This window comes from Argiope bruennichi, chromosome 1, assembly GCF_947563725.1.
Source record: "Argiope bruennichi chromosome 1, qqArgBrue1.1, whole genome shotgun sequence".
Taxonomy (NCBI): Eukaryota; Metazoa; Arthropoda; class Arachnida; order Araneae; family Araneidae; genus Argiope; species Argiope bruennichi.
In genome coordinates this window covers 99,260,681-99,404,859 of record NC_079151.1, presented here as the reverse complement: position 1 = coordinate 99,404,859, position 144,179 = coordinate 99,260,681, and the positions used below count along the sequence as shown (strand labels likewise).

At 28.7% G+C, this 144,179-nt stretch overlaps 1 protein-coding gene across 3 annotated transcripts; it reads left to right on the top strand.

Annotated features, from left to right (window-relative positions):
- The first annotated feature begins 56,215 nt into the window (after positions 1–56,215).
- Positions 56,216–109,458, top strand: LOC129978599 (four-jointed box protein 1-like). Of its 3 annotated transcripts, none has more exons than XM_056090648.1 (7): positions 56,216–56,423; positions 94,452–94,592; positions 96,673–97,348; positions 102,471–102,647; positions 104,284–104,470; positions 105,411–105,569; positions 106,566–109,458. In XM_056090648.1, exons 2-7 carry the CDS (start codon positions 94,572–94,574, stop codon positions 106,978–106,980), a joined length of 1,635 nt encoding a protein of 544 aa, XP_055946623.1. In that variant the 5' UTR covers positions 56,216–56,423; positions 94,452–94,571; the 3' UTR covers positions 106,981–109,458. The 3 variants fall into 3 exon arrangements, with proteins under 3 accessions (XP_055946623.1, XP_055946624.1, XP_055946625.1); XM_056090649.1 differs by lacking the exon at positions 56,216–56,423 and adding an exon at positions 84,964–85,065; XM_056090650.1 differs by lacking the exon at positions 56,216–56,423 and adding an exon at positions 85,105–85,689.
- Positions 109,459–144,179: the final 34,721 nt, after the last annotated feature.

The window sequence follows — 144,179 nt, the reverse complement described above, 5'->3', positions numbered from 1 at the left end:
ATATTAATTAAATTTTAAAAAGTCACGGAGAGAAAAGATGAGGGTATCAATTTTCCCATCCTAAAAAGTAGTGGATTTTGAGAGACGAGCTGCAAAGAAGAGGAATTCTTCGCTGTAAATATAATTCTTTCTTGGAATTACGAGAAGAGAAAAATAATTACACCACTAAGAAAAATCGCTGAAGGATTCATTCCTGGTAAAGAGGATTATAGGATAAATCACAGATAAGATTCCAGAATGTTACCGATTTTCGCTGTTTCTTAATTTTCAATGATACTTTCAGGTCATTCCCAAAATATTTCAATAAAGCGATACTTTTTGGAAATTTACTGTGCCCTTTTCTTATAAAAATGCAGGACTTTTAGCTTTTTACTAGTGAAAAGCTCAAGAAGGGATCCTTTACTTTTACCTCTAAATAATTCATTGAATAAATATAAATTGAAGTATAAGAGATTAACCCCTCCTCCCCCCCCCCCAATGATGAACTTATAAAAGCTCTGACATTGTAAAAATTACTTTCAATTTAAATCATGCTGCTTTTATCTGAAAACCTAGTTGACTTTATTAACCTTTTACACTCGAAAAAGTAATTCGATGCATAATTATTCACCTAATAATAAGATTTGTTCATTGCTCTGAAAAATAACAATATTGTATCTAATTGCTTTAAGTCGAATTACTCAAAATTATAATATACATCTTCTTACCCTTCTTAGGTATTATCAAGAATCAAAATAAAAAAAATAAATAAATAAATAAAACGTCAAAATGAGGCACCGTCTTGCATGGTACCCGAGTTCAGTTTAGTTATATTAACGTCCCGTTTTAAAGCATCATTAGGGCTATTTTGGGACGGACCTCATAATTTTGAAACGGGATCAGATGACCAGGACGACATCCTAGCTGTCACTCCCTCTCCAAAATTCCACACCAAACCAGCGGAAGGACGTTTGACTCCGACGGATTTAACGTGTATCAGACCGGCTTACACGCCGGTTCATCGGTGGAATCGGATCTCGAACCTGAAACCCTCCGGAAATGGGGCTCGACAGAAGACATTCGAGTGCAAGTGGTTAAAAATAATGAAAAACATGATTCGATATTTTGATTCTAGCTCGGTCAACAGAGTTAATATAACTAAATGTCCCGTTTCAAAAGCAACTCGAACTATTTCGCAGCGAATCATTTAATCTGGAATAATATAAGATGGGAAGAACGATACCGAAGCTGTGTGCTCCTTTCTATAATTCCCCGTCATGCCAACGGTTAAACATTCTGTTCGAAAAATTTAACTTGTTACAGGCCCACTTATATAGTAATTCTTTGTAGGAGTTCGGTCTCGAATTTCAAAACCAACATCTTACAACCAGCCTCTGATATCAGATGTAATGCGCATTAACTCAGAAACAAGTCAGATCTTCAATATAATCGGATTTCAAACCTGGAGCCCTCTGGTCTGGAAACGTAGAACTTACTACTTAAGTTACTGGCTCCTTCGATCAATAGAGATTCAGAAAATCTTTTTTTCCGCTGCATATTATTATATGTTATCTAGTATATTAAAATGTTTATATGAATGTCTGACGCTTTTATAAATTTTGATTCGATGTCTTGAGAATTTTGCAATAAAAACTATGTTAATGTTTTATTTTTGTACAATTAAAAAAAATTAGTGCTTTTTATCCTTCTTCGTATTTATTATTTACTAGCCGCCTTTGGCTAGAGGCTGATTAGCCAATCTTAATACTCATTAAAATTTTCATTTAAATATTTTATGTAACTTGTCATTTAATAGCTTCTGCATCAAAATATTTTTAAGCTTCAAATTTTGATAGTCATATAATTCACTCAGAATATTATAAAGGCCTTAAGCCATAATGTAATACATAATTTTCTGTCAGCTGTCCTAAAGTTTCAAATTTAATTTGAAATGGAAATTATTAAACTGCAATTAATATTAAAAACATTTTTTTACTAAAATCACTCATTTTTTTTTTTTTTTTTTTTAATATTAGTACTGAAAACAAAATCGTGCAGCATTTAAGTTTCACGTGCACTAGAGAATGATTTTCATAATTTATGTAGTATTTTAAGAATTATTCTACAAAAATTTCTCAGATTCTTCATAAAATTCAGTTTTTAGTTTTGGTTTCAAAAAGATTTAAATGACGTTAATAACAATATTTTATTTTGATCTATAAATATTCTTCAAAAAAATTAGGAAATCTAAATTTTATGCAGTTTCTTTGTTTTAAGGAATCATATTCTGCGAAATATTCTTAACACTGAACATTTAAATACATAAATGAACATTTCGATGTTCTGCTATCAAATCTGATCGATTTATGAAGTTTTGAATAGAATAGTTTAGAGCAATCAACATTTTTATAATCTTAGGCCAATCAGTCTTGAGAAAACCTGGGCGCTGACTGGGGACTATTATCTTTGAGATGGTCGATGAAGTGGTCTAAAATCGTCCGTTTTAATTGAATAGTGATGTTCAGATTTTCATAAATTAGTCAGTTTTAGTGACTGATTTAGATTATTGGAGTGCAACTCTTTTTTATTTAAAATATTAGTGTCTCAAGAATATTTTGTTAAATAAGATTCACTCAGCAGAAGATCTATATAAAAGCGAAACATTTGTAATTTACTGGAGCATTTATTGACTCTAGTTACATAAAATATGGTTATTTACTTCATTTAGACCTTTTATTATTTTTCTTATTTTAACACAAGTATTTCTATTATTAAAGGTTTTACAAATTTGCCCTGGGTCCTGAATTGAGAGGATATATATTAAACATGTTTCCCTTAAATAAAACCGATTTACTGAATTAATAATGTTGATATTGCAAACGATCATAGATAATTTTGTCTTACATTTACTTTAAAAAATCTTTTTTCCTTTTTCATTTTATACAGACACGTTCTAAAAATAACATTTTTCTAGGTTTGCAGTAAAATTTAACTTATTTTTAAATTCGAGCTTTTGTTAATGCGATGGCAACTTGTTGATGAAAACTCATTTTTTCCCATGCACGCGTAGTGTGCTTGTGAGGTATTTTTTTTTGTACGAAATAAATTGTTGACAATATGGCTAAAATATTTTTAATTCATTAAAAAAACTTAATTTATAAGTTCAAAAATTGTTATGATTAAAAAGACAATTCTTTGAACTTTAACTTAATTCAAAAATTATTTGTGTGATAATATTTTCGAAAGTTATGAAAAAATTCCTAAATTTCGTTTAGTTTTTTATTAATTAAAATTCTAATAAAAATTCAAAAATTCTCGACCTTCAAGATATACATGTGCCAAATTTGGTAGTTGTAGATCAAACTGTCTGTCCTGTTGAACGCCAACACACACGCATTCTGCTTTATTATAAGTATAGATAGTAGATAGCCAACTCGTATTTCATTTGCTTTCTTTGTATTTCTACTTAGCAATTAATTGGTCCGTCCTACCGTCTTTAGCAATCGACTGGTTCGCTGAGAATCTAAAATTTCAAGTAAAATTTCAATTAATCTTTAATGTATTAAAATTATAGTTTTATAATTTCAATTAATCTCTAATGCAGCATTTCTCTACCTTTCAGTATTCGTGGCCCAGTTTTCAATCATAATTTTTATCGCGCCCCCAGCTTACAATAAAATGTATACAACAATAATGTATATTGAGTATTTTGTATTCTGTTTTAAAATTATTTTTAACTAACTGCCAAAACAAGAGTAAAAGCGAGCCAACATTGGCGAGAAACCATATCTTGCATTTTGGACAAGCGGGCGGTGAACAGATGAAGCAGATGAAAGCGGGGAAAATTGAAATAATATATTTGAAATGAAAGCCAAAACAGGGAGATAACGTAAAAGAATATGAAAGTAGGAAAATTCGTAAATGAAAGTTAACCTAGACGGGGTGAGCTAAATTTAGAAATTGGGAATAAATTTTTTCGAATAATGAAAGAAATAAAACAGAAGTATGACAAAACAAAAGTGAAAAAAATAGCAATATTTGTAGAAGGGAATCCACACGACCGATACCGTCTCGAGCAAATATTTTCTCATAGGAAGAAGGAAAATGTTCGATAACTCAAGTTTTAATTCCAGCCAGTCTCATTCGAGTCGATCCTTTTATCGCTATCGAATCTATCGTTAATGTATATGTTATATACATTAACGATTTTCGTGTTAATTGCAATTCACTATATTAAATATTCACGGCAGCAGATTCATGAATAAATTTTTAAGTGGAAGTAAGAAAGCATTTAGACGATAGTCAAGCATCAACAAGTACACAGACGAGCGTGGTTCCGAAAATAAAATCGAGGAAATATTCTCAAGAATACTTAAATTTTGGGTTTACCAGTACTGAAGTAAATGAAGAAGAAAGGCCCCTGTGTATCATTTGCTCAAAAATGTTAGCCGCAGATAGCATGAAACCTAATAAACTTAAACGACATTTGGAAACGCTTCATAGTGAGTATGTCAACAAACCCAGAGAATTCTTCGAATTAAAATTAAAATCATGTATAAAGCAAAAATCATTTTTTAAAAAAACTTAGTATGTGAATAAAAAAATTTTAATGGCATCTTACAAAGTTCATATAAAATAGTCAGATGTAAAAAACCTCACACCATTGATGAACTATTTTGCCAGCAGCAATTGAGTTTGTAGAAACTGTGTTTGGAGATAATTTTTCAAAACCATTGCAGTCCATACCTCTTTCAAATGATATTGTTGCTCGTCGAATTGGCGATATAGCTGCAGATTGACGGTGTCAGCTTTTCTTGCAGTTTCGTGACAAATTGTTTTCAATACAGCTTGACGAAGAAACAGATAGTAATAAAGATGCTCATTTAATTCCTATGTTCGAATTTGTGATAACATGTCAGTAGTAGAAGAACTACTTTTCTGCAAACCAATGGAACTCAAAACATCAGCGCTCGCATTATTTGCTATTTTAAATGATTTTATGAACGAAGCAAACATAGAATGGGAAAATTGCATCGGAATATGCACCGATTGTGCTCGTTCAATGTCCGGAAGATTCCAAGATATACAAGCACTTGTAAAACAAAAATCGACAAAATATAGAAACAGAACTGAGAATGGCTATTTCTAATATTAAGTCTTCCTTCGAAAAACTTTGCTCTGCTTGACAGGCCCAAGGAAGTCACTAATAATTATTAAATTTGTTTTTAATTTAGTATGTTTTAATTAAGTAAGTTAGGATTTAGTAAGTTGTTTTACTTTAATAATTTATTAAATATGTCGAAATGTATTTTGTTTTCTATGTGTATGTGTGCTTTCCTTTCAGTCAGTTAATCAATTTTTTTAAATAATATTTTCTCTTGGATATTCCCGCCAACCCCCCTTCTAGTGTGTTCACGCCTCCCTAGGGGGGGCGCGTCCCACAGGTTGAGAATCGCTGCTCTAATGTAGTAAAATTTCAATTTAATCTCTAATGTATAACTTGATGTTTATGATTTCATCGACAAAATAGTTTTAATCAAAGAGTGTCAAACATTAAAATTATTTTATTAACTTTGTACTTATCGCTTTACTGAGTACTTGTCTTTATGAACCTTCCTAATCATGAATCGTATCCTAATGTATTACAGTGCCATTTAAAACTTAATTGCATGAGTTATTTACCTAAAACTATTTTTGTATTTCATTTTGAGGCAATTACTTTTTCTGATTTCTGATGTAAACTGCGTGAATAAGGGACAGAATGTTTCTTCCTTATTTTCCAACAATGGAAAAAAAATTACGTAATTAAATATTTAATGTAATAATGAAAATGTTTTAAATATCAAAGCAACAATCTAAACTATTGTTAAAAATCAAGTAAATAAATATGTTTTGATAACTGAATGTCATTTAAATTGGTATTACTAAATCGACATTTTTTAAAAAAGCTCCTAAATGGTATAAGAATGAGTTTTATTCAATAATATTTTTCGAAGTTATGGTAAAAAAGGTCAAAATTTTGTTTAATTTTTAATTAAAATTTCAAAAAAAATTGCTCCTTACAGCACATTTTCACCGAAATAAATATATGTTAAATTTGGGAGCTTCGATCAAACGCTCTATCTTATACAGCGTCAGCACATACACATTTTTCTTCTTTAATAATATATATGTGTTATTTAATATCTAAATTTAATACTCAAACTTTGATTTCTGAACCCTTTATATCCAGTCTTATTCTTTCTGTCAAAAAAATAAATTGAACAGTCACTTCTTATTGGAAATAATGCGAAAAAAATACTTTTTATTGGGCATGTACATGAATTTTGTAGATAAGAAAAACGAGAGTATTTTTTTCATTCTAATAAATTAGCAATCAAATTAATTATCTCAGAAAAAAACTTTACTTCTGATTTTAAATTTGTGTTTGACTGGAAAGGAATGGTACTCTCAAATAACAAAGATGTTAAAGTTTTGTTTGAAATTCAAATGAAACTAATTTTTGATTTGAATTTGAGCTTTGATTTGCATTATTTAAAACTAGTCAACGACCACCTCAAGCAACCACTTCGATATAAGCTCATTTCATTAACTAAACAACAGGTATCCATAATATTTCTTCAATAGTTGAATTTATTTTTTTCAGTCAATCATAAATTAATGTTTCGATCCTTTCTGTTCATGCAAATTTGTCTGTTTCTTAAAATAACAATTTTGAACATTATTTTCAGATTTTTCTAAAAGAGACGATCACTCTAGCGACTCGTAATACTACGGATTCTCTAAATTTCCTCTTTCTCAGAGGAAATTTATGCTTTCACAAGCCATAAATTAGAAAAATTTCTAATAAGAGAGCAATTTTGCTCTTTCCCTTATTTTCCATAAATATTCTGGGGGGGGGCGCTTTTTAAGAACATATTTTATTAGGGAGGAGAGTAATTTGCACTGATAAATTTCTCTTACCATATTTTCCTTCAAGAAAGAATTGTTTAATTAAGAACCTATGCTGAGAAATTTTGTAGAATCAGAATATATAAGTTTAATAACAGAAGTAGAATATTGCTGTAAAAGAGGATTTTAAATTTCCTTTCTATGACTGTGAAAAAAAAACCTGTGAGAAAAATATATTTCACCCACCCCCCAAACAAAAATGAGGCACATAAAAATATTGAGATACGGAGAGTAGGCTGAATGCCAATCTTTCATTCTTCTTACTGAAATGGTTCGCTTAGTTCGCTTTATTTAAAGCTTTAAAATAAGATAATAGGACAGGAAATTTTATAAGTTTGATAACTTTTTTTCTCAATTCTAAAGGAAATTGATTTATAATAATAAATGAAATGTTTGAGAAAAAGTTACATTTAAACTCAATTATAGAGAATCAATTTGAAATGTATCTTAAGAGAAATTTACACTAAACATCAATGAATTGCAAGATATGAAATTATTTTTAAAGCATTATTTTGCGTCTTTCATGTCAAAAACATTTACAAAAGAATTTTTAATCTGTTATTTATTATAGAAAACCTGTCCAGTTAGCATAATTGAGTACATATTCACATACTTCAATAAACATCCACAACTGTTTCAAATTAAGAAAAAAAAATCATAAGAAAATTAAATCTGACACTTTCTTAATATGATTTCGAGGATTGTTTTCGCATTTAATTCTTTTCCCACCGCTACATTGAACACAAAAATCAACTGAAATTTAAAACCGCCGATGGTTCACATCCCAGAGGTTGTGCAATCTTATTATGTGTCGGTGGAAGAAGGCAATTGAGGAAGCAATTTTTTAATTAGCACAGTTCTGGGTATCAAATCAAACGCAATCTCTTCACAACGAACATTCTCGTAACGCAGATACCCTTCGCTTCAACTGAGAAGCAGTAGATATCGATAGCTGAAAGATTTTTTGCTCTAATTATATCGAATTACTCACCTGAGAAAAAAAGTTCAAGGATGAAATTTCTTTTTTCATGGAGATGGTTGCTGCTCTTTCTTATGACCAGCGCCTTATTTTTCTCAACGTAAGTTTCCTTTTTTTATAATGTATTCTCATGAATATGGAAGTAAATATAGTCAAAATTAGTTTATGAATTCGAATTTAGTTTTGTTTGTTTTTGTAGTCTTAACAAAGTTGTATAATCTAATAAATATTCAAGGATAAGATTTATTTACTATGCAGATAGCTATGGTTATCTCATTCGAGCCATATTTTGCCCGCTTTAAGTTTTCAACTCCTATTTTTCTTCTAGTAGTCATATTAATTATATTCCAACTTATTTTTATATATTCTGGCATTAATTAGTACAGTTAAAAAGTTACAGTTAAGTTCTGGTTTATTTAGTACAGTTAAAAATGTTTACAGCGAAGAACTTCTATAACTGTTATACATGAGATGACAAAAAAATATTAGAGTTCACGAATTCTTTTAAATTTTTAAATATTTCTAAGCAAAAATAGCAAGAAAAAATATTTCATAAAAAGCCTAATATATTCATAGTCTAATAACCGCTTTTAATAGAGTTGCATTGCCCTGACATTTCATTTTCCCAGAATTTTTTTTTTTAATTTGAAATTACAAAGCTTGTCTTTTATAAAATAGAACAGCAAAAACATAAGAAAAATGTGATCGAAAAAATTTTTAAAATGCATTGTTAAAGCTTCTTTTTAAACAAAGAATTTTATTGTTATTTATTATTTAAATTTACTATTTTTTTTTTTTTGATAAGAGCTTCTCATTTTAGTAACATTCTCTTTTGAAAAATTTTTAGATTATAGCTAATCCATGTTATCCATTTGTAATTTCAAAATATTGAAAGGTTAAGACAATACTAAATAATTTTGATTTTTTTTATATTCAAACTTATTACGAAAGGGAAGTATTAAAATTAATATTTCAATATCACTGAAATTTAAGAAATGATAACAAAAATTATCAGTTGAAATCATTAACTTGTTAATGGATATTCAACATTAAAATTCCAAAAATTGAAAGATAAAAAAGAGAACACGAAGATATATATTTGTTTACACCAGTATAACTAGCTTATATATCAGAACATTACGATACAAAAAGAATATTCTTGCTATATTATTTTAAAGAATCCACCAGACCATTTCAATTAAACTTAATAATATGTATCCTTAAGATCACTTTATTGGATTTTTTATCATAATTCTGGTGTCTATTTCCATTGTTAATTATGTTTCACTTTTTTTTTTCTTCATATAGTTGTTGGATACCAGATTATGTCTATCATAAAAGAAAAGGAGGATTTGTAAAAAAATTTAACAGAATTACAGAAATAATTTTTTTTAAATTAAGGGAAATATCTGATTATAAATTTATGCCGAAAATCCTATATAAATATAGTATTTCTTTTCCGTTTAAAGAACAACAATATACGAATCTATTTTAATCCTTAATGTCGCTCGCTCATAAACTGAAATGTTTATTAATCGAAGCTATTTCTGCATAAAAAAATGACTCAAAATAAGGTTAATATGATCTTAGTTTGCAGATCTGATTACTTAAATTTTTACAAAAGTATCTGTTTTTATAAATAAATGTAATATATGTAATAACTGATGCAAAAATCAGTAATTTAGTTATATCAATTTCCGGTTTTCCAGCAACATAACAGCTATTTTGAAACGAATCTCATAATATTTAACAACTGATAAGGACTTAAACAGTCTGATCTTCTCCGACCTTACTTACTATGCCAGCAGGATGATTTTGACAGTTGACAGTATTTATAAATTATACTAGATTCCATGCACATTGAAGGTTGAGTTGAAATGGGTTTGATGAAGTAAATTTCTTGTTTCAAAGTCGAGATATTACCACTCCATTACAGCAATTCACAGAATTAATGCAATTTAATTTACACAAAATAGTTATTATGGAAATGAAAAAAAAACATATAAATATTCCTTTAGTTGTGTTTAAAAATAGCTTGTTTTTTAGTTTTGTGAAAAAATGTAAAAGCTCAAGAGTGGGCGGATTTATTCACATTTGAAATTTTGATGCAAATTTATTTAATAACTAAAATTATTTAGAGTTTTTAATATTTAAATAGTTTAAGAGTTTTTGTTTAATTTATTTTTAATTTGGGGATATTACATTTATTTGAAATTTCGTTTCGTGTTGCCTTCATCACCACACATGTTCATTACTTTTGTTTCCATTGCCAGAATTTCGATAAATTATTTTATTTTCATCTCAATTAAATTTTTTTTCATATTAATTATTATCTTCAATATTATTAAAGTATTGTTTTTAGAAAACTTTATGTCTCCTTTTTAATTTCGTTTTTTAACTCATAATTTTAAGCATTATTGAATTTTAAAATCATTTTTTTTTTCGAATTTCTTACCAGAAGGTGCTAATTGTACGAAAATAATATCTAACTAAAATTAATAGATAAATTCATTGTTAAGTCTTGAAAACATTAAAAGTATAAATTGTCTATAAAATACGTTAACAATTCAAAATTTTAGAGCTTCAGCCCATTCAGAAAAAAAAAAATGAACATTCAAATACTGATTTCTATTTTTTTATATATAGAAGTTAATTATAAGTTTATAACAGAGTAGATCCAACATAATGCAGGTTTAAATAAAAACGAAAACTTTATCTATACTGTACTTGTATAGAACAGAAATGATACGTAAATGAGAGCGTGCGTTGTACAATTATGAGAGTGAAATCTAGACGTATTTATATGTATGCTATAACACATATCTTTTTAAATCTGCTAAATTATTTGTACACTCGCATAATGGATTAATTGCAAACTAACGAAACGATTAAATTCTTATTTCCCATCCAATCATAAAAAGATATTCTCCCTGTTTAACTGTAGAAAAATCCAAAGGTACCCAGAAAGGAAAATGTAAATCATTTGAAAATAGCTTCTCGTTTCGTAAGCTCATGAATCTATCAACATGCTATGAACTAAATGAAATGGTGATCTCACTTTTTTCATTCTGCCTATTCTGTTTTTGATTGCAATTGGCTGCATATCAGCTTGTGTATTAAATATTTTGTTTTAAATTTCAGTTAAATGCTGATGTATTAGAGGAAACAAATATACAATAGTAGATTCCTTCTTCGCGAACAGTTTGTCTTTTATGTAAATTGAAACTTAATTACTCAGTAAGTTCTTAAATATTTTTTTACGATGCAAATATTATCACAAAAAATTTAAACAATCCAACCTCTATCGTCTCAGAATTCGGTAACATATCATCACTGCAATAAATCAGTAAACTTACTTGTACAATATTGATATTTTATAGTTTTTGTCTTAAATGACTGGAAATACAAAAAACTATCCAATATAATTTGAAATCTGAAATGTTATTCGTTCACTAAATTAATGAATAAATCTTCCGAATCGAAGACATTTTAATTCACATTTTATGAGCATAGCTTCGGCTATATATTAAGATTTTAATTTTGTTTTTAAAAAATAAATATCAACATTTTTATAGAAAGCTCTTTTTCTCATTAGTACTTGGTGGTCAAAAGATTTCTTTTTCTCATTAGTACTTGGTGGTCAAAAGATTTCTTTTTCTCATTAGTACTTGGTGGTCAAAAGATTTCTTTTTCTCTTCCGGAAATCGTAAATTTTCATGATTTCAGTTCAAAAATTTTATTGGCATTTAAAGCTAATGAATCTTCTGAAATTTCAAAGTAAAACGGAAATAACTTTTACTATGCTATGCAATTTTTTTTAATCAGCGTTAATCAAAAAAAATCTTGCCTCTAGTTTCAATAAGAAATCGAATCATTAAAAATTATTGAAAGTAAGATCTTCAAAATGATACGCACTTTTTTATAAATATTTATGATTAAAAATTTACCAGAATTTTTGGGGATGTTTTTCGGGACATAATTTAGTTTTATTAGTGGTTGATAATTAAATAAGTAAAAAAAACCGCTGAGAGTGATCTTTCTAAAACTTTCTCGCGTACTCTTTAATAAAGATGATATCCTCCAATCCCCGCAAAAGATTGTGGACCTGGGGTAAGGCAAAAAATGCCTTGCATGGTATTATAACGAAATGTCATCCTTTAGTTTGAATTTGGCGCTTTTACTGATTCTATAGTGTGATCCTTGGCGAGTTTTTTTTTTGGCTTTTAATTCTTAGCAAAAAAAAAAAAAAACTACAATTAAAAAAGAATCCAAAGAACGTGTCCAAAAAACTAATTTATGTTTGAGACTTGTTTTTCCTAATCCATTGAAGGTACAATTTGACAAAGAACAACAATTGTAGTTTTGAAACCACCTATCAAATATAATATATTTAAGTCAATGCATTTACGTCCATCAGAATGGTATATCCTTTGTTGAAGTTGGCTCAAATAGATCTCTACACTAGAAATGCTAAATCTGCGTACCGAATCTTATTCATCTAGATATCTTCGTTTTCTCGTTATCGTACTAACTTATATTCGGATAACTGGACAAATTGACTTTATCTGAAAGATTTTGCTGAAAATTTGAATGAAATCTACAACTTTAGTGTAAAGACCATATGCCGAATTTCATTCATCTCTCAAAAAAATGTTTGAGTTATCTTTGTCATAAACACACGGACACATATAATTCAGAAAATGTGTTTTTCGAACTCTGGGAACTTTAAAGCGTAGAGAATCGTCAAAATCGCAACAGTTCAATCCTTTTAGCGATTACAATACTCTCTCTACTTAATATACGAGAAAGTAAAAACTAGCATTTATGATGCACAGATTTGAGTAAATTATTTAAGGAATCAATTCGTCAAAGTGTAGGCTTTGCTAATGTTTTTTTCATGACCGATATATTAGAAATATTAAATACTAGCTGGCACCTGGTGGTTTCTACCGTAGTTGAAATAATTTTCAATATATCGTCTGAAATTTGAAATATCGAACTTGTTTAATTAGGAATGATAGAATGGATGATACTTCTTTTCTTGTCGACAATGAATATATTCATTGAAATTTAACGATATATAAAGGTGAAGTATAAATAATATTTATTCTAATTTTTGAAGTTATTATTCTAGTGCTTTAGGGTAGACAATATTTGTTTTTCAGTCTTCAACAAAAACAAATAAATTTCTTGGCTGACCGACTCGAGTGTATTTAGCATACAACTGGTCATGTGAAAAACAGATTTTCTAGGTTCAATCCGCATAGCTGAAGTGATTGACCTTGCACCTTGTTGATGGTTTTCCAGAATGAAAGTCGAATGGCAAATTGCAGTCGTTTGAAATCAAAAGGTATATCGGTGGGAATAATGGAAATGCGTGGAATGAGCATATCTTCTCCAATCAACTTTCGGTTAAGAATAGTTGCCTCTCTTCTTGCCGCATATCGGTCTTTTGATTCAGATGCACGTGATCAGATAGGGTATAAACGTTGTCTGTCGATTCTTACCGCATGTTGATCTTGATATTCTGAAGCACGTGAATTTGCAATTCGTAAACGATCTGCTTTATTGCTCGCATGCCGTTCCTCTTTTATTTGAGAAGGTTGAATTGGCTTATTTCTACTTGCTGCGCAGATAGATCTTTAAAGTGACGAACGTTTGGGGACATATTTTTTGTCCAAGCAATCAACACGATATACGCTTGTATAACCGAAATATCGTTTAACTATTCATTGAATACAAAAAATTTACTATTTGAATTGAAAAATTTCCATTATATATAAATTAACTTGATCAGCATCGATAATAGAAATTCTATTTTATATGTGTGAAATAATATGCGTGGTTTTCCACAGACAAAATATTGTGCGAGCTGAATGACAACATCATTTGTAGATGACTATTGCTTTAATGAGAAAAAAAATAGCATTTTCTTTAAATATTTTCGATTACATTTCACTCACATTAATTGGCATCGGTGATGATAATTTTATTTTGTTTGCGATCAACTTCGAATGACATATGTCGTTTGCCATTTACTGTTGGTAAATTGTCAATTATAAAATATAACCTCCGCAAAAGTGCAAGCTGTAAGTTGACAAAGTTTCCTCGGAATCGGTTGAATGGTGCGACAGCGCATACGATACGAACAAATAAAAATTCATTTTTATATATTAGATTTATTAAAAAGAAAATTTCAGATTTCATTATATACCGTCAAATATCTCACAATTTAATTGCTAACAAATTTTATCATTAATAGTGGACAATTAATGATAAAATTTGTTAGCAATTAAATTGTGAGATATTTGCTCTGATAGAAAAAGTTTCGACATCTAATTCACTCGAATGTATCTTAGAAAATCGAAATTAAACAACAGTATTTTTAATGCTTTAATTCAGCTATCTAAAACATAACACATTGAGTACTGAGAAAAGGAAGAAGACAATAACAGAGGTAAAATTATAAAATTAGTTTTTCACATTTAAATTATTCACATTATTCAATTTATGGATCTGAAATGAGAGATTTAAATAAAATCTTTACAGATATTAAATTTTTAGAAAATGAGTCAATTAATTCAAAACTAATTTGTTTAATTGAAATGATATATTTTTTTAAAAATTTCTCGATAAAAAATTTCAGATTTAATATATTTATTTAAAAAAATAGAAGAAAAAGGGGATATCTAAAAATACTTTGAGTTTCTGATTTCTAATTTTAAAATAATTAAATGAGAAATGTCAAAAAGAATACTATAAGAAACAGAGTTCTTAAAAGGTTTGTATGAAGCTAAACAAAATTATTAATTAAAAAACATTGACAAAACTCATAAATCCAGTATTTATCATATAATTGATTTATCTATACTTATATATAAAGCTCAATGTGTGTGTGTGTGTGTGTGTGTGTGTGTGTGTGTGTGTGTGTGTGTGTGTGTGTGTGTGTGTGTTGGCGCTCTACAAAAAAGACAATTTGACCTACAGCTACCAAATTTGGTAGGTGTATACCTTGGAGATCATGAATGCGCACCTGATGTCCCTTTTTTTTGAAATTTTAATTAGCATTTGAATTATTAATTAAAAATTAAATATCCCGCCAAAAAATCCTTTCATTTTCCCCACCGCCAAATGAGTAAGGCTTCAGTTTTTGTTTTTTTGTTTTTTTTTCTAACAGCAATGAGGCTAGGGCTAACATTTTTCGGCCGATTATTTCAAACGATTCTGTTTATTTTCTTTTTGTTTTATGCATTTAAAATGAAACATTTTTAATTAATCGATCTTTCAGATTCATTCTGAAGTACTTTTGAATTAAAATAAAACAGATTAAAGAAAATTAAAAATTGCTAATCTACATAGTGTTACCCCAAATGGCGTAGAAAAATTCACGCATTTGTGTTACCGTAACTGGCGTTGAAAATGCACGCATGCGCATTGTATCCTGATTGTTTACATTTCAACGGAAGCGGACTCGATTTAAATTATTTTTAGGTTAGTTGTATGCTTTTGTAATTAAACTATATTTATGTTAGTTTAAGTTCATCGTTTTTTAAGTAATTTTTTTAACCTGTTTTCGACTGATTATTTTAAGTGATTCTGTTTATTTTCTTAATGTTTGATGCATTTAAAATTAAACATTGTTAATTAATATACCTGCTCAATATGAATCTGAAAAAATTTTGTTGACAAATTCTTGAGATATTACATAAATTAAGAAAGATATTCTTTAGTACCCATAAGGTTTAAATGCTCAGTGACTCTGTCTTTAGTAATCATATTACAAAAAAAAATGCTTTGTTTCAGTAAAAAATATTATTATATTAAATGCAGATTAATCATTTCCACTTTAATTTAAAGCATAAATTCTACGGGAGCCAACAGAAAATTGGAGAGATACAGATTACGTTTTGACTGAAGGCCTTTATAATATTCTGAGTAAATTGAAATTTGAAGTTTTAAAATATTTTAATGAAGAAGCTATTAAATTAGGAATTACATAAATTAGTTAATTATTAAAATTTTAACGAGCATTAAGATTGGCGAACCGGCTGGTCGCCAAAGGCGGCTAGTAAGTTAATAAAGCTTTAAGACAAAAGGATTACTCACAAAAAAATTTCTTAAAATATTCAAATGCGTGTTTTTTTTTCAGTTATAAATGAACTATATATTGCTTTTATTTCATAAAGTCATCGAAGAAAGATTGTTTTGCGAATCAAATCATTGTTCTTTCATTTTTCTGAAGGGTATCTCCATTTTTAAGAACCAACACGAAAATAAATTAACTCATTTATTCAAAACATAAATAATGCACACGCATTCATTCATCATCTAAAAATTCTTGATCAAAAATCTGATAACTGATTGTGCGAAATTTCTAAATCCCATTCATATTTTCCGAAATAAAATCTGCTCGAATTTGCATTTTGTTGTTTGACCATGTGTGTATGGAATGGCAACAGGAAATATTTAGTCAACGGTTCTTCTGAATAAATTTAAAATCTAAGAATGAATGTTTTTTAACAATTCAGAATGATATCCAAATGAAATATTTTTTTAATTTAATCATTTAACGAATTAAACAGACTAAAAGGTGTAATAAGGAAAAAAAACTGAAAATCTCACATTTTAAATAAAATAAGCAAAATTAAACTTAATTTAAACATAATACTCGAAATACTAATTATATGAAGTTGGCAACTGCTGAAATCCGAAGAATATTGCACTGAAATTCGGCAAGCTGTTGATAAATAAACAAAGCAGAAGATTGTTCCTTACTAATAGTATTTGGATTGAATTTTTAATTGTATTTTTCTGTTTTAGTGAGGCCAGAGGAGGCGGTGGCGGTAGAGGTGGGAGTCGAGGAAGAAGCAGAGGCCATTACAGGAATTATATGCGAGGAGGAAGAAGATCCAGAGTTCGACCCACCAACCCTCCGAAACCGACCGACAACATCTTACATATGGAACGTGCTGGCCCAGCAAATGACCTTACTGGCTTAAGACAGTGGATGTAGTATTAGCCTGCTCTTTGAACCTTAGAGACTGACGTTTTTCGCTGATATTCAGTGAATTTTAGAGTAATTCCATTTTGATTATTTTTGACTTCATTGTACATGAGTAAAGGCTCCAGCAGCGAAGTATTGTTAATGTAGTTATCTTAAAATAAGTACCGTTAAATGAGCTAGTTGTGATAGTTTCAGTTAGATACTTTTATTAAGTACAATAAGAAAGTTTACAAATGTCAACTTCAAGTAAGGCGAGGATAATATTTTGCTGATATAGAGATAGATATCAGTTTAAGTCCACGATCTGCAAAGCTTGTATGTCTCGATATTCAAAGTGAGAAATCGCTTGCATCATTTAAGCTGAAAGCAGTATTAGGAGTAAGGCCAAAGTGAATATCAGAATTTCGATAATCGCACAATATTATTTTAGAAGTGTAAAGATTTTTTTGAAAATAAAAATTATGTGTATTTAACGATTCTTTTATGTTTATATTTTTATACTTTTATTCAAATGACTTTGAAAATCTCGTGTAGTAAAAAAAGAAAGATATTTTTTCTGTATATCTAAGAAGTCTAGCTCCAAGTCTCTGAAGTGTCTTATTTTAGAGTCCATTAACTAAATGGGGAATAATTATCCTTTTCCAGAAATAAATCTTTCTCTATTAATATGGAAAGAAAAACACCGTAAACTTTGTTCATCCAACACTCTACATCAAACTATGGCAAATAATATGCGATTCTTCCAACTGCCAGGGTGTATTTTGGCATCAAAAAAATTTGAAGATATCTTCATATTGAAATTTAAACTAAAATCTAAAATATAATTGCATTAGATTGTTTTCTTTGAGCTTTAACATTTTCAAAAACACAAGAAGCACTTTTATAAAAATTTAAAGCATTTAAAGTGCTTTATATTAGTAACACTTAGGCTCACTATATTTCTATTTACTATCAATTTTTGGGTAATAAAAGAATTTTATGAATAAAAAAGCATAAAGTTGCTTAATTTTTTAGTTTAAAAAAAAAATCTCTACAAAAGATTTCACAAAAACCTTCTTTTACACTAAACTGTTAAAGCATTTTTACGAATTAAAATTTATAAAAGTTTTAGTAAATAACCCATATGTTATCAAATGGGAAAAGACAAAATGGCATTTTTAAAAGACAAATAGTTTAATAAATAAAAACTTGAACATATGAAATAAAAAAAAATCATTTCGAACTTGTCTTGATGGTTTTGTATTGTTCCTTTTCTGAAATGTAGATGGCACCATGATCGAATACTTTTTCCAAGATTTTAGTTTGTACGAACACACTGCTCAATTTGCTGTGGGGCAAAATTTACTACCTAATAAAATTTTATATTTAATCTTATATTTTTTTTAATGTAAAAAGTACAAAAGGAAGTTCTAAGGATAAATTTTACAGAACAATCCGAAAAGTTTCTCTCAAGTATAAATTTACATAAATGGTGCTACTAAAACTTCAGGATTGTTTACTGGGAACCGACTGAAACTGTTTTTATTATCTTCTTTTAGATTCTTCACTAATATTAGTCAAAGTTAATTAAAGTTTCGATACTCTAAAAATATATCGTTTGTACATATGTAACTTTTCTAACCTTACGTTGGTTTGTGATTAATTAATGCTTTTTTTTATTTTTATTTTGAGTTTTACTAGACTTTTGGCTAACTGAAAGTTAGTCCCGAGGGGAAAATATTTTAAAAGCTTTGGTGGTTTCAAATACTTGGATGTACCTTTTTTATAAAAACATACATTTAACTTTCTAGCTGAAACATCAGCCATTATGACAACCAGAAATAGATCAACTGTGACAACAGGAGAAATCATCATTTGATTTCATTTGATTTCATTTTCATATCTAATCTACAAAAAATTTTTAATTGTTCTGCCTTTTAATAATTTTAAATATTATTCAACGAACTTTCGTTTAAACGAAACTGAAATTCAATATCACCTAACTTAAAATTTTATATGGCAGAGCTTGTATTTACATTTTTACAAAATTATGCTAAGGAAAATGATTGAAATATATAAAATAGAGCACATTCCAGTCGCTAAAGCAAGACGATTCTTGCTAAGAACATTGAAATGTAGCAATCAAAGTTAAAAATTAATTGGTTAAAGTTCAATCTAACTTTTATTTTCGGCAAAACATAATCTAAAACCTTTTTAAATTATGCTTTGTGCCCATCTTTTATTTTATTTTCGAATCTTTGGGATTGTACGCTATAATTGCACTAACATATTTCTGATGAATTATTTTTAAAATTTTTCACAATGCCTCACTAGGCAGATTTTTTTTTTTTTTTAATTTCAAATAAACACAACGCTTCTAGTTTTAAATAATCACAATGTTTGTAATTTTGAATAAACACAATGTTAATAATTTCAATGAAAGTAAGAATTCCAAGGTGATTAGAAAAGAAGTACTATGCCGAAATAAAAAGAAAGACAAAATAGAATAGCACTAAATACATGAGTAGTCGAAGTAATTTGTGCTAACTTCTTTAAGATATAAAATATTCCACTCACCTTTCCATCATTTTCCTAAGAGTAAAGAATATTCTGCAAAGCAAATGAAATTCGAATCCCAAATAGCTAACTGTAAAAACCAAACGATTTCAAAAATTTTGGAGCAAACGATTTTTTTTTTCCGCTTTTAGTTTTCGTAATAAAATGAGGCAACTAATAAAGGAGATGAATTTACGATATTTCACTGTGAAAACTTTTCACCGCTACATTAAAATAAAATAAAAAGAGAAGATTATCCTTGTGAAATAAAAAAAATAAAAATGTTTACTTAGTGAAAGAAAAAGATCCATGACTCGAAGTTGATAGATATTTAATAATAATTAGGAGTTCACGCAAATCTTTGCAGTGAGTGAAACTTAGCTCGTTTTGTATATTTTGGAAGTCATTCAAAAAATAATCATTAAAATTATTTGCTTATTTGAAGCCGTAAATTAAAAATGAATAAAGAGATCTAAATTTCTTTTAAAAAATCTCATAGAAAAATGCTTCTTTCACTGTTTGAAATTATTCCATTATTTTATTTAGTTCAAAGAAAATTTATTCTTATAATTATTTGATTCGATTGCCAGATTAAAATCACCTTCATTTCAGCTTGTAAATCAAAACGCAGAAATATCTTTTAAAAAAATTAACTAAGTGAATGGAACTGAATTTTTATTACTTTCCATTAAATTTAATTTTTAATGAACTTTTTTCTAGTGAATAAAAAAAAAAATGGAACAATTTCTTTTTTAATGAGAAATTTTTCGGAAGACATGCAATACTTTAATATAATAATTTATGATGCTAAAACAAAGAAAAACCAAGTAACTTTCATCTCAAATATAATGGAAAAATGTCTTAATTGATGAAATGGGAACAAACAAATAATAAAATTGATGCAAGAACGATCTAACTAAAGCCAAATTATTCAAATACCGGGTTCACATATTCAAATTGTAGGATTTGCAAAACTTGTAGGGAAAGGAGAGATTTAACTACAAAACATTTTTCAATTTAATGAATGTATCAAACAATCTTTTAAACAAAAACGAAGTACATTCCACTGTCTTTTTCCCCCCTACACTTTTTAACATTAGTCTGTTTTGTTAAACCAATATCCACACGAACAGGTCAGATTTGAATCGAATTACAGAAATGCTTGATATTAAAATCTACATTAAATTAAAGTAGCAACTTATTTTTTTAAAAATCACTTGGCCTCACTTGTGCATCTAATGTCATTTCTTTTATTGAAGGAAGTAACAATACATGTCTATATAAAATGCTGCATCTTATTAGAAGTTGTAATAAATTTGGAACTCAGAGTTAAAATTGCATGGAAGGAATGGTTGCGACCTTGCAAAAAAAAAAAAAAAAAAAGCAAGTACAATCAGCGGCAGATTTCTGATTATATGTACTATATAATAGTTTAGGTCCAAAAGCAGATCGATTTTAAAACTTTATATTTGCTAATTGCTATATAAATTAGTTTGTAAAAAAAGCTACAAATTCTATGTATAAAATATTTAGACAGTATTAACACTTTATCAATGCTCCTATATATATTTCATTAAGTAGTTATTGGAACATTTATAAATTCCATATCTCTGCTTTAACGCTGTAATCGCTGCTAATTGCATGTAGAAATGTGCAAACCTGGGGGTCTGTAGTGATAACAGATAAATAAAAACTAATGCATTTTTCCAAACTTAATAAAATAAAGATTGATCTGAAATAAACCACTAACATGTAAGAAATTACCTGCAATTTAAAACTAAATTAAATTCTTTAAAAAAAAAAGTCTAAAAATACTTTTATCCGCGACAAAGTAAAACTTCTTATATCTATGCGATTTAATTTAGATAACTAAAATGTACTAAATTCTGAAAAATTTTCTAGTTATTCCAAAACATAATGGAATGAGTTATCAAATTTACTTAAGAATAAATATAAGATTTTATGCAAGAAAAATAACTTAATAAATTTAATTAGAAAAGTAAATGTTTATTTAAAATATTTAAATATTCGCTTTAAATACAGACACAGAGATCAAAATCCTTTTTTTTTCTTTTTTTGTTCTCGATATATAAATTCCTCGTGTGCAAACAAGTATACCACAAGGCTTACAGATGTAAGTCAGTACACAATTGACAGTAGAATAAATTTCAAATATAAGGACGCAGGCACAAATGCAAATAAAGAAGAAAGAAAAATGGGGGAAAGCAAGCAGATACACAAACAAAAGCAAAAACGAAACAAAATTGCTCACATAGTAACAGAAACATACAGTAGATGATATAAAACAATTGAAGAAGCATGATGAAATAAAATATTCAAAATACAAATACAAAAGTATATATACAAATATATGTAGGAAAACACATTAAAATCTAATTTGCGTTACAATTCTGAATTCTAGAGGTTACGTTACAAAATTAACCATTTTTATGTATTCTAAACCATAACAAATAACATTATCTAAAAATGGTCAAACTATAGAACGTATTATTATAAAAATAAACTTACTTGATAAGATGTAATTGTAAACAAGTCAATACTTAATTTCCTACAGTCATCAGAAAAATCAATTCAAACTTTGAAAATCGCTAGTGTAAATTTTGCATGGACACTTATACCAGTCTCATATGCAGTGTAAACAAAAATGAAATCCGTAACAATTTTTCTGAACGGTTACTATCATCACAATAAAACCGCCAAATGACATCTCGTAAAATGTATCAAATGCAGTGTTCCTTCCATACTTTTATGTGAATTAAATCTTTTTATCAAAATTCATTTTCGAAAAATAAAAAAGTATTTAAAATATTTGCAAAGAAAAGTAAGAAGTACGTGCAATCTCCGGAACTTGAAACTTGATCACTTGATCTTTATCGCTCGAAATTATTCCTTTTGAGATTTTTATCTTCCATATTTTTCTTCGTTTCGATTTATTTCTGGCGATAAAGTAAATGTTCTAGAAAGGTTTGATGTTTTGATTTTTGAATGCTTGAACACTTACACACACACACACACACACAAAAAAAAAAAAAAAAAAAAAAAAAAAAAAAAAAAAACCCTTACTAATTATTATTTATACCAAAACCTAAAATTTGTTCAAAAATGATACAAATGCATACAGGAAAAATTATTCGTAATATATTAAGATGTTTTTCTATATAGAAACCCTTTTCATATCATTTACTAAAAATCGTAATACTATTAATTACATATTACGAACTCTATACTTGTAGTAGAGCATTACAAATCTATTGTACCAAAAGCTATTGTTCACAAGTTGGCGCAGTTTAGCCAAGGTTGGCTCTTGTGCAAAAAAAAAAAAAAAAAAAAAAAAAAAAAACCTACAAATGCCTTTTCTTTTGTTGGATAGTTTTTTCATATCAATTTTCCAATAGCTTTGGATATAGCTATAAGATAGCCTGTTTATATCAAAATTCGAATCTCTTTTTCTTTTTTTTTTTTTCCTATAAAGGATTTTATTCTTTCGCTCAACATACTGCACATTTTAAATAAATGTAATAAACGAAATTAATGTAATTAATTAATTTAGAGTCAGAAATTAGCAGCCACATGTTTTGATAACACTCAATCAGAAGAGCATTTTTTTAAATAGTCGGTATTTATATAAGTTAATATATATTAATATCGGTATTTATGTAAGTTATTTAACAATATATTGTTATTTTAGATATGAATAATTTTCAAATACCCAAAGTACATGATTTGGCTTCAAAGACATTTTATATAATCCTGTAACTGCAATTGTAGTTCTATGACAAATTTTAATTTCAATGGCTCGGGAAAAAGATATACAAAATATACATTTGATTTTCTAGCACTTTTGTGTTAATTGCATACCACCTATTAAACGTAAAAAAATTGCCAAAAATTGCATTCTAATATGGTTTTTCGTAATTATCATTCCTAATGGCATGCGGTTAATAATATAAAAGTACTTTTTTTATAGAGTACAAGAGAAAGTTTTAGGAATGCCACTTCCGCTGTTTAAGTTTATTATTTTAATTTTTGGCATGCTTTTCAATGCTTATGTATGCACAAAAATTGAATAAATTAATATGAAGTATTTTATCTCATGATATGCATTTATTTACTCATGAAAGTTCTCGCATGCTTCGAAATAAATTTGTTGTATGCTTTTCTCGGCAACATCATTGAATTATTTTTAAAAAGAACTTTTGTAAATTGATATCAACAGAGTATATAGAAAGCATCATGAAAAGTTGCTTAGAAACTTTAAGATTACACCAGACATTAAGTATCTAAAATTTATGTTCAGTGAATTTACCGTCTGAAGCGATTCACGTTTCATTCATGAAACTACATAGTGCTACAGTATTTTTTTTTTTAATTCATTGGCAAAGATTTAGAAGCGTCATGATCGAGGAAGAATGGAAATAGAAATGCCCCGAACCCCTATATTTAAGGGAGCAACAAGGGTATAAAGTATCAGTGTATTTATACTACTTTTCAAAGTTAAATATGATGAAGGACGAAAAAAATAATATCACGCCCAGGTATTCTCCCAATGATGACAAATGAGAGCGAATAAAATCATACTTTCCCTGGGCGACACTTACTTTTGCTACGTCGCTGAAATAGTTCTTTTGAGGCTGCCTCACTTTCCGTTTCCAACTTCATGTTTTCATGATCGAATTAATCCTTTAATTGATATATTACTTAAAAGATTGAAATATATATATTAAGTAAGTAGGATATAAAATATCCATGTGTTCTTAAAAATTTATTTTAATTCATTAGTTTTCATTTAATTTACTCTTATTTTAATTACCAACCTGAAATCTGTGAGCGAGTACATGCTTACAATACCCATTAAAGCATTTGGAGTTGAAGACATTTAAAAGCCAATGAAAACAGAAACTGCTTCTGAGCTACAGCACTAAATAAAACGTTATATGCATTTTGTAAAACTTTTTATGCAAAATTTTGAAATCATCTCTTCTCCTCCCTCAATCAAAAATGTTTTTTTATTCATTTTTAATTCAGAATTCGTATAAGAAATTTCTAAGAGGGAGTTGAAATAATAAAATGCTTAAATATGGTATGTGCTCTCCAGAAGTGTCTTAAGTTTAGAAAGAATTTAAAACTAAATTCAAGAGTAATTTTTGGTGAAATGGAAAAAGGTAGTAGAAAGATTTTGTAACCCATTATAGATACCCAAATACAAAGCTTACCTGGACTACTGTGACCCAATCAGCAACTGCAAAAGAAAACTGGACCACATTGATCAGCAAGCAAACCTGCAAGCATGATAAATATTTTAAGAACAAGCTTCTGAAATTTAAAGAATGCAAGGTTTTTTATTGAATTTATTCGAATCTGTGACTTTTGCAAGGCCATTCGGATCTAAGGATTAAGTTCATGGTTTCGGAGCCACAAATTTTATTAAAGAATCTCCGTTTTTGTAGGCCAGTTATGTATTAAATCTGGGATCAAATTTATACTGTCAAACGCTATTACCTTATTTCTTTCTGTTTGGTGGATTCTGTGCAATAAACACCAAATAAATGTAATTCATTTAAAAAGCTTTCAAATAAAAAAAAATTATCTCGTCAAGTTAGAAGACAAAGGTAGATCCTTTGCATCTGAATTACTATCTAGCAACATAAATTGTTCATGTTAGAAACAGTCAAAATTAGTACTTGAAAATCTCTTTTCAGCCCTTAACTTCCAAGATATTACAGTGATCGATAAAATTTAAATGCAGAATTAGTTCTTCTTAATGAAGCGCTAATTTGGCTAATTGGATTTGTTTTCTATCTTCAATATTAAGAAAGTTATAGAGAAATGAAAATTCCAAATCCCCACCATTTCCACCCCCTTAAAGCTAGATGGGTCATTTATGAGCTCGTCCGAGATTTTTACATTTCTAACAACATACACTAAGCCAATTAAAATCCAAACAAAATTACTCTAGTTCACAAGATAACATGGGCAAAGCATTAAACACACGCACGCACACACACACACACACACACACACACACACACACATATATATATATATATATATATATATATATATATATATATATATATATATATATATATATATATATATATATATATATATATATATATATATATATATATATATATATATATATATATATATATATATATATATATATATATATATATATAAGCTTTAGAATGAAGAGTGGTTTTAGATTTTAGGGCTCATGATCGGTGAAGAACTGAGGATATTTTCTCAAAGTCTTGTCATGAGAACAATTGGAATATCCTACAGGAAACTACCTAAAAAAGCATTTACTTATTTAGAAAATAAGTTTTTCGTTAATCCTATGAGCAATATTATATTTAACTATTCAGTTTAAAAGAGGCCGCAATTAACCATTTGCGAAGAACCAACCCTACAATCTTCTCACTTTTCTTCATAAAAACCTCAAACAGTATTATAATTAAAAACTCATTGAAGTTTACTCAGCCCCGGGCATTCACGCTCAATTGATATTCTTAGCCAAGACAGTATTTTGATTATTATTCCTTTTTTCCTCAGCCATAAAGGTGGAATGTAAACAAGCTACCCGGTTTAAACGGCTGCTTTTCATTTTTAACGGCTTTGTGCACGGAGGGACGTTTCTGACTTGCAGAGTCTGTAATCTGCAGCATCCCAGTAATTGCTGGTTCAGGGAATGGCCCGGGGCTGGGAATCGTTCAACCTGACACTCCCTCCTCGCCCTTCCAGAATGCCTGAATTTATGAAGAGGAGGTTTCTGAGGTGCTGTACACGCTCGTAAAATCGAGTCTTTCACTCGCCCCGGGATAATGATCATTAGTTGTCTGGCCCTCCGTCCACCCCTCCTTAACGCAGAGAGGTGCGTTGAATATTATACGAGGTTTATCGCAGAAAGTGGAAGTAAATCATAAAAAGACGGGAAGGGAGATTTATTGGATGGTTGTGATTAAGGAAAAGTATAATTGCTGCGTCTGATAAAATTTCGATTAAGGATTGTAGACAGGTTGTTAGACAAAGTGGGGAAACTGATAAAATCACGAAGCGTCTTTTAAAATGTGGTTTAGGTTCGCGTGTCAAATGCTGCCATAAAATAACAAAACTCAGACACAGTTTGTATACAGAATTAAAAGCAACTAAAAAGTAAAAATCAACAAATAGTTATTTTTAAATACATTTCGGTGAATTTTAAATCAGGATTTCCCATTTCCTTGCTATTTCACAGAAGTTAATAAACATGGAATCTTCCTCTTTAAGTCAGTTATTATTTCTAATTCCATTAATTGATAATGTGTCAAAATCATATCATTTTCAAAAAAAAAAAAAAATACTGTTTCTCAAAACCAGTGTTGTAATTTCTTCAATAAAACGAAATGAAAAGTCTATTGAACGATTTCTTTGAAACAAAAGGTATTTTTAAAAGTAGTTACATAAAATATGTGGGGTGGACCCCCCCCCATGTCCGATAACTCATTCCTCACTTTATATCCCAAACATAAGCTCTTATATTTTTGCATAAACTCAGATTGTTGTCATAAGTTTTAGAAATTTTTTCTTACTCAATCTTTTTAACCATTCTTTACTACATTTTGATATTAAATTTAATGTAAATAATAATAATTATAATAATAATGACTAAATCCTCTTCTCTACTTTAGAGTTCAAAATCAAATCGTTTCAATCGTTCAATTTTCAAATCATTTTTGAGTTAACATTTTCACAGACAGATATAATACCAAAAATGTATTTTTCAAACTCAAGGAGATCTAAGTCTCCTTGGAGTCATACTTGGAGATTTATCAAAAGTCTCAAGATCGAATTTGTTGACGATTACAATACTTTTTCTTTCTATATTTCATATATGAAAAAGTAAGAAAAAAAATTGCGAAAAATTATAAAATTAGAGTAAAATTTTCATAACAGGCATTGCTGTTTGGCCATAAGATGTCGAAAACCTCCACTACGAATACAGAATTTGTATAAACCAAAGACTCGTTTTATGTGAAATGAAATTTTATTCAATCATTTCAAACTAAAAGAAATAAATAAAGCAGTTAAGAAAAAAAGACATATGTTAACCGAGTACATTAGAATCTTAAAATATGAGAAAAAAAATTGGGTCAAGTAGTTAAAAATATTGTAACAATTTTAATAATTATTTATTAATGCAAATTATTGCACAAACATATTAAAATTTTTGCTTTTATTCTACATAATAAAGGTAAAAAATGAAAATATCTGAAGACAGCAGATTAACATTCGAAAAAGTGTGTGAAAGATAAATGAAATGCAAATATAAACAGTAAAATAAGTTTAATATTTCAACAAAAAAAAAATTGAAATGAATACAAATTATATTTAAATCAACTTTAAAAAATTTATTAAAAATCGAAGAAAAATTACATACTATTGAAATACTAATTTTCTAAATTTTAAGACAATATAAATAATTTTCGTTTGATGATATGTTCTGGAGGAAAAATGCAAAATCTTTTTCTAAAGATGGTAAAAGGATATAAAAAATGTTTAATGCCGAAGTTAATATTTCCATTTACTAAAGGACTTGGATATCAAATTTCGTTTGAATTCAGCAAAAGGATATAGAATTGTGTAAGATTGAAATAAACAAAGAGATAATCAATTATATATATATATATATATATATATATATATATATATATATATATATATATATATATATATATATATATATAGAGAGAGAGAGAGAGAGAGAGAGAGAGAGAGAGAGAGAGATTTCACTTCGCAATAACTGCGTAATATATTGAATTATTAATAACTAAGTAATTAAACGTTGAATTGTTGAATTGTAAATAACTTAGTAATATATTAAATAACAATTAGCACAATGTCTTAAACATTTCAGAAAGAGCTCAGACATTACGACCAAGCAGAAATTTTTGCATATTAAAATTAAAAAAAAAAAATTAATTTCTTTACTGCAATACAAAACAAAACATAAATATATCCAGCAAAAAGCTTGACGTTTAATTAACTCAAAGCGATACAAAAGAAGAAGAAAAGGCATTAAAAAGCAAGTATCTTGACACACGCATCTTCGTTTTGTTCAGAACTATATCTCTTTGACCTCGAGCCATTTCACAGCGCCGATGCAACAAGTGGAATTGAAAAAGTCAGGAACAAAAAAAGAGGGCGTCGCCTGGTGTCAGCTTTGATAGTAACGATTGAAATGGGTGTAGTTGGGAAAGACACCTTTGAATTATTGCAACACATTCTACACAAAGAAAAAGCGCCTCTGGAACGCTCTAACTCAAACGGGAGGAGACAGTTTCGTTTAAAATTGGATTCATCCCCCCTGTCGAAATGTTTAGAAGGTGCTTAAAATGCATTTCTTGTTCGAATGTTTCTTCAACACTTCAGATTGCTTAGAAACCTGCCAAAGGTGTTTGCTGTCAAAGTGAATATTGCTTTTTTTATTCGATTAAGAAAGATGATTGTGTATGCCATTTCAAGTTTTGTTCATGGAAATAAAAGCATGTGGAATGAAACATCAACTTTTTCTTTCATTGGTCGTAGACAGATGAGAGAAACTTCTCTGATAAAATCGTGCTTATAAATATAATGTGGTGACGACTGATTCTCGAATGAAGGCAGATATAGATGTGTAGCAACTGGATGGGGGGGGGAAGGAACAAAAGAGGATATAGATGCCCCCGGGAATATTCGTCGGCGAGGCTTTGGGGAGAATACATTGGCGTGTTATGCTAACAAGGCAAAAATATATTTCTAAGATCCGAACGCCATTTCTGTCTCCAAAGCTGCTAATGAATCCGATTGGAGTAGGATATCTTATGCTTCTCATTACGTTACTGAAAGGAAATTCATCGAAGAAGACCGTGGTGGTGAAGTTTCGGAGGGTCTCAAGTTTCAAATTCGAAGTCTTAAGAATCTGTATTGATGCACATTCATTTCCCCTGGAGTATCTAACAATTTTCTATTAATGTGGTGTGGAAATTTCGATAGGACTAACAGCTCAGATGTTGTTCTCGTCTTCTGATCTTGGTTTCAAATTGAGATCCAATCTAAAATGGAACCTAAATGGAAATTCATAGAAGATCATGATTGTGTGGTTTCGGAGGGTCTCAGGTTCGAAACTCGAAATCCTATGATTCTGTATTAATTTTCCCAGAAGTATCTATCGGTCTTCCACTGTTGCGGCGTCAAAGTTTGAATAGGGCTGTTTACTCAAATGTCGTCCTCTTCTTCTGATCTTGGTTCAAAATTATGAGATCAAACCAAAAATGGCTATCGCGCTGCTATAAAAACGGAATCTTTTGCCTAAACTAGACGAAAAATTCGAAAGAGAAAAAAAAAAATGCTAACTTATCCTTCGTAGAAAATAGTAAAATTTGATCTTTGATTTATGAAGTATTTTTTAATACCACAGTAATAATAATTACCTAACTTTATTAAAACTATAATTCCAATCCTAACTTAAATACCCAATGAGAAGTCTTGGTGCATTTCATCTCAATTTCGCTCTTAAATATATTCACAGTATCACAAAAACAACTGAAAATTAACCTTATAATCCCAAAGAGGAAGTTCGGCTTGACTTTTTATTCCTCGACACCGCATTCTGCTTCACTCTGTCGGCATCTACGTCTCCCTTATATCTGAAAAAAATCCATCTATATCACAGAAGAAGATCTTATCGTTTTTCTCAGTTTAATATTCATATTACTAGTACTGTTTCTCCCATTTCTTAGAGTAAAGTATGAGTTTTACTGCGAAATAAAGCTGATGCAGCACCTGTTTGGGTCTTCCTTTTACTCTTACTCTGGCGCTAGCAGTTTGGATGTGTGATTTTCTAAGAACGCATTCTGAGTTAATAATACATTGGCTCTGGTTCTGTACGAAGAAAAACGGTTCAAATATACAAAACTACATATAATGTTTATGATTCACGCTGATTCTTAATTGACGAATATGAACAATACATTTTTAAGAATGCAAATAGAATGCGCACTTTGAAAATACAGATTTGTTCATTTCGAACTTACACAGCAAACCGCTTAAAGGCAACAGGCTGAAGATAAATTTATGAAAAGTTGTGTTTACGCAAAAAAAAAAATCCAGGTTTCACAAACGTTGCAGTTTGAAATACGGATTTCGGTCAACAATTTAATGCACTTTTATTTAACTTGACTTATTTCAAATTTGCAAAAATTCAACAAAATTTCGTAGACAAATATTAAAAGTTAGAAGTGGCTACTATAACCTTCCGTACCTTAACACATTTAGTTCTTTCCTTTTCTGTTTTATAGTATGTGTATGTTATTGCTGCTGTTGTTGTTTCGATCTTTCAAATTTCGAAGATAGAAAGCCTGTTCTTGATTTTTTAATTGAAATTTCACAAAAGAAGGGTTGTTTTTATCTCGAGCGTCTTGCAATGCTTTTAAAAATTGAAAAACAAAAATTAGAATAGGTATCATACAGTATTTAATCTAATATGGTTTAAAGGAAAACTTTCTGTACTTTAAAATGGATTTCAAAATCGTTCTTGCATGATGTTTCCTCCGGAAGCTCTACACATGAAAATTTCCTCCAAAAAAATGTACGCTTAATTTCTAATTAATTAAAAAAACAAAAATATCGAGAACGAATAAAGTTCTGAGAAATGCATTTTTAGAAAAATGCATTTCTGAGAAACACATCCAAAGTCAAATCTGCAGCTCTGGGCCTGAAAGTTAGTCCTTTTGAGTTCCAACTGAAACATATTAACTTTCATAATTATATTTTGTAATGATACAAAATAAAACAAATATATTGTTGGAAAAATAGTTCATTAAAATTTACAACATAATTATGTATTCTTATTATTTATTATATTATTTATTATTTTATCCATATCATTTACTTTATTTTCTTATGCAAACGTATTACTTTTGACCTGAAAAAAAAATTCCAAAAAAGTGGAATTTTTTTTCATCATTATTTATTTATTATTGATAAAAACAAAATTCATCATTATTCATTTATTTATTGATAAAAACAAAAGAAAATTATTGCATTTTCTTCTTTAAAGATCCTAATTTCTAATATATAATGCATATGGGCATGATTTCTATTTTCAACGTACAATTTTTTTCGATAATTATTAAATGAAAATAAAAAATTAAACATAAAAAATTGAAACTTGGTCAAACAAATAAATATCAGCACTTCTAAGTCCTAAAAGAGCTTTTATTAACGTCATTTTTTGTAATTATTTTCAATTCATATAAGTGTTGCATACGGCAAATAAATTCCTGTATCATAATAAACATCTCCCAAAATTATTTTTCGCAATTTTTTTTCTGTAGAGAGTTTCTCTTACAATGTCACCATCTATTCATTAACATTCATTTAATACTTTATCAACAGACTATAAAATTTATTAATATTGTAACAATATTTTCACAAATCACTTTTAAAATTCATTTTGTCTCCTTATCAAACAATTAATCACTTAATAACGCTATATCATTATAGAGTTACTCAAGCAATTTAAAAAAAAAGAAAAAGAAACAAGAAACAAGTTTAAGAATCTGAAGAAGCAGCTCTAGAGAATTGAATAATTGCTCAACTTTGTCTCTCGGTAATTGAGTCGCTTGGCCAACTAATTACAGTTCAGAAATAGCTGTAACCTTTTGTGGTTGCCCAAAGATGAAGAAACGTTAAGCTCATGACTGCTCAATTTATCAGGCTGTAATTGTATTTCACATAAATATTTTTTTCAACAAAATAAAAATGAATTGTCATTCTCCGCAACTTTTTAATTGGGATCATTGTAAATAATTTAATAATGGGTATAGTTGTATTTTGAAATATAAATAATATTTTATAATTTAATTACGATTTAAGAAAAGAAAACAATTGAAGAAATGAATATGTAAATTCATATGCTTATTTTAAAGATCTTTAGTCAAAATTTTAATAAGTCAAAAATACCTATTTGAATATCGTTGCCATTCAGTTAAAATAAGAATATAAAGAAGTCTGTATACAGGTATTGGATATTCCGAGCTTGAACTTATCAGATTGATGAAAATTCTACCGAACGAAACGTAAAAGTTTTTTTTATTAGATACATGCCCTGGGAATAATTCCTCTTTTCTTTTTTACTTTTATACTGTCATCTATTCTTATTTATGTATGTTAAAATAAAATACTTAAGGAATGTAAAATTAAAATCATTACAAGAGATTTCTGATATCTGACAATGAATTTTTTAAAGTGTAACATTTAAATTAATAACCCAAAAATTATTTTTAATTTTCATTTTCAAAGTTTAAGTTTTAATACAATCTAAAGGATTTTTTAAATTAGAAAGTAGTAAAGTTTTTTAATAGTTAGCGATCTATACAGATTAACGTAGCATGGAGTTAAACATGTCACATTAATTTAATGATAAACAAAAAATTGCAACATAAAAAGAAAAATTCACACTCCATAAAATCGGTTAAATGAATATAAAATAAACAAGGAAATAATATAAACTAAAGTTTCAAATAAAATTAAGGAAAATGGTTCTTTCATTTAAAAGTCATTTCTTAAATTCAAAATAATTTGGATAATTCTTAATTTTTGAATTTAATCAGGCAGTGCCCGCAAACACAAAATCTGCTAAAACCAAACTGTCTTTTTTTTATCTGTCAAATCTTAATTTGGCAAAATTTACTATTGAAACTCATAACTATTAACTATTGGTTAATTAGAACAATTAGTATCAGTAACTAAATCAAGATAAAATTAGTATCAAAAACTAATTTTATCATGAAATATTATCATGATAAAATTAAGGATACTGATATTTTATTTATTTTGTAAAAGAGAAAAATTATTAAGACTTTCATGGCAAAATAAAATTGGAAACGGTAACTATTATCTGTCTTTATCGTCTACATGACCTAATTCATTATTCTGCCCCTATTAAATTTAAATTTTGCTTTCGTTCTTATGTTTGATTTTTTATCAAAACCTGCTAGCAAAACCAGCCTTTTCTTTTTCACATGTCTTTGATAATCATAGCTAAATGCAATATATATATAAAAAAGAAAATAATCCTTCAAATATCTGCGCTAGGTGGCGTGTTAGGGGAGGGGTATTTGTATTATTTTTGTGTTTAAAATTCTGAAAAAAAATTCCCCAACTGGGTTGGGCGACTGGCCCTTCAAGAATTTTCTGTATAATTGTATAGTAATTATGTAAAACTGTGCGCATATATAAAGCCACGATTCATTTTAAAGAACCCCCCCCCCTCCAAGATTATTAAAATTAACATATGCCCTTCCTTTCTTCGTTGCCCTTGAACTCCTGAAGATGCGACACACGATTGGCGACAAGAGACATTCTGTGCACCTGATATAAAATTATCCCGAATAAGTTCGGCACCACGCATATATACATTCGAAATGAATGGAAATTTATAAATTACACATCACACGCCGTGCCAGCATACAGCAGAAGCTCTGTCGCTAAGAAAAATCCCGACACACACAAACCTGTTCCACGATACTATCAAAGAATATTAAAAACCGCCACTCCTTCATTCACTAGGAATAATCACCAGGCCCGTCTTGCATGCCACTGCCGTCTCGACTGGATCTGGGCTGCATGCGAAAGATGCTGGAAGTACGTGAATGAAAAGAAAGTTTTCCAATCCTTTTAGTTGAAGAACTCATTCCAGGAAAAGAGTTTTTGTGATTCAACTAAAGTTTTGCTTTTTCAGGCGAAAATTTCTTTCCATAAAGTGAAAAAATAAACGCCTATGATGGATATTTCACTAACACAATATAGCACTCAAGCTAACAATGTGAAAGATCCAAGTCGAAGCTTAATTTTATTTGTTTGGCTTGTTATAACCTGTATGCAGTTGATGAGGAAAATTTTTGAAGTCAATTGCTCTTGACCATAGCTATGGTATCTTAGATTCTCCCATGCATCGAATTATGGGATTTTTAAAATTATAAACTAAAACTAAATCATTCGGACATTAAAGTTCTATACATAAGTAACCATTTATACATTACTTTATGAAATTTTCTATAATTCTTAATTGAGTAAACATCGCAACACCTTCCCACAAGCAAAAAATGTCACACTGGACACAAAACAGAGGAGGCAGAATAATTAAGGTTTCAACAACTGCACTTAGATTGAAACCTTAATTGTTCATAAAATGGTGGCGATGTTTCAACAACTGCACAATGGTGGCCGATCATTGTTTTTACTAGAAGAAATCGCCAATTTAAATAAACACAGATGTGCAATACAATTTCTTAATAAAATTAAGGAATATTAGATAGTAGATCTTATATTATAGACCAGTCAGCATTGATGGTCTGCTGGTTAGCGAGAATATACGTTGTATTTAACACTAGGATTCCCATGAGTTGGAATATATATATTTTCTACCAAAAGGGTCATTTTGATCTCTTTCGGTATTTAGGTTCATAATAGATGGGCCAATTTAAAGTGGAAGAAACTTTTATATATTCAATATATTTGTTGAGATGTGGTGTGATGAAAAGGTAGTTCCTCTGTGTTTATTTACTAAAAAAAGTGTTTATTTCTAATCTAGATATTCAAGATCATCTATTCTTGTACCAACATTCAACTGAAACATTGACTCACATATCTTCTTACTAAAAACATATAATTGCTTCTATTTGATTGACTTTTGTCTTCTTGCTTCTTATATATACACACACATTTTACTAACACATAATTATTTCTATATCCATACCAATATCTATGTGCGTCCCTGTCAAGTCGTTCCATATTTAAATATAAATGCATAAATTCTCAACAATATTTATTCGAATGAACAAAATGATCCCTTCGGTAAAAGTAGGTATACTATATACATTCTTCCGAAACTTAAAAAAGAAAAAGATAAGATTTGCGATTATATATCTTATAAATGTAAGTAAAAATTAATTAAAATATTCTTATAAAATAATTCAATAATTTTCTTGAAGAAAATTAACGAAAAATCTTCTCAGAGGGTCCAAAATGCCCTCCTTGGCAAACTTAGTGTTAATATTAATTAACAAGATTAACTTATCCATAACTTGATGTTCATGATTCACTTAACAAAGTATTTTTAGATTTAAACTGTGAAAGACATAATAGCTGTGTTATTTTAATATCGTTACACCTATTCTATTTATTTACAAGAACATTCTTAATAGAGTCGAGTCCAATAACTTCAGTTAGCCATAATAAAACTAAAATGTCTGGGTAATCGACTCCAAATTGAAAGTTTTTCTTTTGTAGTTACGTAATTTTAATTTCTGATGTGTAGATTATAAGCAAGATCCTTCATTCTAAGCTTCCAAACAATAGATGAAAATTTTGCTATTAAATATATGATGGAATAATGAATGAGATTTGAATTTCATTGCAACCGTAGAAAGTATTTTTCAAAAATATCCACAAAGAGAAACATTAAAAACATTAATAATTTTGGCAAAAAAATTACATTATAACTACGTATAAGACGATTTTTAAATTATAAATTAATTTTGAACAATAATATTTTCCTGAATTACGAAAAAAAATTTCAAAAACGTTGCTTAATTTGTAATTTATAAGAATATTAAAAGAAATCGTACCAGGACTCACACTATTACCCACTCCTATTATCCAAAGTATATATATGTCAAATTTGGAGCATTAAAACAAATAGTATGCTCTGTAGAGCAATGCATACTTCCTTTATTATTAATAGAAATAAAGCAAAAAAACTTTTAAGTAAGACAAACGCTTAATCAGCAATTTTATTATAGCAAAAGCCAAAACTCCAGCTTTTTATAAATAAAAAATAGCAAACAGAATTGAAATTATCTATGTTCTGGCACTAAGAAGCCGATGTTCGTCTGTTACTGATAACTAAAATTAAGATACTGAGAAATGAAATTATTTCTTTTCTCCACTTAATTGTTCAGAAAAATTAGAACGAACTGCTAATTATTGTTTATAGCATTTCGTGCTCTGGTTTCAAACTCTTTCGGTAAATTTCGGTACTCTGCAGAGCATTTGGAATTCGAAAGATGAGCAAGCTGTTTCCAGAGCAACAAGATTGTTATCACAGATTATCATGTTCATTAATTTACGAAAAAAAAACAAAAAAACTCGACATTTAGAGGAGCTTCTGCAAATCACTTACTTAATACCATCTATACTTGGGGCCATTGCCAAAAAAAAGTTAGATTCAAAATGGGTGCTTACTGATATTTATGGCTTACGCGATATATCGCCTAGAATAAAAAATAAAACATTATTAATTAAAGTTTTATTTAATAAATCGCCAACAAACGAAGCGCATTATTTATAAAGGAGCTACCTTGGTATTTTTAATAAAATGGAGTTTGGCGTAATCTTGTTTGTTTGTTTGTTTCTTATGGCACTTGCCACTGACAAGCCCGCTGTTACGAAGACAGCGATTTAAGCCTGAGGGGGACGTCTCTTATTTTTTATAGCAGCGCCAACTAGGGCCAAGAGTACGACTTTGCTACTCACGCATCACTCATTCGCTTGCACAACCCCTTTTTACAGGAGGGCACATTCACACATCTCACAGATAGAACAACAGAAGAACAACCATGCCCAAACCGGGACTCGAACCCGGGACGCCCAGATCACGGGGAAAACGCGCTACCCCTATGCCAGGACGCCGGCTGGCGTAATCTGAAAATCGCTAAGTAAACTGGGATCATTAAATATTGTCACGTAGTATGGAACGCAATGACACACACAATAAGCAGAGCTAAACCAATTTATTAAATCAACTCTGAACTCAGTGACTGACAGATCTTCTGCTTTTATACTAACAGGGAAAGTTCCAGAATACTTTTCTGGGGACAGTAAGAAAAGTCTAGAACACTTATCTAGTAAACTAAAGAAAGGTCCAGAATCTGCATGAAATAAAGGAACACATAAAATCAAGGAATTAAATGTTTGCAGAACCTGTAAATCGCATTGTCTCTAGCGGGATTCCAACTTCCGATCTCTTGATTATGAGACCAGTGCTATGACCATTCGGCCATGGAGAGTCGACTGACTTTTTTCAATGCGGCAATATCAATAAATACCTAAAAATATTAATAAAACTAAAAATATGTGCCACTGTGAGAAATATGATTCTGCAGGACTTCGAAACCAACATTTTGGGAACCATTGCTCAAAACATTGTGTTGCTTTGGTTAGTTATGTTTTTATGACGCAAAAATCATATTCGATAGTAATCTCAGAAACTTCATATCATGAATAGTTTTGAAATAAACAGATTCACAAGCACGGAAATTATCTTCGTCCTTTTCTTTTTCTTTTTTTTTTTCGCCATTTTAATTTTTTTTGTTCTTTATACTTCTGAGTTTTTCTTGAATCATTTTCGTTCTTTGTTGTATTTTAAAGTAGAGAGTTTTTAATACATTTCCTCACAAAATAAAATTATTTTCAAAAACCTCTCATTGTGCTTTCATTATGATATACAAATGAAAAACTTTAAATGCATTGCAAAATTAGCGATAGCTTATTTTAACATTGTCAATTTGAGTTATTTTATTTAACTAAATTATACATTAGTAAAGTTAATTTTTCTCAATTTATATATGTATTTATTTATTTTTATAGAATAATTTTTTATATTACTTTATTATTTTATACTACTTTAAAAGTTGAATAACTCATAAAATATAATATCGAATAAAATTGTGATAGAACTTGAAAAAGAATTAAAATTACCACTCTATCTAAGGAGTGTTAAATTTAGAACTAATAATTTCTTAGGTACAATATAACGTCTTTGGTTTTAAGAAATTTAAACCAGCGAAACTAGTCTCCCGAAAACTTTCGCACGTACTCTTTAATAAGACAGTTACCCTCCCCCCCCCCTTCTCCGGCTTAAAATTTTGGACTTAATGCATTGCGTGATATTGACGACAAGTAGTTACGAGATCTTGATCTTGATCGTGAATTTGACCTTTTTACTGTATCATGTGATCTTTGGCGGTTAATCACTGACATTTAACAATAGATATCCAAACATTGAATTTATGTTTTAGAAGATTCCAACTCATTGAAACCAAAATTTGGCACAGAATTACAATCGCAGTCGCAAAATACCATACTAAATCTCAAGTACGTTAGTTATTGTATTTTTAAGCTATCGTGTTTACATGCTTATGGAAGTATAGGAAAGACCGAAGATTAACCCTTTCACAGATATGGTACCAAATTTAATATTTACACTTTAGATGCTAATTCCATGTGACATATGTTATCTATCTAACTCTCTTTGTGTAGTTATCGTTTAATTTATATTCATACAGTCGGACATATAGTCTTCCTTTGAATGGATTGCGCTCAAAATTTTACAGAAATTCAAAAATTTTTTGTGTTATCTGTCTAGCACAGAGCGTTTTTGGGTTATTTTTGCCACAGGCAGACAAAAAGACACAGATATAATACCAAAAATATGTTTTTCGAACTCAAGGGGGTCAAAAATATGAAGATTTATAAAATTCTCGAATCAGAATTTTTTCACGGTTACAATACACACTTTTCACTTCGGTAGTAAAGAGTTTTTCCCTTGATAGATATAATAATTTTAAAAGAATCAACATCTGCTCTGATGGGAGCAGAATTTTTATTAACTGTGCTGTAGGTTCAAAGAAAAAATATTTGTGGAAAAATATATGCAAGAATACACCTTAATTCTTTGGGATTTAATCCAATATTTAGATATCAGAATACTTGTAAAACTTTCCTTGTGATAGTAAAGCCTGGAATTTGATGCCGTACGGACTGCGCCATGAGGAATTTCAAATAAAACGCTCATTAAATATTTATCAGAGAGTTCTTTATGCTCAAAATTTGACTTTACTCTGCACTTTTTTTTAAATGAATTAAAAAAATAACCCAAAGTTTTTTTTAAATGAATTAAAAAAATAACCCTATGTAAGTTGAAAATCATTTCATGAAAAATAAACGAATATATTGGACGATAATTTTTCCAAAAATGTCAGTTATTTTAAAGAAAATTTATTTAGTTTGGGATTTCTCTATATATTTATATCACTGGGGAGGGGGGGAAGACTCAAATACAATTTTTTGTTTGTTTTTGTTATCTATGCAAACCACGATGGTACTTTGAATGGTGGTGTGGCTACAGCGGACACATAAGATTTCGTGGTCAGAGCGGACACTCCGAAACTCATCGTGGTTAGAGCGGATACATCCCCCCCCCATCTTAGAACAGATAAAGGGTGCAGATAAATAAATAAATAAATACTTTTAAAAATCGCAAATATAATTTAAAACAGTATTTTAAGTGGCAAATCTCTTTCACGTGAGATAACGTTTTTTTTTTTTTTTTTTTTTTTTTAACCGAAGTTTTCTGTTTTTGCACTCGATTATCGAATTACAAGGATAAATACATTTTTGTCAATCAAATTTAATTATTTATATTGTATTATAGTGCTAATGCATTTTAAACATAGCGAAATGTAATAAAAATAAAAACTTTCAGAGAAATATTTAAAAATTAATAGTAAGTAACAGTATAATGAAGGGTATGAACGAATTTCAAGGATTTTGTGGAAAACTGTATTTTAGAGTCAAATAAATATTAGACAGGTGCAATTGCCATAAAATTAATTAGTTTCATTAATGTAAGTAAAAATAAATACTAGAAGTAAAATATATAAAACAGATACAAGAAAATAAAAGAAAAATAATCACAAGTAAATAAATATTAACTAACTATTATAAAGGCATAAATATCATTTACCATAGAATTTAGTCCAACCTAGTTACAAAACTTAAATATTTTAGACATTTTTTCTAAATTGTTTGATGTTTCGAATTCTTTTAGGATGTTTTCAAATTGCACAAAGTAAAAAATTGGTACAAAATACCAATTTTTTTCCTTTTTATTCCAGGGTCGCCTAACTCTCTGGATTTCAAATTAAGAGACACTTTTTGTGTTTCTTCTTTTAGTATTTTAACTAATAAGTGGACATTAGGCTGGTTTCTGCTAGAGATTGCATTTAATTTGTAATTCCACCCTTCAACAGAATTATTTGTCCTATGACGCTGTCCATATACATCCCATACTTTAATGGGCATATTTTGAGAAAGGCCTTCTCTCTGAAAAATATCGGCTTATCTCTACAGCCGGTGCAAAGCTACACAATAGATGACATATGACTGATTAGGGAAACAACACAATAGGTGCAAAAATGTCCGTTATGCCCACCCAGCTCCTCCCGCGTGTCCGCTGTAGCCACTGTCCGCTCTGACCACGTCCGCTATGGCCACGTAACCCTTTGAATGCGGCAGATGGTGCCTAGAACTAAAGCAGGACGAAAAGAACCTGTTGAACTTCATATCTCTGGTACACCTTAGGTGTAACATAGTAGTTGTATTCTCGTTTATAGATGTAATGTATTTGTATTTATGTAGTTGTATTTTAGTTTGTCTAGTGTTAGTAGCTCTCGTATTATAGTTACCATTCCAAAGCTATTTATTGTTTTTTTGCTATGGAAAACACATTTCAATTAAAAAAAATTGGTGTTGCCATTTAAAAATTTTGAAATTTCGTTCACTGTAACCGTAAGTGTTAGAGTTTAACTGTGGTTTTTCATATAATTTTTGAGCGCATACCTCAAAATACTTGGAAGTAACATTTTATCCTTTCCTCGAAAGGTATGATAGTTATGATCTCATATATCGGCATAGCTGTTTTTTATAATCAACTGGTATTAAAGAATATACGAGAAAGTTTTAAGGGGAACATTCCAGGTGGTGTTTATTAGTTTTCTGAATTTTTCATCTCTGAATATTCAATTCATTTGAAATATGCTTTCACATATTTCAAACTGTTCAGTGTTACCAAGATTAGATCCTTCAAAAAGTTATTTTACATTGAATTACTTGATTATCTTGCTCTAGTACAGTACACTCCCGAGTATCCGGTTATCGACTATCTGGCTTCCGTACTATCCGGAACTACTATTCTTTCATCGTAATGATATGAGGGATTACGAACTTATAGAATCATCTATTAAGGACTTTTTCAAAACCTAAAAACTGTAAGTTTTGACACTTATTTTACGATTACCTTTTCATATCTCTGTAATCATTTATCAATGAAAAATAAAATCAGTTTGGGTCAATTTTCTTAAGAATTATGCCTACGATTTACATTAATGCTTTTTTTTTAATTTTTTTTTTTTTTTTTTTATGTTTCCTGCGTTGTAGTTGGGCCTGACAAAATTAATGCTAAAATGTGAACAGTTTATAACCATTAACTTACTTTTTCTCTAATAAACTCTTGAAACGTGCAGTGCAGTGTATAAACATACGTATATAAACTACCCGTACAGAGTCTTCTATTTTAACTGGAAAGGCAACTGCTTCTATAATTCAACGGACCGCGGCTGCGTTCACATTGAGATAAGTGGAGGGCTTAGTGCTCAATAAGAAGTGAGAAAACACGTATTATAACAGATTTGGTACGGAACAATAAATTTGGTGAGTTTAGGTCTTCTGGTTTTGGTGGGAAAAGAAATGAATGCATAGAACTCTGGCCTATCCGGCTTTCTATTATCCGGCCAGTCCTTCACATTAGGCTGGATACTCGGGAATGTTCTGTATTAACTTTCTCTTTCTTGTTTGAAAGTGCAATTCGGCAAAAACATTGAAAAAAATCACAAGGAAAAAAAAAAAAAGAGAGAATGCTAGATGAGTTCTTTTCATGATTCTCCAACTTTACAAAAGAACAGCCAAATTTCATCTACTCTCTAAGCGCATGTTATGCTTCACGCTTTTTTTACTTCCTCCACTGTCCGGCTTGTACTTAGATGATTCGATTTGGATATCCACCAAGAATGAGAGAACAAAAAAAAAAAAAAAAAAAAAAAACTTTGAAAAAAGACAGCTTTTTTCCATGGAAAGACAGACTTCCAAAGCTTTGCAGCTGCTCATATAATTCAAAGCTTGTGAAAATAAAAAATATAAATGCGAACTGAAAAACTTTTCCGAGAAATTTACCTGCTGTGAAACGTGAAAGGAAAAAGAACTATGAGAGAAGGAAATCTCTTTTTTGAAAGTTGGTGAATCCCCGCCGTTTCTTGAGCAGTCTTTCACACGGCAGGGGACGGGGACCGCCACATGTATAAAAATTCCTCTGAAGGGAAAGTTATAAAATATTCAGATGTATCATTCTTGATTTCATTCTAGAAATTCATTAGATTGTAAATAAGATAAAAATTATGTGCAATAATTATGATTATTTTATTTACTTTCTCGTATGTAAAATATAGGATTGGAAAATATTGTTAATCCTTAAAATAAATAAATAAATCCATTTCGAAATTTTTATATAGAATTTCTATATTTTGGGAGTCTTTCAAGCTTTAAAGGTCATTGGTTTGTATGTGAATATCTTAAACAGAAAGATATCTAAATATAAATATCGATATATCGTCTTTAAACTAAAATCGAAGTCATATATCAAATCTGGATGGAATCCTTTTAAAGAAAATTTGTGTACCAATTCATTTGAGTACAAATGAATATTGAGACTCAGAAATGTAACGAATTAGGAGCTGAAATTTTGCAACGGTTTTTGTTATTAAAATTCTAGATATGTATCAGTTTTGAACCAATTCTATCATGACTATCTCTGTCTATTTCTGTCTATGCTAAAACGATAACAAAAGCATGCAAATAAATTTTGTATGTGGTTTTTGAATTCAAATCGTAGACGCAAATCAATTTCTAAATTCAATCAATTAAAGGTAAAGGTTTAGTTTGGTTAGATATATGTTCCGTCTTGAAACGACACAAGGACTATTTTGGAACAAATCTCATAATTTGTGTCATAATCAGATGACGATCTCATAATTTGTCAACATCTTCTCTTTCTCCAGTCTTGCCGATTTTAAGGGAGTGTCACGGAGTGCTTGAATTCAAGGTTCTTAATCTCCAGACATAACAGGTGAATAGAGTAATAGCAATGATATTACTTAATAACTGGTTGTGCGAGATAAATTGAAGATTTACTTAAGATATAACAATTTCTTGATAACACATGAGAAAAAATAAGAATAAAATAAAGAAAGAAGAACTTTCATGAATGAATTTCTACAAAATCTGTTCAGTGGCAAAGCTAGGGCGATGTCCAAGACATGTAGAAGTTGGCGAAGTAGCTTAGCCTTCTCTGGAAGTGTTGGGTCATATACTTTAATTTCTTAAAAAGTTCTCCTGTCTTCCACGTTACACAAGCAGAAGGACATTCAACATGCAACACCGACAAATTCAACATGCACCAAGTCCTCTTATATGGATACCATTTCTTTAATGGAAATAGGTATCAAATCCTCCAACGTCAAAGCCTGAGAAGTACATAATAGCTCTCCTAGTAAAAGAATCAAAGTACAAAATAAAATTGTGGAAGTCGAAGGAAATTAAAACGGAAGGAGAATTCTTATGATGATCTCCTTCAAAGTTATATGAATTTAAAGCTTAAAATGATTATCTGTAGCAATGTTTTGAATTATTATTAAAAAAAAAACTTTGTTTCGTCATGAATTAGTGGTATAATGCCGTTATTTATTTCATTGCAATGTAAATCCATCTTTATTAGTACTCTAGTACATGTTGAATCAATCACAATATATCAAAATTCTTCACTATTTGATTTTTGTTAAAGCCTTTCAAATCATTCTCGTTAAACTTATCTCGTTATCTAAAGATGATGAGATCCTTTCCAAAATAGCTCTCATGTAGCTTCAAATTGGGATTTTAATCTAGCAAATATAATCCTACTAGTACATTTAATCCTATTAGGATTAGAAATTTTCGGAGTTTTTTCATTCGACAACTATGAATATAAAAGAATGCAAATAATCAGCGTAACTTAATGAAAGGGTCAAAATTTTCCGACACACACTATTATTACACACACCGAGTACACTTCTATTACTTCTAGAATGTGTCTTTGCAACATATTTTTAATGCGATTTAATTTAAGATTTTAAAGTTTGGAGGCAAATATTAATATTTCACATTTCCAACACAGCTTATATTAGAATTAACATCAGTGTTAACACTTTGTGCCTTGTAAAATAATTAAATATGTAATTATTTAAATGTAAAGCCTTCGAGAACAAATATATATATATATATATATATATATATATAATTTTTGTTGAGTAAATTCCTAAAAATTAATTCTTAACTTTTTTTAACAAATATTGCTACTTTTCAAAAGAACTGTACACCATTAAATCCTCAGTAAAAAGGAGTCGCGACGCATTTTTATGCTTTCAGATTATTAATTTAAAGATGTTCTTAAACATATATGATTTGATGCAAATGTTATGCATAGTATTCGCTTGGATATGATTTGCTTGTAGAAATTAATGCTCAGACGATATTTAGTTTCAAAGTTCAAAGTTCGATAAATCTTTGAACTTGAATAATGATTAATAAAATAAATACAGAACAAAAATATTAGAAGAGGAACATTAAGACGTACAATCAATCTGAATTGAACTTTCTAAAAACTTTTTATATATAAGTGTACAAAAGAGTGCAACGAACACAAATTGTTCTGTCAGTAATTCCCAAACAGAAATCAAAAGCTTTCCAACGTCATTTAGTTAAAAAAAATAATTAAGGGGAAAAAAAGGAATGAAATGGCCAATCACAACAACTGCGAGTTTAGAAAATGAAAGGGGAGGGTGAGGATCAAAAATAAACAGCAGCTGTTGATAAACGAATCAACGTTTCACTGAGATCAAAGGATATGTCAAATGCATCTGCTTATTTTATTATTCGGTGAAAAGAAAACTTTATTGAATCACATAATCAGCGAAATTAAATAATGATTAGAAATTCAATTTTATAAAAGCATTATTATATTTTAACTTTAATCATATACTTACCATACTTAAGTTTGAAGCCAAATTAAGAAACTTCTTTTGAGTAGAGATAATAATTAAATTAACTTAATTTATTAATTTTTTTTTATTTAAATCAGTTTGATAAAATAGAAAGGTAAAACGTTGAATTTAATAATAAAAAATAAAAAAATAAGAAACTGAAGCAAATAAAATACTTGTCTCTTTGACTCATATATTTTATTAAATAATTTTAAATATTATTCTGTGTTCTGCTGCAACTCAAAACTGACTATAGATAAATGTTCTACATTTCACAAAAATGATTGTAAGCGTCATACCAGTTGCAACTCAACTCCGCTCCAAAGTGTAATTAATTCAGATTTCGTCTTTCTCGATGTAAATATGCTTTCGAAACTTTGCTATGTAAATAATCGCAAATAAAGTGTTCTCTCATATCACATCCATAGTAATTATTGAAGATATTTTACAAATTGGCGTCCGCGACAGGACTATGGATTATCTAAAACGGGAGAGAACACAACTCAGGCGATTATTTACCAAATCGTTGAAAGAAGTTGAAAATGCTGTGAAAACGGAACCGGTAAGTAAAATTGAATTGATACCGGTATTTAATATTTTAAGTGATAAAGCTGAAAGGTTATTTGTATTAGATGAAAAAAATAAGAGTAAAATGGTCCGAAATGGAAAATATTGACGAAGAAGAATTTTCTAATGACCTTGACATAGCGGAAAATTATCGCGATCAGTGGATTGCTTTGAAAACGAAAGTCGATTTTGTTTTGGCTACGAAAGATGAAAATAGTGATACTTCCTGTGTATTAAATGAAACAAAACGAACTTTTCGCCTTCCCAAGTTGGAATTAAAACGTTTTGACGGCGATATAAAGAACTGGCTCGGATTCTGGGGACAATTCAAAAAAATTCACGATGATGATACTATTGATTCGGATGATAAATTTCAATATCTTTTGCAAGCGACGGAAATTGGTTCATCGGCAAGAGATTTAGTAGAAAGTTTTCCGCCGTCGGGCGCGAATTATACTAAAGCTATTGAACAATTGAAATCGCGTTTTGCTAAAGATGAGTTGTTGATCCAAATTTATGTTCGTGAACTTTTGAATCTTGTTTTAACGCAAGCAAAGAATGGAGAAAATTTCACTTTACGTGCTCTTTATGATAAATTAGAAACCCAGTTAAGAGCATTAGAGACATTAGGAGTGACATCTGAAAAGTACGAAGCAATGCTGTATCCATTAGTAGAGTCAGCTCTTCCAGAAGATCTTATAAAAGAGTGGGAACGAACACGTAGCAGAGTTGAAAATAAAGTCAAGCCGAATATTTTGGGAAACTTGTTAGAATTTCTTCGATCGGAAGTCGAGAGTGATGAGAGATTACAACTTGCTCGATCCGGTTTTGCGAAGGAGCAAGAGTTTCAAAGAATTAAACCGAAAGATAAAACTCCTACGGCAGCTTGCATTGTATCTAGTGAAAAGAAAAGAGCTGAAAAAAATGACAAGCAATGCATATTTTGTAATAAGTCATTTCATAATACAACAGAATGCTTTAAAGCTCCTGATATGTCACTGGAAGAGAAAAAAGAAATATTAAAGAAGAAAGGTGCGTGCTTTATTTGTTTGAAACCAGGTCATAATTCGAAGATTTGTAGGGCCTATTTGAAGTGCATTATATGCAAGAAAAAACATCATAGTATTATGTGTCCAAATATAAATCAAACAAAACAAAATCCATCACCTGAATTAGATGCCAAGATTCTCTTGTCGCCAAGGAATTCATCTACATTATTGTTAACGGTATTGGTGAAAATCATCAATAAAGACAGATCTTTAATTATCCGAGGATTATTCGATACCGGTGCTCAAAGATCTTTCATAAAAAAAGATATTGTGGATAAACTAGGATTGGAACCAGTAGATCAAGAAATGTTAAGTCATGGACTTTTTGGGGGCAGTGAAACTAAACAAAAGTCCCATAATGTGTATAACATTACATTGCAAAGCTTGTGTTCAAATTTCAGGCACAACATTTCCGTTTTAGATGAAAAGAAAATATGTGGTGCTATTCCTCGTGTAAGTAATCCTGACATTTTTCCCATTTTGAAGAGAAAAAATATAGAATTAAGTGATACAGGGGAAGACACTCCTGAAATAGATTTATTAATAGGAGCAGATTACCTTGGTGTATTGCTGACGGGATCAATTGAACACATTGATAAAAATTTAGTAGCCATAAAAACAAAACTCGGATGGACACTTCAAGGTAAACAAACGAAACAGTCAAAATCTTTGGAGAATATTATTTATGTTGCCAATTTAGATTTGACGGAATTATGGAGTCTAGATGCCATCGGTATACGAGATCCTGTAGAAATTAAATCAAGGCAGGTAGCCGATGAAGAAACAGTTGAATTTTTCCGTAAAACTATTAAGAGAAATGAAGACAAGAGATATGAAGTATGTTTGCCATGGAAAAGTGGATATCCTGAGTTAGAAAGCAACAAAGAATTAGCCACTAAGCGTTTGATGTCAACTACAAAAAATCTTATTCGATCAGGACATTTAAGCGAATATGATGATGTGTTTAATGAATGGATTCGAGAGGGAATTATCGAAATTGTAAATGAAGATAAGAATAAAGGACATTATTTACCTCATCATCCTGTAATAAAGACTGGAGATACAACTACAAAGATTCGTCCTGTTTTCGATGCCTCAGCAAAAGACTCTAAAGGAAATTGCTTGAATAATTGCTTAGAAAAGGGTCCAAATTTATTAGAATTAGTACCAAAATTGTTAATGCAATTTCGCAAAAATGCTATTGGAATAACATCAGATATTAAAAAGGCCTTCTTACAAATCAGTTTGAACCCAAAGGATAGAGATTATTTTAAGTTTTTATGGTGGAAAGATTTTTCAAGAAGAGAGGAATTGATCACCCTGAGACATTGTCGAGTGGTATTTGGTGCTTCTCCTAGTCCATTTTTACTTGAGGCGACGATAGCTCATCATCTAGAGAATGTCTCAGATGGAAGGAAGGAAACAGCTCGTCAACTTCAAAAATCCTTTTATGTAGATAACTGCATAACTAGTTTAGAAACTAGAGAAGAGGCAGCCAAATTTATTTCTGAAGCTAAAGAACTAATGTCTGCAGCTAAATTTGATTTACGAGGTTGGGTTACTTCTGAAGAAATTGTAGAAGAAACACAAAAGAGATATATTCCAATACTAGGACTTTCCTGGGATACTGAAAATGATGAACTTTCTTGTAACAGTGCTATAAAAATTTCAGAAGAAAATATAACCAAACGAACATTATTATCTATTGCTCAACGAATTTACGACCCAATAGGATTTACAAGTCCAACTACTCTAATTCCAAAGATCATTCTACAAAAAACATGGAAAAGAAAAATTAATTGGGATGATGTGCTTCCACCAGATATATGTAATGAATTTTTAGCCTGGTACAAACATGTAAATCTGCTAAAAGATTGCAAAATTCCAAGAAGACTAATTTCAAATCCCTTTAAAGATTGTCAGATAAGTCTTCACTGTTTCAGTGACGCCAGTGAAGCCTCTTATGCTGCATGTATTTTTTTACGTGCTGAATATAACGGGAAAGTTTCAGTTCAATTAGTGGCAAGTAAGTCAAGAGTGTCACCAACAAAGGAAATTACAATTCCTCGATTAGAACTGTTGGGAGCTCTTATATTATCCCGATTATATTGCCAAGTGACAGATGGACTTGAGGTAAATTTTAATGAAGTATACTTTTGGACTGACTCGACTGTTGTCTTAACTTGGATTAAACGGGATAGTTCTTGGAATACATTTGTAAGAAATAGGATAACTGAAATAAGAAAATATACCAATTCTGATAACTGGCATTTCGTGCCAGGTCATATGAATCCAGCAGACCTTCCTTCAAGAGGTTGTGATGCAAAGATTTTATTGAAGAGCAAGTGGTGGGAAGGTCCAGAATGGTTATCAAAGTCACAAGAATACTGGCCTTTGAATGAAAAACAAATTATTGATGAAAATTTAGTTGAATCAGAGAAAAGGAAAACAATAGTCAGTAATGTGGAGCATGAATCAGTTAACTTTACTGACAATCTACTTTATTTCTCGAAATATACAAAGATTTTAAGAATGCTGACTTGGATACTACGTTTTATTAAAAACTGTCGTCTTAAAGAAAAATGTAAGGAAACCGAACTAACATATGAAGAAGTCCAATCAGCTGAAAACTGTTTGCTAAAGCTAATTCAAAAGGAAAGTTTTGCAGGAAGCAAGATGAAAGCATTGAAAAATATGCAAACTTTCAAAGACGATTCCGACATTCTTAAAGTTAGAACTAAGCTCATACTGGGAGATGAAGAAGAGAATTTTAAGTGCCCTATATTGTTGCCAGGTAACCATGAAATAATTCGTCGATTGATACACCAGAAACATTGTGAGTTGCAGCATGCCGGACTTCGAACTCTCATTTCCAATTTGAGGGAAAATTACTGGATTATTTCTGTCAATAAAATAGCAAAACAAGTATGCTCTCATTGTATTACTTGCAAAAGATTTAAAGCCAAACCTACGGAGCCACCTTTAGCACCTCTTCCTAAAAATAGAATAAAAGTTGCTGCAGCATTTGAAGTCACAGGGATTGATTTGGCAGGCCCATTGTTTTTGCGTTCGGGAGAAAAGACATGGATTGTCCTTTTTACCTGTGCTATTTATAGGGCTGTTCATCTTGAGTTAGTCAATTCCTTGTCCACGGAAGCCTTTATAATGGCTTTAAGAAGATTTTTTGCTAGGAGAGGTCGAGTTAATATAATCTACACTGATAACGGCACCAACTTCGTTGGTTCAAGTAATGCCTTGAAAAATCTAGATTGGGAGAAGATCATGTCGTTTTCCACTATCAAGAAAATTAAATGGAATTTCAACCCTCCAACTGCTGCATGGTGGGGTGGATGGTGGGAGCGGATGATTCGCATGCTAAAAGAAATGCTAAGGAGAATTTTGGGCCGAAAGAGTATTGATTATGAAGAATTGGAAACTCTTATATGTGACTGTGAAGCTACAATAAATTCCAGGCCTCTCACATGTATTGAAGATAATTCAGAAGGTCTAAGGCCATTGACACCTGCTTGTTTCTTGCAAAGCATTCCTAGTAGTGATACAACTGATTTAGACGAAATCGACAGTAAAAGCCTAAATAGAAGATTACGTTTTATTCAAAAACTACGGCATGATTTAAGAACGAGATTTCGCAACGAATACTTAGCAATGTTAGTGCATAAAGGTCGTCACACCCGAGATGAATCTTTGAATGTTGGAGACATAATTCTCCTTGAAACTGATGGAAAACGCCTTCACTGGCCCTTAGGAATTGTAACTGAAGTCCTCCATGGAGCAGATGGACATTCAAGAGTCGCCAGAGTAAGAACAGCTCAAGGGGAAAAATTAAGACCATTCCAGAGACTTTATTCCTTGGAAATCAGAAGTTCTGAAAAATTACCATTCATTGCTCAGCAAAAGGATAAAGACACAAACACTCAACTTCCTGCAACTCCAGCTGTTTCAGATCAAGATTCCAGTGAAGATGATGATTATATAACCAAAGTAACTCCTGATGTTGTCACTAAAGCTGGCCGGCGTATTAAAATTCCCAACAGACTCGATTTATAACTTTTGTTGCAATTTCAGGTACTCCATAAAATTGCAAGGTGGGAGATTATGTAAGCGTCATACCAGTTGCAACTCAACTCCGCTCCAAAGTGTAATTAATTCAGATTTCGTCTTTCTCGATGTAAATATGCTTTCGAAACTTTGCTATGTAAATAATCGCAAATAAAGTGTTCTCTCATATCACATCCATAGTAATTATTGAAGATATTTTACAATGATTCTTTTTCTTCAGAGGATTTTGGTGTAATATTTTGTGCTTGATTTGGCAGCAAGTTCATAAGATGATAGTTTGTTTAATAAAAAAAAAGTAAAAAAAAAAAAAAAAAAACCTTTTTCGTGCACAAAACTCCTTTAGGGTCTTTTTTTTTATTTTAAAGTTTTCTATTATTGCTTAGTTTTTATTTTTATTTTAAGCAAGTGAGGTTTTTCAATTCAATAAGGCAGAAAAAAAATGAACTTATTTTCCTGAATTATTTATACAACAGTTTAAATTTTTTTCACATAGAATAATTTTAATTAAAAATAGCAGGCATACAATTACATGCCAGTATTTTTGAAATACTTAATAAAGATTTAAATAACAAATTCGATTTAATGTAGAGTAATATTTAAATTTCTGAACATTATTCCCAAGAATATATTATTTTATGCTATTGAATTAGCTTGCAGATTACAGTGATTCAATCTTATTTACAGTTGTAGCCCTGATATTCAGCTGTAGCCCTGTAGTGTTACTGCAGGATTTCCTATGGATAGGGGCAAGACTATGAATGTATATGAATCTTTCCAGAGTTTGCAAAGATGTGATATGGTCAAGAAATTATATTTCATATTAAATTATTTCATCTTCAAAAAATTTTATGGGTCATAAAACCACTTCCGACAAAATCATATACTAATAGTTCCTGAAAATTTCAATGCACTGAAAATGAGGTGGGTTGCTATAGATTCGATTTCAGAATTGTCACGTTTGAAAGCATGAGAAACCCTGTTATAAAATCGTTAGAAATAATTTAAATAAGGTAAAAAATGTTGCCATTTTGTTAAAATTTCTTTTATTTAAATATTTTATTCGGGAGATACTAAAACTGATTCTCCTGAAAGTGAAAATAATTAATACCACAATATCTATATCTATCTATCTATATATATATATAATTTAAATCCTTAATTAATATCTATTTGTAGAAATTTAAAAGGTGGAGGGGGAGGATGATGGCTGGATTCACTGCGAATTTCAGTAGAACTTAATCCGACCTGCTGTGAAACTGTAAAAACTGGCTGGTGTCGAGATTTTTTTTTTTTTCAATCTTCATTGCCATATTTCCTTCTCAATTGATGGGTTTTGGGTAGATATAGAGGGACGGACATTGTTTTTAATTTATTCTCTCGGCATGACTCATCAGCCGGACAGATGCAAGGGCACGCAGATGGCACGAGAGATGTCGTTTGCCATACAACTGCACCAACGATGTGCTTCGCGCACGGTGTTGGGGTGGCAACTCCGTACATCAATGCCATACAACTGCGATATCAAGCGAATGGATCAGATTGTTTGTTTTGTAGCTTCAGTCAAATATTCCTGGCAGTTTGCCTTACTTCATTCATGCAACCAAGCCAAGTTTTTCTAGTGCTTGAATGAAATTTTTCATTGTCTAATTCAATTCGAGCGTTTCAAGTGCGTAGACTATCTATAAAAAACAGTTGCATCAAACAATTATTTAAAAATGTTCTTATGGCTGATGATTGACCCGAATATGTAGAGATTTCAAACTGAACCTGTCTTAAGCCTCAGGATTAAAAATTTGTTTAGTTTAAAGCTAGATTTTTTTTTCTTTGAGAGATCAAAATTTTTTCAATTGGCTAACTTGTAAACTTATTCTTATGGAGCTATCTACACATTTAAACCTCCTTTCCTTTAATTGTTTCATACAATTATAGACTTTTCCAAAGCGCGAATGTAAAATAGCCGCAAAAAACAAACAAATAAAAATCATCTTTAACACGATTCCTAAATGTCTTTCTTTACTTTGCTATCAGAATAAAAATAATCATCTTTAACAGATTCCTTGCAACCATTAAGCAAGTTAAACATTATAACCTTTTAAGTTCAAAGTTTTAGAATTACCTTTGTTTGGTGTGGCACAGACATTTGGAAAGATGGATGCCAGTGACATTTGATAATGGTTTAGAATTGGCAGCCACATTTCAAAAGAGCTCTCTGATTTACAAAATGGGGAGTTATTGTAACTGAATGAAATTTAACACGGCCTATAGCACATTAAATTACATCTCCCGAATATATAAGTACGTTAATGACAGCTTAATGACACTTTATTTCCAGATTAAGCTTTAATCTTTAAAAGAAAAAATAATTTAAACATTGAAAAGCGGCAATGATTGCTAGACGAAGGATAATCTATTGAATCAGTTTTAAAATTTATATACAAAGATCTATTGGTTTAAATTGTAGCGATGTCAAATTATCAATAAATTATATTTGGATGTGGAAAAAGCATAAAAAAAGAGAGGTAGTCGAAGAATATTTATAAGTACTTTTTTAATCCGTCAGAAGTAACGGAACGACAATAAAAACTATAGCATTCTAGAAAATATCTTACGATTTCAAATAAATATTGACTTTCCGAAAAATGTTGCGAAAAGTAAATTTGAAATTAACATTTTGTCTCGATTATTAAGCCTCCCTTTCCTGAAGATCAATACGTTTGCCGCCTGAATGCCATTATTTAATGTTTTTCGGTAAATAAATCGGTTAAAACCAAGATGTTTTATTTTTTTAAAATTTAATTTTAATCTTTTTAAATCGGTTACAGAACAAAATGTATTATAATACCGCCTGAAATCGTAAACTAAAACGTTTAGAATATAATTTTTTTTCTGACATATTCTGATGGATATAAAAATATTTATAGGCATTCTTCAATGACATTTCTTTTTGCATAAGACATCTTAAAAACAATAACAAAAATTTCTCTCAAGTTGAGAAGAAATCAAAAACATTTTCACAATTTTTTTGAAATTTATTCCAGCCCAGTTGAAAATCTTTGAAGCTTTTCTTAATACTTATAGCTTTTATAGTTAACATCTTTTCTATGAGTAACAGTTTTGCATTTAAACGCGAAAAACCGACGTTAGCATCCTTTCTTTCTTTCTTATCAATTATGATACATGGGAAGAAATATAATGGCTTGTTTTGGATAGCCAACTCAATAACTTAAAACAATAAAATTGCTGTTACATGTTTTTCCGACATTTCAATACTTTTTACAATAATTCAGCTAGAATAAAATTTTACTAATCACTTGTTATAAATCGTTTTTTCTTTCTTTTTTTTCCACATAGATCTGTGTTTAAATAAAATTTCCGTTTTAAAAAGTCCATTTTGATTTTCTTTATTGATATGCGAACGTTACCTTCGAGTTGCTTTTAAGAGTGGCTCATTTAACTATTTTGATTCGGTAAGGTATTCTATTCCATTTTTTCCACAGGAATTCCAGACGAGAATTTTCTCGCTTCACTCAGCTCTTATTGGGACTCGGATGTGTATTTTTTACCTTTCCAACAAGAGTAAGGGTGGCTGGATCTTGAAATTAACCTTAACGAATGTGTACAAAAGTACGAATAATTCCTGATTAAATTAGAACGAGTATTCTTTAATTTCTTGTATAGTTAGAAATATGATCCACTTTCTGTTTATTTTGAACTGTTCTATTTATTTTTCATCTTGAAAAGAACTGTTTGGAAAATTTCTTGGTTGATTATTTGGCACTGATTTATGTTTTTTTAGATTTCATACTGCCCAGGGATGGATTATTAAATAGGTGGGCAGTTACCTAAGGGGTCAACAATTTAAATTGGTTTCAGCCCTTCAAAAATTTTTTAGAGGTTTTTGAAAATTATTTTATTTTAAATTATTATATTCATTTAATTATAAATGTCAGGTACTCTATTTAAAATTATAATCAAATACTGTCTGAATTAATTTTGGAAATCTAATAGCATTTTTAATTAATTACCATTTGGAGTTTTATGTTATTTTATAATTCTGTGGAAATATAATGCTTTATAATTTTTAAAAATGTTTGATCTTATTATTAAATATTTTTTAGATTGTTTTAAAAACGTTTATAATTTTTTAACTATTTTATTTAAAATTGATTTTAGATTTTAGGTTTATATTTGTTTTATACGCGATATACAGAAAACAATTTTTTAGGAACAGATCCGTGTTTTAATCTTAATACTAAGTGTGTTAATATTATAGTTTGTTAAAATTTGTTACTTCAAATTACTTATATAAAAATTAAACTTTTTTTTTTTTTTTGACATTTTGGAGGAAAAATTGGGCATCAAGTTTTGCATTGCCTAAAGACTTATAGAATATTAACTCGGCCTTATACCAGCTCACTAGAGATTATTTACTTAAACCATTGCTTTTTTGAGTTATCGTATTTACAGGATATGAATTATGTTCTTGTTCAAAATTAAGAGGTCCGTTCCAAAATAGTTTAGTTTTTTTGCGGTCCGTCTCGTTTTAAAGCCCTAATGTTGCTTTAAAACAGGGCATTGATATAACTAAACTAAAGTCAAAGAAACTGTCACTCTGTATAGATTACATCTTGCTATCGCCATGGCTTGTACAAAGAAATCTTGACAAACCTAAACACTGGATTATTTCTTGAAAGTTTGAAGAATAAGAATCATTAAAGAACTCCATGTTTTTGTTTGTTTGTTTGCTTGTTTTCTATTTTTCAAGTCATTTATATATATATATATATATATATATATATAAATGAAAGATAATAATTTTCTTGCAAAATAGCATTTCATAATATATATTTATTTTATTACCTCAAAAGATTTGTTCCTACTAAAAATCCATTTACATGAAAGTCGTTGACTCCTCAATTCTTTTTTAACACGTGTGTGATAAAGGCAATTTGGAGGCGATCCCTTTTGACAGCCAAGCCTCCTAGCGGCGCGAACGCTTTCCGCCTTTGAAAGGTGCCGCTAAAGCCCCTCTCCTCCAGAACTAGTCTGCTGGTGCTCCGGTGGGGACGGTGGCGCTAAGTCGTTGCTCTCGAAAGGAGCGACACGCCGTGTTTACTTAATTAGATAACCTGCAGATTGTCATGAATGGAACATGATCAGCTCGTACAACTCGTTCCATCATCTCGCTTACGTTCATTGTGGAACTGGAACCTCGTCCTGATAACACAGCAAGGTGGATAGGACTTTGTTCTTCAAATATGCAGGTACTAACGAATATTTCATGTTTTCATTTCCCATTCTGTTACTTGGAATGTTAATTTGAGGCCTATTCTTTGTTTACATTGGGTTCTGAGTGCTTATTTTTTTCAGTTGATAGAAAAAAAAATGATTTTCTTTGTGATTTGTATGATATCAATCTAAGAGTAATGCAATATGATAATAAATAATACAAGTAATTTCCTATGGAATCCCATGGAATGATTAGTTTCTATGGAATAATTTAAATTTCAGAGCTTAAATCATTCTATCATGCTTACGATTATTGGGCACACATTCTTTAAAGAAAGACTGCGAATACTCTGTAAATAATTGTTAGTTAATAACTGAAAATTATTTATATTTGTATGATGGAATTAGTAGGACACTGGTAATAATCAATGCTCTGTTATTTTCTTATAACATAGGTAATTGCAAGGATTGGCTCTGTTATTGGGCAGAATATCATTTAGACTGATTAATATATGTTTTTATATTTTTGTTGTAATTAATGATGTTTAGATGATGAAATAAATATCATTTATATGCTCATAAAAAATGTAAGGTGAAGTAGATATTATTAATATAATTAATTATTGTTAAATTGTTTTTAATCTGAAATTTATATTTTTCAACAATAGTTGCATTTGCTGTAATATCTTTGGACTAATAAAATAATTTTATAATACCGAATCATAGATTAAGGGACACAAAATAAGCAAGAGAAACAATCAACTGATTATTTGAAATAAATTGAAATCGGGAAAATAATAAACATCTGCTCGTGTGGAATGATTCCTACGTCAATATCAGTTGATATATATAATTTTTTAATAAAAGAGATGCTTTTAATCCCTCACAATAAAATAAATTTTTTTCCAATTCGGAATTACTTTACGCAACCGGTTATTTTTTACGTATACTTATGGCTCTAAATCAGGAGAATGTATTTATTAGTTACCGCTTAAAATGTCTAGTGCTTTACATCTTATGACTTCTGGATAAAAATTAATTCTCAAATTATGGATAGAAAAATGTTGAAAATAACATTTTAAGAACATTGAAAATTTAATTTTATTATTTAAGATCCATATATGAAAATGTTTAAAAATAATCCTTTAATTTTGAAGGAATTTTATAATAAATTACTTAATACTATTATTTGATTTATAAAATCATCTTGTAAAAATATACAGTCTTTTTCCGAAATAAGTTTTTGGTTTTAAATTACTTCTAGTTCTGAAATATTTTCTTTAATTTACTTATTAACTGCAAGCAAACGATTTTTTAGATCTCACTAACTTAACATTACATTTAAAAAGGTCATAATGTTTAACGACTTCCTTTCCTAGGTTCCTGCCCAAATTAATGATTAGAATGAAAGAATTTCGTTCAAATTTTATTATAATTCTTTATTTCATCATTTTCTGAATTTGAAAAAAAAAATTAGATTGGTTTATTAAGTTTCTTAATAAACTAATATCAATAGTAATTTCGATATAATATCCATAGCAAAATGGCTAATTTCGCAGTCTCAAATGAATATTTGTTTGAAGAACTTGAAATATTTCTTATTATTTACAGATGATCAAATTTTAAATAATTTATAATGAAAAATCTTATATGATTTTGTTTTTGAAAGCTAAACATAAATCAGTTGACAAACAGTAATAAAATTTCTTGAGATAAATTTTAGATGTGTACGAAATGATTCTCTGAAAAAGATTTAAAAGAAATGTTAAAACATTTATTTAATTTAAATTTAATTTAAGCTGAATTTTAATGATTTTACGCAATTTTTGTGTAAAATGGTGTCTTAAACGAGGTTTCTTTTTTTTTTTTAAATCTAAGAATTGTTTCATTAATTGTACAGCTACATTCTTTGTACAGCTTTGTCTATTTAATTCTTTTAAGTATTTACAAAAACAGAAATTTTACTTTGCAATAACAAGATTCATGCAAAATGTTTAAGATTCTCTTTTTTAAACATTGTCTTTCATTAAATTTTAAAAATATCTCCTTGTTTTTTTTTATATCTCTCATAGTTTTGTCCTATTCTTTTATTTCAAAATATAATACCTTTATCTTTTTTTTTTTTAGTTTTTGCATTTTGTATATTTTTTATCTTTATCGTTTAATTTAATTATTTTGTAGCATTTGTATGGAAAGTCCTAGACTTCCTTTTTCATCCTATTACATTTTTATTTATATTTATGTGGCAGATTTGTGTTTCTGATAAGTATTGCACATTTGTTCTGATCGAAAATTTCATTCTTTATCTCTTATTTTTTGCATGCAGTTATTTTATCATGTGAAAACATGATGTTGTTTTCGTTGGGGGTTTCGAATAATTGAAGCTCGAAATCGCGTAGGCAATGAATAAAGCATAAATGACAATATTCATCAACATCTTTTAATCGCATATATTTTTTTACCTGCTTTTACCAGTATTGCATTATTATTATATATGCTTCTTTGGAAGCAGCTGCGATTTTAAAAGGTTGACCTGCTTTTACCAGTATTGCTTTTTTGGTTTGACGTTTTTGAAGTCTCAAAATGCATAGACAACAAATTGGCGATTTATCGCTTCTGAGGCATCGATTTTTCGCTTTTATGGTTATTCGAAAATATTAGAAAATAATGCGGAAGGTTGCCACATTTGGAAATTTATCGCCACCTAAAGTTACAACTTGATTTCCAATTATTTTTTTTTTAAATTTTATTCCGCGCGAGCTAAATTACTCATAAATATGGTTAAATTATTTTTAAAAAATCATTTAAAAATAGAATTTTAATTTGTAATTCAAAAGTTTAAGTCAATGACAACGTTGTTACATTTTTTTAGTTTATCGAAAGTGGCAACGCTGCTGTAATATTAAATGAAATAAAATAAACGATAACGTACGAGTTTTTAGTGATTTTTTTTTAGGAAACGACGTTTTCGACTGTACGTTAAACAATGAATAAAGCATAAATGCGGCGTCCTAAGCTTTCTCCCGATGAAACCCTGCATAGAAAAAAAAAGAAACTGAACGAAAGAGCGAACAGAGGCTGGTAACTAAAGAAAGAGTTTGATTAGAACAACAAACGCAGAGCTTCGAAACGACAAAACCTTCAATCAACAAAAACGAATGATGAAAATTTAAAATTAGAAGCTGATCGAATTAAACGTGAACGTAACCGGAACGAAGAAAGCGTAAACGTGTTGCAAATTTTCAATTATAAAACTCAACTTCAAACACAGAACGTGTCCATTTGGATTCTGAATCGCAACCCTCAACGTTCAACGCAAAACGTCTCCGTTTCGATTCTGAGTTTCAAATATCGCTTTCTAGCTCTAAGCAACTCATCGAAAAAAAGTGTTCTCACGTGATAGTTTGAAATTTGGGATAGCAGATTTCATTTTTTTATAAATTTTTATTTTGTATATGTATTCTTTTCCCCTTCTTTTCGAGCTGTTTGCAAAAAATGTTTTGTCTTTAAAGTTTCATTGTTGATTTATTTTCAATGATCATGCTGCTGAGCTTGTTTCTGTGTCTGTCTGCTAGTTCTGTTTATCGTTCATTATTCATCCTGGCGAGCGAAAATCAGTTACTGTTTTTGTTTTTCCATTAAAGGCGCCTTGTGTAAGAAAATAAATAGCGATTTAAATTCCTAACCCTTCTATTTACTACTCCGTTCACTTGTTTTAGAGTAATAATAATAGGTATTGTAATAGGAGTTTGGTTGAATTTCTTTTTCACTTTTTTTGTTTTGTTTTGAGATTTTATTCTAATTTTAAAGCTTAAAAAAATGCGTAACAACGAAAATAATAGGCTTGTAAGGAATCCAAAAGTTACAGAACGGTAACTGGAATTTACGGCCAGTTTTAAATTCACTTATAAAATCTGCCTAATGTAATTACGTATTTTCATCTGTCTCTAACTGGATTGCGTTTGTACAAATGAAACTATTCTTTTTTTTGGGGGCGGGGAGGGAATGGAGAAGGACAAATAAGGGGAAAGGGGAAGGGCAAATTGTACTTAACTATCTCAGGATGTTTAGTATTGATTTTAAAAACATTCTGAATTCAATTATAAAAAAAGAAAGAAATTATATTGATCCCCCGGATGTTCTAATGGCTGTGGTTTTACACTTTTTGTTCCTATTTAAAAAAAAAAAATGTACTGCAAATTCATTCTTGTTTTAAAGAAAATGGCCAGATTTATAATAAAATACCTTATATTATTCCGTTTTCTTGTTTAATAAACTATTAATTTTTAGTTAATTGCAATATTAATTAAATTGTTCAAATTAATTGATTTTAAGGATAACTATATTTAATTTTAAATAATTGGTTTAAGCAAAATTTTATGCTCCAACCTTACATTCCTAATGGAGCTCTATAGAAATGAATAAGAATAGATATTGTGCTTCTTTTGAGTGCTTCTCCACAGTCAAAAGGTTAAGTCTGGGCAATTACTGTTTCCGAATTTAACTCTGGCTTAAACACCTTCATTCTCTTTTAAAAATTCTCGGATTGAATTACACAAAATACCACTTCAGGAATAGATGAGTAAATTATCATTTATTCTTATTATTTTAACTTTTATTTTTTAAAACTTAGATGAGAATGAATCACAAAACTTAAAATAATAATAATTTTTAGCTATGATAAGTAGACAAATTAATTGCATTAAAATTATTTTATTGCACTTCTTTTTCAGTTATAAGAGATTAAGAGAATATATATATGTAATGATATTTTAAAATTTAATTTAAAACTTAATTATTTTCTTAATTTTTATCTTAATTTAACCCATATTAACTTCATTCTGGAACATTCTCTTATTTCCTGATCCCATTCCACTTTTTCTATCTAATTTAATTCAACGGAAGCTTTGTAAAATTGCTGAATCGGCTAAAAGCCTAAACGTTCCCACACTCCGCGTGAAGGGGCAAAATACCGCTGACTTGACAATTTCTTCTAAAAAATCCCTGTGTTAAAACATCACAGTATATAAGAGAGGGATAATTTGTTTCTTCCTCTTTTTTACGCACTTTTTGACTAATCTGTTGCTGTGAGCGGGCGTACTTTGTCCGCGCCCTCTTGTAAATAAATTATGCCATCCCGGGATGGATTAAAGCGAACTTTGAAACTTCAATTTGTCTTTCTGTCTTCGAAACTGCATTCTGCTTCAAACAAAATTATGTTTTTATATATATATATATATATATATATATATATATATATATATATATATATATATATATATATATATATATATATATATATATATATATATAATTACATAAATTATAAATTTTCTGTAAGAATTTATCTAACTTAACGAAACAATTCCAAAGGCAATTGCTTTTAAAATTTGAGGATGTCAAGTTGAGGATATTTGTCTTAAAAATAGATGCAGATTGACATATAGAAATTTCACGTCGCTTTTATCTACTATTCCTAAGTAGTTCTTTTATGGCGAACAAACTCGGTTTTTCTATTTTTGTATTATAAACGATGAGTACTCTCTATGTTTTCGCAACTGTTCAAAATGGATGCTTTCAAAAAAATATTACAAAACTCTCTTGCCCTTGTATAATTTATTCGACACCTGTAAACAGAAGTCTACTTGATGCAACGTAAAATGGCTCGTCGTTGTTCCAAAATACAGTAATTTGTAAAAATTGCAGGGAACATTCCCCAGGGCTCTGAACGTATTTGAACCCATACGCTTTCCTTAATGTTATCTACGGTCTATCCGAGATACTAAACACTTGCCTCATCTGAGGTCCGCAGAATCTGAGAGTAGCAATTTTCTTATCTTTTTTACAGCCGTAGCTTTCGCAGTCAATTATACCTTCTCCACCCTACGTGAGTTACAGTTCAGATCCCCCCCCCCTCTCCTTCAACTTTTCTCCAAGCTAATACTTCTTTACTATCTCTGTAGTTGACAAATCAACTTAGAACAGCTTCCCATTATTAGATTAAGAAACTTCTCATATGGGTTTGCTGCTTCGTCTTTTTTTTTTTTTTCCATTAAAAAAAGTGGATGACATTACTTTATGTATCAGAGTTGCTTTTGGTCTGAAAGGGCACGGCTTAATGGATTTTTTTTTTTTCTAGCTTGAAGCAATCAATTAATTTTTTACTGAACAAGGTTTAAAGTTGCTAGTTCTTTCCTCCTACTTCCGCTACTGTTTTACACAAATGAAAGTGTTTATGTGGTTGTTTATCGTTATAGTGATCATACATCTCGTATAAACCCAAGACTGTAGCAAATTTTGGTTATTTGGGATTGAAAAAGTTTTCCAGGTTTCTATTCATTATACCGAATTATAATAATATTTATTTTTGAGTGGGTAAACATACTTAAGTATTTATTAGAGAGTATGCGATAAAATTATGGGAGGATCACTCCCTCTGGTTTAATGTAGTTTTCATTAAAAAAAAAAATCTTCGAAGTTTAATCTTCATGATTTAGGTGCCATTTGATTCCTTAACTTCTTCTTTGCCTCTCCCAATATTTATAACTTTCAAGATTCGAATATCTGGGTATATTTAGTTTTATTTTATGAAAGCCATTTTTGGTCACTCTGTTTATGTTGCTGAGCGTGTTTAAAATATTGCCCCCCACTTCAACTCTTTTCAGGAGAGAGGTGCTGAAGTGGAAAAAACCCTGAAAAACACAAGAAATCCATTAACTTTCCCGCAAGAAAAATGAGTTTTAAGCACTTTAGCGAGAGATAAGATCGATTTTCTTAAAAATGTAAAACTACCGCATATTCTCTTTTCGGAGTGCGAGAGCACTTAACGTGATTTAAAAGAATCGGAAGTGCGCACCCATTCATCTTGAATGGTTAGATGAGATTTAAATTTATGTAAATAATAGTCGATGTTTTCACCTCCCGTTTTTTTTTTTTTTTTTGCTTATTGAATTGCAAAATTTTTATTATTTTATTTGAAGCTTTAGATATTCCGCTGCAATACCAATTTCTTTCTTAATTTCTTTTGCCCCAGAAACTCTAGAAATACCGAAACAAAACTTTGTTTTGAAATAGATAGAATGCTCGTATAAACAAAATACCTGGAAGATTGAGCCCCATTCCCCATTTTTTTTTTTTTTTTTTGGTAAAATATTTAGATACGATTTTTCAGTTTTTCCTTCATATAAACTGGTTATTTAAATGACAAAAGAATCATGAATGTACTTAGTTTAACATGTTATTCGAAACAATCTGCTATATTACTGTATTTATTTTACAGTTTATCTATCATTATGTTTTTGAACTTATTCTCAGCTTTATTATGATGAAATCAGGTCCGAAATGGCGTTATATGACATTACCAGTATGAGAACAGATATGAAAAGCACTAATAGTCAGTTATAAAAAAGTGGTGTGTGTGTGTTTGAAATCACGTTTTTTCAGTGGAGGCACCTTTATAAATAAACTTAAAAAGCAAAAATATTAAATATAAATACATAAGTAAAAAGCGTAACTCGAACCGAGGACCCACAACTCCCACATCATTCATATTGTTTTGACTACTATACTGCGCTGCCCACACTTCGAAGCTGAAGTTGAATACATACTATAATAATTACTAATAATTTTTTTTGCATGAATAAAATTGAATTTTTCTTCTGGTAGGACACCTTCATAGATAAACTTAAAAAGCAAAATCTTATCTAAATATAAAATTTGATTCAAATCGTTTGAGCCGTTTCCGAGATACGCGAAATAAATAATTTTTTATGTATACAAAAATTGCTCTTTTAAACTTATAAGATAAAAAATGTAATATGCGGAAATGTAATATGCACCATTAGAATTCGGATGCTATTATTTAGATTAAAAATTCATAAGTTAATGTTACTTCAGCTCTATGCTCTTAAATAATGTGAAATAAAATCTTTTTTTTTTTTTTTTTTTTAGTTTAGTTTAGTTTAGTTTGATGAAAATTTAAAACATATTCTTGAGCTTTTTAAATCATTTTTAGCATATTTAAAAGCAGCTCCACATGTATTTCATTTTTCATTTCGTTAATCTTTTATCATTTTATTATTTGTCGTCTTTGAGTATTTTATTTATGTTATCAATATTTTGCTTACATCATTGCGAGAATTTACACAAAATTGTTATTGGAATATCATCGATCTTCAGAATTTCTTTAATATTTCCGCATTTAGCGGAACAAAGTTCCCGATTTTCAAAAAAAACTTCATTTGCCCTAAATTAATGCAAGATTTGAATTTCCCGTCATTCGTGCAGTAAAGCGTTGGCAACTCTATTAAAAAAAATCATTTGACAGCCAATTGTGTAATATTGGAGCATTGCACGATAGATCAAATTGTTTCAATTTTTGAAGAACATTAAAAAAAAATATTGAAAGGCTGGTGGCCATAGTTCGAAAATTTGATTTTTTTTAATGTTTAATTCCTGATGCTCAATGTCTGGATTCACTTTTCTCAAAATTTATGTAAAAAAACAAAAACAAAGATAAACGAAAATGATAATTTTTAATGTAGAGCAACATAAAATTGTTTAAAAAAATTGTCACGTATTAAAAAGTTGTAAAATTTTTGCTACCAGTATATTTGTACGTTTTTGAAATGTTCTCCGATTCCATCTTATCAATATTAAATAGCAGTGAAAAAAATCGTAAAAAAGGCAGAATGTGTTTTTTACTAAGAAGTTTATCAGTCCTTGTTCCTGCGCGTTCCACAGTTAGACTTCTGATTAGATCGCAAAATGTACCATCAGAATGTTGTAAGATATGAATTCGTAAATTATGAGTTTATAAATTTTTGCTTTTCAGAATAATTCCCAAATTATTATAGAAAGCAGAAATTTATCATTATATATCTATTATACATTTTTATCCCATAGCAGACAAGTATGAACAAGCCAATACCGAAGTTCTTCAAAGAATATTAACCCGTCTAGATAAATACCTTTGAACTGGAAGTTATTTAACTATTAAACATAAACAATATTTTTATATTGCTGAAAATTATATATATATATAATTTAGCTCATATTAACTTCATTCTAAAATGTTTCTCTTATTTCCTGATCCAATTCCACCTTTTTTATTTAATTAATTCTCTGCTATTTAGAATTTTTTATCTATATATATTTAAATGAAACGTTTTGCGCTTATTGATTGATATAAACAAATTATTTTCTTATTCAGTGAATTCAAAGTGCACGGGCGTCATTTCATTAATTTTATGCAACGAATTTTCTTTGTTCTCTTGGTTTTAACGGACCATTAAGATTTATAAAATACCTTGCTTTAAAATCCTCTAAATTTCATTAATAAATCATGAATCTTTTTTTTTTAAAGGAAACAAGATGGAAGTCTATATTTGAAAACTTGTTTGACAAAATTTCTTGACATTTACAATACTTTCTCATTATATAGTACTTGATAAACGAGAAAGGAATAAGTCAACTTTTTTCCATTTACAACAAATAAAAATAAATGAATATAATACTGAGGTAATATATAAAACTAGCCTTTTAGATTCAGATCGTATAATTTAAGCATTCATATTAAGTACTATTTCACCGTTCATCTGAAATATTTTATTGGTCCATAAGAATAAGTATATGCCAGTTGCCTCAATAAATTTTATATTTGAAATGACTACAATATATCATTATTGAATAGAAAACTTATCTATAGGAATCTTTTTTTAAGACAAAGAAATGTCTTAGCCATAGAAGTAACTAAAAGAAAGTTTTGTGCACGTTTATATGTTAGTGTCATGATTTGGACGTTACCTATAAAAAGGAAAGAAAGTTTATTTCCAATTGTACCTCCGAGAATAGGTTTTGGGATCTTTGCCAGATAAAGGACACAAATAAAATTTTCTCTGTGGAGCCCTTAACTCATGATTTATTGTGGCTTTGTCATTTTTTTTTTTAATCAATGACATAATACATGCATTGTATGGAAAATCTTAATACTTTTTCAGCATTTCTGGGGTTAACGTATTTTGAATTTTCTGATTTTCTTCATATATAGTAACCAGTCCTATCTGAGAATATAATGTATAATCTTTCTTTTTTCGTTGATTAAAATTTTTATAGCGCTTTCTGCACCAAATAAATTATTTATTGCTTGGAAATTGTATTTTGAAGATAAAAGGAGATGGCGAAATGGACTTCTTTAAAAAATAAAAACCAGCTGGAGTGGTTTCCGCAAAACTTTCTCTCATATCCTATAATAAAAGAACGTTTTACATGGCATTTGCTAACAATAGTTACGGAATTGAATTCGTGTTTTAAACGCATTTTTCTAGAATGCTTGAAACAAAACGTTTATATAGAAATACGCTTGTAATCGCAAGATCCCATACCAATTTTGGTACATTTAAGCCATTGCATTTTTTAGTTATCGCATTTAAATGTTTCTGAAAGTAAATACCGGCTGATGGACAACACATTGTTGGATTTGGCACAGAATTCGAAAAATATCTGTATTATAAATGGCAAATATGTGTACCGAATTTTATCAGTTTAGATTATTCGTTCTGTAGTTTTCATGTTAATTTATATTCGAACAACTGGACGGATAGACTTCCTCTGAGCGAATTTTGCTCAAGATTTGTTAGAAATCAATAAATTTAGATTAAAGACCATATATGAAATTTCATTCTTCTAGCTCAAAGCGTTTTTGAGTTATTGTAGACAGACGGACGGACATTTTTCAAAAAATGTGTTTTTCGAACTTTATGACGAGTACAATACTTTCTCCATACTTCGTACACGAGAAAATAGCCAAACGATGAGAAACTTAGGCATGCCTTGGTCACCAAATTTTTTTGCCTTGTCAACGAAACATTTTTTTTTGTACTATAAAGATTGACGTAGTGAATTAAAAAGAAAAAAGGAATGGCATTGAACTGTGATTCGTGACTTATTTTATTGTGAACTTTTCACTTATTTATTACGAATAGCGTACAATTCTATAAAACGTCAGTATTTTCCACTTTTGAGTAATACCAATACATTCCCCTCTTAAACATGCTTCTTTTACTAAATTGTTAATGCCTTTCAACATGTTTAACTGCCATTTACTTGTGCGTGGAGTTGAAGTAGAAACGGACCTTGTCAACTGGTTAAGAATGTCCAACTTCAGACAGCCTTTTATTTTGTGTCTATAAAATCGTTTTTTTTTATCGCAATTTATTTGCGCCGCCGAAAAATAAACTCAAGTATTTTTAACGACGCTAATTGCTATTTATATGCAACGCTGTAGAGGTAAGAAGTTTAATGTACATATATGTGATAATTTTTGTTAATTAGCCGGAGAGTTAGATGGGCATGATGTTGGAGTTTAGACCGTGTAGTGTCCTTATTTTTTAACGAAATAACGAGAGTGGTAAATGAGAATGTAATTAATATACATCACGCAATACTGAAATAAATAAATAAAAGACTGAAATAACGAGGTTCTTTCTTAAGTCTATACCTGCTTGAAGTTGTGTGTGGGGGGGAGATTTAAAAGCCAGTATGTTGATGCTAATATTATTAGGAAAAAAAATATTGAAAGAAAAAAAAAAAAACTTGGCGAGTCACGTGCTATGAATAACAATTAATTTGAAACTATGAATAATATTTTGAAAGCAATTATTAAATATAACAGGATGAAAACTTTTAATGCTCGAAATTGTTAAATGCTCATTAAAAATAAATTAATATTATGAAAATAAATTTAAATTTTTATTGCGTAACAATTAATTAAAAAGGCAATTTTAATGTAATTGTAGCATAAATGATTTAGTCAATAACTTATTATGAAATAAAATTTTAATTTTCAATAGTTTTTCCACTTTTTCCATTTTTACAATCTGATATTATTTATGGAAGCCAAAGAAAATTTCAATTAGCAAGTGATTGAATTGAAGTCACGTTTATTAATTTAAAAAAAATGCAATTGATGGTATCAATTGCCAACTGGTAAATGATTGAAGTTGAAAAGAAAAATTAAATGGTGAAGTATAATAAATTCTGATGTAAAGATTTACAATGTTAACATTGAAGCACAATCATTTGCTACTCATCAATCAATTATAATTTAGTTAGAATAATTTTAGCTATTTAATAAAGTTATTAAGATAGCTTTAAAAATGTATAAAGAAAGTGATTAAGAATTATTTTTCTATCCAATATTCTAATTATATAATAGAATTAAACCGCAGTACGAAATAAGAAACAAAATGAAAAATTGCAATCTTCATAAACATGTAGAGACAGCATTCCAACATGATTTAGGATGTTTTGATTTAAAAGATGACACTGAAGGATTTTACAATTTAAGACAGTTCGAAAAAATTATAGATGTAAATAAATTGTATTGCAGACATTCAGTGTTATAGTAAAGCTAACTGACACCGGGAGCACAGTATTATTTTACAACCTCGTTTTTTTTTTTAAAAATGAAATAAAAGTACTAATATTTTATACTGGCAATGTCACCAAGACTGATATTGCGCCATTTTTATCCCATCCTTTCCCAATCGCTACATCTCTTCAAAAAGTACTTTATTTCTCATAGTGTGTTTAGGCGATAAAAATATATTGAACCTCGTTCAAAAACTTACTTAGCAATTACTGCACAAACCTTCCTATAGGACGAAACTTCCATCTTAGCTTTATTAGTATAAAAAAAATTTATCTTTCATACTTACTTTATGCAATTCCTTAACATAATTTAATATTTAAATTGGAAATTTGAAATTAAAACCAATCAAATCTGTAATAGCTCAATTAGATAGATTTTAGATTGATGCCAAAATCTTAATCGAGATATTTTTCTTGTTATCCCCCCATCGTGTCCTTTTGATCATTCATTCCATCATATACCTTCCTCTATAAAAATTTGCTTACTTTATTTAAAACTCATACAACTTTTGTAGAAGTTTTGTGCGTAGTATAATTGATAAATAATACCCACTATTAGTCATTAGCACTACTTAGTTAAACAACAGCATAAAACATTATAGAATATCGAAAAATTATTTTGATGAAAATTTAGAAGAAAGCTTAAAATGACAGTAAATCGGCAATTTTTATGAGATATATTCTAGAAGAGTATTAACAAGGGAATAATATTTTGGAGGAATATTCGGAGCTCTTAAAAATTATAATGAATCAATGCCTTTTAGATGAAGAATTCTGGAAGAGTATCCATTAGAGAATAGTATTTTTAAGAAATATCTATGATGAAAAAGTTGACTATATATATATATATATATATATATATATATATATATATGATTTCTTGATGAATATTCTGGAAAAATATACATAAATAAATTATATTTTGAAGGAATATCTGCTGATGAGCTACAAATAACAATATATCGGTGGGTTTTTTATTTATTTATTTTTTTATGTTGAAAATTCTGAAGGAATACCCATAAATGGTTTATAGTTGCACATTATAGGAGTATCAATAGAAAAGGAAAAAGGTTTAATTTTTTTTTCGGATGACTTCAAGAAATGATAGTGCATTCTAGAAGATAATCTATAGTTGAAAAGAAAGCTAAACCAATGCTTTTAGATGACATTTCATTTAAGAATATTCTAGAAGAACATCTCTTGCTAAAAACATAACTATATCAGTTCTGTTTGGAAAACAGCATACTGAACTAAGAGCATTCTAAAAAAGTACCAATAAGCGTAAAAAACAAATGATGTTAAACTATAATTTTTAGATGGCAGCAATCGGGCTGTGATGCAGATTGCAAAAATATCATCTCGAAACCCTTTACTGTCCCTTCATCCTTTCAAAAACTAATAAAAGAAGTTTAAGAAAAAAATTGTCTGAGACAGAACCTCTTCTGTCTCCAGAAAAAAATACCTGTCTTTTAACTCATTTCAGTCGGAAAGTTATGATTATCTTCCTTTTTAATAGCGGATTCGAGCTGCACGCTATGCGCCTTTCATGAATATGGAAATGTGCAAGATCAAGAGTCAAGGCAAGTGGGCGAAGGCGCCTCGACCGGGCCTCGCGAATCGCTCACGGGGCTCGTAAAAGTTGTCTCACGGAACAGATGCTGCTGATTAACAGATTAAGACAGGCAGCGAGCGATTTATGGTGCGCGGAGACATCTGTTATGAGATGTATCCTACTTCTAAGATGATTAGACGAAAAGCACCCTTTTGGGACTCAATTCGTCTGCTGCAAGAGTTAAATTATGGTAGGGTCATTAATTTACCGAGGGTGCTTTATTGGTTCGTTTACTGCCAGAAGACGACTGTTGGTGATGGTAATTGCGAGTTTTGGAATGCTTTTCGAAATGGCATCTGGTAATTCTTTCGTTTTGGTGAAAAATTGAGGTAGGTTGCTGGCGAAAAGATTGGGCAATTCCTCTGAAATTTCGCCGTTTCTTATTAATTGGAAATGTCATTTAATTATGATTAGTCTGTTATGTGTCCGTTTTGTACTCTGGCTTTCTTTAGGACAAAGGTTCTTGAACTTATTAACACTTGTGATTAACTTCTCGATTGGAGGGAAGCTTGCTGCGTTGTCCATTTGTTGAAATCTTTCTCTTGTTGGCAAATTTATATAGTATGATGAAAAATCGTGGAACGAATATCGCCGAACGAAAATCAGGACTTCGATATTTATCAGGTGATAATGGCAACATTCTCTAAATTCAGTCTTACACGTTTGCGCACAAACATATATATATATATATATATATATTAGTTGCCTTTGGCAACCTGCTAATTCGCTGGGGATATTGGTGGTATTTGATTTCTTATAAACCGTTTAGATATAACTTCATGTCCATGATTCCCTCAAATTATCAAATATTAAAGACGCGTTATTTTAACTATCTTACATGCGTTCTACTTATTGTGTGCATTGACTTTCCGAATTGGAGGCCAGTCCCGTAACAACATAGCACTTTTAAAAATGCAAATGTTTAGTTTTTAATAGCGTTATGATATTTAAATCTAAATTAAAATTTTATGTAAATTTTGTGATATCGTAATTTCCTTTTTTTTTTTTTTTATTTGTCATATACATTACAAACAGCATCCTTCCAATCCAGAAAACAATCAATTTTAAACATAACCCTTTTTCTTCAGCTTTGGAGAATGGAAGAAAATTAAACAATTATAGGTTTGATTAAATAAAAGGAACGGTTAGAATTTTAAGGCAATAATGTTGGAAAATAAGGAAAATAAATAAATAAATAAAAACAAAATTAAAAATTGCGAACATTTAGGAAAGATTTGCGCAACTTTCAAACTGGTATAAAATTTTATAATACCAGTTTCATATTGTTAAATTAAAATCTGTAAAATGTTAAATACCTATAAACATCTAATAAATACCTAATGTTAAATACCTATAAACATCTTTTATTTCAAAAGAGGAATTTTTTTCATATTTATTAAATTACAGCTATTGCATTGAGAAACACGAAGTACAAATTTCACTCTCTAGCAAGTCCTTTTTTCTACAAGCACGTGGTCTGATAGCCTTAATCTGCAAATAATTGCCAATATGTGAAGATTTGATAAATTAGCATTTAAACTTTTGCGAGAGACTTCCAAAAATATATCTGCACCCTTAGTAATATATTTGTTTTTAACTTTTGAATTTGCTGGTTTTTCTATTGTGTAATAAATAATTGCAACAAAAAAAGGCTGCTCTCCAGTATTAAGTATATTTGATCAGTGCTCTACTATCAAGCCTTGAAAATGGAGAAAAATAACAATAAAAAAAATGTTTTAAAAACTTAATTTTGAAATAATACTATGCTTGAAATCTAAAAAAAAATGCCCCTCCCCCCCACCTCCAAAGAAACCTCAAGTTAATCAAACTGAAAAAAAAAAAAAAAACTTTAACCTAGTCCTCAGTCAGCTACGCCAATTTGCAAGCATAAATAACATATCAAAATTCGTTCCTTTTATATAAGCATATATTTTTATTCTACAAACATAATTTAAGTTTTTCTTTCTTAGTGCTTTCCTTTATTGTGTTAAGTTCGAGACCCGATTCCACTGAAGAACTGCCTTGTAAGCGTGTCTCGTGCACCTTAAATTCGTCGGGGCCAAACGTCATTTTGGTGGTGTGGTGTGGAAGTTTGGAGAAGAGTGCCAGATTAAGTGTCGTCCTCATCATGCGACCATGGCTCAAAATTACGAGGTCCGTCCCAAAATGGACCTAGTGTTACTTTAAAACTGGGCGTTAATATAGCTAAACTAAATCATTGTAAGATGTTGTCATCAAAGTTTACTGGCGTAACTAAAATAATAATATTAATATCCGCTCGAATCTCTGGCTATAATTTATAACAGATTATCTTAGAAGTTGAATCTGGACATTTATTAATTGGAAAAAAATTATTAATATATTCTGCAATAACTAATTATTCCCTCGTTTTTGTGAAATACAATTATATATATATATATATATATATATATATATATATATATATATATAATATTTAATTATATGCAACCTTTTATTTAAAATTTAAAAAAAAAAATTCAAAATATATGTTTCAACTTGAAGGTTGAAACAAACAGCTGAAGCTATGTCTATAAAAAAAATGTGCATCCTTTTCCAATACTTTAGAAATACAAATTAATTATACGCAACACCAATAACTATGCAAATTAACAACTATGCAACACCTATTTGAATTCATCTGAATTCTACTTGGATGAATGGATTTATGCCATTTTGTATGGATTCATCTAAATGGAAGTCCATTTATCCGGATTAATTGAGATCAAAACCAATCCGAATTGTTCACCGAAAAAGGGAGGGACCACAGTTGCTTGGTGGTAAAGTCTCGGTTTCAGAATCGGAACGCTTCAAGTGCGAAACCTGATTTCACCGAAGAACGGGCGTGTACGCTGGTCTGGTGCAAGTTAAAGACATCGGGACAAAACGTCTTCCAGTTAGTGTGATGTGCTAGTTTGGAGATGGGGTACCAGCTCAGATGTGTTCCCGTCATCTGACCGTGGTGTCAAATTAAGAGGTCCATGCAAAGGTAGCCCCAGTGTTGCTTTAAAATGGACATTAATATAACTGAACTGACCAAAAAAAGAGATTTATTTCTAAAAAGGGAGAAAGTTTTGAACAAAATTTTAATTTAATGCCTACAAAAACGATTTTGTTTACATTTTGCGTACTGTATTAAAATATCATTCCTTGAGCATATGAATTCAAGTTCAGTTATAGTCTTCAGAATCAGAGTATTAAACAAGCAATTGTTTAGGGACTATCTTAATTTTTGGGATTTGAAAAATCTTGAAATTTTTTGTGATATTCTCAGAGAAATTTATTTTTTGTACTTTCAGTGAATTTATAAATGCTTTACGGTTGAACTTATTCAGATTAAAATTAGGTAAGTCCAATCCTGGATCATTGTTTTAAGAACATTCAAAATTAATCACCCTTTGTAAGTTTTTATATTATATTGCCTTATAATTCGAAAAAAAAAAATCCCCTCCTATATGCTTAAAAATATATCAAATTCTGTTGTGAAAAAATGTGCAAAAGATGCTAAAAAATATTTTTTAAACTTATTTCTTAAAAATTATCCTTAAATTTAAATGTTTTGTTTCTTAATGTGCAATATGCTGAAATCAATTATCTTGAAGTGATATGTTATTGAAATTAAATTAAAATCAATAAAAAAATGAATTTTAGAGTTGAGAGAAGAAATGAGGGTCCTTTAATTTGTGTTGCCTAATCGAGTCAGGGTGGTTAACTCGATCCTGCCTATTTTTATTGGATGAGATCGGATTCCCACTGCCTCTTCAAAGCGATCTGGGAAGCTAGAGTTCTTAAATTTGGTAGTGTACAGTAGACTAATATGCCCCTTTTTTTTGTTTTTCTAAATAAATCAGTAGAAAACTAAACATTATCCCACATAAAATTGAAATAAAAAGAAATCGCATGCTAATTCGTAATCGGTATTTTCTTGAAATGAGTTTTATAGAAGCTTTCATGACATTAAATGACTCAGAAGACACGAACTATTTCAACACGTAACATAGATTACTTCTTAATAATTACATTCTTTGTTTAGTTAGTAATATTTTTATATTAAATACGAAGTAGCACATTATCCACACATAGAGTGAAATAAAAAGAAATCGCATGGTAATTGGTAATTTCTTGAAATGAATTTTATAGAAGCTTTCATGACATTAAATGACTCAGAAGACATGACTATTTCAACAAGTAACATAGATTAATACTTAATAATTACATTCTTTTTTTAGTCAGTAATATTTTTTTTAACTTTAAATCCGAAGGAACACATTATCCACTCATAGTGTGAAATAAAAAGAAATCTCCCGGATAATTGTGTTATCAGCATCTTCTTGAAATGAGTTTTATAGAAGTCTTCGTGACATGAAAAGCCTCAGAAGTGGTACATGATTATCTCTAACAAGTTGAAAACACCCTCCCCCGTAGAAAAAGAATGTAATCATTTCCTCCAAAAGATCACGTTACATAAGTAAGGAGGAAATTTCGGATTAGTTACAGTTTAAGAGGCGGTCCGTTTTTTCTTGAAATAGCCCGCTCACTGGAAAAGGGAGGGCATTCGAGAACTAACGATCTTCCAAATGTCAGGGTTTATGAGCCGGCTGTTGCCAGATTTAAAGCCTCGTAAAGTACCCTGCGCTGATGGTCGCTTATTTGGAGGCGAGGGTTATGGCCTTTTGGGCCTTGGGGTCTTCGCCGCCCCGCCCCCAGTTTTGAAGTAAATCAAACTCCATCGACTCTAACAAGCGTTCAGGCTTCCTGCCGCTGTGGTTAAATGGAAGTACTTGCACGGAAGGTTCGGGAAAAAAAAAAAACATTAGAATGGGGAGGGAAAGAACAAGATGCTCATACAAGACATAAAACCAGCGGTCTAGATGAAGAGGGGGGCAACAAAGAATGTTACTGCAAAAGGGAAAATATAGTTGGGGTGCAGAGGTCAATCTTTTGGAAGCTAGAGTCTGGGGTAGATCAAGCCAGGGAGGGGGTCTAGCATTATTTACTCTGAAGAATTCTTGCGGCAGAATTCTTGCAGGCTTAAAAAAGCCGAGGGAAAAAATATGTTCTACGCAGCTGGAATGTTTCTGCAAAATGTGGTTTTGTGGATGATATTAAATTTCTTGAGAATGCAAAATTAGACAGAATCTAAACCCAGCACAAAATCCCTACTAATTTTTTTAAAACGCTGTTTAAAATAATTTAATGGTATAAAAACTAGAAATTTAAAAAATTATATAATATAAACAATGTTTAGCCCATTTGTATCATATCTCTGAACACGGTACAAGCGTTGTTCAACTGAGACGTTCAAATGACTGCTGGTTGGTATCATCACACATCAATGCACAGTGACAAATATTGTGTGTGTGTATTTTTTCTTTCTTTTTATTGTTGATTTGGCATTGAAATTACGTGTAATGATTAAACTAGTAATATTATTTATTTGAAGATTACATAAAAGAAAATATTATTACATACGGTTAATGAATAGACAGAAGGTTATTTAGATATTTGTGCAAAAAAAAAAAAAAAGCAAACGTATTGTAAATGATAATCTGAATAATAGTAGTATTAAAAATATGCTGATCAATTTGATTAATACGGTAATCTTTAAGTCTTGAAATCCTTCTGAACTGCTCGTTAAATATTCTTGGAAAAGCTACGGTCGTATGAAAATATCTCGAGGACGAAATATAGTAAGGGAACATGGCTGCAAGCTTATTTATAATTCTGCATCTGGTAATAATTGATAATCATTGCTGATTATTCCACCTACAGATGGTTATTTTTAAGAATGATGCACTATGTAACGTTGTTCAATTTACTACGCTAGGTAAAAAAATATATTCTAAAATCCACTTTGTATTCAATTATAATAAAGTTTTTACTTTAAAAATAATTGAAATTAGTCCTAGTGTTGCCCTGACTTTTTAATATAGCGTTGGCCCGATATTTTTGAAAGATGAGTGGTTATTTAAAAGAGTAATGATATCACACAAAAAAAAGTATCTTTATTTGAAGCATAAATCGAAACTTTTGAAATTTGCAAAAAGTCTTCCCTTTAAAAAAATAATAAATCTTAACTAGAATGGATAAATTAACTTAATAATTCTAAATAATCTTTATAAAGAAACACAGCTATAGAGTTTGAACATGAAATCTCTATTATTTTAAGTACTCTTTATGACACTTAAAAGTTCTATGCTCATTGTAAATTTTTAAAGAAAAAATTTAAATAAACTCTTAAACGTAAAATGAACTCCGAAAAGTGATTTTTTTTTCTGTTAAATCATTGTTAAATTTGCCAAAATTAAAAAAAAAATGCGTCGTTTAATGAATTTTATGAATTTGGAGTATTGCTTACATTTAAGAATGAACCAAGAATAATATAAACCCTATTTCATTTCATTATAAATTGGCGCGATCCTATTTTCCTGCAGAAATAAGATGTCTCAAAAATTCTATCAATTCTTGTAAAAGCAAATTTGTCTTAGATAAACTCTTATAGATAGCATACTTTCAAACTACCACGTTCAAAACATTTTTTTTTTTTTTTTTTTACCTTCGAGACTGGAGATCCAATTAGTGCCATGTAAACAAATATTTACCATTCTTACAGATAATATTTCATTGTGCTAGAAAACGTTCCATTGCAGTCTTTCTCAAGCCTTTAAGGGGTTTTATTGTCACTGAATTTTTTTTTTTTTTTTTTTTTTTTTACGTTTTCATCTATTTGTCATTGTATTCATATCAAATTATTAGGAAGCTAACCATTGATAATGTATAGATAATAAATTCTATTGAGATTATTTTGGTTTAGTTTTATATGATGGAAGAACCATTATATTTGTTGAATTAGGCCAAATAAACAATTATTCCCTTCGAAGTTTTATTCAGGAAAAGAAATATAAACCACTGAGTGAGGTCTCCTCAAAATTTCTCGCAAACTCTTATCATAAAGAAGTCATTCCTAAGAACGCCTTACATGGCGGTGGCGTATAATAGTTAAAGAAATATTTTTTTAGCTTGAACATTTGGTATGAAATTAGCATTTTGATTGAATCTTTCGTATCATCCTTCGCGATTACTCTGTGGCATGCATTTAATAGTATCCAAAAACTGAATTTATGCTTTATACACGTTTTTGCTAACCGAATGAAACAAAAATTTGACATAAAACTGCACTTGTAGTCACAAAAACCCGTACCAAATTTGATATTTTTGAGTCATTGCGTTTTTGAATTATCGCGTTTGCATGTTTCTGAAAGTACAGACCGACAGACGGTCAACCCATTGTTGGATTCGGTTGAAAACATGATAGGAGTCTACGCCATAGATGTTAAATCTGTATTTTATCTATTTAGTTCTCGTCGTTTCGTAGTCATAGTGCTAAATCATATTCAGACAACTGGACTGACAGACTTCCTCTGAGTGGATTTGAGTGCTGAAAATTTGATAGAAATATACAAATTTGGTATAAAGACCGTACCAAATTTCACCCGTTTGGCTCAAAGCGTTTTTGAGTTGTCAACAGACGGACATTTTCCAAAAATGTGTTTTTTGAACTCAAATAGGTCTAAAATGTGGAAATTCGTCAAAATCTCAAATTCGAATTTTTTAATAATTATTATACTTTATACTACGTATACAAGAAAGTATAAAGATAATGGTCGTTAAAAAAATTTCAAAGTGAAATGGTTCAAAATAATCGCTGGCTAAGCGATAGTTTAATAAAGAGGTTTCGATTAAATATGTAAATTAAGTTTAAACTAGGCAAAAATCCTGTCAATGTAAAAAATGCAAATATAATTGCTGTGTTTAAGCGTAAGTCATTCAGTATGGATATGAGATACTGCTGTAATGCTGTTACAATGTGTACAAAACTTTTGTTCTCCAAGTAATTCTTGAGTATCCAATTTACAACGCATTCAGACGATATAATTACTCTGATTGTCTTAAGGGGGCCTTCCTGCTTAAGAAATAAAATGACACTGAAAGTTGGTGGAATTAGCATCCGCTGGAAAAGAAACATCTATTCCTTTTTAACTGGTTTACTTTGACAACTGGTTTAATTGACAATTATGCAAAGTAGTATTAAAGTGTTTTTGGCCAAGAGTATTAAAGAAAGATGAAGGAGTACCTATTAATTTAAGAAATGAAGTAATTGGGACAGTCCCAATTTTTGACTTTGATCTCGATTTGTATAAAATGTCCTGAGTTGTCCATTCTCGTAAGTTAAATGTATATGGCTAAAAATAAAAATAAAAAAATAGAAATAGTGAGAAGGACCTCTCCGAAACTTTTTTGCATGTTCTCTAATAACAATATTACTTCCATCTTTCTTCATCATAAAAATGTAGACCTTGGACAAGGCCGTCAATGCTACAGGTGCTCAAATTTTTAATTTCAGAGTCTGGCATATGAGTGTTTTATGTTTCATAGTATACATTAACCGGCTACTCCGACCAGCCACACGGATTTATCTGATTGACCGGATCGCCGCGACAGCAGCACTGGCGGAACTACGGTTAAGTGCTAAGGGCCATCGCCGGCTACGGTACAAACCTTCCAGTCGGAAGTACGTCCTGTCATCGATGGAAGGTACCCGACCCCCACATTTTCGTGTACCCACGAGGGTGGCAAAAACCAACAACCATGCTGGAAGCTTCTCATCCTCAATTATGAGGTTCTGACTTTGTGGGACATGCTACTGAGTATAGTAAAGAAAACTGAATATTCTTTTTGGATGCCCTTTTTCAATTGATTGAAACAAAAAATTTAACATATAATTGCAATTTTAGTAGCAAATCACATACCTGATTTTATTTAAGTTGTTGCGCTTTTGAGTAATCATGCATAGATTTATGCGAGGGCGGTCAGCTGTATGACGGATCTGGTTCCATGTCTGAAATGGATTTGCATGTTACATGTTAAATCTGCTCGGCAAATTTATCTATCTTACTCAACACGTTTATAGTTAATGTGTTATAATCGGATAAGGAGACAGACAGATTTACTGTAAATGGATTTCGTTCTAAATTTGATAGAAATCTACAGATTTGATGCAAATATAATATACCAAATTTCGTTGGTTTAATTCAAAATATTTTTGAGTTATTGTGTTCACAGAGACAGAGCGACAGACAAGAGGATGGAAGTCCAAAAATATATTTTTCGAACTCAAAGAGATTTGAAACGTGGATACCGTCAGCATAGGAAGTTAAAGTTTTAAATTATATTTTCTCATCAGGATCCGACTTAGCCTAATGGGGCCCAGGGCAAAAACTTCTTTGGGGGCCCTCCTCTGCTTTACTACTTTAGTAATGAAGAACCGAACTTTATGGTGGTATTTAAATTTTTCACCTCATTATGGATATATAACAAAAAAAAATTGACTGGAACTTAAAATAGCTATAAAATCCCTTCCCCATCCATGATATTTTGTTTAAAAAAAGTTCATTAAGGAAGGAAACGTAAAATAAACTTTCTATTCGATTTGGGCCCCTCTGATGTGGGGCCCGGGGCAACTTCCCCGTATGCCTCTGCCCTAGTCAGGTTCTGTTTCTCTTTACATACTTCGCGTACCAGAAAGTAATAATGAGCAGACTAAATTATAAGCAAATAAGTTTCTGAAGAATTATTCATTCCGACTTTTATTACATGGTCATCATGTTGTATTCCATATGGAAGAATCAATATGAAGAAAAATAATAAAAGTAATTGTAAAACAGATTGTTTACATTTTCCCGTTTCTACTTTTTATTAAAAAAAATTTAGTTAGTTTTAAAAAAAAATCACTTTTTTTATTATATCACTTATGTTATATTGTTTACCAGCTAGTACAGCTAGTTTACCAGCTACTCTTTACCAGCTCACTTGTGTTTTACTCTTTACCAGCTGTGTGCCGCAGAATAATCTCGGAATGTACCTAGCGAAGTTAACTAACAAAATTTTAAAAAAGGGCTAATTTATTCTTAAAAGATCAGCGAAAAAGCACAAAGCAGGCCTTCGTGCTTCGTAATAAGAATAAAATAAATCAAACAATCCAGCTATAACAAATTGTCTAAATTGATAAAAGACATGTTCGCACTTTGATGTAACTTTTTCAACAAGTTAATGCATTCTACGATAGATGATTCAACGTTAAAAATAAAGACGAAGTGATAATTTATTACTCTGGTGTTAATTTATTCATGAGATTTCTTTTTATTTAGTTTTCATGCATGAAATGAACTGATTATTAATTTAACTTTGACCAGCTTAGCATTCATAAGAGTGTCAAGGACATGATAATAAACAGGGGAGATTCATAATATTATAAATTATGCAATATTTAGATGTAAAAAAAAAACTGAGCTCAGATTAAAATCTAGAATACCAGAATCAAATATGGTTGACGAAAAAAGTTAAAACGTATATTTTTTTTTTCCTTCTTTCTATTTCCTTTATAAAACATTATTACAAAAATGCAATCAAAATCATTATTTCAAAGTGGCATACATAGAGGATCATAAAACTAACAGAAAAATTCTGAAACAAAACCCAAACAAGTAGGTATGTTACAGAAACCAAAACTTGATTCTCTACTGTAAAATTTTCTTTAAATTTCACAACATTCTTTTAATTTTGAATATACCCTTTATTTAATATTTTTTAAGATTCATAAACCAATTATCTTTACAATCTATTGGAGCCGTATTTATTCATGAAATTTCTGTTTCTTTCGTTTTCATGCTTGAAGTGAAATGATTATTAATTTAGCTTAATTAGCTTAACATTCATAAGGGAGTCAAGATAATAAACAGGGAAGATGTATAATATTATAAATTATGTAATAATTAGATGTAAAAACAAACAAAAAGATTAGAATCTAGAATGCCAGAATCAAATATAGTTGAAAAAAAGTTAAAACACTTTTCTTTTTTTTTTTTTTTTTTTTTTTTTGAAATATTGCAAAAATATCCTCAAAATCATTATTTCAAAGTGGCGCCCATCAAGTATTACATAATTAAAAAAAAAAGTCCTGAACCAAAATCCAAACAAGTAGGTATTTTATAATAAACAAAACTTGATTTTCTATTGTAAATTTTTCTTCTACATTCTTTTGTTTTGAATAGATCCTTTATTTAATATTTTTTTGCAATTCATAAACCAATTATCCTTACAGTCTATTGGAGCTTTATTTATTCATGAGATTCCTTTTTCTTTCGTTTCCCTGCTTGAAATGAAATGATTATTAATTTACTTTAACCAGTTTAATATTCATAAGGAAGTCAAGGGCATTATAATAAATAGGGAAGATTCATTATTGTAAATTATGTAATACTTAGATGCAAGAACAAAAAAAAAAAAAAATGTTCTCAGATTAGAATCTAGAATGCCAGAATCAAATATGATTGAAAAAAAATTAAAACACATTTTCCCCCCTTTTTCTTTTTATTCTCCTTTTTAAAAAAATTATTGCAAAAATGGAATCAAACCATTATTTCTAAATGGGATGCAACAGAAAAATCATAAAACAAGAACCAAACAAATAGGTATGTTACAATATCCAAAACTTAGAATCAACTTCCAAATTTTGTATTGTAAATTTTTCTTGAAATTTCATAATATACTTTTATTTCGCATAGATCCTTTATATAATAATTTTTAAGATTCATAAACCAATTGATGGAGCTTTAATTAAATAAAATTCAACATTCTGAAATATATTGTTTGGTATTACCAATGATAGGTATCACTACATGATAGAAGAAGAAATAAAAAAATATATTTTGATCTCTAAAAGTGGGTTGCCTTCTATAAAATATAGTGATCAAACATCTATGCCTTAATGATCCTCCATCTTTGTAACATACCGCTTCATAAAACACTACATAATACTACCATTCTTCACTTACAAACTATCATATAGAAATTCTTTCCCACAGCTAAGGGATATTTGCACAAGTGTTTCGCAGATCTCGTCTGAGAAATGGCTTTCCTTGTGGCAAACAACCCACTCCAACTGATACTGAAACCCACCATTCCGTTTCCCCATTCATAACACGGCAGCCATATGAAAAATCTGCCTTTGTTGTTATTGCAAGACACAGATTCTTTCTGCAGAGGTTTGGTTTCAAAGCTCATGTCACTTTCTTCCTCTAGCAGCCAGCATCTTTGATGGTTTCGGGAGGGTGGGATGCTGTCCGTCTGAGTCCCTGTGTTGTTAGGGGGGGGGTCGCGACTATTCATATCATTTCCCCCGACAAATGGGAACAAGAAAAGCGTTCCTTGTCACTGTCCATCACCGGTGAAAGGGGGCGGCTGGGAATACCCGGCTGGTGAAGGGAAGTTCCAATTACACACGCATGGGGAGGATATTTCCAGTACGGTGGAGCTGTTTTTGTACTGTTGTTTGTTGCTGAGCAGAATGCACTAGTATACATCAGGTTTTAGAAAGTTGGATGTTGTCTGTAAGTAGATAAACAATGTCTTGCATTAGCTTTGTCTTCGATTCTGTCATATAAGAGAAATTGGGATATGAAACAGCTGAAAATATTCTGATATATTGTAGGCCTTGTTCAAAATTTTGAATCATCGTCATGTCTCTTATTGATTTTAAGCAAAGTTTGTAAAATTGTTGAATCGTTAAAACACGGCTCGAAATTTTAATGAAATTCTTTTAGATTTTTTTTGTAGAATTTGTGAGCAGAAATTTTGAAAAAAAAATCGTATTAATTAAAAACGTTTTATATAAAAAATATTTCCAGTTAAATTTGTTTCTTCATCATTAGTTAATGATCAATTCTCAAATAAAAACAAAGACATGAAGGGAATACTTCCGATAGTGTAGATAGTTGCCAAAAAGTTATCGCCAAATGAAAAATTTTGTCCAAAATGCGGTTGACTTGAAGGGTTGTTGAATGACTGATTTAGAAGATTATTGAAACTGTTTATTCCTTTTAATATGTGAAATAAACAAATTTAAAGCATGTATGACTAAAACAGTTTAATATTTTAAAAAATTAAGTATTTTAATGAATTGTTTTCCTTAGAAAAAAATTGTGTACAAATATTTTTTTACAGTAGATTTGCTTTATATGGTAATCAAATCACAGAATCAATTTTACATTTGTAAGTTAACGTTATTTTAAAAGTTGTCGAATTATTAGTCTAATATTCCACTACTGCCCTTTCTTAATTTCGCTTTAAATCAGTTAATTGTTTTTGACGAGTATATACGCCAGGAAAAAAGAACAACATTTTGCGTTATGACGAGTTTATTCAATGACAATTATATTTATAATTAATTATTTATTATATTTATATAATATATATATATATATATATGCTTATGACAGTTTAGATACGTATTTTCCGAAGAGGTCGAAACAGCCAATTGGTTAAAAGAATAAAATGCAGTTTTTAATTCTAAAATTCTGAATCCTGTTAGAAGAAACTTGAATGCAAAGAAAGTCATGAAATAAAATTTAATTTCAATGGATTGAAGAAAAATAAATGTTAGTAAAATCTTGTTTGTGAATTTCAATTCGAAAATTTCTCCTGGTGCTCTCTTTGCCTCATATTTTTATGTATATGTAGACGATACAATAAAAACTAAAGAGACCACTTCTTAAACAAAAATATATCTTAAGTTAATTTGATTTCATCACTGATATATTTATTTTGAATCTTTTATCCATGCATTTATCTTGATTTGAATAAATGCGATTCCTGCGTTCGTTCGTTTTTTATTGTTTTTTGGCATGATTATGATTTTAGGCCGGCATATCATCTATTAAGTGCATGGTGCCTTATACAAAGACCCATATGGGGTGGAAAAAACATAGAAATAGCAATATAAAGAGTTGCTACAAGACAAACGGATGGAGACATATATTCTTTCTGTAAATGGCGGTGCAGAATGAAACAATTAATCCAATCAAAATAAAAGGAAGATGAAGCAGGTAAATCAAACCTAAAGCATTATTATATTTAAATTGTTCCGAACTAGTTATTCTATTTATCGTTGTCACTATTTATCGTCAAAATAAAGAAATAGAGAGCATTGGAAATAAAATTCAATATAAAATGCACTGACAGTTTCAATTTCACGTAGCAGTGATTCCCCCTTCTTTTATCTCCATCGTTATCATGTTGTTATGCCCCATATAAGAAAACAATGCGGCAAAAAAACAGAGCCTACATCAACAGCATTTACTTCAAATAACTGCACGGAGACGATTCCGGATCCTATTTAAAATTTCTTGTGGTTTTTCTCTATCTAGATAAAGCCGCAGGCCCTCAAGAGGTTAAAACACTAGACCCTCATTTACAGAGATTAGTTTTTAAACATTCCCTCATTTTTCTCTACACTCATAACAGCGAGGGGAGGGTGGGGGGGGGGGCAGAAGCTATTTGCACCAAGGGGGGGATGGCAGCACTCTCTCCTATCAGGAGGGGAGGGAGGAGCTTTTTGTGGAGGAGTGTTCTTCGTCACGTTCGAATGTTATCTGGAAGCAGATAGTTAAGCATCGTGAACACCTCATCGTGATCCGGGCCCCTTTTGTCACTTCTTGTTCATCACCCGGCAGATAAAGATGAGCTTCCGATAAAAGACCGAACAGCAGTTTCCGGATGAGGTAACGGATCTATTGCTTCCTCTTGCATACTTTTTGAACATGTGCATTGTGTTTGTTCATCGTCTCTAAAATGTTCATTAGGGTGCTGATTCATACCTCCGGCGAGGAAAAGTCGTTTGGTGAAAACGTCGGCCTTTAGTGCTTATTGTGTTTTAGGGTGGATGGAACATGCACATGTTACTAGGGGCGTAAAAATGTTTCCGTAGTTGCTGTAAGCATCTGCTTGAGCTCAAGTCGAGATGATTTACAACGACTCTCAGTTTTATTGCTGTTCTGAAAAGTCTTTTTAAATATAACTTCTCGCAATCGTTTTAGATTATGAAGTTGGTTCATTTTCAGAATGAAAAGGTTTCGCATTGCAGTTTTTAAAATTTATGGAGAAACTGCGGCAACACTTTCCTGGTGCAATTTATATTATTACTGAACAAAGACATGCTGGTAATTACGTGTATAACTTATTTTACTGTTTGAAATAGCGAATTATGTTTGGACATTAGATTAAAAATATTACAGGATTTATTTTGTACTTATTATGAATCTACTTTGCTGTGTTCCACTAGTGTATTTACCTGAAACGTATTTATGGAAAATAATACATTTGTCGAATCTTACAAAGGTCTTTAAGTGAGTTCTTTTTCTTTCCTTTTCTATCGCTTTTTCCATATTTATTGTATATCATGTTTATTTATACATCTTTAAATTATAACTGTTTTTATTTTTAATTATTCGTATAGTTTTTACGTCATAATAATATTATCCTTCGTTTTCAAGTTATTTTATGTAGTTACTTAAATACTTTACTTTTAAGTTAATGGCAGCAGACATATTATTTAAAAAAATAATTCGGTGTCAAAACTTTGAATTATTATTTGACCAGATTAAATATCGGTAAAGTAACTGAAACTTTTTTTTTGCATAGTTGCTTTGTATTTAAAAAAAAATGTATTTCTTAAAGCACAGTAAAGATATGCGCATATTCAAGAAATATGCGCATGTCTTTGCTGTGCTTTAAGAAATACTTATTTTATCTAATATGAAGGAATATTCTTCAAGAATTCATGTATAAAACAATACTTACACTATCTCTTATCAAATGATATCTTAAATATCATTACATTATATAAAAGAAAAATATATAAGAAAATGTGTACACTAAGAAGAGAGAAAATAGTATGAGAGAAAGAGAGAGAGAGTATAAGAGAGAAAATAGTATGAGAGAAAGAGAGAGAGAGTATAAGAGAGAAAATAGTATGAGAGAAAGAGAGAGAGTATAAGAGAGAAAAAAAATATTTCTTAATAGAAATCTATTTATAAACAATTAAACTATCTGATATTAATGTGATGGTTCAAATTTTGATGTTTCCAACTTGTTTTAATTTATAAATATGGGAGTCTTAAGCTACTATTTAGATATTTTATGTTATATTAACCTAATATTATGAAAAGTATTTATACCGTTTGTTTAATGAAGTATTATGTCAATGATTTATGAAGTAATTGGACCCCCTCTTTTAAAAAGATATTTGTTTTGTTTTTAAAATAATACTTATTGATTATTTGTACATTCACAAAAATGAAGAAATGGGTTATTTATATGTGAAAAAATAACATGAAGTTTTCGTTATCAAAAGAAATGAATATTGATTTCTATGGAATTCGTTCTGTGTGTATCCATCAGCTTGAGTCATGGAAAACCGTAAGAATGTAGATTAGAACTCTGCGAAAATAACAGTGTATTTGATTTCTGACTTTTTTTCTCTGTCTCTAGAATACTACTTTCAAAATGTCGCTAATTATTTCGTTGCATACATTTTCTAACGGTTCTACTCTATTCTATACCATCGCCACCAACTGATTCATAAAAAAAGCATGAGATTGTAAATTAAATCTGAGTAAAAAAAGAAAGAAAAAATACAAGCGTGCTAGATTTCTGCAGAAAAAAGAGGATACTACTTTTAAAGTAACGCTAATTATTTCCAGTTTCATCATTTTATATATATATATACTTATTTTTTGTCATCCTCTCCTTTGTTTGTTCCAGTGAAATTCAACTCTCGTAAAAAGAGCTCTCATGTCAGTGATTAATAGTCTTGTGTGAAATTTCCTTCCAATGAAAATTTATGAAAACAAGAGATCTGTTCAGAAGGGAAGTCCCTGAAGATTAATGCCTTCTCTTCAAACGCTCAATTAAGCCGTGCCACCATCGCTCTTAGCGACTCTTTCGATTCCATGAAGGATGATTCGGCGAAGATAAATAATGATTCTCTGTGATTCATTGTCCTCTAACAATAACTTTGTAGAAGATAGGTAGTAATAGTGAGGATCATTAAATTAATTTGTTAGAATTATTACCGTAAAATGATTTAGCTAAGCCTGTAAATTGATTACCTTTTCAAATTCCATACTTTTCGTGAAAAAATATTTCAAACAAAATTAATTAGCTATAGATTTGATGTGCTGCTTTTTAAAGGACAAATGCGCATTATAGTTGATATATATATATATATATATATATATATATATATATATATATATATATATATATATATATATATATATATATATATATATATATATATAAATATTAAGTATGAAAAATATTCCTTCATTGTCCTCTCACAATAACTTTGTTGAAGATAGATAATGACACTGAGAATCATCAAATGAATTTGTTAGAATTATTGCCGTAAAATGATTTAGCTGAAACTGTGAATTGATTACCTTTCCAAATTCTATATTTCCCGTTAAAACTATCACCAACAGAATTAAATATCGAATTTGATGGAATGTATATATAAAGGACAAATGTACATTATAACTGATAAACAAAACAAAATAAAACAAAATTCTGAGCGTGGAAAATATTTACTGTTTTCGCTTGGTTATGAGAGACTTTTATTTTGACGGTAAAATTGTTGACAAGTAAATAATCAATGGTCATTCAAAATAGTGTTTAAATTTTTGTATTTAATCTTTAAAATTTCTCATCTATAAAGGAATTAAAAACTTGGGCTTAATTTTAATCAAGGGATCTTAAATATTAAAAGTCGAACATTGAAATTCGGATTCGGAAGTAAGCATTGAAATTCGGATTTGATTCCATTAAATCTGAATACACGATAACGAAATTTATTAAAGTTTAGAAATAAAAATTAGAAAAATATTATTACACTTATTTTTTTTTTTTTTCAATTTCTTCTTTTTATTCTTTTAAGAGCTGAGAAAGAAAAAATGCGCACTACTTTTTCTAGCTTTCCTAATTCTTAATGGGACATCAAAACATTCCACATATATTGTATTTTGTGGATACTAATAAAAATAGTTAAATTTGTAAACAAAAAAACAAAAAAAAAACATAGTAAACATTTAAAAATTTGGTGGATGGGATAAAGCGACAATGATTTCGTATCTGTCATGGGTGTTCATAAAAAAAAAAAAAAAAAAAAAAATGGCGAAATCGGGGTAGTGGTTTAAGTTTTGAATTCTTAGAGAATACTCTTTTTCCCATAGAGAATATACAGTGAAGAAACTCTTTTTGAGATTTTTTTTTCCCGTCGAGAATAGGAGGGATGGGGACAAGTGACCATTAATGGCATTTCTAGAAACCATAAACCTTATTTTGAAGGAAAAAAAATGTCGAAATCAGATGAATGTTTAGGACTGGCGAATTATTTCTTTAATTTTCCTAATTAATTTAGATACATAAATTCGTTCGCAATTACTAGAACCGCATTTTTTTATCCGTTGAGATCGAGTTTAAATGGGGGAAGGGGAAACTTTCTTTTTCATTCCAAACACAATTGCCACCAATTAAAATGCGAACCAAAATATCATACCATAAACACTTTACTCCCAAATATAAATACGGTTATCGTTAAACGATCTTTCAAATGCAATTTATGCAATCGTGAACTACGAGTTAATAAAAAAATAAATGAAACACAAGCAAGAACATAACCACAAACGTGTTCTAGCACTCACCACCCAGAAAAATTCTCAGAAAGCAACTTCTTCATCCTGCTTTCACCTGTGCTTATGATTTTTATCGTTTTCTTTTAAACTCGAGCTGTTTGACGCCTCGAGTGAATGATGGTTGAAGTTATTTCACTGCCGGCGCCAGGGGTCGAGCCCTCTCCTTTCAGAAGAGTTGTTCCAACAAATTACAGTCTCTTCTGCTGACATTGACGGATAGAGAGAACGCCATCTTCTTATTAAAACTTTCAGCAGAAATGATCAGTGCTGGAGATAAATCGATTACGTTTAATTATATGTGGAATCCCATTCATTAAAACGGTTTGATTGAAAGTCCGTAACATCCGCATTGCCATTTTGCTGTATCGTGTGAGAGTTGTAACTTTCGTCACTTAGGCAGGCTCGGAACTGAATTGTTTTTCATTTTTCAAACTTGAGTCATCAAAAAAAATTTTTTTTAAAGATACAATCTAGAGTATAATTTAACTTGCACAAGGCTAAAGAAAGCGAATTTTTTTTAGATAAGTAAAAAAAAAAAAAAACCTTAATTAAAAACACTTTTTAAAAAATATTAGTCCAAAAATTCGTTAGCTTAAGTGATTTACGGAAATGAGTTTTTCCAAAGTGATAGATTTTTCTAATTTATTCATACCAGGGAGGGGGGAATTAAATTTACACAATAATAAAAAGTAAATTCTGCCTTAGTGACAGGTCTAATAGCAAGTCAGTTTTGTCTCAGGGACAAACCTAATTATTCTTCAAAACTTGAATTTAAAATTTGATTAAAAGAGTTTTCAAAACAACAACAGATTAGAGTATCTAAATTCCCATTAGGAAGTTATTGATAATTTCTTTGAATCAATCATCATCAGCATTCACCTCTCATCGTTCTTTTTGGATTAGTAGGTACTTGTAAATTTCCATAATCATGAGTGAAATTAGCTAAATAAGGGGGGAAAATCTATAGCTTTTAAATGGAAGAATAATTCATTTTGGATCAATACTTTTAAATTTCCAAAATTATGAATGAAATTAAGCCAACCAATTTTCGACCTAGGCATTTGAAATTTGGGATGTTATCTAAGAATAGGTGAAGTTGCAGTGGCAGACATAAATATATTGTGACCCTTGGTTCTATGAGACCTCTTTTTTGGTAAGATTATCAATTTAGCTCCAATTTTAGTACGTATTTAAAAAGTTAATGATTTATTTTAAATTAATGTGTTTTTTTTTTTTAATTTTGGATAATATTTATTTAATTATCGTAACTTTATAAATATGCATTTATATATAAATATACATAAATTATATTTATGAATATACTTCAATCTAAACTGCCTGATATCCATATTTGTACGCAATATTATTTAGCAGACGATCAGTGTTTTTAAATATTCTTCTAATAAAATTAACATAGTAAACCTCCTAAGATTTTATGATTCATAGAATTTATATTTTTACACATTTATTTGGCAACAAAGAAGAAGTTTTCTATGAACTACTTATGAACTTCTCAGCCTTGAGGACTAACACTACCTCCCGCTAGTGTGGTATGGAAGTTTGGTGTGGGGGCGCCATATTAGGTGTAGTCCTTTTCATCTGACCGCGGTTCAAAATTACGAGGTCCGTCCCAAAATAGCGCTAGTGCTACTTTAAAACGGGACGTTAATATAACTAAACTAAACTAAATTCAACTTTGAGATCTGGGGCCTATGCAGCTTTATCTGCTACAACAACGGGGAGAATGCGCAGCTGGTCCCACCTAGTCTACGAAAGACTAGTTTGATCTGCTTAACATGCTCATCTGAAGCTGCATAAAATAAGATACAACATTAAAATATGAAGTAGAATACATAAACGAACGTCAACAAACTCGGTAGTAAGTAGATTAAAAAGATATTTTTACAAACAGACTGTTGGTAAAAAGACCCCCCCCCCAATACAGAGGCCTTAGAAAGTTGGAAACTGCCCCTGAGAAGTTGCATAATATAAGAAAAAGGACTGCGAACATTTGTACAGAGCTTCTTTCCGGGAGCTGTAGTAAACAAAAATGATTCCTCACATTTGTCAATGGTAAATTTTTTATTCACCCTTCATTTTTTCTGGAGAAATTGATATCGCGATTCTTTTGGGGGAGGGGGAAGTGAAGGAAAGAATAGTGTTTCAGAAAAATGCCGTCACAAGATTATGAAAATTTCTGAAAAAAGAAATTGATTTTTTTTTGTTGTTGTTTCCGCTGAGATTTGTATGCAGTTGATCAGAGTAAAAAAAAAAAAAAAAAAATGTTTTATTACAATTACCAATTCATTTCCAATGCTTAAAAAGATTTATTATATACTGCTTTGGAATTTTGTAGAAAAGTGCAGGTTTTTATTTTGTAATGAATTAAATTTAATACCATTATCACATTTGATTATAATTTTAATTGTACTATGAGCGGAACTTGTAATTTTTCAATAGTGGACTCATAAGTATGAGGATAATATCGAAGTTAGATCCCAGTCTAAAGACTCTGCATTACATAATTGAAAAGTCGTAAATTTAGTATCTTGCACTCTCAACCAAGCGACAAACATATTTTTTTTATATATATATAAAAAGATTTATTCTTGAAAAGATATGTTAACATAGAATGCAGTAAAAATGAAAGGGAAGGAGTGGGTGTCAAAACTTTCAATTCATATATTGGTGGCAAATTTTGTGATAATTGTATATTATTATTGTATATCAGCCCAAAATTATTTTATGTTTGAGTTCCAAGCTCTTTCAGTTGATAATTCAACAGTCTTTGTCAAACAATCAAAAGAGAATTCAAAGAAATAGTGGTGAAATCAATTTGAAAAATATTATTTCTGATTAAAAAACATGTAAAAATTTTAGAGATGTTGTTTTAAGAGAAGATATTTTAAAAATAAATAATTTCTTCTGTTTAGTGCTTTTTCCGGTTTTAAAATATATTGCATCATATTAAGCAAGAATTCTTAATTTATTAATCTTCGAGTTTCATGTTCAAACAGATGAGGTAAGCTACTTTGCTTAGATGTTAATTTATTTATATTTATGAATCTCTACCTTTGATTAACCATAAGCGTTAAGAGCATTCTTTTATTTTTAAAAAACTTTTAATTGAGACTTTTTGGCAAAAGACGTTTTTTTTTACAGTTCAAAAAAATAATTAAACTATAAAATCCCTCTGAATTGTTTATTGATTTTTTTACAGGAAAAACTTTGTGATATATTCTTTTTAATTAAATTCAGTAACATGATTCAGGTATAAGAATATAGTAATATTGAATACTTAATACTTTCTTTTCAACCGAGTCCGAAATGGAAATATGCTCATGGCGCCATCTATTGAAATAATAGAAAATGAAACATTACTCTCGGAATGTTTTAAGCTTTCCTTCGATCATATTTATCTATCAGCATTTTATTTTAGAAATTTAAATAAAAATATTGTTCTTCATGCTAATTAAACAAATAAATTTTAAATAATATCTTTTTTTGTATTTTATTTACCAGAGGAAAACTTTTTTGAGAAAGGGGAAGTTTTTTTTTTTTTTTAATATAAATACTCCTTACCTTTGAAAAATTTATTTTTATTACAGAGTTGATATTTTATTAAGCATTTAAGCAATATATTTATATTTCGTCTGGGTACTAAATTCATAATTTTATCAGTAAAAAATATTTTATTTATAATAAGTTTTTAAATATACTTTTCCATCTAATATTTTTTTATGTTTTTATATTGTTAACTTTGAGTAACCAAATGTTCGTTACCATTCCGTCTATTGGTATTATAAAAACATTTATTATACAACTCATCGTAGATCATAAAGAAATATTTTTTTAAAGTTTAGTGAAGTCAGACTTGGGGGATAACCCTGGATACAGACTGACATCAATAATTTGGAAATTTTAAAATTTTACTGCATATTTGTAATAATAAAGATTTTACCCCATAATTTAAAAAAATTACCCCTCATTTCCATGAGAAATGGTGAAAATAAGTAAACTATATTGAAAAAAGATTGTTGTTTTGAAAAAGAATTTTCAAAGCTATTTGCAACATTAAAATTTAAAAATGAAACCAACTGAGGTGCTCTCTCTCATCGACTTCTTTATATAGAAACACCATACTGCGGATATCCGTGCTTAATTTAGTCCACAGTGTGGTGAATCGAGTGTGCATTTCGGCCTTTTTCCTTTCTCTTGCTGTGTAGATTCAGATTTGTAATTTTTAATTAAAACCATGTGCATAATTTCACTTTTATGACTTTTGCATTTAGGTATTATCGTGTTAACACAACACAAACATACATACTGGTAGGCAAATTACATTTTGGCAGATTTGATTCAAAATTTGAAATAGACTTACAGTTTTGATGTAAAGACTGCATATCAGATTTCTTCTAGCTTTTGAAATATCGTGTTCGCTGTCAAACATAATTCCAAAAATGATCATTACTGTTTCAGAAAAAGCAAAGTATGTAAATTGTCAAATTTATCGAGGTGGAATTTTTCGACCATACAATGCTATTATAGTTGTTTTTTCTTCGGTATACTGTGGTTCGAGACCCGATTCCACTGAAGAACCGTTGTGCAAGCGTTTCTGGTGCACTTTAAATCGTTCGGGGCCAAACGCCCTCCCGCTGCTGTGGTGTAGAAGTTTGGAGAGGGAGTGTCAGCTCGGCTGTCCTCGTCATCTGACTGCGGTTCAAAATTACGAAGTCCGTTCTAAAATAGCTCTAGTTTTGCTTTAGAACGGGAAGTTAATACAATTAAATTAAACCAAAACGGTGTTGCTTCCATGCAGGACAATATAATTACATAACAACTGAAGTGTTTTTGGTACTCGTTAAATTTGTTGCAATTAAACATGGAAGTTTTAGAAAATTATTGTCTATGTATTGCCGTCTTCATTATTTCAAAATTAAGTCGCATTTCTTCTGTGCTAAAAAAGTAGCATAAACAGTACTTAACCACGCTTCATATGTGAGAAAGCATAAAAAGTGGGGACCCATTGTTTTCGAAGCCTTGATTCAAACAAGAATAATACACCTGCATCATCAAAGGTATATACTTATAGAAAGTATCATCTTTCTGCTCAGATATTTGCAATAAATCAAGAAGCATATTAACTGATTAAACAGAGTTCAGTTTTAACAAATAAATGTATTGGAAATTGGTTGCTTGTTACTTAAATTGCTTGTGCAACCAGACTAATCAAATACCAAGAACAATAAATGATTAATAACCGCAAAATGACGACTATATAAAACGGACAATAGAGCTAATTACCGTTCCATCTTCTTTCATACCTCTATTGAAAGTGCGATTACCTTAACATGACCCAACAAAACATTCATTCTTCTTTCATTAAATATTCATTGGCTTCTCTTTTCTTTCAGAGGTGATTACATCCTTCAGCGATGCATCTTCATCGGATTTGATGGATGACGACGATTAAAGATGAAGAAAGCCATTCTTCATTGTTCTTTTGTTCATCGCCTTCATAGAAGCAAGAGAAAATGAAAATGATGATTTACAAAGTGAGTAAATCGTCGGCTTTTTTCGTTAATAATCGAAAACAGTTGTAAGGTGCTGCTAGAAATAAAGACGTTAAAAGAAAGATATCTGACAATTTATATCAATGAAATTTTCAACAAGCTTTCAGTATTCCTCTATAAGCTCACAGCTGCTTAATAAAAGCTTAAGAATTATTACTTTTACTCCTTAAAAAAAAGCGTTGATGTTAAACAGACACAGAAAATGGGAATATCGTTTTTTTAGAGAAGGAAGAACGTTTTTTTTCTTCTTTTTTTCCCTGTATTGTTTAAAAAAAGTAATTTTTTTTTAAATTCATAACATTTATTTTTGAATATATTAAGACATGAATAATAACTTTTCTCTAAAACTTTCTTTTGGACGTAAATAATAATATCTAATATCTATGAGAGATAAATATTGAGTTATACAAAAATAAATAAAAAAATAATACTTAATATCAATGAGAGATAAATATTGAATTAAACAAAAATTAAAAGATAATAATACCTAATATCTATAGAAGATAAATATTGAGTTATACAAAAATAAATAAATAAAGCTCTACAAGAATTGAAAGTTATATTTTTTCGATTCTAATCAGAGTTATCTGGTTTGTAATAATATTTATTATAAATCCTGGAGATGATCTTCAATGTTGTTTTTGAAATTTGGTAACTAAATTAAGTCTAGTCAATTCGACTTCAATTTTTAACAACTCTATTCCTGTTTACTACCTTATACTACCGAGGATATTATTTTTGTTCAAACGGTCAAAAATGATTGAAAATCTTGAAAAGAATTTATCTTGATTCATATTAACGCACATATTTTTACGCACATAATTTTATTCTCTTATTTTGATATTACTTTGCAACTTTTGTCATGATTTTATTTATAATAACAATTAAATCGTCATGACATGATCATATTGACAAATATTTTAGCTTTTGGCTATTTCTAAATAAGCTAACTAAGGTATTGGGAGCCTTGTTTATCTTTTACCACAGTGGGATCAAATTATTGCTTTTGCACTAATAAGTCTCTAACCAAAGAAAACGATGTATATTATATATTTAAATCAGTTAAATCAGTTTGGTTAACTTTTGAGGCGAAAGAGTCTTTATGATAATTCAAAATTATTCGTGAAGCATTAATTTCAACTTTCAAGAAACATTTAAAGCTACGTGGAATTAATATTAATTATGTTTTTCTTAAAATTAGCAGAATCACATAATTGATGTCTTTGATCTTTATGAAATATGAATAGAATGTTTAGAATTCATTAAAAAAAAAACCGTTTCTACAAATTCGGTTTGTAATTTCCAGAAAGAAATCCGAATTTGTATCTGTTATTTCTTTTTTTAAATTTATCTGTGATAGAATCCAAGAGAGAAAAAGATTTCTGAAATATAAAGTTGGTCGGAAATTAAGACAAAAAAAAAAAAAAAAAAAAAAAAAAAAAAACATAATCTGATCAGCAATGATAAACCAAATTGCTTTGATGAGCAAGAAATGTTCCCAAAACCATGAGAAAGCCAAATTGTTCTAATGAGCAAGAAATGTTCCCAAAACCTTGAGAAAGCCAAATTGTTCTAATGAGCAAGAAATGTTCCCAAAACCATGAGAAAGCCAAATTGTTCTAATGAGCAAGAAATGTTCCCAAAACCATGAGAAAGCCAAATTGTTCTAATGAGCAAGAAATGTTCCCAAAACCATGAGAAAGCCAAATTGTTCTAATGAGCAAGAAATGTTCCCAAAACCATGAGAAAACCAAATTGTTCTAATGAGCATTATTCCCAAAATTATATGCTTTTTTACTGAATAAATCGTAGCTAAAATCGATAATCTAAGTTTTACAAAATATGAAACTAATGAGATTTGTATCATATGAACATTAAAAAGATAAGAAATAAAATTCGGAGAAATTTATTTTCAATTTTGAAAATTAGTTAAATTTTGAGCAAAGAACTGCATGTTGCTCAGGGATCACTGTTTGTCGATTTCTGTTATAGATAATTTTCTGCCAATATTTCCATGATTATCTAAAGATATGATTATAATCCTTATCTTGATTTTTCCTAGATTCACATGCTGCGGGTGCTTGCTGTGTTTGTTTCATTTTTGACTTTGATCTCCGTCTTGATCTTCCTGAATCCTCCTCAGAAATGCATCCAGGTCTCGGTTTCTGTGCAAGAATGGCATCCATACCACGTCAAACGAACCCGGATTGTACAGGCTTTGGATGAAAATGTGCCATCGTCGAAACCTCATCCAAACTTCATCGTCTCCTCTGCCAAAGTCAGTTTCAACACGGATGCCTTCTTCAGGACTCGACTTGTACAGCACGAAAGCAATGACGATGACTTGGAAGATCAGGGAAATGAGGGCGATGACATCATCGATGAAGCTTACGATGATGATGATAATGACGGTGATTATTATGGTGACTTTCCAGAAAACAAAGTGTTCGAAGATGGTGATTTCGATTACAATGAGACTCGCCACCTGGACTTTGGTATCATCACCCAGATGTTTGAGGCTTACAAAAATAGTGTGAATTCATCTCCTTTGTTAAAAGTGTTTTATTATTCTAGTCAAAACAATATTTATGTTAATATATCGTCCACTTCACCGAACTTCGATAGAAAGATAAATACGGACAGACCTAGGAATATTACTCTCATTAATATAGAAGGGGTGCCAATTGTGGAAGATCGAATATTTTGGTCTGATGAGCTAGAGAAGAATTCGCCAAAAGGTAAACCTTTTACTTAATGTTAAGTTAAAGGAAAAGGTAACCCTTTAACCTAAGAAAGCTTAGTATGTAATCACTTTTAAATACTAAAAAATAATGTTAAAATTATTTACATGTTATTTATTAAAAGATTGAATCTCTTTCATATGCTCCAATTAGACATAATTCTTTAGTGTATCTGAATGGACTTATTTTTTATTGTGAATTATATTATTTTTAAGTACTAACTGGATTTTTATTTTTATCGTTATTTAAATTCTTCATAACGTCTTGTAACCAGCGGCAGATAATCAGACTAGGCAAATTAGGCAGCTGATTAGAGCCATTGGATTAGAGAGGGCCTTTGGAAGGTTCGATTAAAAAAGTGTTATTAACTTAGTTGCAAAATAAATTTGTAAAAAAATACAAATTATAAAATTTTAAAATCCTGATTAATTATACCATTTTAATATTACCTTATGTATATCATCGGGTTTATTGCAGTATTTATAAACACTGCAGTAATAGTGTGTCTGCTTTAGTAATAGTGTGTACAAAGCGTGGCTGCCGTGTTGTCAATGAGTCATAATCTCTGCTAATAATAAAGAAGAATGTATCTGCATGTGTGTGTTTCACCGTACAGGATGGATCATTTAATCTAGAGCTACAGAATTTGGCAGATATATTTTGGAGTGTGGGAATGTTTGGTGCGATTTTTCGAAATTTTAATTAAAAATTAAAACATCCGAAAATATTCCCGTATAAAAATAATTTCTGAAGCGTTTCAAAATTCAGACAATTATTTTTTCAATAAAACCAATTTAGTTGCTATAAAATTCTTTAGTCTATATTTAATTAACTTTTGAACAAATTTTAGAATAATATTATCATATTTTGGAATAAAATCCAAATCGTTTTTGTTGTTTCCTTAAACATTTAATTGCACGATTTTTTTCCTTTGTTGAAAACAAGGCCGAATTAAAGATGAAATTTCTCGAATCAACCATGGTTTCAAAACAGCATATTTTTTTTATTGATTTTTAATTTAATTTCCATTTCAGCAGTTTTGAAATAACAAATATTATGACAAAATAAGATGATAAAAATTAATTGCACGTCATCATCAATAGTATTGGTTTCAATATCACACGTATAAAAAATTAAATTTAAAGTCATTTTAAACAAGCTAATAAAAATTGTAAACTTTTTTAACATCGTCTAAATTTTAAAAATTTTTTTTTTTAAAAATCAGTGTTGTTCTCTTGAAAATCAGTCGGGGGGGGGCGGATTTTACTAGTCTGCAGACAAATTTGTAACGTAAAAAAAATAAAATATATCCTTAGAATAATTATTCAAAGTTCTGAGGCCCCTAGGTAGCTGCCTACTTAACGTATTTGATATTCCGACCCTGATTGAAAGCTAAGAAAAAAGGAATCTATAAGTACGACTATAAAAGCTATGAGATCGATACCCTTTAAGCAGAATAGCATTTAAAAACCCTTTAAGCAGAATTATTTCGATAATTCTACTTTTTTTTTTTTTTTTTTTTTTTTTTGTAAAAAGTTTCATTTGCTAGATTCGACTAAAATATACTCTTAGAAATTTTAAAAATGCTATTGACTGGTTATCTCTGTTAGATGTAAATTTTCTGTAAATTCTGCTTTTTTTTCTTTCTTTTTTTTTTCGAAAACTAATAATAGAAGATATTTATTAAAATTCATGAAGAATTGCAAAATAAAAATTACGATTTATCGTATCCATTTTTCTCGATCTAAATGCATGACTTTAAGAATCCATAATTATAATTTAGCATTCTTTTACATTTACAACTTCATTTAATATTAGCACTGGTTTTTCAAACACATATTTTCTTATTCGTATTGAATTTGAAGACACGACGTATATTTTGTCCCTTAATTCAGTTTTTGATATTTATTAAACAATATTCAAAATAAATAATGTTCAGATACCTTATAAATTTTCAAGTAATTATTGACTTCCTTTGTCCTGGAAGGTCTTTATTCATGACATAATATTCATACATAACCAGTTTCTTACAATCAATTTGTTAAAACATCATGTCATCTCCGTTATTGATTAAAAATTATAAAACAGTTCAATTTCAGCTGTTTTATTGATATCCTCTTTCTATAACAAATACAAGGATAGCCCTCTAGCGGCTATTGAGAGAAACAAGCAGTCAACCTGTAGCCTTCAGAAATATAGCGTTCTTTAGGATTTGTCTAAATTGTTTTATGTGTTAATGATGTTTAATTATTTGAGACTGTAGCTTCTTAAATCTTAAATGTAATTTTATTTGAGCTAGTCGACGTCTGTTATTCGGCCAATTTGCAACTGAGTGATTTAAGAATGACAGACGCCATTTAGACAAATCCTAACGGCGCTATATTTCTGAAAGCTACAGGTTGACTACTTGTTTCTCTCAATAGCCGCTAGAGGACTATCCTTCTATTTGTTACAATTCTACTTTGAAATATACGAAGTATTCTTATTAATTTGCTGCTTGAAATAAATCAATTCTTTAAAAAAAAGCTCGTAATTTAAGGAGACAAGACAACGAAATATGAAATGTGGAAAGATTTCATCAGAAAATACTTTTTCCTCCCCTAAAATCTCCATTAGTATTCGATATGCTGTCTCATACATCCGGTCCAAGAAACACCATAACACAATGAATGGAACAAGAGCTGTCGAATTAAAAGATTGGATTGATTTACTCGAAGTCTTCTAAGATTCTAGGTTGTTAAATCCCGGGTAATATTGCGTTTCTACCCCAGGCTAAAGGGAGCGTCGGTTCTAAAACAACAGGTGTGAGGGAAGTTTTATTATTTTTTTCCCTCCCTTTCTGTCAGTGAGTAATTGTAGTGGCATGTAGGACATGAAAAAATTTCTGAACTAAATATCTTCATATTTCGGCTGTAAAGTTTTCAGAAAGATAAATTTATGGGAGAGTCTGAGATAAAGCATAAATTAATATAGATCATACTTTACAATGATTGCAATTAATGAATTGCAGTTGTTAATTGAGTTTATTGGTGTTGTGTATTACTATAATTTCGCCATACACTTAATTAAAAGAATGAAATTTTATTAAAAAAATACATAAGATATATAATTATGATGTGACATTGATGTTTTTATACTTTACACAACCTAATATTTTAGAAGAGGTTTTATTTTTGACAGATTCTACAACGACTGAAGTAAAGTATGATCTAATATAGTTCCTACTTTACAATGATTGCAATTAGTGAACTGCAGTCATTGTAATTGGCGTATTGAGTTTAAAATTACGTCAGACATATAACTGAAAGAATGAAATTTTATTTTTAAGAAAGTGCATAAGAAATATAATTGTGATGTGACATTGATGTTTTTACACTTATACTATCTAGTATTTTAGAAGAGTAATTATTTTGGAAAGATTCTACAACATCTAAGGTAAATTATAGTCTAATATCGATCGTACTTCACACTGCTTGCAATTAATGAATTGCAATCATTGTAATTGGCTTAATCAGTTTATAATTTCTTCACACTAATAATATAATTTAATTGAAAGAATAAAATTTTATTTAAAAATGTGTATAAGAAATGTAATTTTGATATTGAAATTTTTATACTGTATATTATCTAGTATTTTAGAAGAGAAAATATTTTTGAGAGATTCCACAGCATTTGACATAAAGTATGATCTAATATAAATCATATTTTACGATGGCTGAAATTAATAAATTGCACTATGGAGCTCTTGAGTTTACTGGCACAAATGCCATATATTGATATTAATACTCCAAACACATAATTGGATGAATAATCTTTCATGAAAAATGAATGTATGACTGTGGTATTAACGCATTAATAAAATAATAAAATTAGGAACAATATGAATGTGGCAAAGATTTTTACATTTTCATCCTTGCAAAATGATAAGAACAAAAAATGTAAAAAAAATCATTATTCAACTTTAAGTGAAATTAAAATGTTCAAACTCGAAATATTTCTTTAATATTATAATGGCAGGCACTAAAATATGTCTATAAATTCAACATTTTTAGGTAAGTACAGTCATATGCATTTAATTTTATTTACCAGAAAGTTTAAATTAAGATTTCCATGTACGAGTATATTATCAGATGAAAGTTGTACTTTTCTTAGTTTAAAAATATATAACTTAGAATTTCTGTCAACGTCCAAGATTATTACCGAAGCTTCAAAAATTAACTGTCTTTGACAAAGTCTAAAAAATAACACGTTTCTGTATCAGTAAGAATAGCCATACTAGATTGTATTAGTATACTGACTACTGTTTGGCTGATAGTAACCATAGATGATTATAGTTCCACAAATTTTATCCACGTTTCTTCCACGTTGTTTTCTTGGCCTGCTAGTTACCTATATTTCCATCATCTCTCTTCGTTTGTTGTTTATAATGGAACTTGCCATGGCCACCTCGCCAAGGGAGCGTCTCTTGTTTCAGTAGCGCCAATTAGGGCCAAGAATACGTCTTAGCTACTCATGCATCACATTCGCTTGCACAACCCCTTTTCACAGAGGGGAACATTCACACATCTCAGAGATAGAACAGATGAAGAACAACCATGCCCGAATCGGGACTCGAATGCAGGACGTTCCCGTCACGGGAAGACGCGCTACCCCTATGCTAGGACGCAGTCTCTCTCTTCGTAATGTCTTTCTTCTTTTCCAACACATGCTTAATTATTTTATCATCATCAAGAGATAGTATGACGGGAACAGAATTCTAAAATTTATTCAAACCTGAGCTTTTATTTTTCTCTAATCCATCTCATAGTTTTATTCTATCTCATACTGCTAAATTTCGGATGTAAATTTGAATCTCGAAACTGAACCGTTATTGTAATGATATTGCCTATTTTTTAAAGCCTGGCTACAAGAAATTTTACTGTATTCATCTTTAATGCTTCATATATACATAGATAGAAACTTAATGCATGTGTCCTTCTTAAACATTGTTTTGCAATGAAACATTGTTTTTGCAAAAAAGAAAGGTTATTTTCCATGTATTATTAATCATGTTAATCATGAATAATTCATGTTGAAAGGTTATTATTTCATGTGTGTTAATTTTCATCTGTTCTCTTAGGGCTTGAAGATTCCGAAGCTCAAGCCGCTCTATTGAAACTCCGCGCTTCCCGAGTTAAACGAGTGGAAGCGCCCACGTGGAACCGATGCGGAAGGCCTAAAAATCAGTTCGTCGTTTTCGATGATAACTCCAAAGCTTGTGCTAGGTATAGGGCACCACACCAATATCTGGTTCAAGGTAAGTTCTTATGTAGTTGAAATAATACTATATGTTATATCTTTGCATCTTAATGAGTAAATCTGCAGCTTAATGTAACAAAAATGACATTTTATTTATTTTAGCAATCTTCAAACTTTCAAACCATGCATATTCTTTGAATTTTTCTTATTTCCAATCATGAATATTCTTGAATTCTCTTCTTATTTTCAATCATGAATGCTCTTTGAATTCTCTTCTTATTTTCAATCATGAATATTCTTTGACTTCTCTTCTTATTTTCAATCATGAATATTCTTTGAATTATATCAAATTTCATGTGCATTAGTACCATATCGAAGGTAACCTGCATAAAGGATCACTTCGAGACTTTCTTGATCACTCCCTAAGTAAAATACTAATCCCTTCCCTTGTATTTTTGATAAGTCTATAGATTCCACGCGTGCTGAAATTTGATTTTCAAGGTCAAGCGCTTGAGGTTTTTTTTTTTTTTTTGTTTTTTTTTTTTTTTTTTTTTTCATAATATAGTGAAGAAACCGATTGAAACCAAAATTCAGCAGAAAACGACAATTTAAAAAATTATAGGTCACAAACCACATTTCGATTATGTAAATTGCGGCATTTTTGAGTTATCGCTTTTACATCTCTGAGAATGTACAGACTGAAAGAGGGTCAATACATTGGTTAACAATTTGGTTCTAAACTTTAACTAAGCTTCATTTTTTTTTATTTGGTTCTAAACTTCAGATGCTAAATCTATGTCAAGTTTTATTTATCAACTATTTTTATGTTGTAGCTGTCGTGATGACTTGCAATCAGACTGACAATCAATCCTCGTCTGAATGAATTTCGTTCGAAATTTGAGAGAAATCTGCAAATTTGATAAAAAAAAATCTCGTATTAAATTTCAATCTTTTCGTTCAAAAATGTTTTGAATTATCGTATTCATAGACAAACAGGTAAAATTCCAAAAAACCGTTTTCGAACTTGGGAATTTGAAATGTAGAATTCTGTGAAAACACATGAAGATGTCATCTAGTAGTTTGATTGAAGAGAAAATTAATCAGTTAATCCTTTCTAGGGCAGTGAGAAGTATGCTTCCCACCAAATTTATCAATCTTTGTATGAATTTATGTAGGTTGGTAAAAGTTCTGACAATTTTTTTTAGAAAGACAGAGACTTAGATGCTTTAGTACTTTATCTCACAAAATGATGTGTCTTGATTTGTTACTTAGTTATTAATTTACCAAATTAATTAATTAATCAAATTAAATTTATCTAATAAGCTAAATGAATCCCTTTTCTTAATCTAATTTCAAGCTTAAAAATATTTTAACATAATATGACTAGAAAAAAATGGCCCTTTAAAGGGTTAAGAGATAAAAAGCTCTACCTATTAATCTTCAAGAACAAAAAAAAAAGAAGAAATAATATGAAAATTGCATTTTATTTCAATTCAAAAATAAATGCAGTACTTTTAAACATTTTGTTCGAAGAAATTTGTTGCGAAAATTTTTTTATTTATTCAGTGGATTTTGAAAATTTTGCTCATATTTTGGATTTACAGAGAATTTTTATAAAAAAAAACAAAAAAAAAACATATTATCATCTGTGGATTACAAAACAATACAGAATTACATTGCACATTTTTTTGCAGGAGAAGTTTTGTCCTTCTACTTGGCTCGATTGTTGGGCATCACCAATGTTCCCGCTGTTGCTTTATCAGCCGTGAAAGATTTCCGGGGACAGTGGAACAGACAGAATGTAAAGCAGAATCTTATGGCTTCAAAATGGGACAATAATTCTACTGTAGCTTTAATTCAGTGGATTGAAAATTTGGAAAGGTAAGTGCATGGACTTTTAAAAAAAACTTTCAAAAATGTTCCGCCTGATTTGATTTTGATTTTTATATTCAACTGACTGTGACGTAACTAAAGAGTGAAAAGTTTTTTTTTTTTTTTTTTTTTTTTTTAAATGACAAGGCCATGGTGGTACATTTGTATAAGCAGTGCTGCTGCCCGTTTCAATTTAAATTTTTAAGAAACCTACACTAGAATCTTTATAGTCCTCCTACTTCAGTAAATATTGTTAATGTACTTCTTTTACTTCGGCGCGTCTTTTGAACTTCTTGTTAGAGCATTCTTCTCCAACAGCCCCAGGTATAATAATACTCTAAAATCAATACGTTGAAATGGCTGTCCTCAATATTTGCTGAGATGCCATGCTGTCTGATTAAATCTCTAGAATAAGTAGTCAGGGGTAACACTGCATCAGACTTTTAAATCTATGCTAAAATTTTTAAGGAGCATGTTTTCATTGTGTTTAACTTATAAATGACAACATTTTAACTATCCACCAGAATTTTTGCGACTTTATATCGATGCTTCTTAAATTAGTTACATTTCATTCTTTTATTTACCAGTAAATTGTAACTGATAATTATATATATATATACATATATATATATATATATATATATATATATATATATATATATATATATATATATATATATATTGCAAAATGATTTATTCCCCCAAAAAAGAAGATCTGTTATTAAATATTAATTCTAAATACTAATGAAACACAAACTGAATTATTGACTGATTGTATGTAAATTATAATAAATTATCACTTTGGTGGTATACATAATTTAATCATTGGATAGTTTATATAATGGATATTCAGAAATTCTTTCTTTATGTAAAGAAACAGTAATTTCTTTAATATAAAAAAAATAATTTATTTACTGTCTTATTAAAATTATTTTCATGTTTATTTTAGAGACAAATTACCATCTTTATTACTGTCATCTCTAATGCATAATGAGATCCTTTCTGCTAATAATGGAGAGTTACTTACATTACCGGTGAAAAAATTAGTGGAATTACTACAGTGGAGCGATCTCATTATCTTCGATTACATTACAGGAAATTATGACAGGTAAGATTTTGTGTTTATCAAGCAGTTGATAATTCATTTTGAAGATAAATTCTTCTTTTAAAATTGTTCCGATGATCTAACTTATAGAAGTAAAAATCAAGCTGCCTTTGCCTTAACAGCTGGAGGAAGGTTTTTCTATGCTGCATTTAACGAATGGAGGAATGTAATAAAATGTTTCAAAAATAAAATAACCAAAATAAAGATTTGGAATTCAATTTTATGAAAGCAATATTATAGATAAAACAAGAATTAAGTTAAAAAGAACCGAAGTTATTTACGAAATGCATTTGACTAAAAATCGAGACCAAAGGCATTCAAAAGATGTATTATTATCCATTTAACGCAAATGATAAATTCGATAAAAATAAAACACTATTTTCTTCTATAATTATTCAACATAAAAAGAAGAGTGTCAGGATTCTCTGTGTTTAGTGTTTGTAACAAGTGTACCTGTTTCGTTCGAACATACTACGAGAGCAGTTCGAAAAACAATGACTTTTTTAAAGATGATTGAAAAAAGTCAAGGAAAGTTGTATTATCATCCATTTAATACAAATGATTAAATTCAATAAAAATAAAACATCATCTTCTGTGTTTTTTTGTAAAAGATGAAGCTGTTTCAGTCGAATATGTTATGAGAGCAGTTCGACAAATATTGAAAACCAGAATGAGTAATAAATTCCAAAATTGCTTATTATTATTTGCTTATTATTATTTTTTGAATTTGTATTTGTTCTGCTGAAGTTTCTTGTTTGAAGTATTCCCAATACCTCTGTCTCCACCCCCCCCCCTCTTCTTTGTTTGGTCAGTAAAGAAGTAAAGGTCAGTGAAGTCAGAATGAAAAGTAATGTAACTCGTAACATTGCCTCATAAATTCATTAAAGATGCGGAAATGCATTTGAAATCTCTAATCCACTACAAATATTTATAACAAATAACTGTTCAATGACATTTGGTGATATCAAAAATAAATTGTTGATTTTCTTTTTTCTTTAGAGTTGCTAGCATGCAGGACGCAGCTGACAAAGAAAAAAAACCATCAATCATGCAAGAAACAATCCATAATCTTGTCCGCTCGAAAATTGACGGTGGGCTCTGGCTCATTGACAACGAAAGTGGACTTTTGGACAGCTATTCTCTTCTGTATGGCCCAGCCGGACAAGATGGTCGATTCTTGGCCTTCCATCAGCAGATGCTCAACTCCACCTGTCTTTTCAGAAGATCCACTATTGAGAGGGTGCGGTGGTTGCATCAAACCGGGCAGGCTGGACGCATCTTGTTGGATTTAGTAACACAGCTGGAACCCCTCTTCGCCCCCGTAGAAAGGGCTGAAGAAGTTTCTGGAAGGCTGCAGGGGAGAATAGGAGAGGTTAATGAACATGTGCAACGTTGTCTTAAATTCGTTTCTTAAAAAAAATCCCAATTCTTCAAACCGAAAGCTTGGGAAAGATACATTTTTTGGATGTGTATTAAATGATGTAATTCAAGGGTGTCAAACTCAACTGTTGGTGTATGTCAAATAAAATGAGCCTAAATAGATGCCTTAGTACAAAAAGGGAACAAATATTAAGATTTTTTTTTAAATCTAAAAACGATAGTTTAATTAGAAAGCACATTATTAAAGAAAAATCGAAGCAACGCTATTAGTGTTTTTTTTTTTTTGACACATGACATCTTTTTTCAGATACCTTCTTCCTAAATCAATGATTATCTTGTTCTTGTTATTGCTTTTAAATCTGAACCAAGGTGTATGCAGAGTTTCACGATCCTTGATAATTCCTGAAAAACCCCTTGAATTTTATTTTGCTGTATTCTGGGTCCCGAAAAGTATTTTGTTTTTCGCTAGGTTCTTGAAGAGTCCTTCAAAAATTGACTAAATATAAGCTCATTATTTTTTTGGAAGAGAAGAGAAAATTGATTTGTTGCTAAGTTTTGTCTTAAAATTATGGATATATTTGTGCAACCAATAATTGTTTGTGTCAAACCAGCATCTAGTAGTATCTGGCTTATTGACTGCACGTTAAACATAACAGGTGTCTCTTCCCTTAAACATCTCAAAATAGCAAACAATTTAGTAAAAGTACAGTTGAATTTTAATGTAAAAATTTTTGATTTAAATTTATCATTTGCATTTTTATATTTTAAATGTGTAATTTTTATGATCCTTGAATTTTTATAAATTTTTTTTGGAAAGTCTTGAGGTGTTTTGTCATTAAAAATGGGAACCCTGTCATGCCCCCTTCAGTCGTTAATCTCACAGAATTTAGAACAGAAGAATTTTAGTACCGTCAACTGCTTCCGAAAATAAAAATAATTCATATGCCAGTTTCTAAGCTTTGCATACTTCACTCGCAGATATTGATAAAAAGCAGATCGAATTTCACAGATTGTTCCCTTCAAATGTAAGCAATATTAGATCTTGATTTCCTCATTTGTATATGATTAGGTACTACTTCTATATCAGCGGAAAAAACGAAAATGACACATGAAACTTGTCTTTCGAGATTTAAAATCTTCAAAAATATTATTTAAAATCTTGATATTGTACTGTTATTTTTTCTGGCATCCAACAATGTTCATTATTGACGTGAGTTTGACAACCTTAATGTAAACCTTACTAAGAAATTATCCAAAGCTTAGTTTGTTGATATGGATTTGCTATATTTTTCAGCTACAAATCGCACAATTTTTTATGGACTTACGCGCTTTGAAATAAACACAGTTTTCAGAATTGCGGCATTATTTATGTATTAACTACAATGTAAATAAATTTCCAAAATTTTTATTATTAGTATTTAAGTATGATTGCTTAAATGTTTAGATATTAGATTTCCAAACATTGTAATTATGAAATTGAAAAATTCATCTCTATTTAACATAATTTGCTTCATTTCAGTTCCATGGACTGTACTTTAGTCTCATACAAAATTATATTTTTGATGTCTTCATATAACTTAATATCACCTTTTTTTATTTCTGACTCTTTGCTATTAACAATTTTCACAGTAACAACGTTGTTTGGATATAATGGCACACTTGGAAAATACTTCCAATTCATCCAAAAAAAGCAAAAATCGTTTTAAAAATTTCTAGTGTACAGTTTTCTCCCTTTTTTCTTTTTTAATGTTTTGTCAGAACCATAACTAATTGTAAACAATACTGTCGCCAGATTATTATCTATTTATACTTTTAATTATATGAATTGCATTAAAAAGTTTAATTTCTCCAAATTGTTTTTTTATAGATTTTTTTTTTGGTACTAGTAAATTTGTAGTATTTAGTTCGATACTACTACATTTATAGTATCTAGTTTGATACTAGTAAATTTCTTATTCTGTTTTAGTAATCTTTTTTGTTCTGAAACTTATAACTATTTCCTTGCTCAACAGAAAAGCTCATTGCTAAAAAAAATTTCGAGTCACTGTCTCTAAATCTACAATAGTATTATCTAGGCATCGAGATTGCCAATAGAATAAATTAGTTTAATATGACACTTTTTAAATTCCCATATTATGAAAGTAAGAAGGATTAATACCATTTATAAGATGGCGAACTTTAATATTTTCTTCAAAGTATTTCATGTTTATTTTTTCTGTTTTGTTATTCCATTTTCATACGCCATCATAAATCATGCCTGAGAGTCCAATTGTATATACACATTTCTAAAAAATAACAATTTAGTTTCTTCACTGAACGGTTTCTTCATATTCATCAATTATATTCAGATAATTATCCATGGAATGTATATTCGAACATATGTATGAATATTTTACATCGAAAAAGATATGTTATTTGTGAATGGAATCATTGATTGTTCTTTTGTGATATTTGTGAGAGTACACTTATTTATATGTAATTAATATGAAAAATAAATATTTTGTACATTTTTCTTAACAGTGCATTTATTTTACTTTGGATTTTTGTTTAGAAATCATAAAGCCCTTTAGCAAAATGATACATAAAATTAATCTAGCAACGATATTTCACGGCCCATTTTTGCCGCAAAAATTACTGGGAAATTCTAGAAAGTATTTTCTCATATAAGCAAAAATTCAGAGTAAATTTTTTATCATAGGATTTTACTAAAATCAAACAGATTTTTTTATTAATTAATTTCATCTAACCTTTAATATTTGATACAGCATGCATGATATTTATAGACAATAAATAATTTATTTTTGGAGGAGGGGTCTGCATTTTGAAATGATAATCTTAGAAGGATAATTCATGTGTTGAAAAATAATCTTTGTAATATAAGGCCCATTTGAGTCAGAAAAGTTTTTAAAAGTTAAAAAAGGCGTTTAATGAGATAAATAAAAATTCATAATATTCAAAGTGCTCAAATAAAATATAAGAACAATTAGAATTGATCAAAATATATAATATTTGAGCGCATTCCTTATAACGAATAAAAAATGTATTAAATAGTATATATTTTTTTAGAAGTAATGGGTGATTTAAATTATTATGGATAATTCAATATACTATTCAGTTATCAAAACAAAGAAAACATATCAAACAAAAGTTGATTTTGATTGAATTATCGAAATAAGCCGATTTTATATATTAGTATTATCTTATTATTCATGCCATTTGTCCAGTAGTAGAAAAACAAATACGATTAATAAATTTATAAAAAATCAATTAATAAAAGAGAACTTTATGGATAAAAATAAATGTTAAATCTATAATTCAGTTAAAGATTAGTTAATGATAAAAATGTGATATTTTCTTAAATATGAACTAGAATAATTTGTTTTGAAAGAACTGAGTAAAAAATAACACTTCTATTTTTTTTTTTTTTTCATGAAGGTAAAACGACAATTTGACAAAAATTTTCTTTGTCATATGCAAGTCGCTGACAATATTTTAAATTTGAAAAACAATATTGGATAATATTATTTTACAATATTAAAACAATGTAGAATTTAAGACTTTTGTTTTAAAGACCAGTGTATAGTTCCAATATTGTACAGGATTAAGTCCATATTATACGCCGTAGTTCTGAATATTAAACAGCATTGTAACACTGTAAACTATAGTGCACATTTAATAATTTTTTCTATTTTTTGCAAAATTTAAACAAACGATAAAAAAATATTCCATTTTCATTTTATCATCAGCTTTATGAATTTTGTCTAAATTTGCCAAGCACATGTTTAACCCTCAAACACTTGACTTAACTCTTTACACCTCATCAACTCATCAGCAACTTTCAAATTTAGTTTCTACATTGATATATAAAGTTTCGTGTAGCATAACTCCAAGAAAGAGGGCTAAACTGTGAGTTAATAAATGCCTTAATAATTAAACACTTTTAATATCTACCTGCAACTCGGTTTATCACTGACTATCAAAATCACACTCCCTGAATTTTTATAAATATCAAGGAAAAAAAAAACTCTGATATTACAAAAATATGTCATTAAAACAAAATTCTTAATTACTGTCGAGTCGTTTTTTTTTTTTTTTTTAAATTTTCAATGAAAAGTTTTAAACAAAGCATAATCCAAGAAGCATTTTATTTTCTCATAGTATTCCAGGTGTTTTATAACAATAACATAATATAAAGCATAATAATGGCAGCATATTCCAGAACTATTTATTTAATAAACAAAATCAAACAGAACATATGATAAAGGTTTGTTTCAGATAAATGATTGAGAATTAATTAAAAATTTAAAAACGATCAAACATTCATTTAATAATGAAGAAAAAATTGTCAATTAAGGGTTTTTTTATAGTTATAATAGGATTTTCCTTTAATAATTAAGATGTTTTAATTTTATTTGTCCCAGTACTTTAATTTTCTAATTTGTTTTATTAAGAGAGTTTAAAATTGAAATCGCAACTTTTATTCAAATAAACAAACCCTTTGCATCTTCCCTCTTGTTTTCCTAAAATTCAACATTTCCCCCTTTTCTAAAGAAAACGAGGTCCACGCAACCAGGGTCAAAAGCCGAGTCCTTGGAAAATGGTTAGCGAAAGATTTTATTATTTTCTTTGAATTTGCGTATCCGGATCCCTTAAATTCGTTAGCAAGTGAACGCAGCATCACTGTGTTGCCCTCATTCATAACCACATTGCTACGTTATTGAAAAATTAAAAAAAAAAGAAAAAAAGAATAACAAGTTTTATTTATTCCGGGTGTTTCAAAAATGACCAGTATATTTCAAAAATCAATAAAAACTAAATGGGCAGCGATAAAAATACACCGTTTGTTGCAATATGCTCGGGAGAATTTACTGAAAATTTACTGAATTTTCAGGCAGAAAACTTGCGAAATTAGTTACAATTTTCAACAACAGATGGCGCTGCAGTAAAAATTTAAACTACGATATTTTCCAAATATCCACCATATCAAGCAATAACATGGCGTGCAGAAACTCGTGAATGAATGAGCAGAAACTGATGTAAACGTCTCAGGCGGGATGGCTTCACATGCAGAACAGACGTATTGCTTCAGTTGTTCAATTGTTTCCGGATTGTGCCGGTTCACCTGATCTTTCAAGTGTCCCCACAGAAAGAAGTCACAGGGGTTCATGCCTAGCGATTTCAAAATTTTTCAAACAGATCCTTTATTGTATCGCTTTTCGGCTCTTTGGTTACATTAAACTTTCTTTGAAAACTTCTTCTTGTTGCAACAACACTGTGTTCTGCGCGGAGGAATTCTAACACCAGAAAAATCCTTTGTTCTAAGGAATAAACCATTTTTTTACAACAAACTTGCAGTCTGTGAACAGCACACGCTTAAAGCAGAAAGACGACTTACAGAATGGCGAACTCAGACTGCGTTTTCTTCTATATCTTTCAAATCGCCTGCAGCGCCATCTGTTGTTGTAAATTGTAACATATTTCGTAAGTTTGTCTGCCTGAAAATTTACTGTTGTCAGAAGCATATTGCAACAGACGGTATATTTCTATCGCTGCCTGTTTAGTTTTTATTGATTTTTGAAATATACCGGTTATTTTTGAAACACCAGATAGAAACAAACTTAAAAAACATTATGGTTACAGAATAGACCTTCTTATGAACAGAATACCCCGACGCTTTTTTAAGGAATATGGACACATTTTTTCTCTAGAGTCAGAAGCCGGTTCCTTGTAAAAAAAAGGTTTTGTGGATGGATAATAATTATTCGTTCATACTGCGTATCCGGATTAGTGAATTCGTTCGCAAGTGAACGCTGCGTCACTGTGTGCGGTCCATTCATATTCACCACATTATAACTTCTCGTCTGATTGCACATTGTATTTATTATATGTACTCTTGTTTGTTTCATCATAAGTTAAGTCCGCGCTTTCTATTTTCTGATTAAAAATTAATGATATTCGTACGACTTTATTTTTTACTTCCATTGTGGTTTCATTCTGAATTGTAATCCGCGGGAATTTTAAATCTCTAAGATAAGACTGTGATAAGACTAAGATAATATCTTATTTTGAATGTGCATTTGTTGCATATTTTTATTAAATAAATTAAACAATAATAGACTATCTACAAATTACAACCTTAAAACAAAATATTTTTATTGATTCAGATGTTTTTCCTGGATGGATATTTTTTAATGAATCTTAGCCTAAAAATGATTTATAAAGATTATCGCTAAACCTTGAAGCCGCATTTTATTTTGTTTCATTCAATATTTTTTTTAGATTTTAAACTTAGTATAACTTTAAGAAAATGGAACATTTTATATCTTGTATTCCAAGTTATTACAGCTTGAAAAAAAAAAAAACGATGAATTTTCATCTTGGTAATAGCTACTAAATGTAACTAGTAACAAATATTTCTAAAGAATTATATCTGTTTGAGTATTTTACTGTATTATTAAATATAATTTATTCTCTATAATTAATTTTTTTTTTTATTTTAACTACATGCTTTTAAATAATAATGTTTATTTCCTCTATTATATCATAACTGATTTGAAATTTCTTTGTAAAATATTTGTGCGTTTTCAGTAGGCTTTGGTAATTTAATGTAAATATGAAATTAATTTTTATTTAATTAATACTGATCCTTTGATCGTGCTATGCTCATCCATTGAAATGGGATTCCCAAAATCGAAAAATGCTGCCAATTTATTCAGGAAACTTATTGAACTTTTAACATTAAGTAAATATTTGTTCTGAGAAGAAAAGTTTGAATGGGGAATTAATATTTACTCTTAATAAATATGAAAACCGATTTTCAGTGTGGTGGTGGCAATGTTTGTAAGAATTTAATTACGGAGAAATAATATTTTGGGTATTTATTAAGATTATGTGAATCCGCGAATTTAATTAGTCTGTGTGGTATGTTTCCTAAAATACATTAATTTTCAGTAGAATTTATTAAAGTTTCTTTTAATCACTGAATTTAATCATTATTAAGTGATTTTTTTTGTAATTTTTATCAAAAGGGGAACAATTATTAATGAAAAATAAACTTCTTTATCTTAACGTTGAAGTTTTAAAAAAAAATGTTGTTTATCTTGTTAGTGTCAATAGAAAATATTAGCTCATCATTCCAGTTTGAATAATGCACTAATTAAAAAGGAATTTGAAGAACTTTAATTATTTTGCTATCCATAGTTTAATTTTGAAATAAAATAATTTCTGCATTTTTCATTTGTTTATTTTCATTCATGACAATGGTTTTTAATTATTGCTTTTCCTTTCCTCAATACAAGAAAGAGTAAAATACTTTTAAATTCTTAGTATTTTCAAATGTAATGCAACTCATCTTTATTTCTCATCATGAATTTGTTTACTGACCATAATTTTTTTTTATAAATATATGTCATGTGAAATTATTTTGTTCAAATTAATGAATTTTACAAAATGCTTCTATTTTAAATAGAATTTCAATTTTTTTGTTTTAATTTTTTTTTTAAAAATATTGTCATATATAACAACTAAAGATATCCAAAAATTTCACATCACTGCTTTATAAATGAATTTCTTAAGTCCTTATATAATATTAAACTTTTCAAAATATATACCATAAAATAAGTTATTTCAGCATATAATGATGAAATTATGTATATAATAGTGCACAGTTAAAATATGCAATCTAAAAACTTATTATTACACTTTTACTATAACTGAAATAAATCATATTTCTGTGAAAAATTTTCTATAAAAAATCTTGGATGTGCTTTGTAAGAATATGTTTAGTTATAACTGAAATAAATTTTCAATATCTTCCTAAAATATTCAAATAATATAGCAATTGATTTATTTTAATAAAATAGATAATTCTTTTAAATTATGAATGAAATAGATAACACAAGATTATTTCTTCAGTGAAACTAATTCACTACAAAAAATTGTTCATTTTACACGTTGTGCATATTAATAAGAAATAGAGAATAATTACACTGAGCGAATGGTTTTCTGTTAAAAATTTTTTTAATTTTCAAAAAACTTCTTAGTTTTTTTGCCAAAATATTCACTTTAATTTTTCCAGTTGTGTATACTATAATATATTTTATTATATATTTTAAATATATATATTTTTTGTATATATATATATATTGTGTATATATTTTAAATTAAAGTAGGATAATTAAAATGTAATATATTAATTCATTCTTAAAAAAAATTGGTGTTTTATCTAGCAGACATTTATTTTCATAATAATAATAATAATATTTGATTTAATTCCAAAATATTATTCTAAATAATAAAAGCAAGATATACATTTTTTAAAAATTAAGTTTTGGTTTTTAAGCTTGCAATCCAATATAATTTAAGTCCAATAATTTATTAATCACTGGCTTTGAATTACATATTCTAATCTCTTTGTTAAATGATTCCCAATAAAAATTTTTAAAGCAAGTTATTTAAATTCAATTAAAATCTTGTAAAGATGTTTTTTATCTACATTACAATTTCACAGGAAAGAAAAATCACCCACACTTTATTGTTCAATTTATAAAGCATAGTAAGAAATTCAAACTTTTCTCTTTTTGATGTTATATGCCATGTTTATGTATTAGCAATGGAATTGTAAAAACTTTATTTGTATGAGTCTTTTTGCACAATCTTTATTTTTAACTTGAAAATTTAATTAATTTTTATTTAGAAATGGAAGATAATCGAATTTTTCATGAATACTTGAATTATGAATTTGAGGAGAATGAAGATATAAAAAACAAAGTAGTTGAAGAAAAAAAAAATAGCCATCAAAAAGAAAATTAGGATGCAAATATTGCTGGAAAACAGTCATTTGTAAAAGAATTCAAGAATATAAAACCTGTAAGATTTTATTCTTTCTAATATTTTTGCTTCATTTTTAAGAATATTTTAATTTTTAAATGGGTTATCCAATATTATAATATTATCTAAAAATTTATTAAATATTAGTTAATTTTCAGTCATAATACTTACATATAATCAATAAATACTTTCTTGTAGTATTAAATTTTTAATGAAACATTTAGTTTTTTTATTGTGTAGAAAAATACAAACTGCTTGGAAATAAATTTTTGTGTTTAAATTTTAATTGTTTTATAAACAAACCATGTCCTACTTGTATATTTGTAATAACTATTATTAATTTTTAGCTATATATTATTCATTACTTGTAATTTATGAATATATTCACATCATAATTTGTCTTTTGTATCTTTTTTAGTTATCCAAAATTATATTTTATATAATATATTGTTATATTCTATAACTGATAAATCTAAAATAGCTTAAAAGTGTGAGATATTATAGAATACTTACAAAAGAACAAATTTAAAGAAAAATTAACTATGAGCACTTTCATTGTTCAGTAAATTTCGAATACAGGAGTTTTTAATCTATTTGATTTGATTTTAGTGGAGCAGTTTTCGTAAAGCATCTTTGATGTTTTTTAAAACTATTTTCCAAAAATATCATCATAGAGAGGTATCATGATAAAGGCCTTGTATCATTTATATATATTTTAATCTTTTTAATGATGCCGCTTTTTTTAAATGTAAAAAAAAAATGAAGATAATTTTATACACATAACATTACTTTTTGCTGTTATGAATGTCAAGACATTTTTGTTTCGACTAACATCCGATTGCAGGTTTTAATTGAAAGATAAGGAAACTGAAAACACTGTGCAGTTTTATTATCCTTTCGCAATGATGTAAAAATATCCAAATTATTTTTACATTAATCTTTGCAGTATTTATTAACAAATGTAATATTCAATTTACTGAATGATTTTATTTGCTTTATAGTTCTTTGAATTAGTATGCTTCAATCTAGCTAATACATTGTTAAGCATACTTATATAATACTAATAAATTAAGCTACATCATTTATTATTCAAATCATTGCACATTTTGCATGAGGAGGAAGAAAGTGAAATGGCACTACTTAATAAAATAAGAATTATAATTTATCTGAAATAGGTTTTACAAATCTCAAACAACTTGATTGCACTTAAGGAAATTCATGTAAAAATAAACAGGACAGGCAATTAAAACAATATTATTGCATTCTTTATAACAGATTCTAATTTAAAAATACTACATTTAAAGTACCATTTATGTAAAATTGTACTTAAAAAATCTTTCCGAATAATGAAAAGTGACTAATGAATAAATTTTTAGTGCAAAAACTGAATATTAAACAACTCAATGGAACTTCAAGTACTTATAGAGATGAAATTAATTTTAGGTGTTTGGGTGATGCATTTACATTTATAATGCACTTTTAGAAACATTGTAATATTTTATGAAAAAAAAAATTCATTTTTAAATTCTAGTATCAGATAATAAACTAATTGTCATTTTATAACTCAGTTGAAATATTTGGAAATTCATTATTTCTTTCAATATTCCTCTAGGAAAGAAAATGGTTATCTCCTATTAATGAGATTTTTTTAAAATTTAGAAATCTAACTTTTTTAGATAAAATTAAATGAATTAGTTATCAATTCTTTATTAAAACTAGAATTATTGAATATGTGATTAAATTTAAAAGTTAATTTAGTTTTGCAGTATTATTTATTATAATAATTACATTCAATACAAAATGTTTATTGATTTTAGTAGAGGGAAATTACTTAAATTATATTTATTACAGCTTTATTCAATTTTTTTCGAAGTAGTTACAATAAAAAATATCATTCGATTCAGAAATATTATTTTTATCATTTTCCATAACACTCGAGGCTACAATTTCTTAAGTTTATAACTATGATACTCGCAAAAGTCATATGAATGGGTTCTTTAATATATAATAGTCCATATCTATTTAGTAATGATGCTTGTTTTTAAACTTTTAATTTCTTTTTTTTTTTCATTTTTTAACAGTAATTGATGGAACTGCTTTGTTTGATTAGTTGGCAGTACCTTTATACTTATTTTTGATTACATGAAATTCTACCAGAATTGAAATATTTCTTTTGTAAGGTGGATTTTAATTTTATTGATAAACACATCATATTTGAGGGAAAAAAAAACTGAAATTTATGGTACATTAAGTTTTATCAAAGAAATCCATAAATCCCTTTTAATAACCTTGATCTAAAGAAAGGATCATTCTATACATTTTAGAATTGAACTTATCACAAACAATGCGCTGCCTCTGCTCAGATTTATATGAAACTGCGAAACACTGCGATTTTCATACTCTTGTTCCTGGAATTGGTCGTGATTTTCACATGGCGTTAAAATACGGGTTTAATTCTGCAACAAGTGATTTGATTTTGTTGCCAGTTAGAGGGTTCCTTTGGGGAATTTTAGTTTTAAAATTTAATGTGTTCATAAAATTTTATTCAAATCTATTTCAAATTCCCCATATTACTTAAATCAAAAGTAAAGAGGAAGATGTTCTAATATCTTAAATTAAATGTATATACTAGTGTATCATGTAATTGAAAGATATATCTATAATTTTGATTCTGTTCTTGTGAAAAACACTTAAGGTCGAGCATTTATTCCGTATTTTGGTGGCTTTTAGTTACTTTCATTCAAATGAAAAAGCTCCTCATTAGAGATTTTTCATTTGTAGTTGCCAGCAAGTTAAATTAAAGTAAGCACAATTTTGAAATTAAATACAATAGATGAATTAATTCTCCACATATATGCAAAAAGAAAGTTTTTTTTTTTTTTTTTTTCAGTTTAGTAAATAATGAGTATGTAAATGATATGAAAAATTAGTTCTAAACACTACAAGATAAAAGAGTGAATTTTTAATAGAAACCAAGAAAGACATTTATTTCTCTTAATTCACCTCAGAAATATTTATATATTATAAATATATTGATGTTTTTCAAATACAATATTTCCAGAAATCACTTTTGTTTCTATTTTCCCCTTTAGATGGCGCTCAATTGCAAGGATGAATGAAAAGAAGTTTTCAATGTAATTTTTTAAAAAATATAAGAATTAACCTTTCTTAAAGTTTCTATCATAATTTATAACAAGGAAATATTAAATTTTTAAATTTAATAATATGTTGATATATAATATACTTATTTTATCACTACAGCCAAATTGGCACACGATTTGTTACATTTATCGAAAGTAGATGGCAGCACAAGAGATGTTTGATAACCGTTTTGAAAAGGTTTTTTTTTTTTTTTTTTTTTAAATAAATATATGATAAAATACATCTTGTCGACTTCCCCCTTTTTTTAAAGAAACGCATGCACGCACAATTTGAAATAATATCAAAATTTTCATTAATTTGATGAGAAATTTAAAATTTCCTTTCAATTATTGTTATTACAAGAATTTTTCCGAATTATGAAAAAATAGCAAGATTGAAAAGTGCGAGAAAATTAATTTCAACTTATTACCATTAAATTTTAGTAGAACTGTTTCATATAATGATAGAATATTCCTTTTACTCATTTTACTCATAAGACACCTTTGCCTTTCATATAAAAGAAGAAACGCTTTACAGCACACACACACACAAAATGAATATATAAATATATATATGAAATGAAAAAAAAAGGTATTTCTTATAAAGTATAAATCATTTTCTGGTATAAATTAATATTCTATATCGTTATATATATTTTTAAAATATTCTATACTATTTATTGTACATTCCATCAGTAATAATTTCAAAAATATTTATCTATTGTTATATTTGTATTGAATTCACTTGACTCATTCTATTAAAATGAATTATATTAGTTTATGATTATACTAATAATGAAAAGACAGGTTGTAATGCAATTAGTATTTTATTAGTATTATAATAATAAAGCATGTGTTTTTTCAGACATTAATTATTGCGGTTGTAAAAAGAATTAAAAAATTATTTTCTTTCATTTATTTCTTGAAACTTTTACTACAGTATTACTTTTTAAACTAAAATACACTTTGAATATTAGTGATAAATAAATTTGTAATTTTAGAATTTAAAAAATTACTATTATAAATTATTTTAAATTTTTTGGGACTTGATCAGTTTTTTTCTTTGTATATTTAATAAATTTTTATATTGTCAAACTGATTTTTTATTTGCTAAAAATCATTAAAAATCCGAAATCAGCTTTTACTTTATATTGCTTGTTTTATAAAATTTATAATAGTAATCATTATTATTATTATTTTCTTTTTGTCAAAAATCTGAAGTTTCATTCTAGTGATACTAAGAAGAAAGGACGTTTAAAAAATACTGGGTGCTCCCACAAAGTTGTGAGATCAAAATACTACAACGAATCTGTAATATTGTTTTCCTGCATAATTAAAATTTTAGTAAGGAGGGGAGATTTATATACATTTTGAATGAATAGTCAAATATTCTAAGGTATTGGCAAATATTTAGCGACTTGGCGAAGAATTTAGTAATTTTACTTTAATTTAGAATTTAGTAATTAAATTACTAATTTTATTCAAAACACATTTTTCACATATTTACAAGGAATTTCTTCTACGTATGGAACAGGAGTTCATAAACTAAAATTAAATTTAAATAACTAACTAAATTTAAATTTTGCGGCTTATTCTTAAGAAACCGAATCTACAGTAAACTGTTTGATCCACATACTTTCATTCCCCCCCCTATAAGAATGGTACACGTTCTTTCGGAAATAGATTTTATAGTCCAAAAAGGAACTTTTCTTATAAAAAAAACTATTATTAAATATAATAAATATTTGCTTAAATGATTACAAGCCGTTTCGCAATTAATGCACAGCCTAACTGAATAGAAATTCCATTAGAAAGACTGATTATGAATAGATAGGCAGGGGTTTGAGTTAAAAAGAGTCGTTTGTTTGGATATTGAGCTATTTCGTCAGTGTTGCTACCATATGTTTTAATGAAGATTTTATTCCCACATGACATTTTTGCAAATTGTGTAAGAAAGATTGGATGTCTACATCACATTTTTTTTTTTTTTTAAATTGTGGAAGGATACATATACATTCTATTACTTATCACTACTCTCTAAAAATTGACTGTATCTTACTTAGATCAGGAATCTGTGTTATAGAAAATGTTATAGAAATATCCGTGTTATAGAAATATTTGCATATCTTCTATAACATCTAAATATGCAATGATAAAGAATATCTCATCACTTTCTTCAATATTCCACAACTTTAAAGCGGAAAAAAAAATATTTTTCTGAATCATTAATAAATATGATGGCATTTTTTTTTCCAAATGTGGTTTGAGCATAAGATTGTATTTGATGTACTGTTGTCAAAAATCCGTAATTAGTTGAGAACCGTATCCATTATTAATTGAGGACTTTTAACCGTTATTTGTTGAGCAAATTTGCACTTTCCTTTTCTTCTGGCAAAATTCAAGAACTTAAAGTAGGCTGTGTTGATTGTCAAATGATGACATGACACATTCACATTCATTTATAGAGGAGACTTAGAAATTGATGCTAAGAGATGAACACCATCCTGATTATTATGGTATAATTAAGATGCCAAAATTATAAATTAAACTTTAAATTATTTCTTAATCAATCTAATTTTTATTTTTAATTTCATAAAATATCTTATTCTAATATATCATTACATAAAGGTATACATAAGATAATTTCATACATAAATACGCGAGTTCATGTAGGTAGTAAGTTATAATTAATAATAACAGATCACAGTCATTATCACACTGTGATCGGTTATATTAACTCGTTTCCATTAACAATTACTTGTTTACATTCAACAGTTACTTGTCACTCGATATCACTCGTTTCCATTAACAATTACTTGTTTTTGTTAATACTAAGAACGGTTGTTATTTATAATAACGGATTAATTAAATGAAACATAATGTAGATAAATTGCATGAAAAAGTCTGTAGAGAGTAAAATTTCTGCCCATGAAATTTTTAAATCCCTTAATATGCATATTTTTAAAAATATTCCATGGAGCTAGACCATTTCAAAGAAATAAAAAAAAAGGAAAGTACAGACTATTGCAGGCCATATGACTCTGACATATATTGGATAAAAGGTCATACAATGCAGTAAAATAGCCCACATTTTATTATTAAAAAGTCCAGATTCATCATTATTAATATTTTATCTATTTTTTATACACTGATTTATATTTATTTTCATTTGTTGATTTCTATAATTTTTCCTATAATCACATATTTTTTAATTGTTTCCTTTTTTGGACATATTCATTTATTTTAAAATATAACATTCATTTTCATTATGTAGAAAATTGTTGAGAAGCAGGCAATAATAGGCAGGCTGGATAAAATCAAACAGAAACAGGAAAAAAGTCAGTTTAAAAGTAATTGGTGATATTTGAAATTTTTATTTTTGTTTTCTGAGAGACTTCTCTTAAAATAAAAGGTTGAAATTTGTTGGGAATTCATTTATTTTAACCTTAAATAATATATCTAGCCTTATTTTGGATGAAATTTTTTAGGCTTTTGTACCAGTGAAAAATTGTTATTTTATTAAATATCACGAAGTTTATTTAATTATGCTTACACATTATTTTGAGCTAATCTAGCAGTATTTATAACATAATATATATTTATAAATTGGTTTAAGTTATAATTTATCAAATCCATTGAAAGCTAATTTATATAAATATCATATGCAAGGAAATAAAAATATATTTGTTCGTCATAGCTGAAATGTCAACACAACCACTATCACAACTTGAACCAAACTAACTCTTGTGCTAATGAACCAACAAACTCATTGTATTTGTAAATAATTTCTTTTTTAAACAATTTATTTTTATTCAAAAAGTTACTTGACATAAAATATTATAATAAGTAATTATACTATATACACATTAATTTTAGTTCAAATGAAAAAATATTTTGAACCAAACAGATTCAATAACTTCCTGTTTCTTCAAAAATTAAAAATTTTTATAAATAATTTTGTTAAAAAACTACAAAATCTTAATTTTTCCCATAAATTAATACTTTTTACAGAATAAGATGTTTATATGAATTCACATAGTTGTCTTCAGCGACGCATATTTATGAATATTGTTCTCTGCTATGATGTGTATTTAAAAGTCGACAGTGCTTATGTACATTTTTTTATGTTTATTACATGAAAAATATAGATAATATTGTTTTCATACTCCATGTTTACAATATTTAAAATGAAGAAATCAATTTTCAAAAATGAATTTCAATATCCATTGACTATTAAATGATCATAATCAGTTTTGAATCAGTTTTTAAATACGGTACTTCAAAAAAAATTATGTCAAAGAAGTATTTTTTAGTAATTATTTAAAAATTAATCTTATTGAAATCTGTTTCTACGCATTCTGCGTATTGTAAATTCCATTTACTAAAATAATCTTAGGTGCTGCTTTGTTGTTTGCTATTGTGATGACATTCATGCAAAACGGAAATAAAGTTTTAAACTAATAAAAAATTACATTTCTGTTTTAATTGTCAGAAAACTTTTTTATGCTTGACATTATGCTAAAAAATTTAGGAAAATTTATTCAGTACTTAAGAATCTTTTGTTGGATTGAATTTTGATAAAATTGTGAGTCAGAAATTTTTTCAGAAATTTTAAACACATTTTCACTTTTTTAGGCTTGCTGTTCCTGAATACTTTTAGTTAAATTTTTTTTAAAAAAATTAGTAAAGCCTTTTAAAAAATAAAATAGAACAATGTTTATTTTGCCTATAATCAGAAGGTGGATTACATAAATTTTTTGTGAGTATTTCGTGTGAAATAAAAATTAATGTACATGTAGTAATTTGGGATTTGACTTGTATTAAGCAAACATTGTTAGTATTTTTAATGTTATTTATTATTCTTATTTGTTTCTAGTTATTTATTTGTTTTGTGCTTTTGTGTCCTAGGTTTATTCTTTAAATTCAAAGATGGACGATGCATTAGTTTATAAACATGCAAGAACATATTCCAGGTAATGCTTATTCTAAAATAATTTTATATGATTTTAATGATGCTCATAAATTAAAATTGACCTAAAATTTAAATTTCATTGAAAAATTTGGTGTTAAAAATTATGCTTTTTGTAAATAACTCTAAATTTTATCTATTAAACTCTAAATTTTATCTATTAAACTCTAAATTCTATCTATTTTTAATTATATATATTCTATTCATCTCGAACTGAATTTATTTCTTAGTTTTCGTTTTGGAAGTGTTTTTATATAGCTCCAATAACTAGATCTGTATCTAATGTCAACAAAATACCAAAAGACAATGGGAGGATGCATGTGTTTTTACTGCCTCAGATATCTAGATAAAGCGATCCTTAAACTTTTTTCTAAAATTAGGTTTTTATTACTAAAAATTTTATTATTTCAGTTTGAAATAATTTTCCTTAAATATGATTGTAAAATATTTTTCATTCATAATTCAAATAATTTAACTGATAATAATTATGCATCATAAATTTTTTGCTGCATGGTCCACTTGAATTGTTTCTCATTTAGTTAGTAATGTAAACATATTTTAAGTTTTTTTATCAATTAAGTTTTTGAACTGCTTTTAATTATTATTAAATAATGAATTGTAAAGATACAAGAAATGGCGTAAGCATTTTTGAAATGCAATAATTATAGACTAATAATTTAAATTCATACCATTCATTTTTTATGTTAAATCTCAGATTTTTGATAATATTTATTTTAAAAATAATTATGCATTAATGAAATGGGTAAAAGGGATTTCAGTTCTTTAGTTGATTTTAATTTTTGGGATTATAAAACATACCTGCTACAGAATATCATATTCTTTGTTTTTATTAAAAGTAACAAGTCTGACTTCTAGAACCGTTCTTTTTGATTTTTTTATTCCCTTTTCTTTACTTATAGAATCTTTTTTAAAAGACAAAAATTAAAGTAAAATAGTAGGAATATGAATATTAATAATTTTTATCAAATTTTAATGAAATATTTTCATTTAGTTAGATATCCTTAATTACTTATCCTTATTAATGGTGAGAAATTTATCTGGATTGATATAGTCTTTTGATTTTCTGTCTAAGATGGCTTCTTCTATGGTTATTTGAATAAAAAAGAATGTTTACGGTTTTTTTCAATCTTTCTTTCTTTCTTTTTTATTCTAGAAATCGTCATTATTCTGCTCCATATTCCTGGTCTGCTCGGTCTACTAGAAAGTGATGCATTTGTTTAAAAAGTTGGATATTTCATTACTTTAAGTTAATTTTTCGTTAAGTTCTTACATATCGAAGTGATCTTTCCTTTAATTGCAATGAATAAAAAAGATTATTAAATTATTTCAAAATAAATGTAGATTTGACATACTTCAAGGTTCTGACCAGAGATAGTTTTACAATCAGGTAGAGTACTTTTGACTTGTTCTGCCTTGTCTAAGGTCACTCACCTAAAGAGGGCTGCTGGTAATTTGATTTATAAAATATCCTTTGTATTGTTATCAATTATATTGTAAAATATACAATGTATATAATATATCAGAAACGCTTTGTATTAGATTAAATAAATATATTATCCAGCATAAATAGTTAGGTTTCTATCTATTTAATTAGTTAAAGTTAAATATTAGTGTTTAGATAATGGTAAATGTTGTATATGTATTAAAATTTTTATTTAAAAGTTGCTCTTTCTCTGGGATCTTAAAATCCAAATAGCTACACGAGTAGATGCGCTGCAAAATGGTATTGAAATTTAAAAATAACATTTATTTTTTTCCGTACCTGAATTTATGCCTTAGTTATGACCATTTCCAACTTAATAAGATAGGTTTATGATAAACATTCTTAATATCAAGAATAATATTTTTCAACATTGTTGAAAAATAATTGAGTGGAAATGGTACTGAATTATTTTCAATCTTTCTCTGTATAATGAGTTCAAATTCTATATATTTTCTTTGTTAATAATTTTATTTTCAATTGACAATCTGGGAAAAAATTAATTGTATCACCAGAATGACTTGTAAATAATGAGTAAATTGTCATTTCTTGTAGGTCGACTTTTCTAGAGCTTTGGGAAGAAGGAAAAAGAAAAATTAATTGTAACAGAATTGGAGGAGAAAGAGAAATTAATTGTATTATATGATGATCATTTTTTGTAGAAGAGAATGTTGTAAAATTGTGTCATAAATGTAAAATTAAATTGCTTTTATTGATCCCTGTACATTTATTTCATTTTTGCTCTCAAATTTGAATAGATCTTTTCCTTGCCTAAGCAAAATGTCCAAGTTCCACCCATTATCACCCAACTTTCGCTCCTGGGGATTTTCTTTCTAAATCCCTCCCCCCGCCCCCTTATAACTCCCCGCTCGTCATACTCAAAATTACTCTAAATGTTAATAATTATAAATATACATTTCAAGGACTTTTTATTTGTTTATAAGAAAGAAAAATTAAATTGAATAAAATGAAAAAAATGTATTGCTACAATATATTTAAGTAATATTTCATATTTTGTGTAGTTCTTGTAAAATAATACTATCCTTAATATATTGCCTATAAAAATATATTATGAATTCAATCAATAAGATGTGAAAATAATGCATCAAAATTTTGCATTATCTGAACAAGACATTTTCATGTTTTAACATTTTTGAAAAGTAGAAATATCACAGTTTTAGATTCGCTTTCAGCAAAATTTAGAAAACAGATGAATCTATAGTTTAAGTTTGAAAAAAAAATCAATTATTGTTGCAAAAAGAAACAATTGAATACAGAGGATGTCGCTATATATATCCTAATTTTATTTTAAATCTTTAATTATTTCTAGCACTCGCCCTAACAAATTGATGACCATTGCATTTCTCATGATTTAAAAGAAAGGATAAAATGCCCTAATGTGTACGGCATTTTGTAAAGATACCTAAGATTCCTTTTCTGACATTGACATATGTCAAACAATAAGAATCTCTCAGAAGAAATTCCTCTAACTTCCGCTTTTGTGATCTGATGCGAACAGACGTGTTCTGTTCTTATCTCTATGTAAAAATCATGTCATCACCTGTAATAGTAAATATTATTTAATTCCAATTTTGTCTTCTTTCGGTCACACATCTGTACAACTATGTTACATATATGTATTAAAATATAATTTAAAAAAAAATTAAAATACAATAATTTGGAAAACATTGCAAATTATTTTTTTTTTAAAGAAACAACTTTTAACATAAGTAAAAATTGCTCTCTTTCTTAAAAGCTCAGAATTGAATCAAGGGAAAAAAGAAAACAGTGAAAAGGCATTTATGCAGTACCAGACTATCCTAATCTTGTATAACACTGATAATCTAGTTTCTAACGTTAAATGATCTGAACTTTCAATGAATATAGATAATTCGTATAAAGTTTCATCGATCGTGTTGACTTCATAGTCGAACAGACCCAAACCAAATATGAGACTCGATTCACTGTCGCCTCACAAAGGTTATCAACGTCAAACGCATGATCGGATTATTAAAAAGACAAAATAATCAATTGCCTAGAGAGCTTCTAGATCATTTTACGATATATTAAAAAGTAATTAATTTAAATACAAATTAATTACTATTAAATTTTATTAAATTAATAATAATTCTATTAAATTTTATTTAAATACAAAGACCTATTTGGTAAACTTTTTAAAATTAAAATCAGATAATGTTTGAATTATTTTTGGGACTTTATTCTAATAACGTTCAGAAGAAATTTCTATTTTCATGTTTTATATTTTGAAATGATGCAAAAATATGGTGCTTTTTAATTTTTAAAACATCTGTTCCTTTTATTCAAGGCAAGTCGCATTTGGCAATCAGTTTACTCGCCGCTGATATTGTTTATGTTTAATACTATTTAAATCCCTTACTTATAATTTCATATCCCTCAAGCGATTAAATATTGAATAAAACAATATAAACAAAATATTTAAAAAAAATTGTGGGAAAATTATTATAACTGTTAAATTGTTATGATAAAAAAATATTTTTTGTTTTTAAATTTTGGAACATTGTGATATAATTTCTGTGCTGCAATAATTTTGACTAACGCTAAAATTTTTCTGAATTTTTAATTAATTAAAATTTTAAAAAAGTCCCTTCGAAATGCACATTTTCAACTTCCAAGGTATATATGTGAAAATATGGTATCTGTACATAAAATGGTATGGCCTATAGAGCGTCAACACACACATATTCATCTTTATTATTATTAGAGAGTTACCGTCTTTGACGACTAGATTGTTCCATGGGAATATTGTTCGCTCAAATCTTAATAATTAATATACGCTTAAATTTTAAATTCTCTACATAGCTTCTTAAGTAAATATTTAAGCTTCAAATTTTGATTGCCATCTTGTTTATTATATTATGTAATTCTTTTATCTTCTATCAATTCTCGTTTAAAGTCAAAAGAAAATGGCAAAAGTTTAAGTAATGCAAAAGCCTTTTTGATGAACAAAAACCTTTTTTTTTAAATATAACTACAGGAAATAGAATCGTTAAGCATTGATGTCTCGTGCACTACATAATATTTTTCTCTAATTTATGCAATACTTAAAAAACTTATTGAGAAAAAAATTTCTTTCATTCATTTAAAATTTAGTTTTTAGGTTCACTTTCACAAGGATTTAAATGACATAAATAATATATTTTTTTTTCCAATTAGTAAATGTAGATCTGAAAAAAAAAATTATGAAGTCTAGATTTTAAACAGTTCTTCGGTTCTAATTAAACAAATTCAGTGAAATATACTTCGTAAACAAATTTTTATTTTTAAAAAATGCTTTTGCCTTCTGCTTACCAAATCTAGACAAGTTATGAAGTTTTGAATATCACTTTTAAAAGAAAAATGAATAATTTCATAATTTTTGGCTATTCTGTCTTCATGAAACTCCGAGCACTGATTGGCGTATGCACTTTGAGACCGTAAAGGAAATAGGCGAAAATGGTGCTTTTTTATAAAACAGTGGTTTTCAAATTTTCATAACACACCTACTTTTAATTCTAAAGAGTGGTCCTTTATTTTTATTGACAATGTTACTTTCTCAAAATTATTTTACTACACATAATTCATGGAACCGAGGGTTTGATTAAAAATATAAAATTCGTGATTCGTTTAAATATTTATCGACACAAACTGCGTAAGATAGAATATTTCGTTTAGACCATTTTTTCCTTTTCGACATGCATGCCAAATGCTAACGTTTTAGAAATTATTTATCATGATTTAGTTAGTATTCAGTTTTGGTTTATTTACGTCTTGTTGTAAAGCAACAATAGAGCTATTTTGGTAAGGACCTCGTAATTTTGAACAGCGGTCAGATGACCAGGACAACACTTGAGCTGGCACCCCCCTCACCACATCACATCACACCAGCGGGAGGACGTTTGGCATGACGGATTTAACTTGCAACAGACCCCTTACACGACGATTCTTCGATGGAATCGGGTCTCGAACCTGAAACCCTACGGCTCACAAGCCGAGACCTTACCACCATGCCACCGCGGCCTCTAGATAGTATTCAGGCATTCATATATATTCGCCATATAGTTCAATTTTGCCTAAAAAAAATTCCTTTATTTCATACTACTGGAATAATATGACACCAGCCTAATATCCAATTAACATTAGGGAAAAACGTGGAGATACAGTAACTTGTGTCAATGAGGTACTTTAGCATATTAAAAACTTCCCATGGTAGAAAAATCAATAACCACTGAGATGTTAAATTTCTTTAAGAAGATTTTTTTATTTTTATTTTTAAAGACAATATTTCATTTACGGTGATTTTACATTTTTTAAGGAGATTTCTCATTTCATTAAACCTTATGTCCCGAATGATATGATAAACGATATTAGATATTGCTAATGTAATGAAAAGACTATTAATAAAAGTTTAACAAAAGTATGAGGGATAACGAATTATTTCTACAATGGCAATTCATCCAAAAATCTAAATGGAACCAAATGTCTAGAGGTGTATAATCCACGATTTTTTGAATAACAAATAATTTTGCTATTGTTATTTTTAAATATTTGTTCCAAATATCCGTTATTTCAATCATATTATTAATTAAAAATTAGTAATTAGTATTAAATATAAACTTTATTAATTGTATTTAAAAAAGTTTTATTTAATACTTAATTTACTAATTTAAGTAACCTGTGATTCAATTAATTTATCTATTTCAGCTTACTTCTTTAATTTGATTTTTTTCAAAATATATATGTCATTTCTTTTAAATGTTTACTTTAGTTCTCTATACTACCAATAGATGGCGTCAGCAGCAAACAGAACAAATGCAATCACAGTCAAGTCACAAGCAATTAAAATTGATATTGTTTACGTAATAACCGCTCGTAAAATATTCGTCATCTCTACAAATGTCTCTGCAGAAAGAGTAATATTACCGAAAACTGTCTGCACAGAATTGACATATAACTGCTAAAGTTAATTATTTTAAACTATCAAGGACAGATTCTCATGATTCAGTCAAATCATAGAAATGACAAAAACGTGAAAAAATTTCTTAAAAAAATATAGGATTCGTCCACATACAGAGAAATTCATATAACCAGTTATTATTCATCTCGAAATGATTAAAGATCAGATTTTCTGAATTAGAGTTTTGCATGTGATTAAATTAAATTAATATGAATAATTCCTAGAATAAATTTATAGATAAAAGCTAGTCCGAGGTTCTAGACACATTTGTCTACTAAATTTTCATCAGAGGCTGGTCACTAACCACCATATATGTATTTCAGTGATAATTAGTAAAAGAAAACCAAAAATGGTGAAACAACGAAAGTACTAAAAAAAATGATACATCATTTTTCATTTTAAAATTTTATATGAGTAATTCTTTTTATGCCATAAATATGCAAAACGACTGAAAGTACTTTAATCGACAACGGCGAAGTCGCGAAGTTTCGGAGTTCCGTATTATGACAAAGTGTTCATGGAGACATCCACATCAATGTTTGGAATAGATATTATAATTTGTAAGTTTAGTGAAGGATTAAAATTAATTCAAACTAGTTTAGACAAGCGCATAATGCTCTAACGTCATAAAATTTGGTAAAATTTTGAAATTAATATTTTTATGATGTAATTATTAATATAAAATAAATTTTTGATTACTTATTGGGGAAAGAGAACTTAAATTTAATTACGTTACACATACATTTTACTACGGGGACTGAATTAACTATTTTAATTAATTATTTTTATTAAAAAAATCCGGAAATTTCATGCGGGAAGCTCACAGTAGTTATCTAAGGCCGAAACAGGAATAATTTTGAGAGATTTTAATTCAACAGATTGATAACTGATTTAGTAAATTCTCAGTCTTTCTGCAGATGGAAAATGAATGTAAGAGTTGCCGATTGCAGTTCTAGCCGAATCATATTCGTGCGTTGACACAAAACAACACCGCTTCATGCCCCTGCAACCATAACCCTCTGGTTATTTAAACAGTGTAATGGGCATGAAGTGGGGGATACATGGAAAGACGCTACTGTCCTATCCATCCCTGTGACTACTGTTCGACGTCTAACATTTATTAATTGAATTTTAGTTAGAATGGTTTAGAAGACAGTAACTGTAGAAATAAAACTTTTATGAGAAAAGGAAAACTGTAAATTCAAACAAAGATCACAACTTTCTAACGCCTTAAATTACCGTTATCAAAAGCCAGATTTTTAAAGTATTTTTTTATGCATAGGAAATAAATAAATTCTGTTTCTTTCGAAAAAAATTATGAATGGTCTTTCTTTTCTCTTTATTTGTCTATTATTATTGATATTGATTCCTTAAATCTTTTAGGTCGTATTTTTTTTCTTATTGTAAAATTATATGCTAATCAATTTTTCAATTTATCTTACATTATGTAGGAATATTATATATATATATATATTAGGAGTGTGTGCTTCTAGAAGAAGAACACAATTCTCAAAGATGTGCTTAACACTCATATTCTTGACTTTACTTACCGAAGTCCCCAGCCCAGAAAAACAGTCAAAATCTTTTATTGGTTAAAATGCTTTGATAAATACATTCAGAAATGAAAATTAACGAAGATTTGTATTATTTGCCACCAAGCTCTGGGAACACTGATTCGAAACCCAATCATCATCCAACAGAGCTGATTATAAAACGATCTTTCCAGTGAGTGAACTAACCGTGCTGGGAAGCAACATCACAAATGTGTAGCGATATGTATGCATGTTATGGATCTTCTCCTAAAAAATTGGATTGAAATAAACTAAATTTCAAGTATTAATAATTTAAGATAAGAGATCTTAATATTGACTTGAACTTGTCTTATTATTAACTTTCAAAAAAGCAAAAAAAAAAAAAAAAAAAAAAAGAATTAAATTTCAACTAGTCTTAAAATAATCGACATTTTGCTTTTTTCCTGCAGGAACATAAGGACAAAAGAATTCCACACGAATTATATCACCTTGAAAATCAAACTTTTCGATTTGCAATGACACAACCATTTCCGTAAAAATTTTCTCCTTTTTTTTATTACTTTTTCCAAATTAATTAATTAATTAAGTAGATGCAGACGAATTTGTAATATGGATGTATTTGAAATAGGGATGTTTTTTTAGCAGTCTGGTTCGGTTGACATTCACATTTTAATTGAAAACATTTCAGCCAACAAAAGTATTATGTGTATTATTTTTCATAAATAAATGGGTTTTTTTTAACAATATTAGAGTAAACGTATTTAAATTCCATGCAACGTCAGGTATATAAACTATTTCTGTAATAAATGTAAGCAGACAAGAAAAGAAAATACAGAAAAATATCTCCATAGATTTCCTGGGCAATTGCCTATTCTGCCTATTTGATAACACAGCCCTAACTTTTCTATAAATAGGCCATCATTTTGATTACATGCAGCAAAAATCATCAGAATATCCAAACTTTCCTTGTTTTTAAAACATTTTATTTTTTTAGAAAGCACAGAAATGCGAGCAAAGAATTTTATATTCTTTCTTCGGCATATCAGAACTTTCAGAAATATCTTAAATTTTCATTTGCATTCCTTTATCTTCCTTCCTTTAGAAAGTTAATACTGCAAATTTCAATCAATCAAAGTGAACAACATTATGCTTGATTAGTAAATTACTTTGAAGTCATGATAATTGAATGATGTATTACTAGATAAGTATAACAATAAGACAGTTTTTCTGTATTGAATAAGTCTATGTTTCTGAAATAAATGTTTTCAGCTAAATTTGTGATTAGTGTTTCTAAATTTAAAAATAAGCATATCTCTACAAATTTTATAGGCAGAAGTATGAAGCTTTATGTGTGCATAGATTACTGAAACTGAAACATTTTGCTTATTGACGCTTTTAAATTATGGCGAATGTCTAAAATGTTAATTATTTTAATTTTCAATTATCAATCACCATGAAAATCCAAGTATTTCCATACAGTTGCTCACCTTAATTAATGAAAACTTCTTAATGAGAAGAATATCTTTAGGTGCAATATTTTGGAAAATAAAAGCGTGCTCAACTGGTTTTGTACACTTTATATACAGCTAAATGTCCACCCCCTCCGTCGTTACCGAAAAGCGGTAAACAATTTTATCGGTGAGGAAATAATTTGATTTAATAGCCGACAGAAGGGTCACGCTGTCATCGATGAAGGTACAATCACCACCCCCCCTCTAAAAATATTATCGCCCTTCTTGCTATTCCAGGCAATTAAAGAATTTTATAACCATATCATTGTATTTAATCCACAATCTTTTCTACAACCTTTATTTTAAGTATTTTTTTTTCTTGAGGACGGGAAAGTCAGTACAGAACTGCATCGTTACTTATATTGAAAAGTCTTAAAATGTAAAAGAATATGTTATTCAGCAAGATCAAAATTTTGATGTTTTAGTCTGATTGCTGCTTAAAATTTTTTTCTTATTGTTTATATGTATAAGGTTATTATTATTTTCAGAAATTGTACAAAAGATGGAACATTATTTGTACATACTGTAGCAATAGACAAAACTTTCATTTTATTCAGTTTAGATCTTTCATAACAGGAATAATTGAAAAGTTCTCGAAATGAATATTTATACATTATTTAAAATTTGAATGAGTGTAAATATGGGGGGAAGGGAATGAGCTAGGTGGTTTTTGAAAATAATAATAACAGAATTATCCTACAAAGGTATAATGAATCTGACATATAATCCCTACAATAAAAAAAGAAATTTAGATATTTGGTTTAAATAAAGCAAGGGAAAGTCTAGCAAAAATAAACGTGAACTTCCACTACATCCAATATTAAACGTGAAAATAAATGAATGACAAACATCAAAATTAAACAATCGTTACATTTTTTAAAATTATAATTATCCACTTCTTGGTTCTTTGCTATGAATTACATAAATTTAAAAAAAATTGAAAATACAAATATACAGATGATGAATAATGCATTTTAATCAATCAGAATTATTAATTAAGAAATATGTGTATTATTTGAGACAATTCTTTAACAGAATAAAAAATACGTTTATTTTACAATTAATGCAAATTAATGATGTTTCCTCGCAAACAGTGACATTTATTCATTTTTTTGTTTCTTTTCTTTCTTTTCCTTTTTTTCCATCAGAAAAATTCAGCAAACCAGACCTGCAAGAAAATAATAAATTTTTTTTATTGTTTTACAAAACCTTTTGTTGGCATGAGTTACCCTGTCTTTATAGTTAAAAACTTTATTTTTACTTAATGGATAAAGAATTTCGTAAAATTAAAAAGTCTTTTAGAAAATACAATTTTGGAAATAAAAATTCAAATCCCTTTCAGTTTCCATTTTTTTAAAACAATAATTAATAAGTATTTATGAAAACATTAGAAATCATAATACAATGAAAGAAAAAAAGGCAAGCCATTTATATTCAACTATTCTGCATATAGCAAAATAATATTTTTGATATCAAGTGTTTTCCTCCAAAATTGATCTATTAAGCTGTGAAAACTTATAGAGAAATATAGATCGAACAATAGGTAAAACTTAATAGAAGTAGATCAAACAATAAGTGTTTTTTTAATCTCAATTACATTTCACTATAAAAATATCAGCTCTGACATTTGCATTTTAAAGGCCAGTGAGCAGCGAAAAAACAACCTTAATAAATTAAAAGAAAAAACATTAATTAGCAATAATGATGTAGGACAAATTAATCCATATGATCCTGAATATATGTTTTGCTCACCAACTGCAGGAATATAATGATAGAGATTATAATAATTAAACATGTTTTATAGGACCATGAAATATTTTTATCTAATTATTTCATCATTTTAAAAACCACCTACAAAGATAGAAAAAAGGCAATATTTCAATAAAATTTTATTATTTCTACATTAATTACTACTAGTTATATTATTGGAGCACTGGAATTCTTAAATATGTATATTACCAATATTTGTGACCGATCAAATTCTACTTTTGAAGAATTGGATAAAAGATCTAGAAATAAAGAATACTTAATTACATTTCGTTATCGCTTTGGGTGGTACAGGCTCAGGTGGTTAAGTTTTCGAGACTCCTGAGGTCTCGAAAAAGTTGATCTTGAGGTTGGCACGGTATCATCCTATTGAAACCACCTAAAAAAATGAGGCACAATCTTAATGCACTATAAAATGCATATAAATTATTTATAAAAGTAAAATTAAGTTACGAAATTAAACATTTTTTTTTTAAACAAAAGTTGCAGTTTTCACATCTATACTAATATGGCTGATAAAAATGCCAATTTGGTAAAGAAATGTGAATAAATGCGTAGAAATCGAATATTAAAAAATATTTTTTAAAGAGAAAATGATATTTTTGTCAGATAATGAAATAAGTTCAACAAAAACATTTCTACAATGATTAACTAAACAACCAATTATTTAATAATAAATTTATTTAGTGTATAATTGAGGTGCATTTTTGCATAATTTAGTTTAGAAGATCTGAACAGCAGGCAGCTTTTTATGATTTTCACGTCTCACCTGCTGCATTCTTTTTCTAAATCATTTGCAGTTTATCACAATACTTATGCCATTTATCCCATTTATGTCTATTCATCAAAAAATAACATTTGGAAAAATATTGAAAATGTAATTTTTTTTATCTGTTTCAAGGTGCATATTCAGCTTTAAAAAAATCATTAGTTTTTAAAAAAATAGTTTTTTGACAGTTATGTTAGTTTTTTTATTCATAAATATAATTTTTTGATTAGCATGAATAAAATAATTTACCAAGAAACAAAGAAGGCAGAATAAAAAATTTTTACGCAATGAATTTTTGATTGTCCAGAATAATGTCTAAACAAGAAAGGAGAATTAAAGAAATTTATCACCACAATTTTTTAACTTTGGGCCTACATTAAAAATTTACAAGCAGTCCATTATTTTTTGATTCTGTAAATCTTAATATATTGGTTAAATAATCACACTGATAATGATATATTCAATCAAAAATTTCAACCAATTTTTGAAAATTTGCATTGAATAAGCTGCCAATTTTATGATAAGCTAATTTGATGCTTGCCAGTTTTAGCGATAAAGATCAGTAAAGATTAGGACTGTGCAACTTTCATGTTTGTATATTTTAAACTATCTGGGAGGAAACTGAGTGTTCATGAATGTTATATAATAACTAAGTGAGCATAATCAATCAATGAAGCCAAACTACTTATATTCAATAAATTTTGATAGTAATCTAATACAGTATATTTATAATAGTTTATATACTTCGTATTTTTCTTTTCTTACAATTTCTGAGGAAACTAGACTAAGGGCACTTTACCTGCAGCACTGTCAAATCAACAACCTTAGGCAAGGCAGAGAACGTTGAACTCCCTCTGCCTGGTAGTCAGAACCCAAAAGTGCTGCAAACCTACATTTATGTAGAAATAATTGTAATGATATATATATTTTTTTACTTGTTGCATTTAAAAGAAATAACAAGAATATTTAAGCACAAAAATGACTTTAAAAAAGAAAATTTACCTTGCAATAACGAAATGTCCAGGTTTTTAAATAAGTACATCATTTTTTAGTAGATGGGGCAGACCAGGAATATGGGGATGAATGACGACGATTTCTATGATAAAACAAGATCAGTATAATAAAATATTCAAGTCATATATTTACATCTCATAACACAGATTTTTCAATACTGATAAAGAAAGAAATAATTAAGAACTTCATGATGACTAAAAGCATTCCATGAGAATTAGAATTCTAAATTTTAATTACATTTCTTCTTGTTATTTTAATTTTATTATTTCTTTCCAAAAATACTCTATAAGTATAATAATAATAATAAACATCTATTTCTAGAGATAAAATTTATTATTTTAAACAAATACAGAGAATACAGCTTTCTATTTTGCAGATTTATTTCATAATTCTGAAGCGTTAATTTACTTATACAGCATTATCCTACTTAATTTCAAAATCTATGATTTAATTGAAAAATAATGATGATATGTATTTAAGCTATTGCTAAATAATATTCTAAAAATGCTTGTATCCTTTCAACTTTTTATTAATTAAAAATATTGCTGGAAGTTAGTAAAAAATTAAAAGACTTTTTCTTAACTTAATAAAATTACAGTCAATTGAATTTGTCAGTGTATTAAAAACTATATAATTCATCATTACACCAAGTAAAAAAAAAAAAAATTCTAAACACGAAAATAAAATATTTCAAAATAATTTTTATATACTTGAACTTATTTAAAAATGAAATAGTAGCATGAAATTATTTCCCTAAAATGATTAAAAAAGTTTCTTAAATTTTATCGGAGGCTACAAAACTGCATGTATTAAATCTCTTATCTCTGCGAAATTTACATACAATATATAAAAACTTAGTTGAACTAACCTGATTATTATACAAGATACCCCCTCTATTTGTTTGTAAATTTTTGAACAATTAGAGAGAGGCATAGAAATGACACATGTGAAAAATACTCTATATAGTGCAAAAATTTACATTTTATTTACTTTTAATTACCAAATATACTGTTTTAAAACAATTTCACAGAATGCCGTTAATGGAAAACTAAAAATTTTTACACGACAATCTGCTCAGTCATATTCAATAAAATATTGTTGATAAAATAACATTTAAATAGAAAAATTGTATTCTTTTTCATCTAAAACTTGAAGATGAAAATTAAAAAATAAAATAAAATAGCTTCCCGTTTTCAAATAAGTAATTCTGAGAAAATAATAAAATTTAAAATAATAATAATAAAATAATGAAATAATAATAAAATTTAAAGATACTGATATATCCACAGTATTTAAGTACAAAATGGTTTAATGTAGTTTAAATTAAAAGCCACCTAATGATAAGTAACCTTAAATATCATATAAAAAATTACAAGAATAAGCATTACCTGGAGTATGTTTTTGCAGGTCTATGAGCCCATGGATTTTTATGTGACCTTCCAGAAATAATCTAGAACGCACAAAAACACAAGGTAATTAAAAATTAATATGAATGTTTATAAATACCAAAAAAATATTAATAAAATTAATACAAACTAGATCTAAAAGTACCATTTATACATTCATTTTTTTCTCACGTAAAACACAGGAGAAAAAATCTGAATGTCTATTGCCTTTCTATTAACGGCAAATTAAACATTTCATTTCCTATCTATTAATGTAACTGTAATTTTTTAAAGGAATGCAACCGAAGGAAGTATGAAATGCTTAAAAATTTCTTTCACTCTTGGAAAACATTTGAGTGACAGTTAACTAAAAATTCACTGAAAAAAAATCCAATACTCTTAAATAAATTATTCTCAAATCTTTTCTGTTTGAGCTGTGAAGAATAAAGGCTTTGGCAAAGGTTTTTTTGACAAGTAAAAGAATATAAATATATATTTTTTTATCAATTTAAAATTTTGCATCCTTTGTGCATATATAACATAATAGTAACAAGCATCATGGCGATCCAAGAGTTATTTAAAAATCGGAATTTATAGCAGACAAAAAGTTTCAAACAGATAAATTTCAATATGATTAACTTCACAGTAAATACTAAAAAAAAAACGTTTCTTTAGCTTGAAAATTATTTTATATACCTGTCACTTAGAAACAATTCTAAAACTTGATTACTTGCTTTATTGGTTGATTGATATTGAAATGAACAGTCAAAAATTGCTATAGAATAGCTATTACTGAAATTTTAAGATATGAAATATGTAGAAATCGTTTAAACTTCTAAACATGTATCATTGAAGACAACATTATGAATTCTAGCCAGTGTGAATGGTTTTGCTTATTTTAATATTTTACATAAAATAAAATTTTGCTCACACACACACAAAAAATAGTTGTTTGAAAAAAGAAATGTTTTACAGAGCAATGGATTGTTTGGTTTAATAGAGCAAGTATGAGATTGGTTCAAGTTGTAGAAATGCATGTTTTGGGATTTCAGTGTCTAATATATTTTTACTAACTAATATAACTAACTAAATAACTAACCAACTAATATATTTTTTTTCTTTTGCATATGGATTCTCCTAAATTAGTTCATAAATAGATAATTTGATAATTTAATACTTAAACCATTTTATAAATACTTATTATATTATAAATGATTCTAGGTTTGCGCAGTAAAATGTATGAGCAACTATTTAATGAAATTTTTGTGACATTTAATAAAAACTAAATTTTTATTTGTACAAAAATAATCTAAAAAAATTAATCTTAAAAACAGATTGATATATTAATTGGTGCTAGCTAAATGAATTCTCAATAAATTCCAATTTATAATTTTGGGAAACTACTTTCAATTAAAAAATTAAAATAAAGTTTCAAATATTAATGCTTACCTTCAACATCAATCTCTCTTTTTGTGCCTCCTGCTGCTCTTTTAGTTTTTCAAGCATCTTCATGAGCGCCTTTTTTTCATCTTCTTTCTATATAATATGATAAATGAATGCATTAAAAGCAGGAAACCGAATTTTAGAAACAATGCAATATTCAAAGTTACATAAATCAAATTATTGGACAAAAATCAGTCGAAGAATAAAAGAAACAGCTAAATTCGTAACAATGACATGTGCAGATGTGCATACAATAATAAATGATAATGATAAATGTAAAAATATGTACTGATGCATATTTCTATTTACCAAAGTTATACCACAATGTACAAACATTTATACAATCTATATCAGAGTCATGGGGTTCAAGTTGTAGAAATGGGTGATTGGGGATTTAAATGATTGCCAACGAATATATTATTATTTCTTACATATGCATTTTCTTAAATCAGTTTATAAATAGATAATATCATAATTTAAAACTTAAACCATTTTATAAATAGTTTTTATACTATAAATGCTTCTAGGTTTGCACAGAATAAGTGTAAGCAAGGATTTAATGAAATTTTTTTGACATTTAAGAAGAGCTAAATTTTTATTAATACAAAAATAATCTAAAAAAAAATTTATCCTGAACAAGAATTGATACATTAATTGGTCTTCGCTTTAATGACTTCCCAATGAATTTCAATTTATAATTTAGAGAAACAGCTTTCAAACAAAAAGTTAAAATAGAGTTTTAAATATCAACGCTTACCTTCAATGTCAATTTTTCTTTATCCTTCGCCGGTTTCTTTTCAATTTCATGGAGTCTTTTGATGAGTGACCGTTTCTCATCTTCTTTCTATATAACACAATAAATGAATGCATTAAAAAGAGAAAGCTGAATTTTAGAAACAAAGCAATATTCAAAATCACAGAAATCAAATTATTGGGAAAAAAAATCAGTTAGAGCATAAAAAATAGTTAAATTCTTAACACCTACATGTGCATAGTACATGTAATAATAAATGATCATGATAAATGTAATAAGAAGTACTGATGCATGTTATTATCTACTAAATTTTTACCACATTGTACAAATTTTTATTCAATCCATATCAGAATCATAAATCCTGCATAAGTCTGAATTTTCATTAATAAAAAGCATGAAAAGAATTTTATCTTGCTTTCTTTATGGTGTTACTAGCCGCCTTTGGCGACCAGTCTGTTCGCCATTCTTAATGTTCGTTTAAATTTTAATAATTAAATGTTTTATACAATTCCAACTTTAATAGATTCTTCATCAAAATATATTAAAACTTCAAATTTTGATAGTCATATAACTCACTCATAATATTATAAAGTCCTTCAGTCATAACGTAATATGTATCTCTCTAATTTTCTGTTACCTCTCTTAGAATTTATGCTTTAAATTAAAATGGAAAGAATTAATCTGCAATTAATATAATAATATTTTTTACTGAAACAAAGCATTTTTTTATAATAAGATTACTGATAACAGAGTCACTGAGCGTTTAAACTTTATGGGCACAAAAGAATATCTTTCTTAATTTATGTAATATCTCAAGAATTTGTCAACAAAATTTTTTCAGATTCAATATGAACAGATTGATTAATTAACAATGTTTAATTTTAAAGGCATCAAACACTAAGAAAATAAAATGAATCGTTTAAAATAATCGGTCGAAAACAGGTTTAAAAAAACTACTTAAGAAACGATGTACTCAAAACTATAAGCATATACAAAAAAATATATAACTAACATAAATACAATTTACTTACAAAAGCATGCAACTAACCTAAAAATAATTTAAATCATCCGTTGATAATGGTTGTCATGACAACAATCAGAATATAATGCGCATGCGTGAATTTTTCTACGCCAGTTGGGGTAACGCTATTCAGATTAGACATTTTTAATTTCCTTTATTCTGAGTTATTTTAATTCAAAAGTACTTCAGAATGAATCTGAAACATGGATTAATTAACAATGTTTAATTTTAAAATGCATAAAACATTAAGAAAATAAACAGAATCGTTTGAAATAATCCGCCGAAAAATGTTAACCCTAGCCTCATTACTGTTGGGAGAAAAATAAACTGAAGCCTTACTCATTTGGCGGTAGGGAAAATGGAAGATTTTTTTGGCGGGAAAGTTAGTTTTTAATTAATAATTAAAATTTCAAAAAAGGGACCCCAGGTGCACATTCCCGACCTCTAAGGTATACATGTACCAAATTTGGTAGCTGTATGTCAAATGACCTGGCCTGTAGAGCGCCAACACACACACAAACACACATTGAGTTTTATTATAAGTATAGATAAATATAATGACAGTAATTTTTGACATCAAACTTTAATTCAAAATTTTGTACTAAATATAATTATTACATTAATGATGTTGCCAATACAAATTTAATCATATATCTATTAAACTAATGTTAATTGTGTTTAATTTTTAAAATGAACGAAGAATTAAATTATCCAGCTTTATTTAAAATTGTAAGAACAGTAATAACAGCCTACCATGTTGCAACAAGTAGGTTAAATATAATTTCTTATTTTCAATATGAAAATATTGTTCCTTTTAATAAGAAAGGCATAAATTTTGTTTGTGCAACTCTTATTTTTCTTTATATATTTTGAAAATTTTCAGTTCTAACGGCGATCAAAAAGCGCCAAGAATAAATTTTGCCAAATTAAAAAAATATATACTCATGTACGCTGTAAGAATGTATATTTTGACGATTAAAAATGGTGGAATGGAGAAATTTTTATTGGCGGTTTTTGGTCACCCTTCCAAACGACAAGTACCAAAATTTAATATTACTAGGAGGTCTTTTTTTATCATCTATAAGTATTTTGAAATAAAAACAAGCTGATATGTTAATGATTAATTTTTCATAATGCTCATTATTAAACAATCCTTTGAAAATTAATGAAATCTTATCTGTTTCATGCTCTTCAAATCTTTTACGGATGGCTCATTGGCATTAATATTTGCCGCCTCATTTTCTATTACCTTATCAGCTTCTTCTTTCACTGCGTTCTTCGTTTCATATTCAGTCTCATCACATTCAAAATCCAACATATCATGAAAGTCTTGATTGTCTGCCATCTCTAAATAAAAGACATTTTCACATTAAAATAATAAGATAATTTGTATAAGCTATTCTAGAACAAATTTTTTACTATGTCAAAAAAAGAGAAAGAGAAAAGTTACGATTTCGGTCTAAAATTGATTAATATAGCGGATGATTTTTTTCCCCTGTAAAATTGTTGAGTAGATAAAAAATACCTTTAAAAGATTCCAACATTAGTTCAACAAAAGTTTTCACAAATTTATATCATGTACCATTTTACAAAGAGATTAGATATCTGAATCGAATCTAGTCATTATTAAATTTTGCAACTTAAATTATTATTAAATTGCAAGCTAAAAAATTTTAATAAAAAAGTCAATATCAATCTTGTTTTTATTGCATAAGAGATTTTTTTAAAAAATTAAATATGATATCGAAGCAGCAAAATAAATGAATATGGTATTAAACCCGATTCTTTAAAAGAAAGGAAACTTTATACTTTTTTATTTTTACTACTTAAGTTTTAAATTAGGTACAGATTTAAAATTCGTGATAAATAGTTTGGGAAAGAAATTGCAAAGTATTTTGCCAATTTTCCAAATGTCTATAAGATAGCCAGGATTGCAATGTAATTATATTTGTTTACTTGATGATATGATGAGATAATTTTTTTCAACAGAAGAAATAATCTTGTAATTTCTTTTTAGTTGATAATTTAATTATGCTAAATAATGAAAGTCATGATGAAAACTAAAAAATAAATTGCTACAATTCAAAATATTATTTAAAATAATATACAAAAAAATTTAAGAATTTTTTTATCTTCCTTATTTTGAAAAAAAGAAAAATAAAAAAAATGATTTGAATGTAAATGAATTATTGAAAAAAGGCAATAATTAATTCGTTTTAAAATAAAACTATGGATAAATAAAAATTAATGTTCTTTTAATTTTTACCATTTCAGATGTTAAGTTGGAATTTTTTCTTAAATCAACACATCATTTAAACTGGACAAATTCAATATGTTGTATGGACATTAATAAGATAAAAATGTTTTTTACATTATACTATTAAAATAAAGTATTTTATTTTTTATTAATTAATACGAAATATGCTAAACTTTTGATAAATTTGATCCACTTTTAATTGTTACTTAATAATGATTAACTTCAGTAATTAGAAGAACATGAAAAATTCTAGTAAAAATTATTGTATATATATATATATATATATATATATATATATATATATATATATATATATATATATATATATATATATATATATATATATATATATATATATATATATAT

Bases quoted from the DNA above. Each gene is read 5' to 3' on its own strand.
- LOC129978599 (XM_056090648.1), top strand. From the start codon at position 94,572: ATGAAAATGATGATTTACAAA. The intron at 102,648-104,283 runs GTAAGTTCTTAT...ATTTTTTTGCAG, and splicing joins ACACCAATATCTGGTTCAAG to GAGAAGTTTTGTCCTTCTAC. The intron at 104,471-105,410 runs GTAAGTGCATGG...TGTTTATTTTAG, and splicing joins TGGATTGAAAATTTGGAAAG to AGACAAATTACCATCTTTAT.